General features: G+C 39.7%; 6 protein-coding genes, 1 non-coding gene and 2 pseudogenes across 10 annotated transcripts in view; 3 read left to right on the forward strand and 6 right to left on the reverse strand.

The window, feature by feature from the left end:
- The window catches only part of LOC149821618 (pentatricopeptide repeat-containing protein At1g08070, chloroplastic-like), a 2,367-nt gene extending 2,135 nt beyond the window's left edge, over positions 1–232 (forward strand). The window contains exon 1 of the mRNA XM_089980753.1: positions 1–232. This exon is cut by the window's left edge and continues 2,135 nt beyond it. Coding sequence (XP_089836879.1) covers positions 1–88 — 88 coding nt within the window. The 3' untranslated portion in view covers positions 89–232.
- A 16,092-nt stretch (positions 233–16,324) lies between these two features.
- Positions 16,325–20,316, reverse strand: LOC149821619 (FACT complex subunit SPT16-like). Of its 3 annotated transcripts, none has more exons than XM_089981072.1 (2): positions 20,027–20,316; positions 16,325–19,783 (listed from the first exon to the last, which is right to left on the reverse strand). In XM_089981072.1, the coding sequence occupies exons 1-2, from the start codon at positions 20,029–20,031 to the stop codon at positions 16,561–16,563; spliced, it is 3,228 nt and encodes a 1,075-aa protein (XP_089837198.1). In that variant the 5' UTR covers positions 20,032–20,316; the 3' UTR covers positions 16,325–16,560. The 3 variants fall into 3 exon arrangements, with proteins under 3 accessions (XP_089837198.1, XP_089837199.1, XP_089837200.1); XM_089981073.1 differs by having other exon boundaries at positions 20,144–20,310; XM_089981074.1 differs by having other exon boundaries at positions 20,095–20,120.
- A 5,534-nt stretch (positions 20,317–25,850) lies between these two features.
- Positions 25,851–29,198, reverse strand: LOC149821620 (glutamate receptor 2.3 pseudogene; annotated as a pseudogene).
- A 12,512-nt stretch (positions 29,199–41,710) lies between these two features.
- Positions 41,711–41,784, forward strand: TRNAN-GUU (transfer RNA asparagine (anticodon GUU)). The gene has a single exon. It is a non-coding gene; the product is annotated as a tRNA-Asn (tRNA).
- A 6,042-nt stretch (positions 41,785–47,826) lies between these two features.
- On the reverse strand, positions 47,827–48,398 carry LOC149821622 (oleosin L-like). The gene has a single exon (XM_089981075.1). It carries the CDS (start codon positions 48,291–48,293, stop codon positions 47,895–47,897), a length of 399 nt encoding a protein of 132 aa, XP_089837201.1. The 5' UTR covers positions 48,294–48,398; the 3' UTR covers positions 47,827–47,894.
- An 828-nt stretch (positions 48,399–49,226) lies between these two features.
- Positions 49,227–55,460, reverse strand: LOC149821623 (protein ROLLING AND ERECT LEAF 2-like). The gene is made up of 4 exons (XM_089981076.1): positions 54,374–55,460; positions 52,971–53,155; positions 51,379–51,602; positions 49,227–50,265 (listed from the first exon to the last, which is right to left on the reverse strand). Exons 1-4 carry the CDS (start codon positions 55,386–55,388, stop codon positions 49,449–49,451), a joined length of 2,241 nt encoding a protein of 746 aa, XP_089837202.1. The 5' UTR covers positions 55,389–55,460; the 3' UTR covers positions 49,227–49,448.
- A 10,240-nt stretch (positions 55,461–65,700) lies between these two features.
- Positions 65,701–95,843, reverse strand: LOC149821624 (leucine carboxyl methyltransferase 1 homolog; annotated as a pseudogene). Its single transcript, XR_016426147.1, has 7 exons — positions 95,816–95,843; positions 80,784–80,886; positions 79,033–79,153; positions 78,875–78,922; positions 66,511–66,758; positions 65,962–66,013; positions 65,701–65,766 (listed from the first exon to the last, which is right to left on the reverse strand). The product of XR_016426147.1 is annotated as a leucine carboxyl methyltransferase 1 homolog (transcript).
- An 11,998-nt stretch (positions 95,844–107,841) lies between these two features.
- On the reverse strand, positions 107,842–108,971 carry LOC149821625 (ethylene-responsive transcription factor 2-like). The gene has a single exon (XM_089981068.1). It carries the CDS (start codon positions 108,900–108,902, stop codon positions 108,078–108,080), a length of 825 nt encoding a protein of 274 aa, XP_089837194.1. The 5' UTR covers positions 108,903–108,971; the 3' UTR covers positions 107,842–108,077.
- Positions 108,972–141,048: 32,077 nt separating this feature from the next.
- Positions 141,049–142,480, forward strand: LOC149821626 (uncharacterized). Its single transcript, XM_089981648.1, has one exon. It carries the CDS (start codon positions 141,163–141,165, stop codon positions 142,264–142,266), a length of 1,104 nt encoding a protein of 367 aa, XP_089837774.1. The 5' UTR covers positions 141,049–141,162; the 3' UTR covers positions 142,267–142,480.
- Positions 142,481–144,179: the final 1,699 nt, after the last annotated feature.

Raw genomic sequence — 144,179 nt, forward strand, 5'->3', positions numbered from 1 at the left:
GATCTTCAATCGGGAGATCATTGCTAGAGATCGCAACCGGTTTCACCACTTCAAGGATGGTTCATGTTCATGCATGGATTATTGGTGAACTCAAGTTTGTGGAAGCGTATATTGTGTGATCAAGAGAGATGGAGTTTGTTGGTGATCGGTCGTACCGTCGCCATGATGCATTCGAAGATGGAGGGCGAAGGTTGAACTGTTGTGATGCACTAATAATACCATTTATTTGTCATGCTTTGATCTCCACCATCTATTCTTCAGCCAATAAAAAAATAAAAAAACTCTTCTTCTATGGACAATGAACATGCTGACGCAAATTTTCCGTCATGTTGCAATGAGAGGTGAATAAAGAAGGGCATTCTTTGGGTAACCTAACAAGATAATGTCCATCATTGAGTTCTTGCCTCCATTGAGTGCTGGGCCGCTGGCTTTTGAAGGGAGATGTAGGTACCTCATTTATAATATTACTTGAGAGAACCACAAGGGCTCGGCCCATCTTGTAGAGGTGACTCGTCAATGTCACCAAGCTGAAGGGACATCATACGTTTGAACGCCACGGGTGTACGTCCCTTGCTGTGTGGCCGAAGCTGGGTGTACTTGATGAGAATGCCGGACCTGGGGTTTTTACACCAATGAACCTGTGAGCGAGAGAAGTGGTTCTTCTCAGTTATCCCAAAAGCAAACCGGAAGAATTGCTTAATTACAATAATGCAGTTTAGGAGTCCAGGGGACGACACACACACACACACGGGGCAATACAGAGTTCATGCTTGCAAGTTCTCAAAGCATTTCTTCCTAGCATAGGCCAACATCGCCTTGTCTGCAATAGTGAAGTGTTCAGCACCAATCACTGCAAAAAAAAAAAAAGATTAAGAATGGCAGCACAGGACATACTAGAAACAAGAAAGGCCATCATAAGTTCACGTTACAAAAGTTGTGTTTGAGCTCATTTAGATAATGAAAGCCTGTGTTGTATGTTTGAGGTTGTATTTTGCACAAGGTAGTATTCTCACTGTAACCAACTGCAAATTCCTAAACAAAGAATAAAATATGCTAGGCAATTTGGTAACTTGTATTCAACATAATGGCAAGAGGCATGAGTTTCAAAGATTGGTATTAAAAGACATGCTCCATTTAGGCACAAGGTGTTGAATAAGGAAGCACAAGCCAAATGGCGCCTGTTCCTCTCTATTTCTTTGGCCAGAGGTCAAAGCAGGGGAGGAGCCATGTTATGGTCAGCTACCCCGATCGGAAAATTTCCTCAAAGGGGATATGGGGTCAGGGTGGGAACGTGCAGGGTGAACGGTGCAGGGTCCTGTGATACCAAATCTTCCTTGGGAAAATGGAGAGGAAGAGGTAAGAAAGTGATGGTGAACGGTGGAAATCCCAAACACTAGTGTGAAAGAGGAAGGACAGAGTAGGAAGGGTAGGAGACCCAAACACTACTAGAATCATTTCATTAAGCAATTGTTCAATGCATGATACAAATGACTGTGCATGATAAGCCTATTTATAGACTCTAAGGCTCTAGTACAATGCCCATTATACCCTTCACACATAGGATAGTGCTTTACATGTACATTTGACCCAATATCCCTTATAATTGTTTAGCATACTATCGATCCTTGAATTTTTAAAAGGCTTAAAAATATAAGTTTTTCATCAAAAAGATAATTTTTTTTTTAAATAGACCCTAAATGGATTAGAACTTTGAGAGTGTGGAGACCCTTCAAGATAAAGAGCTTTTCCTTCTCCGATGAGCAGGGATCAACCAAACCAGAAACTTTTGTCCTTCGTTTTTAGAGCGGCAATGTTGTGAAATCTTGTACCTCGTATGCAATCCTACAAAAAAGGTGAGTTCTGTGGTAGGAACCACAAAAACTCAAAAAATACATGAAACAAGTAATATATGAATGTAGGGCTATCAAAACTTAGAAAAAATACATCGAATAAACAAAAATATGAACAAAACAGAAAACCAAATCTCACCTTGGGCTTAGGTAGCCCATTCTATGTAGTTGACGAGCGCAGAGAGCATGAGCGACACTTCAGCTAGGCACGAGCTCCGAAAAAGAGTGAAATTGGGGATTTAGGTCATAGACTAGGCTAGTCGGTTAAGTCAATTGGACTATGTTAGTCGGTTAAGCTAGGTTGGGGTGTGTCAGGATTCTGGCAGAGTGACTGTAAAACCCGTGAAATTTATGGAATTATAAATGAATAAAACAAAAGCATTTATGTGAAATAGTAAGATTTTATGCTATGCAATACAATTTTGATGACTTTGGGGTTTCTAGAACGAAACCGGTAACAAACCCTTGAAAGAGGTATTTGGATCCGGATCTTAGAAAGATCCGATGATCTGACCCGACTCACGGGGCCCAATAGGAAACACGATAATCTCGGGATAATAGCGTGAGATCTGAAATACATTTAAGTTAGGAGAGTGCAAGTTAGAATAAATGGGAGAAAAATCCATGAGAAAACAGAAGAAATCCACAAAAAAAAATGTCCCAATATGATATAAAAAGAATTTTCTTGCAAAAGTAAACACCAAGTGATGGCGGGGTGTAGTAGTAGGACGCACGGTTGTGTGGAGCCACAACCCAAGTTCAAAACCCTGAGGCACCCACGTAGAAGTGAAAAACATTATATCTTTCATGAAATCCGGAACAAAATCGATAGGGTTAAATACAATTTCATCTACACACTTAGCAACGAAAAACAACATAGCACAAGTGGTGGGGTTCGTTGCCCCTTTGGTGGAAGTCCCTGGTTGGCTGGTTCAAAACCCCCTGTGTATGTTTTTTTCTTTTTGCACAAGAAAAGTGGGATTTTTACGTTGGTGGAAAAAAAATAAAGAAAGGAAAAATCGTGGGTGAGTTAAACCCCTACTTTCTAGACCCTCTCCCACAATAAACGTGTGGGAGTTGGCCTTTTTGCTTCCTATTTTCCAAGAAACATGGGAAATCCCCCCAAATGAGGTGGGGGTACCACTAAAAGAACCAATAAAGGTAGTTAGAGAAACTTTTGCTGAAGGTAAGGGGGGCAATTTAGAAAATGCTTACACCCACCAAAAAACGTGGGATGGGGGTTTGAGAGTTGAGAATTTTGAAACTCCCCTAAGAAGGGGGGGGGGGGGGGGAAATTAAATGAGAAAGTTATGATGGGGAGTCACACGAGACTACCCATCTCTCTCTCTCTCCATTTTCGTGAGTTTGGACCTCCATTGCTGGACGTGTAAACCTTCTATTGATGTAAAAGTGGACCTCCATTAGCGACGGGGTGCGCCGCTTCAACAAAGATAAGGAAGTGGGGTGGTTGCCATCGCGAGACTCCAAAGAGGTAAGGAGTGTTATCGTTTACATGAGGTGTCCAATGACCTGTAGCCAAATACACTGCAGTATCAATGATGTAAATCTGAAATGGATCCATCTACACCAATAGGTGTCGGTCCTATAGTATACTAAGGTCAGCTTGGAAACTTCGCTTCGTTCTGGACCACGACGAATGAAGGTTCAGCCACAACATCCATGTGAATCACACAAAGAGCGCATTTGCTGCATGCTATTGCGCATGCAAACTGATTGTAATATATATATATATATATATATATATATATATATATTTATGAACGAACCTGGATAAAAAAAATGGTTAGGCAATTACTTGTATAACAAATGTGTAGTTGAAATAATGGGCTGAAAGATCATGTTGGACATGCTATTATATTGTACATGTGAGTTTGTTTATATACATTTAGTTCATCAAATAAAATCGTGCGATGTAGATATGATTCTCTTGTCTTTGATGCATACTTTTGAAATGAATCTAAATATGTTTTTTTTCTCTACTGTACATACTAGTATGTTTAAACTTGTTATAACATGTAACTTGATCATATAGTTAAATTAAAGGTTGTACAGAAGGCATGCTAGTTATTCCATTTTTTTTTTGTTGCAAGAGATCTCATTTATTTCAGTATTTTATGTTTGAACTCTGATTAGTAGATTTACATTTCTGTTATGAGATGTAGTTAATGACATTAATGTTTTAATTAATGAATGATAAGCTTTTAGTACTTCTCTGTTTTACCCTGTAATGTGCCCAACTCTTGTTTTCACACTTTCGCTATTTCAAAAAAAAAAAATTACTATAAAAAATTTGGGTGTTACAATGACAATGCTAGGAGCGACAAAGATCATATCTTAAATAAGGAGAGGGAGCACTATAACGCCCCAAGATTTCCAACCCATTTATTTAAATGATTTTCTAACCCAAAAATTTTCAACCATTTTTTTTTTAAATAAGAGTATTAGGCAGCAAAAATCTTTCTTTTTATCACCTTTTAATTAGCTCGTTTAGGTCTTATTGATGAGAACTGTGCTAAGCCCAGACTCAAATATCATACCCTAGCATCGAAGGTTCTACGTATATTTCTATAACACTTAGCCAAATTTTCAATCGTCTATGAATTTAACTAAGTATGAAAATACACAATATTACTGATTTAACAATCTAAAACCATAGCCTCATTCGAACTTTATTATAAAGATTTGAATATGATAATAATATGATGGATTCAAATCAAATATTAAATTATATCCATTTTGTTTGTAGCCTTGGGTTGTTAGAGTAAACTCTAAGAGGGTTAAAGCAAGGAGCAAGGTTGGGTCTATGTGCCTGGGGCAGTTCTTTGAGTGATATATATTTACATTGTGTATAACAAATGGTTGGAGTGTTTGGCTTAGTAGTAGGGCTGTGAAGAGGTAGGGTTTTGTTTCGGAGTGTCAGGTGAAACTAGGCTTGGACCATATTTTCAGGTATGGTATCGGGTTTGGACCCAAGTCTAATCGGGTCTACTATAAAAGAATCATACTTGAATCCGTTAAAAACTACACAAACCAGACCCAGATCATACCCGATAAAATAATATTTTTTATCATTTTTACATTGAAAAATTGTGGTTCTTAATTAGAACTTAGGATGGTTCCGGGTCTGGTATAAAATTTCACAAACTATACCAGGGTCTATGTATTAATCAGACCTTCGGGTCTGGACATGGGGTCTTCTTATTTGTCACCATACCTGAAACCTATAGGGTTCGGGTCGGGTCTGGGTAAACCAGACCCGTTGATATCCGTACTTGCTAGTAAACTGGGCTTAAATTTCAAATCCGGTTGTTTCCAACTTTCAAACAATGTATTCTTTACCAAAAGGTCAGCTTGTACTCAGCATAATAGGTAAAAAAATTCAAACCCTATTCCTTAGTTCTAACTTTGAAACCAGCCTAGGCTCGGTTCCTTGACTTCATTTCCCACAAAAAACGAAATTCCAAAGGGTGGGAAAATCGGCGCCAAACATTGAACACGAAGGAAAGGATCAAAATGGAGCCGAGACGAAGAAGAAATCACAAGAAAACAGAAGCGAAGAAAGAAGAAGGCCCTTTCTCCACATGGGCAAAAGAGATGAGGGAGTTTCACAAGTCGGCGAGAGTGCCATCCTTGGAGATTTCCCGTGGGAATCCGAGGGACTTCCTTCCTCCACGCAATCCTCTTCGCTAGCCTTCTCCCTCACCGATCCCCTGGATTCCCAGGTCGGCGAATCTCTCTCTCTCTCTCCCGTGATTTCAGATCAAATTCTTATATTCCTATTTCCTTTGTTTGTTGGTTTTGAGTGCAGACATTGGGTTCTCAATCACTTTCATTGCCATCCGGTATGCTCCCACACACCCACTTGAACTCTTATCTTTCTAAGTCTCACTTCTGTTTATTGTTGGGAGGCATTCTCCTCATTATTCCCCTCTAACGTCCCTCCCCTCCTTTCTTTTTTTCTCTCTCTTTTTTTTTTGACAAGCAGAGCCTGATGGTATCAACAACTGGTTTTCCAGCGAGGACTGTGACGCTCACTTCAGAGACTCGATTTTGGAGGTGGATGTTCAAGAAGAAGAAGCGGATTGTCTGGGAAATCCTTCCAGAGACGTGAATGAGCAACAAAGAGAATGTGGGGAATTGAGCAGGAGGGATTCGAGGGATGAGATTGATGAATGCAAGAGGGTTTCAGAGTTTTCTGCTGCAGATGACGGCGATGATGACAATGGCGACGACAATGAATGCCTTAATGCCGATGAGGTATCTTCTCTCCTCTACATTCCTTTCTATCATTTCAAGATTTGCAATATGTGCATATGAAAGCTTAACAATAGTTGACACCATAGTTTAAGATGGCTGACTAGATTCGAGACTTGGCTGAGTCTCGATCACATTCCTAAATTAAGTGTTGAACTTGAACCACACATCCCTTTTAGTACAGTCAAAAGCATGGTTGAAGGAGGTAGGAAAAGAGAGTTGACAGTGAAAATTTGGAGGGAGGTAATGACTAGGAATATGAATGGCCGTGTGTTGAGAGTTTTTATCTTCTAGATAGAATTGAATTACAAGCAGGACTTATAATGACGATTCACCTACCATTTGGGTGTGATTATACAACTCAAGTCGATCAAGCACTGAGTCTAGCCCAATTTTGCTGACTTGGAATGAAACCAAAACGCTGGTAGCTTCATACTTGTTTAAAGACCTTGAATCTTTGGGTTTGTGACTTTGGTATGTAAGATCCTACCTAACATCTTATTCAATTGAACACCAATGTCTAGTTTTGGTTGATTGAGTGTTCTGCTAACTAAATCAAACGAGAATATAGAACCAAGTCAAATGGAGAGCTAGGATGTTTTGATATCACACCATGCTCTATGAGAGCTCGATGGAGTAACCTGTTGTAGTGAAAGAGTAAGGCACGTTCCTCTTTTCCTTTCCTGCTAGGCAAAGAGTGAGGTAAATTGCTGTATGGCCCATATAGAAAGTGACCATTGAGTTTACAACTCCTGTTTGCACAGGGCAGATGCATTATTATCAATTTTTGTTGCTTTTTCATTCTTGAATCGGGATTTTCTCCTGGAAATTGTAAAGGCATTCTAGTTTTACCTTCAAGGCATGATTCGTCTTTCTAACCCTTGTTCATTTCATCCATATCACAATTAAAAAGATAGGTCTTTCTGACCCTTGTTCATTACATCCATATCACAATTAAAAAGACAGATGGATCCACAGGTTATAGTTTTACATTCATCATGATTCAGACCTAGCAATGGGATGTGCTGACCTCTTTAAGAGCTATGTTGGTACAATGCAAGCTAACAGAGATCTTTTTCTGTACAATCATTTCTATCTGTTCCTGTTAGATTTAAAAAATAAATAAATATCTCAATGAATATGGCCCTATATGTGTTAGTTTCAAATAGAGTAGTGATACACCTACCAAAGCAAGCATGTAAAGGTCAATAGAGAACATTGTGGCTCAGCCGTCTTGGTCGGTTTGAAGCCCCTCGGTGCCTTCATTCACCACAAGTGCTAACTCCAAGGTTCAGTCTCTGCAGTCATGATGGTGTGGAACGATCAATGCATTTCCGTGCACATGACACCTCTGTCCTGCCTGTGTATGGTCATGGGGTAGTCCTGGAAAAAAGTTGGGTGATCTCTGAAAATGAATGCTACAGTTTTACAGGTCTCAATCAAAAACAGCATTGCTTTGTTAATTCGACTCTCTCAATCATTTCCATTTGATATCTTAGGATCTTCACTTGTACTTTTAACCATTGCTCTTTAGCAAGCCCAATACAAGGAAAAATCAGGGGCATATTCATTACCGTCCAATTCTTCCTTACAGTACAGGGAATATTTGGGCTGCAGGTTGGTTCTAGTTGAGTGAGCTAATGACACATCTAGTGGATAAGCTGCACCCGTATGCCTAAACTCTACTGCATTTTCAGTAAGTTATGGAGTTTATAACACAGCTTAGCCAGTCTTCTTAATCAGGCTTGTAATGCTTTCCATCAATGGCCACAAAGCAGAAAATTGAGAATCAAAAGCTGAATTGCACTATGCAATTGGAGCGGGCACTTTCAATTTCTGCTGAAAATTTCTAAATCCTTTTAAGATGCTTGTTTTAGAGTTGCAACTTTGCCATGATTGTTTAGTTGCCCATGAATGCAATATTGTCATATTGCAGGATACCCAACTTGAAGAAGTGACCAAAATGCCTTTCTCTCTTGAGAATGTGCTCTCTAGAGCCAAATGTGAAGAAGGCCAAAAGATGATGGATGAGTCTCCAAGAAGGGACTTTATATCTCCAAAAGTCTCAAGAAATCTTTCTTCAATAGAAAGAACTGAAAGGGTTGCTAAGGAGAACGAATTTACAGTTCCTACAAGAAATAACGAGAAACCAAGTGGTAACAAAGGCTACAATTCAAAAAGTGGACAAAAGGTTGATAGCACTCAAAGCAAAGAGCGTATGACTACCAATAGAAGGCCATTTTCAGAAATAAGCAACATTTCTCCATTGCAGAATTTAGAGAAAGCTGGAAAATGGCAGTGTCCTCAAAAGCACAAAAGTGATTACAGACCACCAATGAAACAGCTCCGCCTTGAACAATGGGTTCGTCGGATTTAAGCAAAACCAGTGGAGCATAAGCTTTGATGGCGATATTCTTCTTGTTCAATTGGTCATAACCAAGCTTGTTCCTGGCTGCTAATGTATCTTCTACTAATGTTCAATTAGATGATGATAAGATATTGCATGGGATCATAATTTTAGTTGTAATTTTGATCAGATCTTTAGTTTAAGGAAATAGTGGTAAATCATTCTGCTAACTAGCTTCCAAAATGCATTTTTTACAAGACATGAGTGGAATTCTACATGCCATTCACCATTGCTCTTTGGGTCCCCTTTCATCACCTTCTTCAGATATCCCTGGAATTGGCTGCCATCTACTTTTGGGATGGTGCTATTTCATGTCATACGCCAATGAGTTTTTGAAAGTTTTTGTGAATTTATCATGATAATACAGGGTTTTAAAGTTTCTTCTTATATTTTCGTATTTTTCTTTATATCTCTATACATTTTCGTTTTTAAATTTCAAAGTACTGAGTTTCTCAAGATATAGGGCATGTTTGGAAGCTTGAAAAATTCTCACAGGAAAAGAAAATTTTGCTTATGAGAAGTTTTGATATGATAACTTTTTTAAATGATTTTTTTTGCGTGTTTGTGTAGCATGAGAATAGCATAGTAAAAAATGTGAGAAAACTGAGAGAGAGAGAGAGAGAGAGAGAGAGACATGGAAATGGTGGTGGGTGGGAGGAAGATGAAGATGAAAGAAGTTATTGTGGCAGCCCATGAAATGAGGTGTAAGTGAATAGTTGCCTTAATGCAAAAAAGATTTTTTGATAGGAAAATTCATCTATTTTTTTTTAAATCATACTTTTTGTAATAGCTTTTCTTTCAATTTTTTTTATTTGGAATGGTTGGAAAAGTAGTCATTTTTTCTATCACGCTTTCAAATGTACCCTAAGGGCATGTTTGGAAGAGAGAAAAACTCTCATAGGAAAAGAAAGTTTTGCCTATGAGAATTTTTTATATGAGAAGTTTTTTAAAAGAATGTTTTTACCTTGTTTGTGTAACATGAGAAAAATAGAATAGGAAAATGTGAAAAAATGAAAGAGAGAAGGAAGGTGGTGGTGATGGTGAGATGGGTGGTGGGGAGTGTAAAAATAAATTTTCTCTTGGTAGGAAACATTACTCCACTACCCCCATGGTGAAATGTTTCTTATCAAAAAGTGTATTTTTTAGAAAAACTCTTTCAATGAAAAAGTCTCTCATTTGGAAGGGTCAGAAAATTTGTACGGATTTTTCATTTTGCATTACTTTTTTTACATCTTTTTTGCTTTGAAACGTGCCCTAAATATGCATTTGAAAGCAAGAAAAACTTTCATAGGATTTTTTTTTGCCTATGAGAAGTTTTGATATGATAATGTTTTTAAGTGAAAATTTCACTTGTTTGTGTAGCATGAGAAAAACAAAAGGAAAAATGAAGGAAAGAAGAAGAAGAAGAGGAATTGGTGGTTCTTCTTTGTCGTCTTCTCTCTTCTAAGCACATCAACTTCCTCTAAGAAACTAGCACGCAGAGGGGACTGATTTGCCAAGAAAATGAATGTGCCACAAGAGTACTTGATAGAGATGGGAGAGAGGGACAAAGCACCAACATGCTTCAATATGATGGGAATGGGCACAAACCCTTGCCTACAGGTTCGGCAAAGATTGGTGGCACACCAAAAGTGACCACCAAAAATGACCCTTGCCTACAAGATCGGCAAAGAGTGGTGGTGGGTAGTAGTGAGATGGATGGTGGTGGCGGCGGGGAGTGTAAATCTACATTTTCTTTTGGCCTATCAAAAAATATACTTTTTAGAATAACTTTTTAAAAGAAAAATTCTCTCTAGTTTGAAATAGTTGGAAAATTCATACTTTTTTTTTCTTACCTTCACTTTTCCTGCATCTTTCTCACTTTCAAGCTTACCATAAAAGCAAAATCTTTTATTCATCGTGCTAGCCTAGAAAATCTATTACTTTGACAACTGGCATTGGTGCTAATGCTAGGGGGGGGGGGGGGGTGCGTCATTTGTTAGATTTTGCAGGTGAGTTGCTATTTTGCATTTATTATGTTTTCTGATGTTGATGTTTGTAGGCCGGCATGTTTCATGAGAAACAATATGAAACAAACACTGCCTAAAATAAACCAAAATTGCACGCTCCAAGCAACAGAGAATGGCTACCATGCCCCCCTCGCTTATTAGAGATTATGCCCAGTTTCTGCCTTGTACCAAGAGACATGCTTTTAGGTTTCGAATTCCTGATGTCCATTCAACTCGATGACATTGTTGAGGTGCTCCCTTGCCGTGGAGCCTTGATGGGCTTCACTTGTTTTATTTTCATTAGGGGCTTCAAATGGATCCAGTACATTCTGATATCCAATTTGAATCTGACATATTATGTTTGATTTTCAAATCTTTTAAGTAAAATCTCTGCTTGTCTGGTAGGAGCAGCTAGTGCACGCCACCTTGTGTTGGGAAGTTGCAGGTTCAAAACCCAATGGTATAGTTGTATGACTGGTAGGAGTCTGCCTAACCCCAGCTCGCCTTTCAAAAAAAAGAAGTGCATTTCGATCAAATTCAGATATGCTCAATGGATTACAGTCAGATTCAAAAAAGTATTTTAAGTCAGATTATTAGTTGATTCGACTCAAAATTCAATCCCCTTGAATAATTTTTACATGTAAAAAAACATGTTTTTTCTTTCCATGAAGGACAGGAAACCACCTTTAGGATATAGACCTAATTGCATTGGTTATGCCTACCGTACTTACAGTTGCTCTCCCAAAGGTGCCCCAAAAGAGCCGCTAAGTTTCGCCTAAGCAAGGGCTTATCCCTTGTTCTCATTAATCCAAGGGTGCTGATGCTTATGGGAATGAAACCATGACCACCCATCAAATGGCCAAGGCGCCTCTACTGCACAAAACCCCTTGGGGCTATGTAAATAACTTTTTGTTTCATGTTTTTTATGATTTACTATGTAACATTTATTTTGGATTTGGATTGAACTCAAATCTACCCCTTGCAATTCGATTCAGATTTGGATCTGACAAGACCTGACCTGAATCCAAACTGTTTGCACACTTATTATCCTGTGAAATAAGGTGTTTTTTTATATCATTATTATTAGTGTATTAGTTAAGCTGGTGAATGTATTTGAACCTGAGGCTGAGTCCAATGCGAGCTATGTGTACAAAAGATTGGTTGATATTGTAATAAAATTCGATGATGAAACATTCACACTTTTACATCAAATCATTTTAGAAGAAAGCTTGTTGTTTCTTAGTAAATAAGTAATTTTTGGAGGGTCTTAAGAGTGAGCTAACAAAAAAGGGGTAGGATAATCCACGGGGTTGCGCACGCGTGCGTGTATATATATATATATATATATATATATATATATATATATATATATATATATATATATATATATATATATATATAGAGAGAGAGAGAGAGAGAGAGAGAGAGAGAGATGAAAACCTCCTCAATAGAAAACCCTCCCAAACCCCTCTAATGGACGTTTTATTGGATTTTTGATATTTTTTTCAAAATTTCTTCATTATAGATGTAATCTATATGTTTGTTTATATATGAATCAATTTTTGGAGATTTGATTTTGATGCATGGATAGGTTTTTATAAGTTTCAAAAATAAATGGCCTATGATTTTTATAAATTTTTGAGGCTCCAAATACCATTTTTTCTATCCAAAACTCATGATCCAAGTATTTATTTATAGTAATCATGTTGAACACATTTGTACGGTCAGAATTTAAAAAATAACACTAAATCTTTTTCATTGGAGAGGTTTTTGAGGGTTTTCATTCACACACACACACACACACACATATATATATATATATATATATATATATATATATATATATATATATATATATATATATATATATAGTCACTAGAATATGAGAACTTAAAATATGAGAACTAATGTGTGAACCACAATTTTCATGAATTTTCTATTATTTTCTCTTGAATCTAACTCTACCGATGTGATCTACATGTTTGGTTTTAAAAGAACTGCTCTTGAATGATCTGATTTTGATGCATAAATGAGATTTTTTTAAGGCTTTAAAATCAATAACTCATAATCTACATAAATATTCAAGCATTCAAAAAATGTATTTTTCATCAAAAATATAAGATCCAATGGTTGATTCCTAGCTAATTTACCATGTCAAGCACATCCACATTGGTTGATTTGCAAAAAGAGTGTTGGAAATGCCCATATTTCTAGTTCTGGTAACCGAGTTCTCATATTCTACTAACTCATATATATATATATATATATATATATATATATATATATATATATATATCACTTTTTTCTTCAAAATTTTTTATTTTTTTGTAGATCAAATGTTATGAATGTGATCTACATGATTTGTTTAGTAGTAAACTTGTTTGGAATTATGTGTTTATGATAAGTAATTAGGTTTTTAAAAATGCCAAAAAATAAACAGCTCACAATGTGCCAAAATTTCATAACTCAAAAGATCACTTTTTTACTTCAGAAAACCATGATAAAAGGCTTGATCCTTAGCAAACAAACTATGAGAATGCTTGAATATTTATGAAGATCAAGAGCCATTGATTTTAAAGCTTTAAAAAAATCTTATTTACGCATCAAAATTGGATGATTCAAGAGCGGGTTCTTATAAAACCAAGCATGTAGATCACATCTGTACGATTAGATTCAAGAAAAAACAATAAAAAATTCATGAAAATCATGGTTCACACATTAGTTCTCATATTTCCAGTTCTCATATTCTAGTGACTATATAAATATCAAACTGCTCTTAAGTTGACTTGTTTCATATTGCATAAGGCTCGTTCAAGCTTGTAAAGCAGGTTTTGCAAGGTGAGCCATTAGCATCGTCTTTAGCCCAATGAGCAAAAGTAAACAAATGATGCATCGACTTAGCTTGGTTGATGTGTGCACACACACAACCATATGGGAAAGTGTTGGGTACTCTCGTGGGTTCCAAACCCTCTAGTATCTGCAACTTTTTGTTCTCTTTTTACTTTCCTGCTATCTGACCCCCTCATATGTGATTTATATGTTTTGTTAATAGACTTGTTAACAAAGCAAAGTCTTAGCCAACCATAATTGACATCAATATGGTATTTCAAACCTAAATTACTCAAGTAGGTCTAAGTAGGTAATCAGATCAAACCCACAAGATCTGGTTAGCATCCGAAATATTTCATGTAAGTTGTTCAACACTTGATTTTGGCCCTTAGAATTTAGTATCATTGCTCAAATTTGACATTACGAGAGGTGTATACTCGAACTGTGACACCAATAGGGTGCACAGCCAACCCATGTCACATGGGCACCAGAAAAGGACACCGGACACGTTATTCCCATTCTTTTTCAATGGGAAGAGTATACAAGGAGGACACGGCACGAGTGTAATTTGAACTATCCCTGCAGTATAACATCCAACCCATTTGGAGCTTGAAAACATCAGGCAACCCAATAACTCTTTGGTCAAGTTTGGGTTTGGATCTTACCATGTAAGGTTCGAATGAGAATCAGAACCTAACTTGTAAAAGGCTGTGTTTGGGAGCCTTGAATCAGAATTGTCTCTGTTCTCAGGTTTACGGATTGAAGCAGTGGTGTTGCCAAAACACTGCATTGGAAATGGAGATGGCAGCCTCACAACCACATTCTAACACCGTTAACAGGAGGTTTTTGAAAACTCCATCCTCAACACCATGTATTGGAAAGTCATATTTTGGGAATACATGAAAATGGCGTTTCCATCTCAATGCAAGGCTCCCAAACAGAGCTTAACTTAACTAGGGGAGTCAACGGGTGGGAACTGGTTCAGGCCCAAGTGAGTCCGAACCTGGATCTGACTCTAAAGTATGGGTACCAGGTTCGGAAACAAATCCGGTCAGGTCAGACATTCGAAAGACCATACCCGGGTATTGCAATACATGAACCAAACCCCATCCATATCTGGAACTCGGTTTAGGCTCAGGTCTGGTTTGAGATTTCACAAACCATACTCAGCTAACCACACATTGCCCGGCCTCCAGTTGGTAAAACCCTTGAGGTTCCCCTTGCCCATGGGGAGTACACCCAGCTTCGACCTTGCAGCAAGAGACACCACCACCCATGGGTTTCGAACTTGTGAAGTCCCGTCAACTCGGTGACATTCACAAGTCCTGGGGGTGAGGGGTGCACCAACACCACCAGGTCAGCGACTGTAAATAAGGCAAGCATAACCAGTGCAACTAGATCACCGATCCGGATTGGTTTCTCAGTTCCACATGAAAGAAAACAAAAAAGTTTGATTCTTAATAAAACGAAGAATATTAAGCGCATCTATAAAGTCAAAATTTGATCAAATGAAGCTCATGCCTATGAATTTCTGTTAGAAAGCACACCAGAATGAAATATAGCAAATACTTTTGTATACGAGACAATATCAGATAAAGTATAGTTACCAGAGATGGGCACGAGTACCAGTAAAGGTACGGGTATGCAAGGCCCTCAAAAGTTTCAGGCAAGTTTTCATTGAAACATGTATCTAAATTTGGATACAAGTTTCTAATAGACATTGATAATAGTGCAAGCTTCTAATGAAATTGGTACAAGTTTCTGGAAATTAGATCTCATCATTTATGTTATAAGAATAATTACACCATATATGTTGTGATAAAAGAAATGCTAAGAAAAGCAAAAGCAGTAAGATTAAAATATCACATAATTTTACCATGTATAGCTATATGTAAAAGCAAAATGTTTTTTAAGACAATAACCAAATAAAGAAAAAAGATGGAACAATCTCCAGCTAATATGATCAAATGGCATGCTGAATCTTGCAAGAAATAGTGAAAAGTGTATGAAACTATGAGCATGATATCTTGAGTGATATCTCAAATCTCAACTATGAAATTGATATAAAAAAGTACAAAAATTAGGTTTAGATTGAAGAAAAAGATATATAACAGAAATGAGTTTCTTGGTGTTTTTGAAACGGGTTTTGAGTGCTTTAGAAACCAGTTTCATAACAGCAGTACCAAGAAATGGTATGCCTGAACCGGTATAAGGAGGGCTAATTAGAATTTCTAAGTAACTGTGCTAAAGCCCTAATATCCCTTCCCTACAGTACAAACCATCTGTTTTCCACGTTTTCATGTGAACGTGAGTCAACTACTTTTAGGCCTCATCTTTGTTAGATCCTGTTAGGTCCATTCAGAATATCATACAAGTATGTTCTGATCAATCTGAACCCCCAGGTGCATTTATCCTTTGCTTATTTACTAAAAAATTCTGTCAGATCGAATTGATTTAACAAAAAATTAAAAGTATATAAAGTTTCAATGCAACATGAGCTGTTGAATTTTATCTCTCTAAAACCACAGAGAGAACATGAAAACTACCTAATCTAATGCATGTTTGCCACTGAGTTAACTATGATAAACAAATCTCCAGGTCCAGAACACTTGCCAAGTAAAATAAATCTATTGCTCACATCTTAGCCTTCTTTAAAAAATATAAAATAACAAAATCAATCAACTGTTCAAGTCATTGAACACGTAAAATCCACAACATACATCAAATATCCGAGAACACTTGCTAAATAAAAGATATGAGACGAAAAAAAAAAACTATATGGGTGTTTAGCACTCTCAGGGGGTGAAAATGACCTTAAAAACCAGAGGTTTTGAAAACAATAAATAAACTGATAAAATAAAGTAAGAAACTAAGCATCATATGCCAAACAGAAAACAAAGCTACCGTGATGAACCCAGCAAATTAGCAAGAGTGCAGATCTAAAAAGGCATCAAACGAGTAACTGAACAAGCACATGAAAGGTTGAAAGGCATATTCAATAGATGCAATAGTCTTAGCAGATCTTAATTTACAAGAAAGAAACAGCAAACATCATAAACAAGAAAACTGCCGAGGCCACCACATTGCGTTCCACCCTCCACTGATTTACAAAAAAAAAGTGTATTCCGTCTTGGATAAAAGTTAACATGGAAATGATAAATCAAGATAATGAGAAACTCTAGAGAGGTAAAGCATGGTCTTCTTCTGCATTTTACCTCATTTTCTGCCTCTTGGCTGGCATTGAGCTTGAAGGTCTTCTATCTGGTGCACGTGCTTTACCGAAAGCCTTCATTTTACGCCGTATCCTTTCTTCTTCACTGTCTGATTCATCTCCTTTTTCCCGATCTGCATTCCTCGCCTCCCTCTCTAATTCATCCCAACTCTTCCCTTCCTCCTCCTCGGAGTCCTCCTCCTCCTCTTCATCATCATCAGACTCTACCAGTGACTCACTATCACTCTCTTCTTCCGAAGACTGGGACTCTGGTTCCACGTCAGAAGGCTCATACCCTTGATCGGACTCTTCTGTGTTATCAGAGTCAGAGTCTGTTGCCTCCATGTTGAGGAATTCCCAACCACCATCCTCGATGAACTTCTCGGGATCATCCATTATAGTTTTGAGAATGGGGCGCCAATTCAAGTTGAGCCGGCTCTCATAGTATTTTATGTCTGTTGTATCAAGCCATTCCTTGATGTTATCAAGGGATGCAGAAGGGATGGCATCAATACGAAGAATGTCACGCTTGAAATCCTTGAAGACTACAGCCATATCAAAGTTCTTCTGTCCTAGACCGACCCTCTCCAAATTAACAATCTCAATCTCACTCAAGGTGATCACCACAAATGGCGTTTCTGTCAGCTCAACCAAGCAGCTTGATGTCGGTACTATGAAAACTGAGGCCTTGTGAGGAACGCCATGGAAACCTAACTCCCTTAAGGGTTGATCGAACTCTAGCTCGAGCCCTCGGAGTTGAGTCTGTCCCCAGAGCTCATTTACCTTGTTAACAAACGCATGAAATTCTGAATTAATCCTGTTCTTCCTCTCCCTTTCGCGCTGCTCTTCCTCTATTTCATCTGGATCGTGCATCGAGCGCTTCCCCCCTCCTAGAGTCTGAACTACATCCATTACCTCAACAAAAAACTGGACATCTTTGGTTTTTTTATTCCCCACCATAATGTGGTTGTGGAGGTGAAAATGTAGCAACGTGATCATCTCTTTCTCTGCAGGCTGGAAAAATGCATGCTTGATGTTCCCATACAAGATATCTACCTTCTCATCTTGCCTAGTAGTCGAATACCGGAAACCATTAGGGTGGCTTTCCAATGTGCCAGTCAGCTTTTTCCCCCTGCTGCCAAAGGCGGGCCGGATCCACATGTCAGATAATCTGATCGGCTTAAACTTGCTGGAGAGCTGCAACTTCTCTTGCGTGACCAAAGTGGCTCTCTCGGCTCTCTCAGATTCCCTCGACGCAACCTGCCTCCTTAAAGACTTGATCAATTGCACCACTTCACTAATATGCCTCGGATCCTTGGACCTGAAAGAAACCTCCTTCAGATATATAGAACCCTGAAATTTGAGGGAGTTGGCATCATGGGGGGAGAAAGCCGTCCCTGGAACATTGAAGATTATTCGAATGTAGCAATTCCTATTGCTATCTTGTTGGCTGGAGACACTCTTAAGATTTGCAATATGGAAGGGCACCATCATCCCGTAAATCGGTAGCAGGACAGCTTCATTCTTCTGGTCCACGTGAATCATCAATTCCCTCGTTGATGGCACATCATTGACATTCTTATAGGCAATCAGATCAGTCGGAGCCTTAGCAGCATTGCGACCATCACCAGTGGAAGGGCCACCTCCTGCCAGCCTTCTAGCAGTCTCTTCATTCTTCTGGCGTGCAAGTTCAGCCTGGTGCTGTCTTCGTTGCTCCTCCTTGGTCAACTCCTGGTTGTCAGATCTCAATGTCGCTTTAGATGAGAAACCCTCAAAATTATTGACTTCAATCTTGGGCTTTGGGCGCTCCTGGGGATCTTCCTCGTTGAATGAGTATGCAACATCCTTAAACGCCTTTGAGCTACTAGCTGTCACAATTTCAGGCCCCTTCTCATTGATCACCACAGTGTCTGCGAGCAACAGAGCGAACTTCTCTGTTTTAGGATTATTGGTCGCTGCTTGTAGGTTCTGGAGCCCGAGAGACACATTGAACACCATACCGGGCTTAATCACACGGTCATTCTTAGCGTTCAAGCTCAGGCCCGATTCACGGAACTCGATCCCAACACCAGTCCCAGCAGACTTGGTCAAGTTGGGAGCAAATTCTGGTACTTCGCTCTGAACCACCTTCAATGATGCAGCATAAACATCACTGACCTTGTTCCCTGGCTTCAGTGCAGCAATCGCTGCCTCCTGAGCCTTGAGAAGAACCATGTACGCCTTACTCTGTGTGCTGTTTGCATCAATCAGATATGTCCTAGCAACATTAGAGCAATAGCTGTTGTAGAGAGCACCAACTGCACAGATGATCACACTCGTGGCATCGTAATACAAATTTTCATCATTGCTCGATGCACTAGGCCTGAGATCGAACTCCCCACCACTCTGAAAGATGGGGGGATAGCAGATATCCACGTTCTCGGCCTTGAGCTTTACCTTCGCCTTTGAGGGGTCAAGTATGGCCTTCTCTGTCTCATCCATGAGTGTCGAATGAGAGACCTTCTTCTCCTCGTCGATGATCACCTCGAGCTTGGGCACAACAAAATTCTTCAAGACCGACGAGCTCAAAAATGCAGCCTTCTTCACGTTCAGCAACTCCCCCTCATCCTTCACAGCAAACAGCTCCGAGAAGCCGTTTGTAATATCAACCAACTGGAATCCAGTGCCCTTGAGTCTCTCTGCCCACATCTCCAAAAGCTTTCCTTCAGGGGCTTCCTTCGCAATAAACCCAACAACAGGAGGTTCATCTCCAGCAGACGCTTGCGCCCTCACTGTCTGGAAAATTTCCTCCATCTGAACCCCACCATCTTCGTTCTTCGACTTGACGTGTATCACAACTTCGAGGCTGGCTGCCTCCTTGGCCGGAACCTTCAAGGTTTCCAAAAGGGAGGCCTTCTTCTGACTGCAGAGAAAGTGGATCTGCTTCTCCGTGAAGACAATGATGGTCTCCGGAAACTCGTACCCAAGCAGCCAAATGTTGAGGGCCGAGGATTTCAGGTACCGAAGATCATCGGAAGTAGGCGGGGTCGCTACTGCTACGGCATCAGAATTCGACCAGAAATCCACCTTGTGGGTCTTCCAACTCGAATAAAACAACTTCAATCTCTTCTTGAACACCTCCACGTTGATCGCGTAAGACCCTGCCCCCTTCGCCGCCTTGGAGCCATCAGACGACTTCGTGCTCCCGTGACGCTGATCCGCCATCGACCCAAAAACAGAAACCCTAGACCCCCAAAACAACCCCAAAAAACACAAGCAAAAGATTCAAATACCAAGCATCAACCAACAAGTACAAAATATGATTCACACTTTAAAAATAACTATCCACAGATTTACGAGCACAGATTCAAATACCCCATCACGCCATCACCATTCACCCAAAATCAGAACCCCCCAAAAATAAAAAAACCTATCTAGAACTAGGGTTCTTTTTTATTTTTGAAGCATATCAAAGGTTAAACAATACCCCATTTAGCTTCTGCACTAGATAACCATTAACCAAAAAACTCTCATAAAAAAGCCATTAAAATCAACCCTTATTGGCTTCTCCTCCTTTTCGGTCTTCGGCCAGAGAGAGAGGTACCTGCATGCACAGCCACCGTCGCCTCCACCGCCACCGTCGCCAGAGGGTCGATCTCTGTCGCCGGATCACCGCAGGTGAGCAGAGGTCAGGACAGATCGAGAGAGAGAGAGAGAGAGATGAATGGGAGGGGGAGTTAGGGTTCGAATATCAATCCCCTTCCCCTTTTCTCGATCTAAATTTTGTTTTAAGAAGCTGAAAATAGAGTGCAAACGGGTTGGATTCGATCCGGATCCTGTCAGATTTGAATCCAAATCTAAAATGCAAATAGTAATCTCGAATCCGAATTAGATCCGAAGAGTTTAGATTGAATCCAGATTCAAAATACATGTGGTAATATTGGATACAGAAAAAGAAAAAAGTAGAAGAACACCATCTATTTACATGTAAAAAATGCATTCACTCATATTTTTGATTCGAAGCAACTCAAGATATGACTTAAAATGCTGATCCGAATTAAAAAATGATCTGATTGAACAGATCTAAATCTGAATCCACATTCAGATTTTACTTAAAAAATCCATATCCTAAAAAGTATGTCGGACTCAGATCGGATATCTTACCGAATCCAATAGTTTGCAGCCGGAGAAGCACGCCACACGAAGAAATAAATCTGATCCAGTCATCAACATGTCAACAATGTGTCATAGTCGTAACTGCAGTGTAAATTTGAACCACAAAATAGATATCGTCTAATACATGTAAAAGAATGATTCAAAAGGGTAAGAAAAGGGAGCTGAAATTTATATAAAAAAAAAATAATTAGAAAAACATATTAACCATAGTTACCAAAAAAACAAAATAGATACCAGAATCGATGCATGAAGTGAAAGCGGAGAAGCTAATACTAAAAAGGTAGTACAAAGCATAAAGGATACAATAGTGATTATTGAAGCTCACAAAAAGTGGAGAAAACACATGAAATGCAGTGTGAAGTGTGGACCAAGATAAATAATTATTATTATGAAACTGACATATTGTAAAAAAAATGATATTTTTTAACCATATAAAACTGACATTTAAACTTGTTATAAAAAAATATTATTTTTAAATATAAAAACATAGAAAGTTAGGGGGAAACAAGTGAAGCCACAAGAAGCAAGAGGCAAACATTAAGGAAGCCAGAGAGATTCAATTTCAAAAATAAGAAAAAAACAAGTTTGTCATTAAAAGATCAAATTTCTCATATTTTGAAAGCAAGTTTTCCAAAACTTCTCATTTTTTCCAAAAAGTGAGGAGTTTCTCGCTTCCCTATGTAGCAAAAAGCTTGACAACTATGATATTGGTGTTGATAGTTTTAGGTTCTAGATAAAATTGAGCTAGAACCATAGAGGTGGTATCCCACGTGGTAAGCAGGGTCCTGTGTCAAGCTGAATGCCAAGGATCGAATCCCTTTGCCTCATGGGGAGGCTATTGTTCTAGTAGGTTCCGCCTAACCCCAGCTTGCATTTCAAACATTTAAAAAAAATTGAGCTACAAGCGAGACTTATAATGATGATTCGCCTACCATTTTAAATGGGTATGATTATATAATTGAAGTCGATCAATCACCGAGTCTAACCCAATTCTGACCGTCTTAGAATGAACCCAAATCAATGGTAGTTTCATGCATGTCTAGACTTTAGACCTTGGTATTAGATATTTTATGTGAGCCTACATATGTAATTAATCACTTATTATAAACTGCCTAAGGTGAAAGCCCATTTAAAGTGATGTTATACGGTTGAGCCATATGACATCTTATAAAGTGTGATTATAATAATGTGTAGATACCTTATGTACCTCATATGTTAATTTTTAATTTTATGATAGGCTAAATTGAAAATAAGACTATACGGTGATTACAATTAGGTTATGATCCCCAAAATCATATATAGTGGTTGTTCTCTTTTTTCTCCAAACCAAGAAAGAAAAATATTTTTCTTTTATTAGGTTTAGAGGAGAAGAAAATAACACTAATAGAGGTTTTGGAAGATCTAACTCCAACAAGATCTATCGGTGCAACGATGGATTTGGGTATGCTTTCACATTATATTTTATTTATTTTTGATTTTTTCAATAATTTAGCATGAACAAATTTAGGGATGAATAAAGATATTTTTTTTAAATCAATCCAACAATTGGTATCAAAGACTCTTGTTCTTGTTGAATCGTTGAAATGCTTGATTTTGCCATAATATATTTCTTTTGGGTCATCGAAATCTCATCAGATTCAATTTTTTCCCTTTGACCACCGGCATTAGAGGCTGCTCATAAAAAAAGATTTTTATTATCTTCCATCACAGTCAGCGGTGTTGTTTGGGGGTTGTTGGGACCGTCGACCAACCGTAGGGGGTGGCGCAGGCCACCGGACGCCGTCCGACTCTACACAGGCACCGTCATGTGCCTGCACAAAAAGAGATGAGACTGGGAGGACCAAATGGTCCTCTCCTATCTCTGAATTTGGTTTTGGGGCCAGATGGCCCCCTCCTCAATTCATCATCTGAGTGATGGCGAAGGAGGGCTGATCATCCCTCCCCTCATCGTACGACTGCGGCATGGAGGAGGAGGGTCATTCGAGACTCCCAACGTCATCAGGCGACATCCAAACAGAGGAGGGGTTGATCCGACTCTTTCCTTTAGATTTCGATGACTAGGAGGTGCTAGCTGGCCCTCACCTGGTCACCCTACATATTATATTCAAACTTTGGTATTTTTCTTTAGAATGAAAGTCTGATGTTCTAAAATGAGTTGATTGAAACAACATGTTCCCAAAGTAACCTCTCTTCTGAAAATTGACTTATTTGGAATATTAAGATGCTCGTATAATTTAGATTCATGCGTATAGTAATTGACCCAAACGAAGATTACTATTTGGCCGATCTTAAATATACTTTCAATAATAAATATGCGATGATTATCAAGTTTTCCATGTGAACAATGAGTCAGTTCATAGAAAGACTTGTTGTTTGACAAGATTAATTGTCCATGTTTGATTATTGTAATAAGAGAACCATTTATAAGTTGATATTTATATCCAAAGACTAAATGTCAATGTTGTGTTGGGTATCTTGTGATGGAGTTCACCATAGTTTAAATATGACAATTAATATTAATGCATATTAATATATATATATTAATTGTGAGCTTGTTGTGGTTTATTTTATTCTTGATTCAGGAATTTCTTTTACTTCTACAATATCTGTAAATATCAATTCAATCTTTGTTTTGAAGGACACAAACTTCAAAAACTGAAAAGAAAATATTATGATCATTCTTAGGTAAATGGGCACGTTTGGTGGCCCGTCCCCAGTGTGATTTAGAACAACGCAACCACAAATCAAGCGGGAGCCACCAAACATTGGTTGTGGCAGATGCGCAGAAGGCACGTTCACGTCATCTCTGGAACAATATTTTACTGTTTCACCCCCCTATACGCCGAGAACATGGATGGGGGAACATACTTAAAAAAAAAATCAAGCAGAGGGGTTCTCCCCAACTCTCTCTCTCTCTCTCCTCCTCCTCCCCCCTTTCTTCTTTCTTCCCCTTCTTCGTTCCTCTCTCTCTCCATCTCCTTCTTCCTCTTCTTTTTAGTTTTGTTTTCTTTGATATAAGGCTTTTATTTTTCTTTAATTTTTTCTTTGATTCTTCTTTGATTCTTCTTTGATTTTCTTTTATTAGAGATTTGATTTTTTCTTTGATTAGAGTTTTGATTTTTCTTAAATCTTCTTAGGGTTATTTTTAAATAATTAGTTTTTTTTTATTGTCATTGATTAGGGTTTTTTTCTTTGATTAGGGCTTTGATTTTTTCTTTGATCTTCTTAGTTTTGTTTTAATAATTAGGAGTTTTTCTTTGATTTTCATTGATTAGGTTTTTCTCTTTGATTTTTATTAATTAAGGGTTTTTTCTTTGATTGTCATTGATTATGGTTTTTTTCTTTGATTAGAGATTTTATTTTTTTCTCTTTTTTGTTTATTTGTGATTTATTTTCTTGCATTTTAGGGTTTTATGATTTATTTATAATTTTTGCATTTGTATATAAAAAATATGAATTCTTTTTTTCTCAAATTACCCAAAATCTAAACATTTTTTTTTGTACATGAATCCAGTTTGAGATCCATATTTGGGTTTAAAATCCATAACTTTTTGATAAACTTTTATAATTAGATCTAATATGACACCAATTACAACATTTACATATTAATAAAATATCTATTCTTATTTTTTCTCAAATTGCCCAAATTTTAGATATTTTTTAGTTTTTAGATCCAATTTGAGACCCATATCCGAAGTTAAAATTCATAATAAACATGTTGAAACACTTATATGGTTGGCCGGATTGAGCCGTACAATCCAAAACCAAGGTATTCGACTCATTATCATCAACCAGGAGTTTTACCTCACAGGAAGGCAGGTCTATTAAGTAACCCAGTTCTCGACAAGGGTTTTCTTTCATCATAAAAAAAAGAGTTATTTGAGGTCCCTCTTGTTTATTAGGTAGTACACCTAGCTTTGGCGTCGTGCCAAAGGACATACACTTATGAGTTTCGAATTCGTGACATCCTGGTGATATTCACAAGTCTCCTCTGTCAAAGCCACGCATCCCTCGTGATCAAAGCCAATAATAATGTTGCATAACCAAATAAAATATATATGGGACTTCAAATTCCCATGGAAGACCTTCGTCCATAGAAAACTATTATAGATGTGATTGCTGTCAAGATGGAGTAAGAGACACTGCAGAATTTACTAAGGTACAGAACTGTTATAGTCCTTGATTTAGACTTAGGACTTTGAGAATATTAGACGCTCTCAAGCTGGACTAAGACGCCTTTGGAAATTTAGACAAGAAGGCAAAGCTGGTCGGGTCCCATGTGGTCTAAGACGCCTTTGGAAATTTATCACAATCACCACACTTTCTCAAGGTTAGTGAAGCATGAGAAAAGTATAACTTGTGATTGTGATTGCCAGTTGTGATTATACTTACCTCTGGTCGCAAGACCACTGACCTTGTGACCAACAATGACAGCTTCTACTTTCTCAGCTTCATTCCCACCTGTGGCTAAAAAGCAAACATGCCCTAAATCTTTGGCTAAACTAGGTGTGGACCAGCTGGCTCGGGTTCGACTCAACCCCGCTCTGCCATCATTACCCTATCAAAGTCTCTATTAGGCACCAAAGCTCAGCCTCATGAAAAACCTAGTAGAAGCAGGATGGAAATTGGTATGTCATCCCATTTTCTGAAATAAGGCCCCTTCTTGAATTTATCATGTTTTAACCTAAAAAAATAATCTTTTAAAAAAATTTAAAGCCAAAGCAAAGGTTTCAATCATCAAACTAAATAAAAAAAAATTCAAAATGAAAGTATTTTGATATTAATTATTATTATATATTTCAAAAACTTCTATTTTCAAAACTTCTTTAATTTGCATCTGTTTTCTTTATTTTCATTCTTAACAAATCCCTAACGTGTTTTTTCACAGACAAGTTTTGTATAAAGTCAAAATTCTCAGTAGGGTACTCAGTATAACACTTAACAATACACTAATTAAATAGAGTGTAAGTACTCATACTTAAACACGTATCAAATCAAACTAAAACAAGAGAGAGCATGAAGAAGTTGAAGAAGATCGACACTTACCCCTAGAATAACTTGGTCGACGAGTTCGTCGTAGCTCCCTCTACTCTTTCCATGAGCATCAGCAAAAGGGACGAGCTCATAGGGCAAATTTAAGAATAAGGCAATACTTCTAGAGCTGCATTGAACACGTCTATGCAATACCCTTGCACCGTTGTCACATTGGTCGCAGGGTCAATGCGCACCTTCCCGAACTCACTGAACCCAGTCCTGACTGGGACACCGATCCTCAGTTTCTTTCCATTAGTTGGTATGACCCAACCCTTGGGCACCACACCTGGGTCACCTGGCCACACAACCGTTCTCAAGTTGGTATTCCCACCAAATTGCTTTTCAAGTGTTTGGGAAAGCCCAGTCCCCCGAATCCAAACTCCTACCTCGCTTTCTCCTTTCCCAATCACGTTCACTATCTGGAATTCGGAAGATTGTAACTCCCCGCTATCAACAACTCTGAACTCGCCACTCAAGCCCATGAAATCGGTTCTCAGCATTTCACTCAAGAGCTTCGGTCCTGTTTGGGAAACTCTCAGGCTTTCCAAGTCTGTGGAATTCCAACTCCCAAAGGCGGTGTTCGGAAGAAGGAACTTGGAATTCCCAGAATCGGATTTCTCCACCGCAGAAGCCAATGCCCGGACGGTATCATAAGCCCACAACCCGAACACAGCAAGCTCTGGCCGGGTTTCGACGTCAGGATTCTCTGACTGGAATCGCAGCTTCCATTTCACCATGAAGTCGACGAGTTCTCTCGATTGGGGCACATAAGTTTTCACTCCGAACATGCCTTGCATGGCAGCAATCACAGAGGGACTCAAAGAGCCCAAGAGATTCCCAACTCCATTTGTGACGATCCAAACATAGTCCTTGCTCATCATGCCCATCTCATGCACGCATAAAAAAAGCCGGGCGCCGAGAGGCGGCGACATGTGGACGACGAACACCCTCGTCTGCACGGTCATGAGTTTGTACAACTCTTTCTTCATGAAATCATTGGTGCAATGAGGTGCAAGAAGGGACCGGCTGGGCACCTTGACGTCGATAACTTGAAGGGCGTACGTTATGAATGGGATCATTCCCTTGCCGAAGTCGTCGTCTTCGTAGATGAGCACGGCCTCCCTCCATCCATAGGCCTTAACTATGGCCACTATCGGGTCTATAATTTGTAATGTATCACTCTGTGCAGTTCTCATGAAGTAGGGGTGTTTGGTTAGAGAGAGTGAGGGACTCGTTGCAGTAAAGGAAATGATAGGGACTTGAGTTTTCTGTCCCAAATTTGCCACGAATTCAGCTTCTCCTGATCTTAAATTCCCGAGAATCGCTTCCACCTCCACGTTCTTCCGAAGGTCGATAGCTGGAAGCAAGAAGGAGGCTGAGTTTAAGATACAGCTACATCAATAGATATGAAGATGGTGCTAAGCGTAGTCACAAGGATTTTTTTTGGGGGGCCAGTAAGGGCAGATTCATAAACTGTAACACCCCGATCTGGGACCTCAGGAGTCCGAGTTCGGTTGGTATTACTTCCCAGAGGGAAGAGTGCAAAGCTTACACAGTGAAAACGTGGCTAAAAAAAAAACTTTTCATTTTATTTCATAATAAAACTTTTTCTTACATTGATCATCATTTATAACAGAAGAAAAAGCAATTACAATTTATTCTCAATGACAAGGAAAGTAAAAATATATCACCGCTCTGCTGAAGACTGAAAAAGAACTGCTCTCAAGCGACTGATTTAATACCTGGCACCTACAATTGTAATTAAACGCAAATGAGGGTGAGTCTACAACCCAGTAAGAGATAATCATAAGTAAATAAACACAATTTACAACTGTAGTGGGCTCTAAGCCCCTAGTCTTATTTTAATTCTCGATACACCACACATGTTTGTATATTTTAATTTCCCCCATTATCATTCTCAAATACTCTCTTTCACACAACTATCACTAGGCTGGCTATACCGGTAATAGCCATCTATGGGCGTAGCAACCGTGTAGAACACCCCAATTCTACATGTTGGCCAGACAATGAACCATACACTCCCAGTGGTCCCCAGACCACCAGGCACTGCAGTAAACCACCACGGGGACCCCACCGGTAGCTAGCCGAGAGGTCAAGCTCTCAATCTCGGCATGGTTCATGCTACATCCTAACCATGATGGTTATTAACCATCCATGGTCCTCTAGAGTCTCAAACCAGTGTGAGTGAAATCCTAAGTCATAACCAAGTTCACACATTGAACAATATTCTCAAATTCAAAGTTCACTCGTTCCCTCACGAGTGGTGTCATGACTAATCACAACAATCTCATTCTCAATCCCATGATGACGTTAGGACTCACATCGCTCTCACTTAGCACGCAATGATGTAGTGTCTCTACATCATTAAATCACCGGCGGTCCACTCTCCATGGTGGCTGCACTCTGGTCGCGAACCAGGTAGCCCTTGCCACAGGTCGCCACTTTCGAGATTTAAGGGGTACTGCATGCTGAACTCTTAAATATCCATTCACACCACATGAATGAAAATAAGACTCTAATCTAACTCAATCTCATCACAATGCATAATATAAATGCTCAATTAACATGCAATCTTAAACACAATCTCTTTCTATCATGCATGACATATTAACACTAACATGAATCTCAAAATAAACATGTATTTAAAGTAACTCATAATCGTCAAGCATGGAATTTATGCATGTCATGGTCTAACTCAAAGCTATCATGCTAATCACATAACCTCTATAGCACTACGATAACAAGCAACGTGTAAAAGGTTTATTCACATCTAAAATTACTTATAACATCCCTTACCTTAAGTGCGAATATGTACTTTCACCAAGAGTGAGTCTCAAGATGCTCTAACAGTAGGATCTGGTAATTAAAGCAATATATTTGAATTAATCACAAAACCTCTTACTAAAATTACCAAAATACCCTTCTCGAATCTTATTAAAGAAACCACGGTTTCTGTATTACTATTTTGATTGAAGTTCATAGACCAATGGATTTCTCTCTTTAATATAAATCCAACGCACCAAACCTCGCTCGATTCCGAGTTCGGAGTGCGAAGATATGTCCATTTTACTGAAATGGATCTCACGGATCCAAATGGATCTCTTGGCACATTTCGGATTTCGGGCCACTTCGAAACTATTTTCAGATCCAATCCTGATCTGGATCCAAACCCTGTCTGTTTGGATTCAGATCCTTCTTATACTGGATCCAAAATTGCTGACTGGATCCAGAAAGTCTGATTGGATCCATATCTGCCTTAACTGGATCCAGACCTGTCTGACTGGGTCCAGATCCGAGACTGATCCAGTCAGATCTGGACCTGGTTAATCTGGATCTCATACAGGTCCAGATTGAACTGGATCTGAACTGAATACCTGGATCGAGACCCGAACCAGCATAACCAACTCAGTTGCCTTGAACTGGTTCATCCCGAACCGGTTCGGCTTGAACCGGTTCGACCTGAACCTGGTTCGGCTTGAACCGATTCGGCCTGAACCGATTTGGCTTGAACCGATTCAGCCTGAACCGGTTCAACATGAGTTGGTTCGTTCCAAATCGGTTTGGCTTGAACCGGTTTGATTCGAACCGGTTCACCCAATTCTCACGACCCGGTTCGGTTTGGGTCGCACCCAGGCCGAACCAGACTCTGTGTTTTTTTTTTTTGAACACTCGGTCTGGGTGCGACCCAGACCGGTGGGCTCGGTCTGGGTCGCACCCAGACCGACCCGGTCACCCGGACCGAACCGGTCCCTCGATAAAAAGAGGCGGAAGGGGTTGTGCCCCTTCCGATAACGGTTGCAGAGGGTCGGCCCCTGCCGACCCTCTCTCTGCATTCCCTGCCTGGGCCGGCCGACTGTGTCGGCCGGTCGCCGGGCCGGCCATCGGAGTCGGCCGCCACAGGGGCTGGCCGACCTCCCCCCCTTTCTCTCCATCTCTGTGACTTTTTTTTTTACTGTAACTCGCCGGCAGCCATGGCTGCCGACCCTCTGAGCTCTTAATAGGAAGAAAGGACGAAGAAGATGAAGGGCTTACCTTGCTGCTGTCGCCGCCGCCGCCGCCGTCAGGTAAGTCTTCCTCTCTCTCTCTCGCTCCCCCTTCACTCTCTGTCTCACTCCCTCTGCCGCTTGTTTGGTGCGGTGGAGGGAGGCTGCGTGAGGGTTTTTATAACCCTCACGCAGGGTGAGGATAACCCTCACCCCCGCGGATTTTGGGGGGTGAGGCTTATCCTCCCCCTCCCCTGTTACGCGGTTTCCCCTTTGGGGAAACCGCAGTTTCCAATTTTTTTTTTTTTTAAAAACTTTTAATGTTTATCCCCTCCGGTGACTCCGCCGGAGAGGGTTTTACAATTCTACCCCCCTTAAAAGAAGATTCGTCCCGAATCTTACCTGGAAGCAAATGTGGAAATTGCTCGCAGATATCAGATTCACGCTCCCACGTAGCCTCCTTATTGCTGTGATGGCTCCATCTAACCAATACGAGAGATAACTCCTTGTTCTTCAACTTTTGCACCTTCGAGTCCAAAATTTCGATGGGCTTTTCCCTCATACTCAAATCGTCTTGTAAATCTAATACAGTCTCGACTGTATCCAATATATGGAAGGGATCTGGTACGTACTTCCATAACATGGAAACATGGAATACGTTGTGAATTCGAGATAAAGAAGGTGGTAGAGCTAACCGGTATGCTGCCTGACCAACCCTCGCAAGTATCTCAAACGGTCCAATATATCTGGGGTTCAACTTTCCTCTTCGACCAAAACGCATTACTCCCTTAAACGGAGATATCCTTAAAAACACGTGATCACCTTGCTCAAATTCTAACTCACGACGTCTTTTATCCGCATAACTCTTCTGACGACTTTGTGCTGTGAGAAGACGCTCTCGAATGAATCTCACTTGATCTGCCATTCGTTGAACCATCTATAGTCCTAACAGCCTCCTTTCTCCGACTTCATCCCAACACGAAGGAGTTCGACATCGTCGACCATACAATGCCTCAAATGGAGCCATGCCTATACTTGCTTGAAAGCTGTTGTTGTCGGCAAACTCCATTAATGGCAAAATATCATTCCACGAGTCGCTATACTCCAAACTACATGCCATGAGCATGTCCTCGAGGGTCTGAATGGTTCGCTCTGACTGACCATCTGACTGAGGGTGAAAAGCTGTACTCATTTTCAGTTGTGTCCCCATAGCTTCTTGAAAACTTTGCCAAAATCGCGATGTGAACTTCGAGTCTCTATCTGAAATAATTGAATCTGGTACTCCATGAAGTCTCACAATCTCTCTAATAAACAATTGAGCCAGTTGATCACACGAGTGGGTTGTCTTATAAACTAAAAAGTGCGCTGACTTAGTTAGCTTGTCGACAATCACCCATACCGAATCCATCCCATTCTTCATCTTAGGAAGCCCCGAGACGAAGTCCATTGATATATCCGCCCACTTCCACTCGGGTATGGGGAGTGGTTGCAAAAGACCACCTGGTCTTTGGTGCTCAATCTTCACCTGCTGACATACTAAACATTTGCTAACAAACTCAGCAATGTCTCTCTTCATACCACTCCACCAAAACGTATCTTTCAGATCTCGATACATTTTAGTGCTACCAGGATGGATGGCATATCTAGAATGATGTGCCTCTTCCATCAACATATTTATAAGTTGATCATCCTTGGGAATGCACACTCTCTGACGAAATCTAATAAGTCCTTGATCATCAATTTTGAATTCTGACTCCTCACTTTCTGAAATCTTCTTTCTTACTTGCATTAATTCTGGGTCTAAGGGTTGTTTTTCCTTAATCTGATCCCACAATTCTGACTTCAATGTGGTTTACACGAATAATAATCGACCTGGTAAGCATTGAGCTTCTGCCTTCTGATGAGCCATCGAGGAAAATAACTCCCAATCTGCAAGTCTAGCTAAACCTCCTGCCTTTCTGCTAAGAGCATCAGCGACAACATTCGCCTTACCCGGATGATACTTTAACTCGAAATCATAGTCTTTCAGAAATTCCAACCATCTCCTTTGCCTCAAATTCAAATCTTTCTGAGAAAACAGATACTTAAGGCTTTGATGGTCGGTAAAGACCTCGAATTGCTCACCATAGAGATAGTGCCTCCATATCTTAAGGGCAAAAACCACCGCTGCTAACTCCAGATCATGCGTCGGATAGTTGACTTCATGAGTTTTGAGCTGACGAGATGCATAAGCTATCACCTTTTCGTGTTGCATCAGAACACAACCCAATCCTTTATGAGAGGCATCACTATAAATAGTGAAACCTCCAGATCCAGAAGGTAAGACCAACACTGGAGCAGTGGTCAAACGCTTCTTTATCTCCTGAAAACTTTGCTCGCATTTCTCATTCCACTCGAACTTTACATTTTTCTTTGTGAGTTTCGTCATAGGAGCCGTCAACAACGAAAATCCTTCAACGAATCTCCGATAGTACCCGGCTAATCCCAAAAAGCTGTGAATCTCAGTAGGATTCTTGGGTCTTGACCAATTGGTGACTGCTTCAATCTTTGCAGGGTCTACCATAATCCCATCTTTAGAAACAATGTGTCCAAGGAATGACACTTGTTCTAACCAAAAAGCACACTTAGAGAATTTGGCATAGAGCTTATGTTCTCTAAGTGTCTGCAAAACTATCCTCAGATGCTCTTCATGTTGCTCCTTCGAGGTAGAGTATATGAGGATGTCATCAACGAATACCACAACGAACTTGTCCAAATAGGGTCTGAAAACTCTATTCATCATGTCCATGAAGGCAGCTGGTGCATTAGTCAGACCAAAGGGCATGACCATTAATTCATAATGGCCATATCTTGATCTGAATGCTGTCTTGGCCATATCTTCCTTCTTAATTCTCAATTGATGATAACCTGATCTCAAATCCAACTTCGAGAAGCATGCCGCTCCTTGCAGTTGATCGAACAAATCATCGATTCTTGGCAAAGGGTATTTATTCTTTATGGTTACTGCATTCAATTGACGATAGTCTATACACATACGCAGTGATCCGTCCTTCTTCTTCACGAACAAAATTGGAGCACCCCAAGGAGATACTGAAGGTCGAATAAATCCTTTCTCCAATAACTCCTGTATTTGCTCCTTGAGTTCCTTGAGTTCCGCAGGGCCCATCCGATAGGGAGCCTTCGAAATGGGTGTTGTTCCCGGAACTAGATCGATTTGGAACTCAGTCTCCCGATCAGGAGGGAGACCTGGAAGATCTTCTGGAAAGACATCATCATATTCACAGACTATGTATACATCTGATATTGAGAGATCTTTTTTTTCTTCGGTTTTCATGTACGCCAGGAATCTCATGCATCCATTTTCAATATATATATTGGCCTTCAAACACGATATGACAGCTGGCTTATGTAACTTTCTAACACCCTGGTATGTGAAAGTTGGAGTATGGGGTATATGAAAGCTGACACACTTTCTTCTACAATCGATAGTGGCATGATGGTCCGACAACCAATCCATGTCTAGAACAACATCTAGATCCTTGAAGTCGAGTTGCAACAAATTCACAGGCAACGCTCGATCTTCAATTATCACAACGCAATTAGGATACACAGTATCCACAATAGTGGTTTCTCCTATAGGGGTCTTTATTAAGTAAGAAACACTCAATGGAGAAGGTGCCACTGGCAATCTTTTCCCAAAAGCTGAAGAAGAAAAACTATGTGTGGCTCCTGAGTCAAATAACACACGAGCAAGAACACCAGAAATAAGAAGTGTACCTTCAACCACATCAGGGTTGGCAAGAGCTTCTTGCAGAGCACTCGCATAGGCGCGACCTGGTACTGCTGGCTTCGGCTTTGGTGGAGCGTTGTTTCTTCGATCAGGCTGTGGGAAATCATTAGCATAATGCCCCATCTGCTGGCAGTTGAAGCATTTGACATTCCTCAATTCACATTTACCCTCGTGCCTCTGGAGACCACAAGTCTTACAAGCATTGTCCGACTGGACCGGCTTCTGAAACCTTTGCCGCTTGGCTTGCTGATTGCCAGCATTCTTGACTTGCTTACCCTGGTTCTGACCAAGGTTTTGTCCTCCGAAATGCCTCTTATTGTCGCGCTGGAATCTCTCCTTAGAATAAAACTTCCTTCGAGAAGATTCTGCCATATTGCCACCACTATGCTGAGTCTTTTCTTCCGTCTTGACTTTTTCCTTCGTTTGCGGTTTCTCAGCTGTTCGCATCTCCCAAAACTTGTACCTGGAGGCATAGTCCACCAGTCGGCTGTATTTCTTTATTTGTTGTGGCCCGACTAACCTCAAAATATCGGGCCTCAAACCCCTCTTGAACCTTCTGCATTTCTCTTTCTTGTTTGCCACCAATGACTTGGCAAAACGAGAGAGAGAGTTAAAACGTGCAGTATATTGGGCGACTGTCATGTCACCCTGCTTCAATTTTCTGAACTCTTCTTCTTTTTCCACCCGTTGACACTTTGGAAAGAACTGCCTGAAAAACCTCCTCACGAAAGTGGACCAAGGCAAGTAAGTGTCCGGTTCCAAGGTGTCCCTGATGGATCTCCACCAGTGTTCTGCATCGCTGGTCAGATTGGATACAGCTATCCAAACTCTCTGATCATCTGGACATTGGATGGCATCCAATGCCTTCTCAACTTGCATCAGCCAATTCTCTGCCACGACACCGTCAGGAGTGCCATCGAAGAACAGAGGCTGCATATTCTTGAACCTCTCTGCCTATGAGGTGATACCCGAAATCACCGTCTGTGGCTGACTTTATTGTGCCCGAGTCGTTTGCAACAGCTCGTACAATATGCAGTTTGTAGTATACTCAGGCGGTACTCTCGTACTCTGACTCATTGGGGATCCAGGTGGAATCTCCATACTTTCTTCTCTACCTTCATGATGAGTATATCTCTCCGGCGTGTGCGTTGCCGCGTGGCTCCCTTGAACTCGTGCCCCTTCCGTAGTAGGGGAAGAAGAGGGTGCCCTTCGCGACGGTCCACCAATGGTTTCCCTTTCCCGCCTAGCTGCTACCGTGTCCTTGGAAAGATACGAAGTTCCTCTGCGAGTAGCCATTTGTACTGCAGTCAAATTCTTACTTAACATCACGTGTTTTATTGGAATCTCACAAGATCACATCTCACGCAAAATAATTCACTTTATTGCATTAAAAAAAAAGTTCATACTTGAGAAACATTCTAATTAAGAAAAAAAACGAACAATGCAATTAAAATAATATTATTCTACTAAGCAAACTAACTAGTCCTAATCATTCTTCGATCCATCCGAAGCAGGGCCCGTTCCTTGTACTCCCTTGAGTCTGAGTCTCGAGAGGAGCATTCAAGTCGTACTGAGGCGTAGCAGGAGTGTATGATGGCGATGAAGATGCGTGGGTAGGTGTGGCAGGAGAGTAAGTAGGGGAGGCAGGATCATCACTCGGGTCTTCATCCTCTCCTCTCTCTTCTGAATTTTCTCTTTCCTGTCCAAACCCTGGGCCACCTTGGTTGGCTCCCGCTGCTTGCCGAGCTGCTTCGGCTGCCTGAAAAGCAGCTCTCCGAGCTTCTTCAGCCAGAAGCTCATTGAATGGAGGTGGAACCCTCTGGTTTCCCCCACTCATGGCCGCCATATAACTAGCTCGGGACATATGTCGTCCCCGTCCTCTTGCCATACGAAAGCCTCCCCGAGGCACAAAGTTGGTGCTCAGAGATGCTCTTCTCCTGATGCCTCCTCGTGCCGCCATCCGGTTTCCTCCCAAATGCCCACGTGCAACCCTCGTTCTCTGACAGTTGCATTGGCGATTCCTCCTTCCGTAGGGTGGAGGATGTGGCCCCTGGGTAGTGTAGGGGTAGCTCTGACGATAACCATCCCGGTCTCCGAGAATTATATAGATCGGAGGTGGCTGAGGCGTCAACTCTCTAACCACCTGAGTCATGCTTGTGATGACTCCCGTAACCATTGCCATTGCGGTAAAGAATTCATCTCTTCCCACAAAGGGAGGCTCAACTGGGTCTTGAGCCCGTGGGACTTCGTTGTTTCCTTGATTGTTAGCCATTCCTAAATATGCAATAATTTAATCACTAACATGTATTATTCAAGCAGAGTCTTACATCTTGTCATTGAGTCTTATTATGAATGATGAACAGTTTTTTTGTGTAAACCTGGCTCTGATACCACTTTGTAACACCCCGATCTGGGACCTCAGGAGTCCGAGTTCGGTTGGTATTACTTCCCAGAGGGAAGAGTGCAAAGCTTACACAGTGAAAACGTGGCTAAAAAAAAAATTTCATTTTATTTCATAATAAAACTTTTTCTTACATTGATCATCATTCATAACAGAAGAAAAAGTAATTACAATTTATTCTCAATGACAAGGAAAGTAAAAATATACCACCGCTCTGCTGAAGACTGAAAAAGAACTGCTCTCAAGCGACTGATTTAATACCTGACACCTACAGTTGTAATTAAACACAAATGGGGGTGAGTCTACAACCAGTAAGAGATAATCATAAGTAAATAAACACAATTTACAACTGTAGTGGGCTCTAAGCCCCTAGTCTTATTTTAATTCTCGATACACCACACATGTTTGTATATTTTAATTTCCCCCATTATCATTCTCAAATACTCTCTTTCACACAACTATCACTAGGCTGGCTATACCGGTAATAGCCATCTATGGGCGTAGCAACCCTGTAGAACACCCCAATTCTACATGTTGGCCAGACAATGAACCATACACTCCCAGTGGTCCCCAGACCACCAGGCACTGCAGTGAACCACCACGGGGACCCCACCGGTAGCTAGCCGGGAGGTCAAGCTCTCAATCTCGGCATGGTTCATGCTACATCCTAACCATGATGGTTATTAACCATCCATGGTCCTCTAGAGTCTCAAACCAGTGTGAGTGAAATCCTAAGTCATAACCAAGTTCACACATTGAACAATATTCTCAAATTCAAAGTTCACTCGTTCCCTCACGAGTGGTGTCATGACTAATCACAACAATCTCATTCTCAATCCCATGATGACGTTAGGACTCACACCGCTCTCACTTAGCACGCAATGATGTAGTGTCTCTACATCATTAAATCACCGGCGGCCCACTCTCCATGGTGGCTGCACTCTGGCCGCGAACCAGGTAGCCCTTGCCACAGGTCGCTACTTTCGAGATTTAAGGGGTACTGCATGCTGAACTCTTAAATATCTATTCACACCACATGAATGAAAATGAGACTCAAATCTAACTCAATCTCATCACAATGCATAATATAAATGCTCAATTAACATGCAATCTTAAACACAATTTCTTTCTATCATGCATGACATATTAACACTAACATGCATCTCAAAATAAACATGTATTTAAAGTAACTCATAATCGTCAAGCATGGAATTTATGCATGTCATGGTCTAACTCAAAGCTATCATGCTAATCACATAACCTCTATAGCACTACGATAACAAGCAACGTGTAAAAGGTTTATTCACATCTAAAATTACTTATAACATCCCTTACCTCAAGTGCGAATCTGTACTTTCACCAAGAGTGAGTCTCAAGATGCTCTAACAGTAGGATCTGGTAATTAAAGCAATATATTTGAATTAATCACAAAACCTCTTACTAAAATTACCAAAATACCCTTCCCGAATCTTATTAAAGAAACCACGGTTTCTGTATTACTATTTTGATTGAAGTTCATAGATCAATGGATTCCTCTCTTTAATACGAATCCAACGCACCAAACCTCGCTCGATTCCGAGTTTGCAGTGCGAAGATATGTCCATTTTAATGAAATGGATCTCACGGATCCAAATGGATCTCTTGGCACATTTCGGATTTCGGGCCACTTCGAAACTATTTTCAGATCCAATCCTGATCTGGATCCAAACCCTGTCTGTTTGGATTTAGATCCTTCTCATACTGGATCCAAAATTGCTGACTGGATCCAGAAAGTCTGATTAGATCCATATCTGCCTTAACTGGATCCAAACCTGTCTGACTGGGTCCATATCTGAGACTGATCCAGTCAGATCTGGACCTGGTTAATCTGGATCTGATACAGGTCCAGATTGAACTGGATCTGAACTGAATACCTGGATCCAGACCCGAACCAGCATAACCAACTCAGTTGCCTTGAACTGGTTCATCCCGAACCGGTTCGGCTTGAACCGGTTCGACCTGAACCTGGTTCGGCTTGAACCGATTCGGCCTGAACCGATTTGGCTTGAACCGATTCAGCCTGAACCGGTTCAACATGAGTTGGTTCGTTCCGAATCGGTTTGGCTTGAACCGGTTTGATTCGAACCGGTTCACCCAATTCTCACGACCCGGTTCGGTCTGGGTGCGACCCGGACCGACCCGGTTTGGTCTGGGTTGCACCCAGGCCGAACCAGACTCTGTGTTTTTTTTTTTTTTGGAACACTCGGTCTGGGTGCGACCCAGACCGGTGGGCTCGGTCTGGGTCGCACCCAGACCGACCCGGTCCCTCGATAAAAAGAGGCCGAAGGGGCTGTGCCCCTTCCGATAACGGTTGCAGAGGGTCGGCCCCTGCCGACCCTCTCTCTGCATTCCCTGCCTGGGCCGGCCTCTGGGGCCGGCCGCGGTCGCCGGGCCGGCCGTCGGAGTCGGCCGCCACAGGGGCCGGCCGACCTCCCCCCCTTTCTCTCCATCTCTGTGACTTTTTTTTTTTACTGTAACTCGCCGGCAGCCATGGCTGCCGGCCCTCTGAGCTCTTAATAGGAAGAAAGGACGAAGAAGATGAAGGGCTTACCTTGCTGCTGTCTCCGCCGCCGTCAGGTAAGTCTTCCTCTCTCTCTCTCGCTCCCCCTTCACTCTCTTTCTCACTCCCTCTGCCGCTCGTTTGGTGCGGTGGAGGGAGGCTGCGTGAGGGTTTTTATAACCCTCACGCAGGGTGAGGATAACCCTCACCCCCGCGGATTTTGGGGGGTGAGGCTTATCCTCCCCCTCCCCTGTTACGCGGTTTCCCCTTTCCCTTTTGGGGAAACCGCAGTTTCCAATTTTTTTTAAAAAACTTTTAATGTTTATCCCCTCCGGCGACTCCGCCGGAGGGGGGTTTTACATAAACATCACCAAGCTGAAGAGACGTCACGTTTGAAACCCACAGGTGCATATTCCTTGCCGTGAGGCCAAAGGGTGTACTCCCTAGTGGGCAAGGGGAACTGAGGTGTGGTTAGGTGAATGGGTTGGGTACTTTGTAAAGTAGTCGGGCCATACAAAACATAGAAAATCACAGCGATTTTCTGTGTAAAACGCACACGGAAAATCGATACCCGTGTAGTGATTTTCTGTGTAAAAATCCATACACTCACAGCAATTTTCTGTGGCCTGAGTACTTTCAAAGTACTCACGCCCCACCACTGGATCTGCTCCTAAGGGCACCTGGGGTTTTTATACCAATGAGCTTGCATGGTTTCCCCGGTTATTAAAAAAATGCTTTTTTTTTTTGTTTCAAGTGCAATTGAACAGCTACCACAGAATTCTAATAAATCCGTAACAACTTAATCTATCTTATGGCATTATTGTTGTAAAATACAATAGTTTAAAAAAATGCTATCTTTGTGTCATGCTTTTAGGTTTTTTGCCACTATGGTGAAAACTGAATTCATGAGTACTCTCTCTCTCTCTCTCTCATACAAGAAGAAGAAGAAGAAGAAGAAGATGTGCAGATATATCTCATACAACAAGAAGAAGAAGATGTGCAGATATATGTACCTGCGGATGTAGCATCAACAACGCCATATGGGTAGTGGCGCGAGTGAATGAGGAGACGTTTGGTGTGGTTGGTGGTGGAGTAGAAGTCCTCCAAAGCCATCGAGATGCACGAGTTGCTGATCCTTCCTACCGTCGTGCTAAAATCAAGTATCAATCCCACGTTTACTGGTACTGCGGACTTGTTCATGACAGCATCTGAGGTAATTGGCAGCGAACAGAAGAATATCAAGAAGAAGAAGAGGAGGACGGGGTGGAAAGCGGTGGTTCGCATCCTTGGCATTCTCTGATACGAGCAGAGCAACGCCAAAGCTATTCTCCCAAGCCAATATATTGCCGTTTTGTAGTTACACGGCAGACTTGTTCGAAAATTCGTATCGCCTGTCTCTTTGCTTGCTTGATTGCGTCACTTGCGTAGAGGGGCCATTGTTTTATGTGGTCATTTATTTTTTGAGGAAAGTTTTTCTATGGTTTTTAGGCAACCGCGTTGGCCGTAATCTGCAGTCTACACTTGAAGGTCAAGATTCATTTTCAAACTCGCACCCGACTTTTCACTAACTACAAAAAGCCCACTCATGTATCAGACGAATTTTCAAAACATGCTTTGCTTGATCTTTGATACAGTTCAAAAAAGAAAACTTACAGGTGGATATACTTGGCTTTAAAATCTACAGCAAAATCTCCAATATGCCTTCTGAAAACTTTTTTTTTAATCATCCAATAAGAAAACGACCCTCCATCATTGACCGCACATTGACTGACCTCAGGTTGGTAAAACCCTTGTGGTCCGGTCCCCCTTCCCACCAGAGAGTAGACCTAGCTTTGACCTTGCGGCATGGATGCCACCTGTGGGTTTCGAACTTGTAATATCATGTTGACTTGGTGATATCCAAGTCGCTCCTACCAAATTAACAGAGCTATGGCTGGACTTTTGAAACTTTATTAATCACTTTTTCTTAGTTTTCTCTTCTAAAGTCAACCTCCCTTCTTCAAAAACTTAACCAATTTGTTGTTGGTCTCCTCATTGTGTTGTGTCGTGTCACTGTGACATAGCATGGAGATATAACAATCTAGAGCTCCACTGCAACAAAAACTCTTATTGGTGATCGATGGCTATTGACCGTCGCTAGAAGATCTAATGGTACGTAGTCGCTAGCTAGTTGCACTAATAATGATGAGCTCGCAAAAACTGGCATCACTAGACACATTGGTGATCATGGCTTAAGCCATCACGATAGTTAGCCTAGATGCAATAGATCCTCTTGTTCACTTGATATCATTTGATTGATTCTTGTTTTTGTAGATGTAGTAGATGATTAGAGTTTTTGCTAGGGTATCGATTTTGCAGGGTTAATAAGCGACTCCTGTCCATTGCATCAAATTGTTATTAGAGATTTGATTCTTTTTTATCTTTGCATTATATATTGAGTGAATACATGTTAAACCTAATTTTCTTATGCTTAAAATATAAATTTCTTTTTACTTAAACATTTGTGTCCATGTTTGTCCTCGATAATGAATCAAATGCTGGACACATGGACAGTATCGTTTTAATTAGTGCGATCACTGCAAATGCTGGACAAGGATGCTTTGTAATGTCCGGACTCTACCTGTTTTCGAGCCCCAACTTAGCTTAGACAAAACAGCAAGCGGGCTCTACCTGTTTTCGAGCCCCAACTTAGCTTAGACAAAACAGCAAGCGGGCTCTACCTGTTTGGGCAGGGTCTAGGCCAAGTTTTCGTGCCTGGGCTTGACCTATCCAAATGGTCAAGCCGGTTTGACCAGCCACAGCCAGTTTTACCCATCCCTATTCCCAGACGAAGTTAACAAGTGATTGTTGGCATCTATTAACCAAAGTCCACTAGAAAATGGATCGTCCTTAGGGTCGGGTCACACACACACATACCATTCTTTAACTTGAAATTTCTCTATAATTTTTAGTAATTAATATATTCTCACATTGAAAAGAGAGTCTCTCTAACATCTACATGCAGGTCTCTCTCTACAAGATTTTCATGTAAATAACTTTCCTGTTCAGATTTCATATATATTTGCCTATATGAACCGTACAGTTAAAATATATAGAATTCTAGCGTTCGTGTTAACTGGATATACGGAATTGGCGTTTCAGTGTATTTTAAAAGTTGTCTGGTTGGCACGAAAAACGTGAATTTAGATTATGATATAAATTTTAAAATGTGGTTTTATGATCATCAAGCTGGAATAGCTCAGTTGGTTAGAGCGTGTGGCTGTTAACCACAAGGTCGGAGGTTCAAGCCCTCCTTCTAGCGCACTTTTTTTTAAATATAATTCTTTTTCGGTTCCTCCTAGCGCACTTTTTAAATATAATTCTTTTTCGGTTCCTCCTAGCGCACTTTTTAAATATAATTCTTTTTCGGTTCCTCCTTAGCGCACTTTTTAAATATAATTCTTTTTCCGTTCCTTCACATTTTATTCTTTTGTTCTCACCGGCTGTTTTGCCTTGTTTTGTGGACGCAGTGTTGTAAGGGTTTGGTGGGGCTTCAGGAAACGGATATGAGACATCTGATCGACCCAGGCCCGTAACGGTTTCATATTATCGGTTTCGTCTCAATCGAAAACTATCTCAAAGGGACACGCCCTTTTGGATCCAGGTTTAAGTGGAGATGGCACGTGGACACGCTACCTGACACGTACGGTTATTAGTTTACAACTTTAACAGTTTTCATTATATTTTCAATATAAGTATTTACATATATATAAATGTAGAAAATATCTTTAATCAATAAAAAAAATAAAGGATCTAAGCATTCCCGTGTCCTCTTTTTTGAAAAATTGTGAATTCATATATTTTGCTCGAATTAAGTCCCGGTTCGTGTCCGTGTCTTTGTGACATAGATTGAAAATGTGTTAGGTCACACTCGTAAAAATGAAGAAAATGGGCAAGATTTAGAACTCGCTGATCTGGCTACATGTGTACCAGTATAGATACCTTAGTTTGGGATGCTACCATTCTTATATACGGCTGCTAAGCAGGTCGGACATAACTAGAGGTGTCAATGGGTTGGGTTTACCCAGACCCGCCGAACCAAACCCTATAGGGTCTGGGTATGGTGATAAATAAGAAGACCTGATTAAGATCCTGGTCCAGACCCGAAGGTCCCATTAATACATGGACTCGGGTATAGTTTTTGAAATTTTATACCAGACCTGGGCCCGAGTTTCAATTAAGACATGCAATTTTTCAATGTAAAAATGATAAAAAAATATTGTTTTACTGGGTATGATTTGGGTCTGGTTCATGTAGTTCTTATCGGTTCAGGTATGGTTTCTCTTATAATGGGTCCGATTAGACTTGAGTCCGGACCTAATACCATATATACCCAAAAATTGGGGTCAGGACTGGTTTCACCTGGGTCCGAATCAAACCCGACCCTATGACAACCCTAGATATAACCAGATACCTCCCTGGTTCAGATCCCATGGTACATTAATCAATCGAATAACCAAGATTCAATTAGTAGATTATGGACCAGATCTGATTTGAAAGTTTATAGATCAGGCTTAAGGTCTGAGCCAAGACCGCCGGAGGGCAATGGGCAAGCCCACAGAGTTTTATGCTGTTTAGACAGCGACCATAAGTACAGTAGGCAAAGCCAGCGCGGCTAGGTCTCTGATCCTGTTGGTGGTTTCTCAGTCTAAATATCAAAAAAAGGTCTGAGCCAAGATCCTATATTAGGATCCCCTAAGTTTTGTGCATAGAGCATTTTGAAAGTGAAGATTTTACCTGGTTTGCTTCTTGCTATTTATAACCAAAACAGGGTCTGATCTGGCATAAGCCAGGTTCAATTGGTCTAGACCTGGAATGCATCTTAGGGTCCGATAGACCCACTCAGGATCCATCTCAGGCTGACCAATTGACAAATCTGTTTTCTGCTCCTACTATTAAATGACAAATGACACCAACATCGACCTAAAGCAAACACCAATACACGCAGAAGTCATGCCTAAGAGAATAAACTCAACTCTGAGTCACTTAATTAAGGCATTCTGTGTTGTATTTTTTTTTGGAGCGGGTCTAACCAGATGTGACCAGCTTGAATGTAAAAGGTTCACATGCATGAATGCTATGTCTCGTACTATTATATAAGGAGATCCATGGTACCTTGATGGGATTACCAAGGTGATCTCTCTTTGGGTTCAAGAGTCCTGCTCACCTTTTGACCTGACTGCCTCGGTTCATCGAGGGCGTCGATAGGTTGATGAGAACGCTGACCACCCACATCTATGCAAGCTTCAACAGGATCGACATTTAGGTAAGTTGGGTTCCAAAATTCTTTCCATGCATAATTAGTCAGGAATCCAAACCAGAAAAACTGCATGAGGATCTATCGGCTCGTTAAGAAGATGAATGCAGAGATTAGAAAGGATAACAAAATTATCACGTAAAATGTCTCTGCTATACTTGCCAAAAAAATAATAAGGAAACGAAAGATTTATACCAAAATTACATCCCCTGCTTTGCACTGTTATATACGGTGATAATGTCATTAGCCCTTAAACTGAACTAAAAAAAAAGATAAGAGAATTACTTATTTTAACTTTGCCAACAACAACCAACTCTCTCTCCCAAGAAGAAACTAAATTTTTGTTGGAAAATTCCGTTTAGAATCCAAGCTTTTGCCTGATATTTTAGGAAAAGTCCTATGTTTTCAATTCCCATCTTTTGACTCAAATTGTCAAGCAGAGATTTCAAAGTTAAATTCATGGTTAAGATCCATATAAGATACCATTTTTTAACATTTGATCTAAAAAGAGATGGATTTCTATTATACACGTCTCACAACTCACAACCGACTTATGTGTCATATTCAGGAAAAGTAAAAGGTTGGGTTCTGAGATGCCCTTTCAGAAAACATGCCATCCTTAGGTAAGCTCAGGCAAAAGGTGAGGTCTTCGTACTCTCTACCAACTCCAATAGTCATCTTTTATCAAAGGTTCAGAATTTTACAATATTTGAGAAAGAAAACAATATTACAATCCAAAGATTTGGTAAGTTTATTAGTTGATATCAAATTGTTTAACACCTCAATAATTTTAACCCAAAAAACTTGAGATTTGTTTTTCATTAGCAAAAACATTTTTCTAACTTTTTGGATTAAAAAAAAAAACCTTGGGAGAGTTACGGATCCATCAGTATTGTTAAACAGGCAAATAAACAATACTAAGGTTCATAAAAATAAAATGACATGAGTTCCAAAAATCCAATCTTGAGAAAAAGAAAGTGATTGGCTTTTTGAATCCGCCTCGGCTCCTCGTCATCTTTTCGGTAGATCATTCAGTGCCTGTAATTGTGTAGGGGGTTAATAACCACACTCCCGTAAGAATACAATAACAAAGTACATGTGTATAGAAGCATTCATGTATGAAACATCATTTTTGCATTGATAAATCGTAAAACTACCAAAAAACTAAATTCAACACTCATGCATGATCATGTATAATATGCATGACTTACCAATGCAGCAGATCGTCCATCTAACACTTATGCATGATCATGTATAATATGCATGACTTACCAATGTAGTAGATCGTCCATCTATGACATGAGTGATTTAAAATTCTTTCATTCATGTGGTATTTCTTAAATGATGCATGATATGCTTCACTAAATGCACAATACACTTTTGTTCCTCTTGTTAACACTTTTTGTGTGTACGATATAAACAATATTTGAATAACAAATACGATCAAGAGGTACATTGAAACAAATTGTGTCTTATTACTTTGTCCTTCCACTTACTTTCCGACCCTAAATGAGGGACAAAACTTATCAAGAAAGTAATCTTAATACCCTCAACCTGATATATTAGATAAGCAACTTTTTATGCTTTACAATACCCCATGAAGCCAATCGAACCAAATTACTCTATTATTGTAATCAACATAAGAATTAACTAATTAAGAACACACAGGGACACCGCCTCTAGGATCAGAGACCTGTTACTGTCTTGGCAACACTTTTCATTAAGTAAACCTCATTTCTACTCTCTTAGCCTTTTATCCTCGTCTCTTTTTGGACGTCTTCTTTCTATCGTTCTTGTGTTCCCTGTGTTTCTTTGTCCCGTCTCCTTTTTATCTATCTTTACATTTTCACTCTTTCCTCTTCTCCCTGTGACGGAATGGATTCCTCTGCCGCAGAATCCGAATCGGACACCTCACGGGAACTGTTTTCACGGAAAAGGGATCCAGCGTGTAGAATGACACACCCATCGAGGCATTTCCAGGATGCGATGTTTGTTTTGACATTGTCTGCTCCGTAGCAGTTGATGCGTTTCTGTGGAAAAACCCAGATTTTCCGTGACACGCAAACGCACCCTAAATGGTTTTGTTCATGTTGGAAACCTAATCCGACCTGAACCCAAAAATCTGAGAATAAAAAAGCCAAAAAGTGATCGGTACTATCTTCAAAATTTGGTGCATCGTCCCAAAAACCTAATAATTTGAGAGAATCCGCTGTGCAATTTCATGTCTATGGTCGGGGGTCTGCATGAAACACACATGTAAAGGATAAAAATGATCCAAAAAAGTCCAAAACCAGCGTTTTTGGATAGGTGGGAAATTAATAGGCATTTGCTAGAACGGGTCAAATTTAGAGAATAATACGGTCATTTTCTGAAAAAATGCCGACCTAAACCCAAATATTCTTCAAGCTGACCCGAATCCAACCCGAGAAACATGTGGTCGGATTTGAGATACTATTTTTTTTTACCGTATATCTGAGAGAAGGAATCGATCGGTTCCACTCATCCCCCATCTTCATTTGGCTCTTATATCTTGGAGTTGTTTTCATCAAATCTGACCCTATAACGATTTCAGCATGCTCGAGTCGAGACCTTGGATCATATTTTTTAATATATATGCATATAATGAATTTTTAAATCACAAAATTTTGTATCTTTGTCAACCGTTTAATTAGTTTTGAATTTGCCAAAATATCCTAACCAGTTGGATTTCAGAGGTCAGATCAGGTGATATGTCAAAACACAAGATTTATGTGCTTTGGAATCACTGCCGTCGGTGCCATCCGATCGTACAAACAGTGGGGCCCACCAAAAAGTGCTGATGCCGCAATTACACAAAGGTCATGACTGACGACGGTGGTGATTTCAAAACACAACAATTGTAGGATTTGATACATCGCTTGATCTGACTTACGGATTTGGGCGATATTTCAAATATGGATCTTCAGCCAATCACATGACAGCATTTCAGGGGCCCCATAGCAACAGGCGAATGCATGCCCCACCCAAAAATGCTGTCAGGTGATTGGCTGGAGCACATAAAGGATGAGTTAATGGATCCCCAAGATGGATCAGCCCTGGGTGTTTTCTTTTCTGTATTTTTATTTTAAAAATATCCCTTCAAATTATATGGGTCGGTCTTGGAAGTTGGAACTTAACATGAATCCTATCGCTTGACGGCCTCTTCAAAACTCATAGTTTTAAAACTCAAACTCATAGTCATAGTTGTAAGTATTTTTTTTCTCAAATCTAAAAGCGTAGATGTGATCTCGCTGTAAAGGTGATCTCGTAGATGTGATATATAAGTTGTGTTTAGTGCAGTGAAAACCGATTTTTGAATAGCACCTGTATACACGTTTTTTTCGATGATCCAAAATCAATGGCTATAAAAATACCAGTTTTTCCCGGCTCACAAAAATATCTCTTTTAATAAAAAAAACATGATTCAAGAATGATTTCAACTAAATCGAGTATGATAAGCATGAGGCCTAATTATGTTCAGTTCTCTCTCTCTCTCTATCTATATATATATATATATATATATATATATATATAGAGAGAGAGAGAGAGAGAGAGAGCTTGGAATTAAGTTGGAACTTAACATGAATCCAATCGCTTCCTTATGCATGCAACAGACGTCTACACGCAGAGAGAGATATTCAACATTACGACTCATGAAGATCAACAAAATGTTGAACCCATGAACTGAACAAGAGCAAAGTCAAAACAAATAAAGAAAGCAGAAGAGAAAAATAATAAAAACGGGCTCACCCCGGAGCCGCTTGCCCAGATTGCGGCAAAAGAGAGGTAGCGTCAGCAGGAGGGAGTATATGCAAGATCGTATGCACCAGACGAAAATGAGCATCGCATATATATATATATATATATATATATATATATATATATATATATATATATATATATATATATATATATATATATATATATATATATATATATATAGAGAGAGAGAGAGAGAGAGAGAGAGAGAGAGAAAAGCAGCAAATGCGAGGCACTTAACAAACAATAAAAAAAGGAAAAAACAACAAGGACGCTCAAGGAAAGCAGATCAAAGAGAGAGAAGCAATGACTACGGCAGGGCACCGGGTGAGGTGGGTCTACTGGGAGGCAGCCTCCTGCGCCCTGGCGTGGACGCGGTGGGCGAACTGCTCGGCCTTCTCCTTCGCCTGCCGAGCCGTGCAGCCAAACCGGCTACGCACCGCCTCTATCTCCTCCATCCCCGGCGGCCTCTTCCCCGTCGCGTACCTGTACGCCCACGCCAGCACCGACACCGAGGCCGCTGCGAATCCGCCGAACGAGAAGAATCCGATGGCCACGAGGAAGACGGCGATCGCCGCCGGCACCAGCACGGGGCTGAAGAGCACCAGCAGCGGCGTCGCCACCGTGAGTGCCACGACCGTCCCGGCAAGCGTCAGTCCCGAGAGGACCACGAGGCTGCCCCCGATCGTCAACGCCGTCACCACCTTCACCGCCTGGTAGCTCCGTTGCTCAGCCATCTCGACGACGATCGACAGAGGGTGACCGGCAACGCCGTTTGATGAGGGGTGGGGAGGGGACCGTGGGAGAATGATTCAATGATCGTTCGGATCTTGACGGCGAGATGACGGAGAAATAGACGCTGTTATGCGGGGTTGGGCCGGTGAGCGTCCGAGAGGGTACGGGGCTTCACATAAATAGCTGGAGGGAACAACGTCGAGTATACGGACAAATCGTGGCACGTGTCGGTTCGACGTCATGCAAAGAAGACTCGTGGATGCCACTACATGGGTTTACAGGCGCATGTGGCAGTATGCTTGTGAACGGATCAGGTTGGATATGGATTCTGAAAATATGATCTCAATTTGCATTTGAGTCGGATTCATGTTTGCTGGATCTGATTTTTTTTTCTATTTTACTGACTCGTTTCAATATTTTAGTAATTGCATCAAGTTTATGGTTAGGTTCGGACCAAACCCCACCATTTGTTTCCGGTGTTCTGACCCAATGTTGCGTATTACATGTAGGGGTGTCAATGGGTCGGGTTTAATTCGGACCCAGGTGAAACCTGACTTAGCCTTAATTTTTGGGTATGGTATCACGTCCGTACCTGTGTTTAATAGAACCCACTGTAAGAAAAATCATACCCAAACCTGATAAGAACTACATGAACCAAACCCAGGCCATACCCGATAAAATACTATTTTTTTTATTATTTTAGTATAAAATTTTACAAATTATACCCGAATCTATGTATTAATCAGACCTTCATATCCAGACCCGAGTCTTAATCCGGTTTTCTTATTTATACCCGGGCCGGGTCCGCCCGACCCGTTGACACCCCTACATCTACTCCCAGGTGGGTAGGGGAACACCTAATAATACACAACTGAAACGATCCCCCCACATATGATAAACTATATAGGTTGAAGGAACAAGACAGTCTAATACAATTTATTCTCAAGACACCCAATATTATTACTCCATACAACAACAATCATCCAATCCCTGTACAATTTCACATCAATAATAATAATAATAATTAATAATAGTATTCTCATTAGAAAATTGGAAAAAAAACGAAGCTTCTAATTCTTCTCCCAACTCCCAAGCCACCAAGACAGTGGAGGTTTAACCTGAAGCACACTAATAGTATGATTGGCGCACAAATTTGCCTAAAACAGAATTCTAGCATGGCTGTACACTGCTTCAAACGCCTCAGAGCAAACACCAGAAAATGCTGTCATTGCCTGGAAGACGCCAGGCAACCCCGTTTGGATGTTGTTAAGAGTCATTGCCCGCGTTACCTGCACCACCTTCACATGCTTCAAAAGCTCCTCCTCTGCCCGTCTCCGGCATGATTGCACCACCAACCTCTTCTCTGCTAGGGGGTCCCTTGCATCAATGGTTGAGGGATCTGACCCGCTGCCTGGAATATTAATGCCTGCCATTGAGTATGAGCTCATTGAGCCATAGAACTTCTTCTCAAGGGCTCTCAGTGCAGCTGTCTTCTTCTCAAGCTCTCTTGCTGATGCTTCAGACCGTTTTCGGCACCTGAGCTCCTCTGACTGCTGCAGTGCGATGGCTTGAACAATGGTGATGAAGCCCTTGATAGCCTCGGAGGCAACAGTGTCCGGGAGACGGTCCACAGCATGTCTCCACTCATCACAGAGGGAGTAGATATGGGAGGCAGATTCAGAGGCTGCAGGCACTGTGGTGGCAGGGACATTCTCCGGCAAGTCATCAACGCGCTGAAGGGTGAGTCTGAGCCAAGAATGCAATGAGTGAATGTAGTCACGGTGGTGCTTTGTTAGCCGTGAGAAGGAAGAGTGCCAGCCAGAGACAGCAAGTTGGAGGTGGTGGGTCGACTGCCGATGAAGATCAGAAATTGATTGTCCAGCAGTAGAATGGTTTATTAGACCACGAACCTGCTGCACGACATCATTTTGGATGTCATGGAAATGATTCATGGATTTCCACATTTTCATCAACCTGTATGAAGCAACAGATGAAATATTTTAACGCATATTCTTTTCTTGTTATCCAGCAATAGATATTTTTGAAATAAGAGACAAGAATGTGTAGTTCTTGGCCCCAGCAAACAAAAGCACTTCTCTCTGTGTGTGTGTGTGTGTGTGTGTGTGTGTGTGCAACCGCATGCATATGCACTCACACAGAAAATGGCATAATTTCTGTGGTCCTGTTATAAGATTAATTTTTTTGCAAGATGATGCTAAAACTCATTATCTGAAAAGGAAAAGGAACTGGTGCCTCATTTCTGCTGAGAGCATGATAATGCTACATCATTAGTGCTTCAAGATAAAAGCAACAATAAAAATGATTCTAGGCTATATACAAACAGAACATATAAGGCTGTCACATTATAAGGCGTCAAAACAGAAGGAATATTATGCTTAGGCACTGTGTAGCCAAATACAAAAGATGGACTTGTACAATGATAAAAGTTAGCAATGTCAAATCTGATAGAAACTATCACCCAGCTGAGAATTGTGTGGAAATGATAGGATTTGTTGTGCCTAGCCAAAGACAGTATGAAAAAAGGACAATTAACATCCACGCTTATGTAGTATGCTGACATTTTGTCATCCGTCAAGATAATGGAAGTGCCACCAGATGGTTGAGCGTATTATGTATATGGGATTGACTGAGCATGCAGAGGACCGTGTTTGAAAAGCCAGGCCACGAAACTCCCCATTGTTTGGAAACAAACGCTGCAGTTTGCACAAAAAACATGTGCTCCATCGCTTCCAATAGTGCTAACATAAAGGCCTGGTTATGTCCTTGTTGGCCTCAAGTATAGGCCCTCAGTCCAAACACAGTTAAAAATGAAAATGACCACAAGCATGTTTATTGTAAGAGAATAAAACGGCTCTCTGGCTCTCCATTGCAGTAAGCCACGCATATCCAATTTTAGTATTCTAAATCAGAAAATATAGACATGGTTAAGAAGAATCACTAATCCTGAATGGAGTCGATGTGCTAACATTCTTTCAATTGCAGGAAAAGAAAAAGAAAAAGAATTCATATCCATTGAAGTGAAATAGCAAGGGAGAGAGGCAAAAAAGGTAACGAGATTGTTGGTACCCATGACAAAGCTCAAGCAGTTGAGGACCAAGTTCACTATCTCTGACCGTCGTAATTACAGAGGATGTGGTATTCACAGCCTGGGAAGTCACCATTATCAGAGACTGCAACTTCTTTATAGATGCTTTGGTCTTGTCCAGCTTGACATCCTTTTCTCCTCTGTACTCTTGGCTCTGCAATAAATTCAGCTTCTTCTCATGTTCTATTTTTGCTGCCTCCCGTGCCTGCATTCACACATCAGAATGTGAACATCCCTTCCAAAGAATATACATGTATTCGTATGGGCACATGACTATCATCTTGCAAGCATTCTCAGACGAGATGATTCAAATAGGCCCTTTTCAGTCTTACTAAATGAACTCAACAAATAGTTTGATGCATAACACTTTCATGAAGAATAAAGGAAACCAAGCAAAAGTACATAAAATATCAATTATAAAAAAAAAAAATCATTAGGGCAAAATGGCTCTAGATACAAAAATAGGACATAGTATGAGGAATTCTCTAAAATATGTTGATGTGTATTTTGTCCTGGATCATAAATGATGGGATAAGGGAAGCATTAGGTTTGCTTGCCAGAAAATATGGCAATAATACTTGTCATTTTTTCCTGCACGGTTTTGTCCCCCACTTCTCATAGCAAAGGACTAGCAAGTTCAATGCATCCAACCACTAATGAAGTATTTTGAGGAACTTCTGCATTGTGAATGAAACCAATCATCATGACAAATAGGCAATTTACAGTAAAACAATCCCTGGACGCTCTTTAAGAAGAAAAAGAATAGTAGTAGTAGTAGCAGTAATAACAATAATAATAATAATTATTATTATTTTTGTTGCTGTTGTTGTTATAATACCTGAAAGAAGAATCCATGGAAGACCTGAATGGCATTAAAAGCAATCAAGCATTACACACAATAGAGTTCAGAATTTTCATGATAATAAGTGACTGAAAGACACAGAAGATCAGACTAACCAAGGCCATGTCTCAACTAAAAAGCTACGAGCAAAATGCTCCTTAATCACCATGTTAAATCTCCAAATGGGCCACATCCCGTGATAGTTCAAAAATGTCATGAACTGAAATTGGGTACTCCCTTATTCGTAGCACAATAAAATGATGTGCCAGAGAGCTTTTCTTCACTAAACAGGAAATATAGAAAACAATGTCATATAGTTCCAAGTTGCAATACAAAAAGCAGCAGCAGCAGCGGAAGCATTGTCCGTCGCATTGTTGCACCTAATATTGATTCAAGCAAGAGTGCAGAATCGGGATGGATTCTGGCATAGAATCCAATGCAGAATTTGGATCCACATGACATTGCTGCTATTGCGTAATTCAAAACACGGATTAACAAATGCAGGGCCTGCCCCAGGTTGCCTAAGTAGTTAGGTTGGTTCTTGGGAAGATGGTGGAACACCATCATGCCCCGGATCGATTAGTTACCCCTGAGATCAATACCACCCAAGGTTTATTATCTGAGACGAGGGCCAAGGGCTCCAGTGACCCCTGTTCCTAGGCAGGTCCCTTGTCATTAAATAAATAAATAAGGAAATTCCGATCAACTTCTAAACAATCGATAGATGCTTACCTTGACTTCTTCATAGAGCTTTTTCTCCCATGCAAGAAGTTGCTCCAACGTAGAGCAATGGCTTTTCCGGCCACCTGATTGTACGAGTGCACCTGTCTTCATGCTGTACTTGATTGCCAGCGGCGGCTTTGACGACCAACTAGATGAAAGATTGGTGAAGACATTGTTTGAATGGTAAATCGTCTCTGCGAGAAAACAGAGCAAATCCAATAGAAGGATGGATGAATAATTGAACTCTCACTGACCAACTTAAACCTGGTAAGCAACCACAATCCTGACGAGCATCCTGACCTTCAAGGGCACTTTCAAATTTTCAACACTAAGGAAAAAGCAAAGCACAAGTTGTCTTTATCGCACACACATTTTGTTCTGTGACTAAAACCATAGCGAAGGAGGCCTGAAGGGAGACATTGAAGAAAAAGACATTGACACATTTCCGAATTTACGTGTTAAGTGTGTTCTAGTTTTACCGGCTGACAGAACCGGAAAAAATATTTACCTTCGTCACTCTTTTTAACTGTTAAAAGAACCCGCAAGCGCGAAGTCTGCGATGATTTAGCACTCCATCAACCAAATATGAGTTGGATGCCGGAATCCGGGGAATTTACAGCCGGAAAGAGCACAGATCCGGCAAAGCCTGCGGCAGGAAAAGGAATGGCTGTGCTCCTGTGGATTCCGCAAATCAAACTGAAGCCAAGGTTCAATGGCTGTGAGGCCAGAATACGGCAAAAGGGAAGCCGGAAAATTCCATATTGAAAAAATGGAAAAAGGTGTACGAAAATTCCCCCCCCAAAAAACGCGTGGCAAAACTAGAAAAGGCAACCGCCACATGAATTATCTCAGAGATCTGGCGAAATGACACCGGAAATAAAAAAAGTTATCATTCTAACAGACCAGAAGCAGTTCAATTCTCGCCAGAATCATTTCGGAGAAAGAAAACGGATGGAAAACATGAAATGTGCAAGATGTAAAAGAAAGAAATACAAAAGAATCTGAAATTTTATCACACTGGAGACCACAAGACACGAGAGATTTTTTTGGATAAACTACATCGAGAGTTGAAGCATGGAAATCAATAAGTTTTGGAAAAAGAGTCGGATTTTTTTATCTCCGAAACTTAAACCGAGACCAGGAATTCAGGAAGAATAACCAAAACCCACAAATCAACCAATTTTGAAATGAAAGAAGGATTCTTGTGACGGAAATTTAAAATGGGATCGCGAATTCCGGAAGAACAACTAAAAACCACAAATTCTATATCTAGTTTTCGCTGGAGTCTAGCAAATTGAAGCTGGAGAACAAAGAAGAGAAAGGACGGAAAGAGAAAAATACGATATTTTCTTCGGAATTCAATACATGATCAGAAATTGAGGAAGAACAATGAAAGCCCACAAAATCCTTACTCGTCAATTGCCGGAAACTCCGATCGAACTGCTCCCTGTCCGTCTCGAGGAGCTCCGCCACCTCCTTGCCGGACTCAGCCGCCTTCAAGAAGCACTCTTCGAGCGCTGCGGAGATCTCCGCCAGATCCTTGTGCCTCCTCACCATCTTCAATTCTCCCACACCCTCGTTCCAATTCGCCGAGGAGCCAACCACCTCCTCATTGTCCGATCTCCGGCTGAACTGGTCGGCGGACTCCGCCGGAACCCAACTTTCAGAACGAGACTCCGGGTTCTCTGGCTCTCCGCCGCTCCCGCCATCGTCTTCAGAACTGCTTTCGCTGTTGGTGCAGCAGTACCCCTCTCCCCAATCGCTGCATTGCACCTCCTCCCGCTCCCGCTCGCCGGCAGCATTCTGGTCGCGCCCGCTGGATTTGGCCTTTTCGCGTTGCCGATACAAGTCCGATCCAGGCGGCGATGGCGGGTAGAAGTTCTCCCAATTCCACATCGAAGACGAAGATTGTGAAGGGGACATGTTTGAGTAGAAGGAATTCGTCTTCCCGGAGACTTGGGGTTTTCCGGCGGCCGTGAAATTGGAGGAATGGGATGAGCCGGAAATGGAGTGGGTAGGCGATGGGGTGGAGGTCTCCGGGTCCGGTCTTCCGGCGAACATTCCGGCCGGCATGGTTTTGGCGGGAAGATGGGGAATGGCGGGGGTGGAGTCGGTGGTGGTGTGGTGGAAGGAGTGGGATTTCGCGGAAAGGTGGATGGCCGGAGGAGGAGGAGCGGGAGGACGAGCTGCAGAGGAAGAGAGGGAGCGGCTGAGGAAGATTGGAGGGGTCCCGTCGGCGACGGCAAGGGACTCGCCGGCGGAGAAGTGGGAGAGAGCCGAGCCGGTGAGGCGGAGGTGATGGAGGTAATCGGAATGTGCGGCTGCGAATTGGTGGCGGGACTTAACCGCCTGCTTCATGAGGCGGCGGCGCTCCCTGCAGCGGCTGACGGTGTCCTCGCTCTCTAGCTTGGAGGTGGCGCAACCCATGTGCGCAGAGAGAGAAAAATAAATGCTCTTTGGGTATTAGTGTATCACCTCTCTCTCTCTCTCTCTCTCTATATATATATATATATATATATATATATACGTTAGAACCTGTAGTGTATAGAAAGAGAGAATGTGGGTGTGTGCTGCTTGTTATTGTTACTGTCTAGAGAGAAAATTCTTAACCATCCACAGATATAGAGAGAGAACGCGTGTGCTGCTGTTTAGAGAGAGAAAATTCTTCACCATCTATATAGAGAGAGACGCATAGTTTGCAGTTTCTACCATCTAGAGACAGGAGACGAGGGAGAGTGCTTTGCTCCCATCATCCACTCCTTTTGTGTGATGAGTTGCTGCGTTTGCACTGTCCCATCCATCCATCCATCTACTGGTCTCCCCTATTGCTCTTTTTGAAAACTTTGTCCAAGACCTTCAACATATTAATTTTCTGTTATAGCTCACTGTTTGAGTGGCCTCTCTTTTTCATCTTCATACTTTTAGAAAAAGTTGCTCAATGTCTTCACGAGGGAAAAATGCTGCCTTCAATTTGTTCTTTTTCTCATGGTAACTTATTAATTTGTTCTTTTTCACTTGGCAAAGTTTTTCTTGAAAGGCAAGCTGGGGTTAGGCGGACCCCCTATCAGTACAACAGCCGCCCCATGTGGCAGAGGGATTCGATCCTGTGCCTTCAGCTTGACACAGGACCCCGCTTACCACATGGGATACCACCTCGGTGGTTCACTTGGCAAAGTTAAAGCATAGCGACTAGCTACCAACGTTCAGACGCAAGGTCATACGCCCAACTAACCTTCAATGGGTCACTTGGCCCATCAGTTGGATCGGCTGCACAACAATTCGAGGTGGGTTGGTTCTCTTTGCAACTCAGCTGTTGTTTTGTGGACCTTCAATTGGTCCACTCGAACCAACTTGGTTCAGGCAGTGCCTAGCTAAGAGCAAAGTTGTTGGGGTCATATGCAAATGGTCGAATTAAATTTCATATTGGCACTTGAGTTTGGTATTTATAGTATCCTAGTTCAAGCCATTTTTGCCGTTTTAAAATGTTATCACTGTATGGCTCTGATGCGACAGGCCAAGGAACCGGCCAGTTGGTCCACTGAACCACTAAGTTCAGCTACTTTAATTTCCTGTACAAAGAAGAAGCAAAAATCACATTGATGGGTGGACTACTTTCAAGCAGACTATTCAATACTGACCCAAGCTGACAGGCTTGACTGTTAAGGCACCGCCCTCTCCCGTTCAAGTTTTGCCGGCTAACTACCTCAACTCGCCTCTAAGTTTTACGCTGCCGACGGTATGACAGGCTGAGCCAGTGCCACTAGTTTTTCATGCCAGCTGCGGTTTCTTCAATCTAAAATAAAAAGAAGACTACCTCAACTCAGTTTCTAACCAATTCTTTCTACACAGAATAATCAATTCATGTTCTCTTACCCAATGTTGTCAGTATTGGCCAATATGTATCTTATGGGCAGAAAATAGATCCACTTCATTCTTGAATTGGCTATTTTCTTGATAAATATATAAAAAAAAAAAATACTTAATTTATTAATAACTTTAACACGTTTCATGTTCTGACTGACACATAAAATTTTTAATTATTTTTTGTATTGGCCAATTCACCTGATTCTCGGTATCAATAATTACAACATTACTCTTACCGTGTCAGAGATGATAGGAGGAGCAAGTCACGAAAGTCACCAAGTTTACAGGAAGTTACAAGTTCAAAAGCCAACCTCACATATTCTCATCTTTTAAGTAGGGATGGCAGTGGACCGGGGGCAAACGGGCCCCGCCCCGTCTTGCCCCATTTGCACCGGGGATGGAGGACATGAGACGAGAATGGAGGTGGGGATGAAGGTTAAAATCAAAACCTGTGCGGAATCAAGACAGTGTGGGGATGAAGGTTCAGATTTTGAGACAAAGCGAGGGTAGAGACCTTGTCCCCCACTCCCGCCCTGTCCATTGCCATCCCTACTTTGCGGGGATGGACTTACGCTTTCCCCACCTGATCCCTGCCTTGCCCCGTCTCTAATCTTTCTAAGGATGACAATGGATCGAGGGAAAACAGGGTCCTGCCCCACCTTGCCTCGTTTGGACCAGAGACGGAGTACATGAAACGGGGATGGAGGTTAAAATCCAAACCTGTGAGGAGATGGAGGCAGGGATGAAGGTCCGGATTTTGAGACAGGAAGGGGGTGGAGACCTTGTCCCCCGCCATCCCTACTTTGATGGGGGAGCTAGGTGAACTCCCTCCTTACGGGCAAGACCAACATAGGGTAATCAACTTGGTCAGTGAGATGGCTTTTCTTGAAGTAATAACATGAAAAACATATATTGAAATTATATATATATATATATATATATAAGGCAGCAACTCTTGCAAGATATTTTGGAAAATACCAGAAAGATATCAGTGAAGGTAAAATTAAAATTGAAAAAGGATATTTAAAAAAATAAAAATAAAAATAAAAATAAAAAATACACTAAGATCATGAATCCATGGTATATTGAAAAAGACACTGAATTAAAATTATAACAATAAGACCATCATCATGACTGGATGAGCACCCAAAGTGGATCACCAGATGAAATCTAGTTCTCGAGATTTTCTTGGTGAAGAAAATTTTCAGCATGTATTAAAACTTTTTAGTTGAAAAAAACCTGGAATTTATACTTATAATGCAAAAAATATAAAAAAAATGTAGAAAATAAAAATGGCAATAAATCGTAATACATTCAAAATATGTGATATTTTTAAGTTTTTTGAGAATTTTTTTACCTCATGTTCAAAAGTGCTATGGATGAAACTGAACCAACAAAGCAACCAAGTCCTTGAGGGGTTGTTTGATGGCTTGTCCAAGATCGGACGAAATGAACAAACAGAACAGAACACAATATTGGTTCTGTTTGTTCCGTTTTTTGTGTTCCAAGTCCAACAAATGTTGGTTGTTTGATGGAGGAAGAATGAAGAATAAAAAGAAAAAACCCTAATCAATGAAAAAAAAAACCTAATCAAGAAGAAGAAACCCTAATCAACAAGTTATTGATTCAGTTTGACTTCCCAAACGGGAACAAGGACTTTTTTGTATTTGTAGTTTTCCATTGAATAATTAGAAGAAGAAAAAAAAAGATGAAACCAAAAACTGAAAATTCTCCCTGTGTGAAACCCACGTGTGCCTTCTCCGTCTGACGGCATCAAATCTCCGTCTTGAACTTGACGGCAAACTGCCTTTCCTGCGCGCGGAATATTTTCCGTCGTTACCATCAACGTCATGCACCGTTGGATCCGGTTTTGAACCGGAGTGCGCACTAAAGGCCCATCACCACAATTACGGATTTGACCCCTCACATTCCAGGAGTACCGAACCTCTCTTAGGGCTACGGCTTAGGGGTAGCAAAACCTGACACGACCCGCCAACCCGCCTCTTAGGCGGGTTCGGGTTGGGCTTAAGCCAACCCGTTTAATAAACGGGTCGACCCGTCTAACCCGTTTATTAAACGGGTCGAGTTCGGGTTGGGGGTATGCCAACCCGGCTGACCCGTTTAATAAACGGGTTAGTCGGGCGGGTCAACCCGCCAACCCGACCTGTCAACCCGACCCGTCAACCCGACCCGACAACCTGACCCACCAACCTGACCCGCGAACCTGAGAACCCGTTTACCCAACCCAACCCATTTATTAAATGGGTTGGCGGGTCGTGTCGGGTTACCTGTTTATTAAACGGGCCAGGTTCGTGTTTGCCACAGCCGACCCGTTTAATAAACGGGTCAGGTTCGGGTTGAGGTATGCTGACACGCCAACCTGCCAACCCGACACGATTGCCACCCCTACTACGGCTAGGAAACAAACTGAGCCGTTCGTGGCTTGGCTTATATTGAGCTTGTTTAAACTTATAAAATAGACTCGGCAGGTATGGCTAATATGTACTCAGTTAGGCTGGACTTGTATAAGCATGTTAAGTAGTAAAAATATATTTTAAAAGTATACGTAGAATATAGGATTGAACTGTTTGGTTTGCCAAAAAATAGGTTTAGTGGTAAAGTCATATTATTTTAGCTTTGGAACAATGCATTTTTATAATCTTATTTCTTTCAACAGGTAATACATTCTTGCTAAATATGTTACAGTGCTAAATGAATAATTTTATTGGATTTTTGATCTTTTTTCAAAATTTTGATCATACATATGTATTCAGCATGATTGATTTACTAGAAAACTGACAATTGGCCATGCATATTTTATGAAAAAAATGATATTTATTGCTTCAAAATTTTATAAAAATTATAGCCCATTAATTTTTGAAACTTTATAAAAAACTATCCATGAATAAGAATAAAATGCTCCGAATTTTTGAAAAAACCTAAAAAAACTAATAGCATGTTTCATGTAGCATCATGCCATATTTAGTATGAATGTATTACCTTATATATATATATATATATATATATATATATATATATATATATATATATATATATATATACAAAACTAATTGTATTGTCCTTATAAAATGAAACATTCTTCAAAATGTCTCGTGATGCCAAAATCCTTTCCATATCAAAAAACTTTGATTCTTGGTTTTTTTATTACATTTTTGCTCTTCCACAAATATGATACGATCATCACAAATAATTTTTGTGAATGTAATAAAATATGTGTAAACCTCCTTTAACTAAATATTTTTGATGTACATCCACAAATATGGTATAAAACTTCACAAATTATTTTTGCGAATGTCACCCAAAATGTGTTAACCTCTTTTAACTAAATATTCTTAACGTATGTCTACAAATACAATACAACCTTCACAAATCGTTTTTGCAAATACCCCCAAAATGTGTTAATCTGCTTTAACTAAATACTCTCGACGTACGTTCACCATAATTTTATGTGAACATAGTTCTCAAATGCGAAACAAAGCTTTAATACATATGAATTATTGCATTTAATGTGCATACAGATGTGACATTCAATATTGAAGGATGTAAGTAGTTCAAAATTTTTGGAGATATTCACACAAATTATTTGTGAAGTCATAGAATATTTGTAGAAATACGTATTTAGTTAAATGAGGTTTGTACATTTTGAAGACATTTACAAAAAATATTTGTAAAGATCATATTATATTCATGAATATAAATATTTAATTAAAAAAGGTTCACACATTTTGAGGACATTCACACAAATTATTTGCGAAGGTGAAGGTCATACTATATTTATGAACGTACATCAGAAAATATAGTTAAAAGAGGTTTACATATTTTGAGGACAATGGCAAAAATAATTTAAAAATATCTTACTTTATTTGCGAACATATGTGGAAAGTATTTAGTCAAAGGAGGCTTGCACATTTTATAGACATTCGTACAAATAATTTATGATTATCATACTATATTTGAGGGTGTACGTTTAGTTAAGGGATGTTTACACATTTTGGGTGACATTTTTTTTGAAGGCCCAATTTGAGTGATATTAGTAAAAATAATTTGGAAAGGTCATACCATATTAGTTAAAAGATGTTCACACATTTTGGATAACATTTACACAAATGATTTGCCAATTAAATTCCAAGAACAAAATTTCCTGGTTGCCAGTCCCGGACCTGTAGAAAAGCAAATGGGTCAGATTCGGGCTTCTGTCAAGCAAATTTGTTCTTATATATTTGAATTCGAATCTAGCCTCGGGTTAGAAGGCATGCCAAATCCAACTTTGAGCCCATATTTCATTGTGATCATCCATTCGGATTCGCTACCAAATTTAGATATTGTATGTAAGGGTGGGCATCGGGCTAGCCCAGCCCGACCCGCTAATGGACCGGGCCGTTAATCATGCCGGGCCGGCCAATGGCCCGACTCGTTTACTAACTAGCTGGGTTTTGGCCTGGTTCTTAGCGCACTCAGGTTTGAAGAGAAGCTCGTGGCCCGACCCATTAGCCCAATGGGCCAATATGAGGCGGGTCAAGTCTGGCTCGGTCCAAACCCATTTGTAGGTTTTTTTTTTAATAAAATTAATACAATAATTCTTAGAATACAAAAAAAATGAATTAAATAAAAAAAACATAAAATTAATGGATAGGCATGAATTTTTTTTTCCCAATATGAGGAGTGGTTTCCTCATATGTTGAGCGCCTACGTATGTAGGGAGGAACTCCTGATCATTGAGAGAGAAGGGGGAGGGGGTTTCTGTACTTGAGAGAAACTCTCTCTTTCTCTCAACCAGCGTTCATAAAGAAACAGAGAGAGAAGAAGGCAAGTTTGAGATAACGAGAGAAAGAGGAGGAGCGCCCCCGATTAGAAGGGCCACCGCCGCCAGCTAACAACCTCCTCCCCCATACCCTGTGTTCTTTTTTCTCCAGCATTGAGAGAGTGGTTGCCGGGATAACAAAAGAGAGAAAGACGCCTTTATCTCCACTACCGACAACTAGGGGGTTGCCGGTCCTCAGAGGTGCACATCTGTCTCAACCTTCAGCAATCACCGGTTGCCGGGAAAAGCAGGACAGGGAAGAGGGCACCCCTGTCTCAACCGTCGGCAACCAAGTGGTTGCTCAACTAAGGGGGAGAGAAGGGTGACCCATCTCAGCCATGGTGGGTCGACACCGAAGCAAAGAAGAAAAGAAAAACAGAGAGAACGGACTATTTCGATCGTTCCCTGTTGCAGGCCCAATTGTCTCGGTTTGGGTTGAAGCAGACCGAGTCGGCCCGGCCTGAACTAGGCTGGGGTGGGAACCCAGACTGAGGATCGACTCAGTCCAAGTTCAGCCCAGACCGAGCCTGGTCAGGGAGTAAAAAAAACGAGACAAGGACCAAGCCATGTCTCAGTTTTAAGCGCTGAACTGGACCCAAACCAAACTGGGTCTAGGTTCAGTTTTTATGGATTATGTGAGACAAAATCTGGACCCTCTGTCTTAGGTCCAGACCGAACTAGACTAGGTCTGGTCCAGTTTGTGCAAACCGATATTGGATTTCTGTTTAGATCCAATTGATCCAAACCTAAGTTAAACTAGGTTTGGATCTATTTAAGCCTAACTGGATCTGAATTCAGTTGGACCAAAACTAAACTATGACTGGATCTGGTCCAGTTTGCACCAACTAGGTTTAGTCCAGTTGTACCAAGCTAGATCCAGATCCAATCTGTTCACTTGAGAGTGAGACAAGGACTCAGGTCCAGTTTGAATCTAAAATGGACCAAACTGAATTTGATTCAATTTGTACCAAATTGGATCTAAATCCAGTTCACTTAACTAAAGAGAGAAAGATTGAGACTAAGACTCAGACCAGGCTCAGTCCAAATCCAAACTGAGTCAGGTTAGACCTGCAAGACAATAAAAAGACTAAAATACTCTTATGATATGAGACAAGTAAAAGGGTCGTAACTTCTTATCTCAAACTCACAATCGAGTGAGATTTGATTTGTTAAAATTGGAACACAAAGAGAAATATGTTCATCTTGATCTCATAACCAAACATGCAGCATACAAATCGAGGCTCGACAGACCACCTTCAAAAGGGATAGTTTGGTATTTTTTTATAAAATACAAAAAAATTGATTTAGTAATTAAATAAGTCCTTGTGTTATGTACAAACTCCACTACTATAGTGAGAGACTCGATCAAAGGTTAGAGTTCAATGCTTGTGTTTGAGGTAAAAGAAATTATAAGCATTTTTAGTTAATAATACAGTGTGTGCTAAAGTATTCCGTGAATTAAACTACATAAAATCATGTTTACTTAAAATCACATGTATTTTAGTGAGTTTGCAATTACATATTAGGAATGCAACTTCTTCTGATTATGAAAAATAAAATAATTTCATGTATTTATGAATTTTCAGCATGAACGGCATGTAGTGAATTATTGTATTTTAAATAAAATACATACTTAAGATTGTTAAGGATTTAAAAGTACATGTATGAGAATAGAGTCTTTGAGATAAGATTTTGAGTCTCATACTAATTACAGTTGTATTACTGTGATTTTGAAATACCTTAACATGCTAAACTTAACCCTATAAATTGCCAAGAGGTGACAGGTAAAAATAACTATATGAAGCGTGAGAGTCATCATTGTCGGAGCCCTCAAGATTTATTGACGTAGAGACACTAGATCTCTGTATGCTTAAAAAATTGGTGAATATCAGAACCTTAAGATTGTTCTTTGATAATGTTCCTTGAGAATACTTATCGAGATAATGTGAATATAAACTCAATAAAAAGTTCATGTGAGAACGCATATGATATTAATATTATATATGTCCTAAAGAATTATATTTTTACCTAGAGATTTAGGACTCTAGAATAAGATTATGATGTAGCATGAGCCACAAACTTTATAACAAGTATAACTCTAATTACTGACTTACCGGTTCGTTATCATGGGTTCGATAATGCAGTGGACAAAGCTAGTGTAGTTTATAGTCTAACCAATAATGTAAAATTAAGATATTCTACATGGGTTGATATGACCATAAGAAGCTATTATCGATATAACCAAAATAGATAGTGGTTAGAATTGAAAAAATACTAACTTATAAAAAATAAGTTAAAAATTTAGATATTTAAAAGACACAAACATGTATCTATTGCATGATGAAAAACTAAAATAAGAATAAGAGCTTAAAGCCCTCTATAGTTGTAAATATGAGTTTAATTTACTTGTAATTTATTTCTTATTGAGTTTTAGACTATAATTGTAGGTTCCAAGTGTCTCCGTGAGACAAAATTTAGAGATAAGACATTACTAACCTTTTCAGGACGTAAGTGCCTTCATCTTTCGACAAAATAATTATCTTATTTTTTTTTATTGAACTTGAGAAGTAATGCCTCATCTTGAATGTACTTTAGTGGCTTGATTTGATTATATGAGATTTGTTTTATTGACATTAATTGATTATTTAAAAAAAAATTATGCTATATTTCCTAACGCTACTTTGGTATTTTCCTCTGAAAAGTATTACCTCCAAACCCGAATTTCAGATGCCCCTAATCAAAGTATCACACAAAAAAAATCTCTTTCAACAGAAATTTTCACCCTGCAAGATTTATGAAAATTATAAATTGACTGCCGAGATTTTGCCATTTTTTAACTTTTGTCACTATGTCATACACCACAATGGTACAACCACATCTTCCCTACATCCTTTAGTCCATACACCAGGAGATATAACTAGATTAAACACACGATGGCAGGTGTATATGGTTTCACTACAATAAAAAAAACGGAGAGAGAGAAAAAGCGAGCCATTATCCAATAACCTGGAAGGCTATTTTCAACCTTATTCGTCAATCAAAGGGCATTTTAGTAATTTCCACACCGATACCACCCATCAGACGTGTTGAATTTAGGGATGCTGATCGCCTGTGAAGCTGAACCCCTCAAACACGCCCTGTGAGAAGGGAGAAAAAAGGAAAAAAAAAACACCGATAATGTCGAGGCATGGTTAGGTGATCGGCCCGAGCAAGTAATCGAACCGCGATGTAGCGGTTTACTGTGTAAATCACAAACAGAAAATTGCAAAGTATAGAACGATTTTCTGTGTATAACACAAAACACGGGAAAGCAGCGATTCTTTGTGTTTAGTGTGGTCCAGAGCACTTTGTAAAGCACTCGGGCCCGATCACTGGATCTACTCCAGATGATGTCAGAACTGGTTTCAAAGTCAAAGTTACGGAACCGAAAAGAGCCAAAAAGATAATAATAATAATAATAATAAAGAAAGAAAGTATTGGAGATTTATTGACCTTGGGATCGTTGATCGCATAAGCCACGCAATAGTGTTCCTGAAAAGAAGAACAAATCTCTAGTACAAAAACATGTACAATTGCACCACAGGCATTATTCGCTGGCCGAAATCGCTAGAAACTTTCTCGAGGATATTATTTGGGTGAGGATTAGGTCGACACAATAATGGTGGCTCAGTATTTTTAATGCCCATATATAGAAATTTATTGGTTGGGTTGAATACCTGACACAGATCCAACCCATTAACAGCATAGAAAACACAAGACCCTGGCTCATTTCATGACCCTACAATCAATTAACTTAGCCTCAATCACACTAAGGAAAAGGTCACAAAGAATGAGTTAAAAGAGGAGCCGGCAATGGTCCACCTGAATTTCCCTATTTTCAGTTCTACACAGGAGGCAATTGATAGTTCCACTCTGAATTCCTGTTTTGAGGTCCCCTACTCGACGCAAACCTCAGAGAACCTCAATTACATAGACAATTCTCAAACGGCGATTGGAAAACTTCCCACCTGACAATTTCTCCCTTCCCTCCAATACACTGAATCCAAACACAACTTACAACAATGCACCTAAAGGGAACTCTGCACCTATAGGAGAGCCTCTGGTAAACACTGGGATCCCCTGGGACAAAAATACCTCAATTAAAAGAAGAGGAAGAACTTGGGGCCAATCCACAACAAAACAATCGAATCCCCTCCAAACTCAAGTGAATCATTGGGCTCGCCTCTCTATATTCAGGAGACTGGTTCGACCCACTCAGACCCCACACACCATGTCACCTTCACAAACATATATTTCCACTTTAATATAACAAACCTGCATCATATGCCATTCTTCAAATTCATCAAATATCTCCAACCGCTCAATCCTGATCCAATAAAGCCAAAAGTAAATACTCAATATCAGTTGCGGGTTTAAGAGTACACTTCCAAATATAACAAATCAGTTGCAGGAGGTGTAAGGAAAGAGTGATAAATCTGTTTAATAAATTGCAAGCAATGATGCTTTCCAGGAATAATGCAACCATTTCAGACATTAATGAAAAACAAAAAAGTTCATTTAAAATAATGCTGCTTTCTTTATCAGCAAAGAACCAACTACCTCCGCCTCTCTTGAGCAGAGCCGTACCTGTGTTTCATGGGGCCTGAGGCGGAGGGAAAAAATGGGCCCCCTATTAATAGTGAGTTCTGGGGCAGTGCCTCCGAATCAAAATAACAATAAAATTTGCATTCACGTTAAACAAATATAATATTTCAAATATTTATATTATATTAAATAAAAATATATAAAATATTTATATAAACTACATAGACAATACTCATTCGTCTTAAAAATGGGCCCCTAAAATTTTTTTTGGCCAGGGGCCCTGAGGCCCAAGCCTCATTGGCCTCTTTACAGGTCCGGCTCTGCTCTTGAGCATCAATAAAGTTAGTGTAAACCTTCTGCATATCCCAGGCAACAGCACCCACATAAATGGAGAACACAAAAAAGGAAACCAATAAATAAGGCACAAATTAAACAGCACGCACCTGCCAGTCTTGATCAGTAAAAAGTTTTTCTTTTGCTTCAGGAGTTGGTGTTGCATATATACTTAAAAGAGGACATCCCCGACTCTGTAAAACAAAAGAATCATGACAAAACAAACATGGAATATCTCATATAAAAGCCGTTAATTAAATGTTTCAGTCTGCAATAGATATATAAATAAACAAAACAAGTAACAAGCCCCCTTACAGACACAAATATGATATAATAGTCTTGTTGTAAGTAGTTTCTAATTGTATAAATTGTAGAGGTGAGTGATCTTAATGTATTAACTAATATTGCTATTTTTTTTCTGAGTACAATTTTCACAGCCTTGGAAGCCCTTTGTGGAAAAGAATGTCAATGAAAACGACCATTCGTGGTGTCTATTGCACCATATGATGATCAGCAACATGCATAATAGCATGATTCAAAAGTTAGCATTTGCATATATGATTCAATTTCATTGAGTGTTGCCATTAGCTAGCATAATGGACGAAACGGCATTTGGGCAGAAGTACCAAAGAAGACATGCATTGATGCCTTTGATTCCATTATTGATGGTCAAAGAATAATCTACAAAAGCATCAAAATGTTTTAAGTGATCAACATCCACAGTATCATGTGACATAGATCAGGCAGGTCAGCACATGCAGAATCCAAGGGCCAACATATGAAAGCAGTTAGAAAATGCTACAATAGCTGAAGACACATCATCTGGTGGACTTCAGTACTTCGAAATAGCCCATCTCTAGTGCAGATGGACTAGGGATCTGACTAAAGAGCACAGGACAGCATGATCATCCTGCCAATGTGCATCATGGTCTCTTTCCCTATATACTTTCTAAGCACTCCCTACATAAAATTGCTTTGTGCTGCTCCCAGATGTTCAATGGAAAGAACAATTTCATGTGTTTAAGAGCAACGCTTTTTGTTTCAAGAGTGTAAAAAGAAAATTAACATTAGAGGAAATACTGATGCATGGTATCAGGAAAGCTACAGTAAGGCTAGATGCTTGAGTTTAGGAAGCATTAACTATTATTTAGATAACAATCACTTTGGCAATATAAAAGATTTAACCCTCACACAGTGGCCACAAGTTAAAAAATAGAGTTGAGGTTGAAAAATTAGCCAACTATGTCACATAGATACAGATACAGAAACGGGATATGGCACGGGTGCGATGTTAAAATGTACATATATGAATATATTATATATATAATTATTTTTCCTTTTCTTTATTTTTTATTTTTATCTAGTTCAAAATGAACTAGAGCTCTAACTAGTCAACAACTAAGATCCCCCCACCTCTTTGGAATGCTTCTTGCATTTCATGATGAATAAAATATCATTTACTTTTTAGTCTTATGAATACCCCTTGTGTGGGTTTTGGTAGTGTGCGCTTTGTAGACACTTGTGCCTCTTCACTTGAATCTTTGGTGGACATATTGCGTGAGATTAAAAAACTCTTGTTTCTTTACATGGTATCAGAGCAAGGTTGCTCTTGAATCTTGAGGATTGATTGCTGCCTCATTTTTCGTGCTCATGGAAGAAAGAAAGAATTCTTTAGTGATTCGTTCATGGTAGTGTGTTGGTACTATTCCTCTCGCTTTTCTCATCTACTCTCTTCTCTCATCTCTCTTCTCATCTATTTCTCTCTTATTTGTAAGAATGGATGACAATGAGAAGGTTGTTAAGAAACGACTTTGAATACATTAGGTTCAATAATGAACCAATACACATGCACATGAAGTGCGGATATACCCACTAAAGGGGAAAACACAAGCGCATAATGTGCTAACATATAAACCCACGAAAGGGGCAAAAAATGCCTATAAGGCATAAGTTAATATTATTGAAGAGAAGAAGGGTGTAACACCCATTACAATGGAGAAAAAGCTCCTTCAAGACAATTAAAAATACAAGGGGGAAAGCCCTTATTTATAAGCCTTTGAGGAGCCACATAGGGGGCTCCCAAAGGAGTCGTTGGAATCCCCCAACGGTCACATTTGTGACCGTTGGGGGCTCCCCAACGACTCTTTGGGGAGTCCTCCAATGTGGCGCAAACCACAAAAAATAAATTTAGAAAAAAATAAAAATAAAAAATAAAAGAGAAAATACAATCATATTCCAAAATGGAATATGCGTAAAAATAGGTAAAATGACCAAACTACCCCTATGGCTAATATAAAAAAATATATATTATTATATATATATATATATAATTAGAAAGATACATATACTTATATACCATATATGTATATGTATCATCTTTTATATATATAAAATATATCTAATTACAATAATTGATGAGTACATTTTAACACCCCCCCCTCAAACTTTGCGTAGGAAAACGAAAAGATTGAAATCAAAATATGAATGAAATTTCACAAATTTCAACAATAGTTCATTTACTATAAGCAATTACCTCATTAGTCCTCCAAAACCCACAAATCAAGTGTATAAGCTACTAGAACAAGAACATAACCATAATGTCATTAAAGGCCAAAAGACACACACAAAGGTGTGTAAAAATACCTCTTGTCTACATGTAATAATACTTGAAATGAGTGTATTAACGACAAGAACAAGAGAATACACGCCAACATAGACCAAAAGCATCTCTTGTCTACGTAAAAATACACTTAAGATCAAGTATGTTCAGCTACTAGAACAAGAGTATCAAGTCAACCATGGGCTAAAACCAATGTTTTAAAACCCAGTGACTCGGGACTCGACTCGTTCTTTATTGACTCGTGACTCGGCAGGTCAACTCGATGACTCGGACCGGGTTTTGTTAACTTTTGATTTAAAAAAAAAACAATATATAATTTGTCTCAAACCATATTTTTCAGTAAACAAGAGATGTTTTTTGGCTCCATGCAGAATCTTGGGTTGAACTGAAATAAGGAAATCATAGCATGTGGATAAATTGTTCATTAATGAGCAATAAGTTGGAAATGTGGAATGAAAGAGCACAATTTATTCCAGTTACATAGATGCCTTTATGCATTAAAAATGCACATGCCTATAAAGAAAAGAGAAATTTTTGTTGGATGTGATAAGTCAAGGTGAGGACAATTGGTTCTGATTAAAGGGGTATAGCCTATATGAGATACAAAGAAAATATGAAGTCTTAAAGGACAAGAAAGAAGCACCAAGTAGATGTTGGAACTCTATGGATGTTAAGGCCAAAGTTATGTATGACTTTGTTCCAGTTTCTTGTCTATTATGCCTTCATAAAGATGGGGCAAAGAGGAAAGGTGTGAGGAGAAAACCAAATTCTTCCTTGTTATATAGTCATGTTAGTAAAGTTTAAAGCAAAATATTAAATGCATTTATGCAAAGAAACTGCAAAAAATATAATTGTGTAGAACATAATAAAAGCAGCAATCTACTTGATCATAAAATATTAATTAGCTGTTGTTGAATATGAAGATTGTCCTGCCTGATGCTTCTAGAAATAGATTCATATCCAATAACATTTACCTTAGATCATAGTCACATATTGTCTTCTTTACATATTGAAGACATTAAGAAAGTAACAACAATATCTCAATAATATTACAATTTTTTTTTATTCTGAAATACTCAAAAAATCAAATTTTAAACATTCCAGAACCCGCCCGAGTCAGGCCGAGTCACAGCCGAGTCTTCCCAGACCGAGTTTAGCTTGCCGGGTTGACTCGCTGGAGGGCCGAGCCGAGTCACCGAGTTGACTCAGCGAGTTTTAAAACCTTGGCTAAAACACAATACATCTCTTGTCTACATAAAATGACACTTGAAATGAGTGAAAGAAGCCAACCATGGGCATACATCTCAGCGACTAGAACAAGGATACAAATGCCAACATGGACTAAAATCACACACCATGGTGTGAATCAACGTGCCTTGTCTACATATAATAACACTCAAGACAAGTGTGTTCAGCTACTAGACCAAGAGAACAAAGTCACCATAGGGCTACCAACATACAAAGATGTAATCAAAGAGTTCTTGTCCATATATGATGACACTTAGATAAGAGTTATAAAAGGAAAAGACTTTAGAGGCAATAAAACTTGTAATGACAAACATATAAATAAAACCTTGAATAAAACCAATAGAACAATATTTTTTGAAAATAAATACATGCACATACGCACAACAAGAACACTTGTGCACAAAAAACACAAAACACGAACTCACAAATGTGCAAATGCACTCATAAGATTCATAAACAATAAAAGGCTGGGCAAAAGTCCCATAATCCTTGATTTTAATATACCTTAAAATATTTAAGATTTCAAACACCATATATCCATCACATTTATATATAAATAAGAGCATCCATAAGATCAATGGCCAAAAAGGAGAAAACGAGTGACACACTCATAATTAGAGATCATATAACAAATCATTTTAGAGTCCCAAGGTGCCCATAACTCACCTCAACAACCATCTTTAATATGATAAGTGGACAATCTAAAATGACATAACACAAGGTGCCCATAACTCACCTCAACAATCATCTCTAATATAACAATACCAAGGCCAAAAAGGATTGATGCATCATATAAAAAAGAAATGCCATAAAAAGGCAAAGAACACATAAGAAAATCATTTTCCAAATACGTGATTTTACAGAGCGGGCCGATTTGAAAAAATCAAATCAAATGTCCAATATAATCAATCACAACATGAATTATGCTTAATCATGATCAAATCTTTAAAAAAAAGTCATTTATATCAAAAGGCTTATTTATGCCACAAACACAACATAGAATATTAAGCAACGTCATGTGCAAGAACCGATTTAGAATAATCCAAGAATCAAATCAAGCCTTTAACTATGATAGATATAAAGTGCAATTATATGACATCAAATGATAATAGATGTATTTTTTACGCAATACAAGATGTCGAATGACAATAATCTTAAAATGAGCAAATAACAAATTTAGGACAACATATAACAAGATATTGCGGAAGCACTTACAACGATAAAAGAAACAATCTTACAAGTCCACCAAGGGACAAAACAAACACAAGCCCTAAAGAAGACAATATAAACATTTCTTATTGAAAAAAGAGAGAGAGCTCCCAAGCATTCATGAATATGGTAATATTTAAAAAATCTCATAAAAACCAATATTGTCATTTAAAAAGAAGCTTATCATGAAATCTTCTCAAAGAGTATATACTCATAAGAAGATTCACAAGGATCAAAAGGCCTCTCAACGAGAGATCCAACACAAAAACAAATCCCCAAAAGAGGGTACATACGAAAGGAAGAGGGAAAACTTTGTTAAAGTGGAGAAAATCCCAACAAAAAAGAACAATAGGATTGCGTTATGGCATAAATCTATAAACAAAAATTCGTAATATTATTAAAATATATATGACTTAATAGATTATAACCAACTCCTAATGTAATAAGTATGCAACAAACATTAATAAAGACCATAAGTTTTATAATAAAACACATGCTTGAAATTGAATTGAAGAATGTAAAGAAAATAACCATATTTCATGAGATCATTTTTAAAACTTAATTCAACCGGTATTATAAAATGCCTTCTTAATCAAATATTGCTCATATGAAAAGAACTCATTAGGTAGGAAAATAAAAAATTAATAAAGAATTTTTCATAGTTAATATATGTCAATCACACGATGTTATGAAAAGCCTCATATAAGACATTTTAGTGGATAAACACATACCTTTAATATGAACCAACAATTATGATGAGAGTATGTGAGCAATGCTACATATCTCACAAACATTTTTTTTCTTAAAAGACTTATTTTTCATATAAACGGTGTTCTTACAACCAAAATTAGGTATAAATTCAAAAATTCCAATGGTCATAATTTTTTTTATCGACCCATTAGACCATGTTTTGAGCAATCACATATTTAATTATTCGAAAAACAAGTTCACCGGTTTTAGAATTTACCAATAAAAAAACTTTTAAGAAAAGACGTATGAAAAAGAATAATATACGAAAAAAAGTTCAATGAAATGTTAAGAACCCAAACTCATAATGACAAAGAGAACACATATGCAAAACATATCTAATTCTTCATAATGCACAATACTTAAAGAAATATAATACATACCAAATAATTTTAAGAAACAAAAGAGAGAAATGAGGACTTCAACATTTTTCTTTAAAATTTCTTGAATAGCACGCTTCCCGATGTAACAAAGAGCAACTCGATCCCAACCTTGCTCTGATATCATGTTAAGAAACGACTTTGAATACATTAGGTTCAATAATAAACCAATACACATGCACATGAAGTGCGGATATACCCACTAAAGAGGATTGGGGGCTCCTCAACGACTCTTTGGGGAGTCCTCCAATGTGGCGCAAACCACAAAAAATAAATTTAGAAAAAAATAAAAATAAAAAATAAAAAAGAAAACACAATCATATTCCAAAATGGAATATGCGTAAAAATAGGTAAAATGACCAAACTACCCCTACGACTAATATAGAAAAATATATATTATATATAATTAGGAAGATACATATACATATATACCATATATGTATATGTATCATCTTATATATATATATATATATAAAATATATCTAATTACAATAATTGATGAGTACATTTTAACAAAGGTCACCATCGTACCTATGAAACTTAATGATACTAATTTTGTAATGTGGTCTTCAATAATAAAGCACCACATATGGGAAAAGGGATTGTGAGGATTAATTGATAGTTCCGATCCGGAGACTAAACTAGCCCTCACAAAGGTAGATAACGAAAAAAAAGTCTCTCTTACGGATGGAGAGAAGGCTAAGGCACTAGCTGATTATGAGAAAAAGTGAAAAGAGTGGAGAATGGGGCACACAAAGATTATGTCTTGGTTAATCAATAGTGTGAATATTAAAAAGTGCTCTAGTTTCGCAAAGTTTGAGCATGCCAACAAAGCTTGAGAATACCTTAAGAATATGTATTCCCTTAAGGATATTTCACATGTGTGCAATTTACAAAACATAGTTCGGATAATGACTCAAAAAAACAAAAGTATTAGAAAATACTACAATGAATTGTCCAAACTTTAAGAAGAATTATCTATTCTTGAGCCTAAGTGGCATTACCTGGAATAGAATTCCGATAAAAAAAACTTGATGGAGAGCATTTCTATCAATTTATAAATTGTTTGAGATCGAAGTTTGAGAGTACCAAATCGGCTCTTCTCCATAGAGGAAAAATTCTCTTTATTGTTGATACTAATGAAGAGTTGAGTATGGAAGAAAATAGGCTAAGAGGGCACTCTTTGAAAAACGAGGAAGACTCCGTTCTAGTCGTCTCTAGACTAGAAAACTACATGCGTCCTTCCAAGCCACCTCATTGGAAACAAGAAAATGAGTAATGATAACAAGCCTTAGTGGAAACAAGGCAATGAATATGACAAAAAAATTTATTTGTTATAATTGTTATGAGTTGAGACACCCTAAACCTCAATGCCCTAGATTTAGAAAGAGGGAATAAAATAAGGTGGCTTCGCTTGGTTCATCTCAAGAACCAAGTGAAACTCATAATGCACTTGTATCTATGTCACAACTTATGAGGATTCTCCAACCTCTGTTTAAAAGAGTATTTTCTTCAAATGGAGCATCAACTGGAGCTGTGGTTTCTTCTTTTCTTGAACCCGGTAAAACTCCTTGGCTTCTTGACTCTAGTGCTTCTTTTCATATGACCCCCAATCACAATATTTTATTTGAATGTCATATCAACTCAAGCGTATCAAATATTTTTATGGTCGATGGTACATATCTTGAAATAAAAGAAATTGAAAATTTCGAAAATACTTTGCAAAATTCTAAAAGGTTTATTATTCCAAAAGTAAGATATATTCCTAAATTAAACTTAAATCTTCTATCAGTTTCTCAAATATCTGACCATGAATGTAATGTTTTTTTCTCTTCTTATGGTTGTTGGGTGAAGGTCAGGGAAGCTGATTGGAGGAGGCCATAGAGAAGGAGGGCTTATACTACATGGATTTTTTTGAAATGACTAAAGATACATTTTGTTGTAATGTTCAGAAAATTGATTTGGATTTATGACACAAATGACTTGGTCATCATAATGTATCCAAAATTCAATATTTTTCAAATCTGAAAAAAAAATTGTAACTCTGAAAATTTTAAATGTAAATACCGTATCCTTAGTAAAATGAAGAGATTACCATTTCATGAAAGAACTTTTATTTCCTCTATACCACTTAAGTTAATACATTCGGATGTCTTGGGGCCGATACCAATTATATCAAAGGGTGGATATGCATACTATGTGATTTTTGTTGATGATTTCTCTAGGCATACTTAATCTACTTCCTTTAAGCATAAGTCTAAAGTCTTTTTACATTTTCAAATATTCTACAATTTAGTCAAAAATAAGTTTAAAAATAACATTTCTATTTTTTGCACTGATTAAGGAGGGGAATTCTTATCAAAAGAATTTAAAAATTATTTAAATTCGCATGGCGTCACACATCAAAAATCTCATCCTCACACACCAAAACAAAATAGTTTGTCCGAACAAAAACACAAACATATTATAGAAACAACTAAAACTTTACTAATAGCAAACCAAGTACCAAAGGATTTTTGGTCTGAAGCAGCCCTAAGTGCCACATATCTTATTAATAGGTTGCCATCCTCTTATCCGAAAAATATAACACCAGTTGAAAAACTTTTTAAATTAGCTCATGATTACTCTAGAGTGAGAGTTTTTTATGCAAATGTTTTGTTTTCACTAACAGAAATGATGAACACTCCCCTCAAACTATTCTTGTGTATTTTTAGTCAGATAACCAAAAAGGCTATCGGTGCTTTGATCCAAAAAGTAAAAAATTGTTTGTTTCACGAAATGTGTCCTTAGAAAAGAAAAGTTTTTTTGACTTTGAAAAAGTTGAGGAGGTAGTTGAGTATTCATTTTTATTTGATTCGATTCCGAATTAAGAAAAACATGATTATGAATGTGATCTTGATGATGATATTGATATAATGGATGAGTGTAATCTTGATAATGTTCATATAATTAACGAAGAGCATTCTCATAGAAACCAAAACTATTTGCAGTATTCTAGGCATAAGGATTTCAATCACACGTGTTTACTAGAAAAATATGCTAAACAAACTGAAGTTCAAGAAGGTTATCTAGGATCTCTAAACCACCTGGGAAGTTCGTATCTTATGATTCCTTTTCTCCAAAATACAAAGCATTCATTGCATTAATTCACTCATATGTAGAACCATCAACCTATGCTCAAAATAAAGATCAATCTAATTGGGAAGAAGCCATGAGGATAGAATTAGAAGCATTAGAAAGAGCTAATACTTGGATCATTCAAGATGTCCCACAAGGCAAAAAACCTATAGGTTGTGTAGGTGGGTATATAAGATCAAAACCAAGAGTGATGAAACTCTTGAAAGATATAAAGCCAAATTAGTTTCCGCAAGCTATTCCCAGGAGTATGACATAGATTACAAAGAAACTTTTGCAATAGTTGCCAGAATGACCACTGTTAGGACTCTAGTAGCCTTAGCTTCAGTTAAAAAATGACTTATATTTCAAATGGATGTCAAAATTGCGTTTCTTAAAAAAAACTTAGTTGAAGAAGTCTATATGGAGGTACCTCCTGGTATAAATGTTCCTAAGAGTAAAGCTCTTCGTATGAAAAAGGCTCTTTATAGTCTTAGGCAAGCACCAAAGGCTTGGTATGACATGTTTAGTCGTGTTATGATTGATATTGGATTCAATTCTTGTTTGATTGACACTGACTTGTTTGTTAAGATTTCTGATGCAGGTATTATTATCCAACTGCTATATGTGGACGACATAATCATCGCTGGAGGAGACAAACAATGAGTTGAAAATATTTAAAAACTTCTCAAAAAATATTTTGAAACGACTGATTTAGGTTTTCTCAAGTATTTCTTAAGAATTGAAGTTGCTTACTCTTCTAGAGGGTATTTATTATCTTTGTCTAAATTTGCTTTTGATATTGTTTCCAGGCCTAGAATCACGAATGATAAGAAAGTTGATACTCCTGAGATTGCCAACACAAAAATGTGAATTGATGATGGAGAACCTCTTTAAGATCCTACTTCTTACTCACAACTCATTGGAGTACTTTCTTACCTTTCAATTACTAAGCATGATATAACACACGCTTTACACACAACCAGTCAATTTCATCACGCTCTCACTTATGTTCACATGGGAGTTGTTTTGCGTATTATTAGATATATTAAAAATTCAATTTCTCGAGGACTTTTTCCGTCTACTTCATCTTCATTAGATTTAATTGCTTGCATTGATGCTGACTGGAAAGGTGATCCTAACAACAGGCACTCAATCACGGGTTTTTGTGTAGTTTTAGGTGAATATCTTATTTTGTGACAATGCAAGAAGTAGCAGAAGCTTTTGCTTTCATAACTGAAGCCGAATATCGGTTCATAGCAACTAGAACGATGGTGGTGGTCAAGCTTAGAAAATTGTTAGCCGATATGAGAGTTCAAGTAAATGGCATCTCACGCATATGCTGTGACAACAAGAGTGTGATCTATATTGTCAATAATCATATTTTTTCATGAACGAACTAAATATATTGAAATAGATTGCCACTATGTTCGAGAGGAGTATCTTCATGGGACTATAGATCTGCCTTATGTAACATCAGAATATTAATTAGCAGATTTCTTCACCAAACCTCTCATTGCTCCCAGATATCACTTTATTTTAGACAAACTTTTGGTTATTATACAGTAAGTTTGAGGGAGAGTGTTAAAATGTACATATATGAATATATTATATATATGAAATATATATATATATATATATATAGATTTTTTATTTTCTTTATTTTCTATTTTTTATTTTTGTATTTTTATTTAGTTCAAAATGAACTAGAGTTCTAACTAGTTAACAACTAAGTTGGCTAGTCATAGAGCCATTGGAACTAGTCCAACGACTACAAATAGAGCCATTGAACTAGCTCTAACGACTCTATTGAGTCTCTCTCCCTCACTCTTCTCTCATGTATATAAATAGGGGTTATCCCCCCTCCTTTTTGTAATGCTTCTTGCATTTGGTAATGAATAAAATATTATTTATTTTTTATTCTTGTGAATACCCCTTGTGTGGGTTTCGGTAGTGTGCCCTTTGTGGACACTTGTTGTGCTTGTTCTCTTGAATCTTTAGTGGACATATTGCATGATATTAGAAGACTCTTATTTCTTTACATACGAACGACAATTTTCAAAAAATAGGATTAGAGGATACAAGTATATATATATATATATTATTTGTAATTTATTTAAGCATTCTAATGCATGTAATGATATAAACAACAAGATTGGTCTCTAATTTGAAAGAAATATCACAGTCCCCAAGAACAATACATAAATGCATTTTTACAAGCAATTCAACAAGCACAATATTGTCAATTTCTAATTTTTGCGATCACATTTAAGGACAAAAAGGAGCATTTATGGTGGGTGTGAATTTCAATTTTTTTTAAATGGCATTTAGCCACGCATTTGGCTTAAAAGGTCAAAATAGTCCTCAACTACATAAGTTTAGGACACCATTTCTTTGGTCTGCAGTGGTGGGATATGGTCGGGGTAGGCCTAGGAAGACATGGATGGAGATGATAGGAAAGGATATGAATGCTTTGAACCTCACCGAGGACATGGCATTGGATAGAAATGATTGAAGGAGAAGGATTCATGTGGAAGACCCAGAATGATTTTCTTTTTTGATTCATATCGCCGACCTCAATTGTTTTGGGATGAAGGCGTAGTTGTTGTTGTTGTAGTGGTGGGATATGGTCAACCGTACCCGGAGGCGTATCTGTTCGGTATGGGTTCTTCAGCAAAAATGATGTTTCCTTGTGACTTAGTTAGCCAAAGAGGGAGAGGGGCAGAATAGCAAAAGGTCCTAGTCAATAGAGGCACAACTCAGTAGCAAGCACTAAAGATAGGAGTAAGTCGAATTACAATGCAAGTCAATCATCACTCCCTTACACAGGAAGAGTTGGCATATAAGGACTAATAATGTTTATTTCAGCAAACATTTGCATGTCAGATAGCACCACCCACGACAAAGACTTCAGAATTAATTAATATGGTCTCGGTCCCATAGAACAATTTCATAATCACACTAAAACATTAATGTTTATGTATGCCTATACCTCAAGGTTTGTGATCATTTGGTGTCCAAAAGCATCATCTGGATGAATCTGCCCACAATAATGATAAAAAAGAATTGAGAGTGAATATAAATTGTAACAGCATTGGAGACTTAAAAAGGAAAACTAAAGTTAAAACTTCTTCAGATAGACAGAGAAACCTGTTCGTATAAGAAAAATATAGAAGTTGAGAACGTTTTTGAAGCCCAACCAACTACAGCACGTGTTGCATCTGGATCCAAGTATATTAGAACGCATTCTGCAATCATGAAGGTTGGCAAGCTGCTGACAATACAGACAAGTAAATAAAACACAAAACATACCAAGATGTAAAACAAAGATTCAATAAAACATCCTTAACCCAACACCCCTGCTTAACTTAATAGCCCAAAAAGGTACACACTTTTTAACAGTGAAAGAGTCTTCAAAAACATTTAAAAAAACAATGAGCAGATATTTATTTGCTTCAGGTAAAGCATCCCCCACATCAAATTCTAGCAAATATCTACTTGTGGATCCCAATTTCTCTTGAGGTATCCCCACAACACATTTTAGAGTAAACATCTCTTTCTTACATCTAATAACCTGTATCATGTTTCTTTGGTCCATTTTTTGCTAAAATGTGTACTTCATTCTACTTACTGCATCCAAATCTTTACTCTCATTTTTTCTTTTTGTTTAAAAACAAACCTTTCCTCTCTTCTCAAAGACACCATCGTTGAGCATGAATGAGTCTCTCCTTCCACAAAAGACACATCCACCATCTTTCATCATAACAACCTCTAACCTTAACGATTTCTTTCACCATCCATTTCCTCTAACTACCTTAGTGACCAACCAATGCCAAAAGTATTGGCCTTGCCCAAAAACTGACAAACAGAATACCTTAATAGACAATCCAAAGAAATGTGCATTGCATATAGAAAAATACTGATCTGTTCCTCGTTTTTTTATTTTTTGTGTATTTGTTTCAAACTTCATTTTCTATGTTTATAGCACGAAAAGCAAAATTCAGGTTATTTTGTTATCCCAGATCTTTTATCACATTTTTATAAAATTCATGTCATGGAATTTGGCCATAGATACAACATCTGCCAAGTTCCCTCATCTAATCAGCTAAAATTCCATTCAGTGCTGTTCTTTGCTCATCATGTCCTACTACCATCGTTTCTTCCCCACTTCTAAGGAAATATATAAAGCTGTTTGCTATTTGGTTTCCAGCCCTCTTTGAACTTTTGAAGAGAGAAATGACTTCTGTGAGAAAATCTGGTCCAACTGGCATTCCCAACCTAATACTATGATAGCTGATAAGCATTCATGGTCCAGATCCCTGTTTTCCTATTCTGCGCCCCATTTGACTTCCGCCTCCAGGTCCTCCACCTAATGTACCAAGGACACTTTCACATTTGTAATGCAATCCCATGACAAGTCACTTCAGTGGTATCTTTCCAGCTTTCAAGTATGTTCAATATATGCAGAAAACCATATGCAACCCAAAAATGTGCCATTAGTTATCTTAGAATGAAGCAGGTCTACATTAAACATTACTAAAAACTTTATAGTACTGATGCAATATCTTTGAATAAATTGAAAAAAAATAAGCCACTTGCTCTTGCTTGAAACCTAATTCAGATGATGTTGATACACAAGTAGTGATTGAAGCAATCATAATAAATAACAACAATATTTGTAGTGATCAAGACAACGATGTTGGTGGTGACTCTGATGATCATGATGCATATCCAACAAGGACATGATACCATACGTAAAAAAATGAGAAATTAAAGCAGATGATGTCACTCCAGCAGTATATACCTAATTTCTTTTTTGCCAATTAGATAACCACCCAAACTATAAAGTGCATTGGCAGAAATAACCTCAAAAAAAAAGTAAAGTGAAAAAAACAGCATACCTCCGATCCAGTTGTGCCATCTCCAGGACAGAATCTAATTGCTTAAGATCTCGGAGATCGGCAGGAAGAAGTTTGTACTGATCACTTAACACTTCTCCTTTCTCTACAATCAATTCCCCAGCTTAGTTGGCAAGAATAGAAAAAGGTCAAATTTCACTTAAATGCATTCTTCAGCTGTTAGCAAACTGAACTGACCATCATAACCCATAAGGGAGTTGCATCAAATACACAGACTACGAGATACCAAAAGATCCTCAACAGATGCAGCATACAAAATCACTATGGATTATAACTTACATAAAGCAGACGCCAACATTTTTTAAAATTTATAAACCTTAGGGCTTTTCCACACAAAACCAATATACAAGAAACACAGTCAGTCAACAAAGTGAAAATACTAAAGTCACATTTTTAATTTAAAACGTTCCTAATTATGACAGTTCTTTCCATTTTGCATCACTACGAAAAGGACTTTCATTTATTCCTCCAGAAGGAAATTATTCTAGCCCATTGAAGTTATGGTAAACAATTAACATGTGCATCACACATATATGGGAACACACAGACATACAGGTGCCAGAACATGCATTAGTAAAAAATGAGGACCACACTGGTGCGGTCCTATACTCTGGGGTGCTGGAGAGGGGCATACTGAGTTTGGCCTAACCTTTTGCTTTTCTGCAAAAAGTGGCTACCCTCAGAAGTCAAACCCGTATCTCCACATTGAGAGCCCCTGCACTTACCATTAGAGCAAGCAATTTCCCTCAAATATATCTAAATGCACGCCACAGCATTAGTCACAGGGAATTGTCCCATCTCAAGCACATATGACTATATGTTTGACAAACACATAATTTTCAGTAGGTTCTAATGCAACTAGCAATTGCAAGATTTGACACTAGTACATGTGAAACAAAGAGAGAGAGACTACCCCTATGTCACATGGCTAGGCTAAGGGAAAATCATCTCCCCCTCCCCCCCCCCCAACCCCTATGTCACATGGGTGCGGGTGCGGGGATGCGGCAAAAAAGTAATATATATAATAATTTTTAAGTTTTATCAGTTATCAGTTAAAAAAATATGTTTTAATAAGCCATTCACAGTTTCACGGTCTCGATCTTGGTTCGACAGTTTTTCTCTTGAAATACAAAAATATGGTTTTAAGAAATCTCTTCTTGACCACTCCTTATTTATATTTAAGAACCAAGACACAATTACTCTGTTGTTGATATATGTAGATGATATCATCATCACTGGTAATTCCAATGAGCACATTGAAGAAGTCAAACATTTCTTGAATCAGAGGTTCAAAATGAAGGACCTTGGCAAACTACGATACTTTCTTGGAGTTGAAGTCAACAGTACTTCTGAAGAGATGACTCTCACTCAACATAAGTATACCATTGATGTTCTCAATAAAGCGAGTATGAAAGACTGCAAGCCCTTGGGCACTCCTAGCGTTCTTCATCAAAAGCTTAGCTCTCAAGATGGGGATCCATTTGATAATCCCACACAGTACCGTAGCATAGTGGGTATGTTACAATACCTCACTTTTACTCACCCTGATATAGTCTACTCGGTGAATCAAGTTTCTCAGTTTATGCATGCATCATGTGAAGGGCATATGGAAGCAGTTAAACGGATACTTCGATACCTGAAGGAAACGGTTGGGGATTGCCTCATATATAAGAGAAAGACAAATGGGCAAAATGCACATGAGATCATTGTTTATTCTGATGCGGACTGGGCAGGAGACCCAGATGAACGCAGATCAGTATCCGGCTATTGTGTGTTTGTTGGGATGAATTTGGTTTCTTGGAGTAGTAAGAAATAAAAGGTTGTTGCCAGATCCAGTACAGAGGCTGAATACAGGTCAATGGCAGCCGCCACTGCTGAAGCTACTTGGATTAGACACTTACTGACAGAAGTAGGAGAATCGATCTCTCGATCACTTCTTTTATGTGACAACCAGAGTGCCATTAGTATGTCCTTTAATCCAATCCATCACAGTCGTGCCAAACACATTGAAATAGATCAGCATTTTGTGAGACAAAAGGTAGAAGAGAAAGAGATTGAGCCTGAATTTGTACGAACTACAGATCAAGTGGCGGATATATTTACAAAAGGATTGACAAAAAAAAGATTTTGGATGTTAAAAGGCAAGTTGTTCATGGTTCAAGATCATGCACAACTTGAGGGAGGGTGAAAATAAGTGTATTCCCCTTGTTACGGGTCACGGGTCTAGAGATCCAGACCCGTGATCATTAACTTCTCATTAATGGCACTGTGTAATTTACTTTATTGTAATGAGGGTACTTTAGTACCCCAATCTTTGTAATAGTATGTTAATATAAATGAGTTTATACAACAGCCGACCCTAAGATTTGAGGGTATCGGTTTTTCTCTGCAGCTTCTCTCTCCCTTTCTCTCTCTCTCTCTCTGTTTCTCAGCTCTCACGCGAGGAAGGACTTGAATATTGAAAATCGAATACATACTTTCGTTGAGACAAAACCACACCTTCACGGCTCGTGGCAACTTCTATACCCAGAAAATATCTAAGTGAACCAAGGTCTTTTGTAACAAAATGGTTTTGAAGATGAGCCTTTGTAGCTGCAATATCTTTTATATCATCTCCTGTAAGGATGATGTCGTCCACATATACCACCATAACAACTAGACCTGAGTTAGTTTTCTTAATAAATAATGTGTGGTCTGCCGCCGACCTATTAAAGTCAAACTTTGACATCACTTCAAACAACTTTTGAAACCATGCACGAGGACTTTGTTTCAGACCATATATCACCTTTCTTAATCTGCACACCTTCTGACACTCCCCCTCAACCTCGAACCCAGAAGGTTGTTGCATGTATACTATCTCAAACAAATCCCCATATAGAAATGCATTTTTCACATCTAGTTGGCACAAACTCCATCCATGGTGAACAACTACGGAGAGAACAAGACGAATGATACCCATCCGTGCGACAGGAGAAAAGGTTTCAAAGAAATCAACACCATATGTCTGAGTATACCCTTTTGCTGCTAATCTAGCCTTGTATCTTTCAATTGAACCATCTGATTTGTACTTTATGGTATATACCCATTTGCATCCAACAATGTCAGCATCCAATGGGAGATCAACTAGGTCCCATGTATGTTGAGACAATAAGGCATCCATTTCGTCTTGCATTGCCTGCTTTCACCTGCGATCGAGCTCTGCCTGTTGATAGCTCAGAGGAATAGTTTCAGCAGATAAGGCTGAAATAAATGCTTTCATCTGACTTCCAATTCTGGCATCAGACACAAAATGAGATATAGGATATATAGTACATTGTTGTGTCCCCTTCCGTAGAGCGATTGGCCTATTATCATCAACATGAAGGTCACTGTTGTCAGTAGCACTTACCTCAGGAGAAGAAAAAGATGAAGGCAAGGGAGGAGGTGGAGCTCTACGCACATATACCAACGGAGGATTATAAAACCACGAGGAAGGTAGAGTTTGATTTGGTAATTGGGGCACAGATTCCAAGGGAAAAAGAGGTACAAGAAGGAGAAAAGAATTATCTGAATCAACTTGCATCTGAGCACCAGTACTAGAATAATATGGAATGGACTCCAAGAAAGATACATCCACACTGACATGCTCTCGCCGAGAAATCGAATCATAACATTGATACCCCTTTTGATTTTTTGGATAACCTATAAACATACATTTAGTTGCTTGAGCAGCTAATTTATCACTGTCAGGTCCAAGTTTGTGCACAAAGCAAACACACCCAAATACTTTGGGTGAGAAATAGAAAAGTGGAGTATTAGGATTTAGGATATGCAGCGGAATTTGATCTCCCACGGATAATGAAGGCATGCGGTTGACCAGATAACAAGCAGTGATAACCGCATCACCCCAATATAAAGCAGGAACATTGGATTGAATCATAAGGGTACATGCTACATCAAGGAGGTGCCTGTGTTTTCGCTCAGCCACCCCATTTTGCTGAGAAGAATAGGCACAAGTGGTTTGAGGTTGAATGCCATGGTCTTGATAAAATTACAACAAGGCTTTGGTTTTAAACTCAAGAGCATTATCAGTGCAAACAATCTTGACAACAGATTCAAACTGAGTTTTTATTTCAAGAATCAATGATTTGATAATACTGGGAACTTCAGATCTTTCTTTTATTAAGAACACCCAAGACAACTTAGAAAAATCATTAACAATAACAAGATAATATCGACACTGAGTCCTGGTAGGAATCTTATTAGGACCCCATACATCTGCATAAAGAAGTTCAAAGACCTTATGACTGGACTGACTCTGACTAGAAGGGAACGAACTCCGATGATGCTTGCCCAGCTGACATGCTTCACACTGAAATGACGTAGTAGACGAAATTTGAGGAAAGACAGCAAAGCTTTGACAATGAAGGATGACCAAGACGACGATGCCAATGAACAAGACTGGAGGAGTGATCTACTGCAGCATAAACGTTTTCCACTGGATGATGTAGGTAGTAGACTCTATTTTCCTCATAGCCTCCACCAATCTTCTTTCCCGTTAACAAATCCCGAAAATGACAACCCACCGGGTCAAATATCACTCTACAGTTTAGCTCTTTTGTAAGACAACTCACTGAGAGTAAACTTTGAGGAAATGAGGGAGCATGAAGAACATTTTTCAACTACAAGGAAGAATATATAGAAATATTTCCCTGACCAACAACTGAAGAGGAACTCCCATATGCTAATGAGACTCCTCGATGAGCAGTAATATCCTTTAGATCTGAAAAAAAATGAAAATTTCCACACAGATGTCTGGATGCACCAGAGTCAATAATCCACTTACTATCATTTAGATGAAGATGATTCCCTGTTGAGTAGGCCACACCAGCTACAGGAGAAGAGGAGCTTGAAGGACGACGAGCTATCAGCTCGACTAAGAGTGATACAGTCACTCGCAGAAGAAGTTTCATTTGCATTTGCTACCTCTAGTGTTGTAACATTAGCTTTTGGAACATTAAGCTTTGATGCAGAAGAGGTTGGCCGTCCATGCTTATCCCAACAAGGATCTTCTAAATGTCCTAATTTTCCACAGAAAGTACATTGAAGTTTACCTCTACCTCCCACACCTCTTACATGACCTCGTCCTCTAATATTCTAAGTATTTCCACGTCCATAACCAGATGGGATAGCTAGAGCAGATGACTGGGACATAGGATGAGATTGTGGGAGAGAAATCACAAGTCTACTCAAGCGATTGTATGCATCAACAAGAGTAGGTACATCGAATTCGGTCAACATTTGGACTTTTGCAACAGAGAATTTTGAAGATAAGCCTGTGAGAAACCGGGCAACCATAGTCTGTTCTTGATGATCCTTTTGCTTCGAACAACAAAGAGGCCTATGAGCATTGAGTCTTTCAAATGCTGCTTTGACGGAGGCATAGTACTGGGCCAAGGTCTGATCTCCCCGCTGCAAATTATATATCTCTTGTTCGACTTGCATGATACGACTCACATTAGTCTCTTGAGAGTACGTATCTTGAAGATTGTCCCACATCTGTTTGGCTGTATTATAGTAAATTAGACCATCTACAATATGAGGTTCAACACTATTCATGATCCATGACATAACAATGTCATTATCTTCATCCCAAGTAATATATCTTTCCACTTTATCATTCGGATCAATTTCCAACAAAATATGTTTTCTACGATGTCCAGATACCGACATCATAAAAGTTCTGGACCACCTGGCATAATTTGTTTCATTCAATTTCACAGAAGAACCATACAAGAAGGGATTTGCAAATGCCTTATATTCCCCAATAGTCTCATTTTTGGAATCGAATTTCGGAGCTTCACCCATAATGAATAATACTAACTCAGGAGATATTTGCCGATAATACTACTGCAATAAACCAGTTAAAAAAAATCAGATTCACTCTCTAAACCACTTAGAGTTAGAATCTGGGATGTTCAACGACCACACACCAACTGAAATAGGAGCAGCGTATTTCACGATCACATGACAGCCTATTTCACGACCACACGAGGTTGTTCAACCCACATCAAAAACAGAATCACGCCAGTAGAAATAGAAGCAGCGTATTTCACGATCACACTAGGTTGTTCAACCCACATCAGAAACAGTGATAAATCAGATCAGAAAACAGATCTGAGATAACCAGAACCACGTCAAACACGACATCCAAGTTCACGACCAAAGAAAAGGATCATTTTATCTATGATCTGTTATGAGTACAACCAAAAAAAATATTCCCCATGAAACAGAAACCACGACAACCTCAGATAAGAAAAAAAACTGCTCCCCACGACACAGGATTTACGACAACTCCAAACTTTTCGACATCCAGATCCTTGAATATCCAGATCCAGATCTACGACTGAGCAATATAGGTTTTCTTCACTCCACTAAAAAAAAAATTAGCTTTTGCACATCACCCATAACTGTCGCAACTCGATCCTGTTGACAAGCGATCATCGTGACCTTTAGATCTGATTACAGACATCAGATCTATGCAACTCGTAAAGGGACAAAATACGCACACCCTTTTCCTTTTTTTTTCTTTTTTTTTTTCTCGAGCTTTGGTGCAGATCGAACACGTGCTCACGCTCCCAAGACCTACTGCTCTAATACCATGTGAGAACTTCAATGGGGTGCACAGGAACCGAGAGAGAGAGAGAGAGAGAGAGAGAGAGAGAGAGAAGTCGGCAAAGAAGAAAAACTTGTATCTTATTAGGGCTAATCTCCTCTAGTTTAAATAGAGGAAAGCCTAAAAGAAAAATTACATACAAGTCCCTCATTATATATAAAATATCAAAGAACCTACTTTAAGAAAAATAAAGCTTGAAACTTCTAAAGGTCAACTAATCTTAACAAGAACAAGTTTAGGTTCTGAATCGGAACCATCTACTATGCCCCACAATCTTTTTCCCCATATGTGGTGCTTCATTATTGAAGCCCACATTACATAATTTGTGTCATTTAGCTTCATGGGTATGATGGTAATTTTATCTTGATCATCCATCTTTTACAAAGGTGATAAAACAAGGAGAAAAAAGAAATAAAGAAAGAGAAAGAGAGAGTAAGAAAAAGCAAACACGATATTTTGATGCAACGAGCCTTTCTTTTCTCTCCTTCCTTTAAAAGAGGCTTTAAAAAACCCAACCAAGGTGATAAAACACCTTTGCAAGCTTGGCACGGAAAACGAGGCAAGAAATCTTCACGATGTAGGATGAACCTTGCTCAGATACCATGAAATGAGGATCTTCCAAACACGAACTTAGATCTGCACGAGAAGGTGTCTAAAAAGACACTAAAGCATAACCCTTAAAAAGGGTATAATGGGAAACAAAAGAAGAAATAAAATATTCTTTATTGATATGAAAACACCACCGAGGACATGGCATTGGATAGAAATGATTGGAGGAGAAGGATTCATGTGGAAGACCCAGAATGATTTTCTTTTTTGGTTCATATCGCCGACCCCAATTGTTTTGGGATGAAGGCGTAGTTGTTGTTGTTGTTGTGATATGAAAACACCAAATGCTTAAGAAGCATTGGAATTTAAAATACAAGAGGGGATGCACCCCTTTATATACAAGTGGGAGAGGAGAGCTCTTAAGGAGCTCTCCTTTGTAGCCATTGGACTAGTCCAACGGTTATAAATGTAACCGTTGGACTAGTCCAACAGTTACACTATTAGTTAAGTTCCAAGTGGAACTTAACTAATAATGTAAGTCTAGTTCTATTAGAACTAGACTTTCAAAAATTAAAAAGAAAATAGCAAAAAATACAGAAAAATAAAATTAAAAATAAAATTACATTAATATATATATAATAATAATAATAATATGAATATTATTATTATATATATATATATTTTACATTTTAACAGTCTCCAGATATTGTAATGCTAGCATGCATAGCATTAGATTCAGAATTCATCGCTTCATATATGACTTGCCTCCTTTCAGGCAGTTTAAAACTGTAATTGCACTACACCCAAAACTCCCTCGACCTATTCCATTTTAAATATGTTATTCTAACATTACACATATTTTATAAGGAAAAAGAAGGTGAGATATATAAGTCAAATTGTTTTCTCTTTCTTACCCGGTTAACATGGCTTCACAATGGCCTCAAATATTATGGGCAGATGAACTTGTAATGAAATATGCGGAAAAGAAATATATGTCCTACAATGGACATTCACACATAGAAATCAAAGAACAAGTCCAAAAGAGGACATACACAAAAGCCAATAATGGCTAGAAAGCATAAAATCTTATAAATGCACTAAAGGGCTTGAAGAAGCCACACCTTACAAAGGGGGAGACCCCACTTATTTATAGGCAAGAGAGGAGTGAGAGAGGGTTTAGAGAAGAGAGAGGGAAAGGCACCATTGGGAGACCCAACAAGGTGTCGTTGGGCTCCCAACGGTCACAATTGTGACCGTTGGGGGCCCAACGACTCTTTGTTGGGGCCCCCAATGAAAGTGCATTTAATGCACAAAAAAAGAAAAAGAAAAAATAAGAAAAAGAGAAAAAGGAAAAAGAAAAGAAAAAGTAAAAAATAAAAGAAAAAGACTATACTGCCCCTATTGGGCGATTTTACAGAAATACCCCTTATCGGGTATGGGTGAATATACTTATATATATATATATATATATTTATATATATATATATAAATATATCGATTACATGTGTATTTTAACACCCCCCCTCAAGCTTTACGGGGATACAACTGAAAGCTTGTTGAGAAGAAACATAAAACGAGGAGCAGCAAGAGCTTTAGTGAAGAAATCCGTCAACTGGTACTCGGATGTGACGTAGGGCAGTGCTATGGTTCCTTTTAAGTATTCATCTCGAACATAGTGGCAGTCCATCTCTATGTGTTTAGTTCGCTCATGGAAGGTGTGATTGCTTGCAATGTAAATGGCGCTTTTGTTATCACAACACATCTTCGAAGGATTAGAGATGATGACGCCCATATCCTTGAGGAGACTCCTAAGCCATACAAGCTCCATGGTTATAGTGGCCATTGCACGATATTCCGCTTCATTTGAGGATAATGACACCTTTTGCTGCTTCTTGCATCTCCAAGAGATCATAGAGTCACCTAAGAAAACACAAAAACCTGTAGTTGAGACTCTATCATTAGGATTTCCTCCCCAATCAGCATCAGTATAAGCAATTAAATCAAGAGATGATGAAAAGGAAAGAAAAACCCCCTTAGTTATGGTGTTTTTAATGTATCTGACTATTCTTAAGACTGCACTCATGTGCACAGATGTAGGTGCATGTTGAAACTGACTGACTGAGTGAACTGCATGAGCTATGTCTGGCCGAGTGATGGATAAGTATGTCAGAGCCCCAACAAGTTGACGGTAGGGAGTAGGATTCTCGAGAAGTGTTCCATCTTCCAACCTTAACTTTGCATTGATGACCTCAGGGGTGTTTGCCTTCTTATCATCGGAAATTCCAGATTTGGAACAAATGTCAGCAGCAAGTTTCATCTGAGAGAGAATATACCCTCGGGGAGAGTAGGCTACTTCAATACCTAAAAAATATCTTAAGAAACCAAGGTCAGACATATCAAAATTTTCTTTTAAAACTTTCTTAATATCATGGATTCCTTGTTCATCACTTCCAGTGATGATCATATCATCAACATATAGTAGTAAAATCACTATTGAAGATCCTGCACTTTTCACAAACAACGCAGTGTCAGTATAACATGAACGAAAATTCAAACTAGTCATTACACTGCTAAATCTGTCATGCCAAGCTTTCGGAGCTTGTTTAAACCCATATAGTGCCTTGTTTAGTTTAAGAATTTTGTTTTCACCAATAGATACTCCTGGTGGAGGATCCATATAGACCTCTTCACTTAATTCGCCATTAAGAAATGCATTCTTAACATCCAATTGATAGATAGGCCATTTTTTAACGGATGCAACCGCAATAAGAGTCCTAACACTAGTCATTCTAGCTACGGGAGCGAAGGTTTCTTCATAGTCTATTCCGTACTCTTGAGCATACCCTTTGGCTACCAACCTAGCTTTATAACGTTCTAATGACCCATCACTTTTAGTTTTAATTTTGAAGACCCATCTACATCCAATAGACTTCTTTCCAGTGGGTAATGAAGTTATTTCCCAAGTTTTAGCCTTTTCAAAGGCACTAAGTTCTAGTTTCATGGCTTCAACCCATTGAGGAATGTTTTTGACTTCATTATAGTGTGATGGTTCATGATAAGAGTGTAATGCAATTAGGCATGCCATATATTTAGGTGTTAGGGACTCATAGGAAACAAACCTATTTGGTAGATTGGAGATCCGGCTAGATCTCCTTAAAGAGGTTTCCTCTATGTTGGAACTTTAAGAATATTTTTCTAACGCACTAATGGGAGTTTCTTGACCTCGCCTAGCATAGGTTTGAATTGACCTATTTTCAACATCATTACTTCTATTTTCAACATCATTACTAAGAGGAATATCCTCTAAATCAATAGAAACCTCCTCTACGTGGGGAGTCACATCTTCTTGAGAGAGAAGATCATATAAGAAAGCATATTCGTTTTCATCAATGTCTTTATTTTTTTTAAAACCGTTCTCATTTTCTAAAAAGGTAACATCTTTGGATACATATAGTTTGTTGCTTTTGGGATCGAAGCACCTAAAACCCTTTTGATTTTCTCCGTATCCTAAGAACACACATTCGATAGCTTTGGGGGATAACTTATCTCTTTTATGTGTAAGGACAAAACACTTACACCCAAAAATTCTTAATCTATTAAAATCGGGTGTTCTTTCAAAAAGTTTTTCATATGGAGATATATTTTGTAGAGATGAGGATATCATTCTATTTATCAAATAAGTGGAGGTTAAGGCGGCTTCGGCGCAATAGTTTTTTGGAAATGAGAAGAGTCCTAGTGGTTTCCAAGATGTGTCTATGCTTTCTTTCAGCTAGATCGTTTTATTGGGGAGTCCTAGGACATGACCTTTGATGACAAATTCCATTGATTTCCAAATATTCTTGAAATTCATTTGATAGATATTCTCCACCGGAATCGGATCGAAGAATGGAGATATTAGTTGAAAATTGATTTTTAACAATCATATGAAATTTTTTAAAGAAGTTAAAAACTTCGGATTTTAGATTAAGAAAATAGATCCACACATATCGAGTGAAATCATCAATGAAAGTAACATAATATGAGTATCCTCATTTTGATATGACCGAAGAAGGACCCCAAACATCCGAATGAACTAGTTAAAAAGGTCTTTTTGACACAAATGTTCTCTTTGGAAAGGGGGTGGATTTCATTTTTCCAAAAATACAACTCTTACAAACAAAATGTTTCTCATTACAAAATTTATTTCTAAAAGGAAAGGAGTACATTTTTGAGAAGCTTGGGTGTCCAAGTCTTTGATGCCAAGTTTCTATATTTTTATCTTGGACATGATTACAAAATGAGTTAGTAGGAAGTTTCAAATTGGTCATGTAGTAGAGATCTCCCCTCCTATGGCCTTGCCCAATCCGCTTCCCGGACTGGAGATCCTGTATAGAGCAATCTTTGGTTGAGAAGGAGATTTCACATCCATAATCACATATTTGAGAGACAGATAAAAGATTTAAATTAAGTTGAGGTACTACTCTTACATTTGGCACAAAAACATCTTTTGAAAAATCTAAGGTTCCAAAAGTTTTAACTTGTAAAGAGGTACCATCGGCGGTGGAAACAAAAGAATTTTTGGAGTTACTACATACATTGGATAGTCCATTTTCATTTGGGGTCATATGAAAAGATGCTCCAGAGTCAAGAATCCAAGAAGGCGTACCTGGAGGAGAAGAAGAGGCAATGGCGGCTCCCGAAGTTGATGGTGACTTGAGTAGAATTTGAAGTGCTTCGGATAGTTGAGCAAGGGAGAAGGATTCTTTCCCTTTCATTGGCTCCTCCTTCTTTTGCGGGATTTCTTCAATAATAGGAACTTTACCTTTTGGAGGTTCATTTATCTTTGGACAATTAGGTCTTATATGACCCGGTTCTTGACAATGATGGCAAATGGCTTTCCTATAATTGCCATTATAGTTATTTTGCCTCCCAAAGTGTGGAGGCTTGTAGGCTTTCATATGATTGCCGGGTTTAGATATGGCAAGAACTTCATCTCCTCCTTTAATCATGCCAAGACGTGTTTCTTCTTGGCATATTTCGGCTATGGCATCTTCCAAAGGAAGTGGTTTGGATCTATGAAGGAGGGAGGACCTCACTTGTTCATATTCGGGCCTAAGCCCATGTAAAAATTGGAAAAAGTGTTCTTTCTCCATTTGTTCTCTTCGCATTTCCACATCTTCACTTGATACCCATTTGGGTTCAAGAAGGGATAGCTCATCCCACAAAGGGCCAAGAGTGCTATAGTAATCTCTTACACTCATTTCACCTTGCTTAATGGTACGGATTTTCTCTTGGATAAAGAATTGACGAGCAATGTCTTTTTGGGTATACATACCTTTCATAAAGAACCATGCTTCATTTGCTAGGCGGAATTTAGCAATGTTGGCGCAAATCTTTAGCTCCACGTTGTTCATGAACCATGCAAGAATTTTTGCATGCTTACTTTCCCAATCTTCTACCTTGGATTGGTGATCTTCAATAGCCTTCATGCGAGCATTTCCTTCTAGAGCTTTTTCTTGATCACCATCTATTTTTGTAAGTTGAAGTTGAGGTTCCCTAATGGTGCCCATAACGTATCCCCAAAGCTTTTTACCTTTGAGGTTGTTCTCCATGGCGGCGGCCCACATCATGTAGTTAGTACCATTGAGCTTGAAGGAGAGATCAATCTTTTGTTCTCCTTCCATTATATAATCAACAATGGAGGACAAGCAAAGAGAGATAGAACAAGACAACTAGCAATATGAATCAAGAGCACAACCAAGGCTCTGATACCATGTAATGAAATATGCGGAAAAGAAATATATGTCCTACAATGGACATTCACACATAGAAATCAAAGAACAAGTCCAAAAGAGGACATACACAAAAGCCAATAATGGCTAGAAAGCATAAAATCTTATAAATGCACTAAAGGGCTTGAAGAAGCCACACCTTACAAAGGGGGAGACCCCACTTATTTATAGGCAAGAGAGGAGTGAGAGAGGGTTTAGAGAAGAGAGAGGGAAAGGCACCATTGGGAGACCCAACAAGGTGTCGTTGGGCTCCCAACGGTCACAATTGTGACCGTTGGGGGCCCAACGACTCTTTGTTGGGGCCCCCAATGAAAGTGCATTTAATGCACAAAAAAAGAAAAAGAAAAAATAAGAAAAAGAGAAAAAGGAAAAAGAAAAGAAAAAGTAAAAAATAAAGGAAAAAGACTATACTGCCCCTATTGGGCGATTTTACAGAAATACCCCTTATCGGGTATGGGTGAATATACTTTTATATATATATATATATATATATATATATATATATATATATATCGATTACATGTGTATTTTAACAGAACTAACCCCTTAGGTATAATATATCCGAATATAATGTTAAACTCTCATGAAACAATATTCGACCCACAACTTTTCTAAAGTTAGCACTTCAAAATTCAAATACTTAGTTCTTGGTAACCACATAGTTGCAATAACGCTTACCACTTCATGCCTGATAATAACTGAAACCTCAAAGCTTGCTTATGTATTTATTGGTAATTTATAGAACTATAGTATACAATAACATATACAAACAACTTTTCTCAAAAATAAAAACTGAAATCAAATGTCAAAGAGCTGAAGAGTGTGCATGTGTGTAGATTATAGACACAGACATTGTCAAACTGCAACCTTCTATTTTGGACTTTGTGTACTTGCTTTACCTCTTTCTAAGTCATGATTGGTGATGTCCAGACGGCATATACTTGACTGAGACATCTGATAGCCTTCAAAGCTCTTCTAACAATGATAATCCACATTCGTGCATCAACATGTGTAAGGGTGTTTAAATGTATGCACCTTCAGAGGTGTATCTCCTACCCTTGATTTTATTTTCTTCTTAAATAACACACTTAGAGGCTTTTCTAGAGAAACAGCAGAACAGCATATAGGACTTAACATGTTGGAAAACATTTTTGGCCCATCATCCATGATAACAAACCTACGCATGACATAAGAGTTTATTCTATTCAGGGAGCCAAAAAATTATTACATGGAATCTCGATACCTTGTAGTGTCACATAGCATCCACATCCCACGATAAATGAGGAAACCATTCTCAACTCATACCTAGATGCCCTTTCCTCTTTTCCTGTCTCTGCTAAACACAGATTTTGTATACAAACGGTCATACATGCAGGGACATGCACGTAGCACACACACACACACACACACAGTAAATATCAAATTCTTGAATATATGCCTGATAATTTTTCAGATTAGAAAAGCAATTAGATGGGTAAGAACCTATTTATCTAAAAGGTCGTCTAATTAAGCTTCTTTTCGAGATCCACATGGGAACTGATGAACTTGCGTACTGTTTAGTCCACAAGTACCTTAACAGATCATGACAAATATAGCAAAATATTTGCCTTTTCTGTCATCTGATAAACACCAAGATCCTTCCTTTCCTTAAGACTTGTCATCCTTCAGGATAAGTCAGTATGTTGCACACTCAAGTCTATGTCAACAATGTACTCTATTTTTTCTCCCAAGATTATGTCCTTGTTATGCTCTTTTTTAAAGAATCACCACAATAAATCGGCTGTCCAAATCCCAGTGACAGCTCCAGATACAGATAAATATCTAATATATACCGAACATAAATAGACTGTGCAACATTCTCTATGCAATCGTTTTCACTAGATACATAGATAAATATCTAATATATACTGAACATAAATAGAATGTGAAACATTCTCTATGCAATCGTTTTCACTAGGAAGGTTGGTACCTTATGAGATAAATTGCCAAATAGCAATCATAAACACAAAGCTTACATATGTATGAACTGAGCAGCATACCTCCATAAAATCCAACTCCACATACAAGTCAGGTGCATTCCCCTCTTCCTACAAAAGAAACAACAGTATGTTACTAGTGCTGCATATAAATTCTTGCATAACCTCCAAAATTACACTGGGCAACTGCATCTGTATTCACTATTTGAATCTGTGTATTTCAGAGAGAGGAGAATACGTGTGCATTGATCTATTAGTTGAAATGTGAACCAATAACAATTCATATTTGCAAAAGCATGGATTAGTTTTATAAACCTGCTTCTAGTGAGAAGTATGCACCCAGCCAAAAGTGTCAATTTAATTCTTCTCCACATCCAAATGAACACATAGATGCAGAATTATATACCCGAAGCTGGAAAAAGGTGGTATCAAAGCCTGCTCCAAGAGAAACAATCTGTTTCTTGATATGATTTTCAGCATCTTTGCCATGTCCAGACTTCAAGAACTGAAACATAAGCTTTCGCAGAGAAGCCCAGCATGCCTAATAACCTTCACAACACCAATTTGCATGCTTACCCACAAAAAAGTTTAGTCAAGAGTCAACATATAAAATAATATCCAACTTCAAATTAAGCAGCAATCTATCCCTACTACGATTGATTATAGGGGATCTCCGGATAGGTCTTCGAACAAAGAACTGGATGTAATTATCTTTCATGTATCCCTTCTTAACACAAGATCTAGGCAACCAATTAAAAATCGTATCAATTTTAACCACAACAATAATTTTATCAAAGAAAGGTTACAATCGTATTAGGCCTACCCATTTTAACCAAAATGAATTATCACAGAAGGGAACACAATTTTCTTCAGTAAAGAAAAATGAATGCATCTAATGAGTAGTCCTAGAGAATAAGAGAAGGCAATATACAAATCCCAAATGTACAAAATAGTTCTTACAATTACACGGACAACTTACAAGTAATGAATACAAACAGACAACAGGATTGAATTTCTGAAAATCACTAGTTCAACTATACTGTTGAGAGATCCTACTAACCTCATCCAGCCAATACTTCAATCTTCAACAAAGAATGCTATATCTAACCCATGAGAAGAAAAGACATCATTGATCATCCTAATTGCAACCGCCTATTTGGGTATGCTTGATAAGGTAGAAGTCGAACTACAGGTTGGCCTGATAACTGATAAGTCTAACAAAAAACTACCTAGCTGGACCCAGTAACTTGAACTTTGGTTGCTAGAGCAACAACCCAATTGTAATCCCAAAAAAACATGTTCTTTTTATCTAGTCCACAGACAATTTAAATATAATGCCAACATATAGTAATGAGCTGTGCAACTTCATAACTACATGTTATGTTACCTGGACACTCCAAAAGGTCCAACGTGAATGTCAGCAGGAAAAAACCAAATTTGATTTCTTAGAGAGTTTTTTTCTTGGAGAGATTTTCAACAAGTGGTTTTTCTTGGAAAAATCTCAGGAGTTTTAAAATTTTAAAAAATATAAAAAATAATAAGCATAAGAAAATAATAGGTTTTGTATCATTTTTCTTGAAAAAATATAAGAAAATAAATGTAAACATTTTTTTAAATATGAAAAGAAACAAAAATACAAAGATTGAGCTTAAAATACATAAAAATGAGATTTTTTTTTCAAAAATATTGTGATAATACTGCACTATTATCCGTGGTATTTTATTTCTGGTGATATTTTGAAAATATCATGATATTTTGCCAATATTATCAGTTGAGCTGAAATTATTGATAATATCCCACTTATGAGGTCAAATAAATCCGTTCTAAGATGAAAGATTTTAATATCAATCTCATCCATATCATTTATCTCATAAGTATCATACCAAATCCCATCCATAGAGTTATACATTTGTGTATCGATAAGACTGTTTACTATTTCTTGCAGCTTGATCTCTCCTCCTGATGAACCATATACCCAGGAGAACCCATAAACCAGATACATGAGTAACCGAACATGCCAGTTTGTTGCATCCCATTTGATATCTTCGGATCAGAGAATCAATACATTTGACTCCGCATTGTTAGCACTTGGCACTGCAGCTTCGCTTCTTTAAATTATATCAACTCAACACTTCACTCCTAAAATCACTTCTTCCTTGATCCAATACTTCAGGAAAGTACTAAATTGAGGAATTAGTGGATCGGCTTCTGCTCACTTTCTTCTTTCCCGCCCTTATGGGAGAGGGGTTTATGAGTGTCTCCATGGGAGTTTCTATTGCATTGTAGATTCTTATCCAAGACTTGTATTATTTGATGATGATGATGATATGTGAATAGCCAGAAACATGTGAAGTATATTGCTAACCTTATAATGAAAGCTTTGGATATCGTTGCCAAGGAGAAGATGGAGGTTCGAATCCCCTCATCCATCCATGGTGGAGTTATGTAATGTGATAAATGATCAGGTATAGTTGATAATACCTACTATAGTGCGTGGTCGTATTTTCCTTCTTTTACTAGGACTCCCAGAAATCCAATAAGTTCATTAATTATGAGGTGAAAGAACTGAGATATTTTCAAAATATCGGCAATATGGATGACATTGATTTTGCATCATGTTCAAAATCGTACTTAACAAAGCCACATCTACGTTTTTTCCATTAAGAGAGGTCGCGAGGCAGGTTTCATTACGAAGATGAACGAACAGTTTTGCTGCGTCGGCGTATTTACAAGCAAGCCATGTCCATTACTGCCGTCCAAAAACCCTAGAAATCAAAGCATCACTCCATTAGAAATACTGAACAACAGCGGGATCAAATCGATGCCCGATGATTTTTGATATCTCGATCTGAATCGTTGATCGATCTAATCGGTCCATGTTTTCCCATTCAATCCGAGACTGATTTCCCCGAACTTTGAAGAGGATCATCGGGCGATGGGAGGATCGAAAGAAGCCGATACTTGGCTTGAGAAAAGTGAGCCCTAGAAAACGAACGCTAGCGATTTCACTCCGCAGAATCGCGCTGATTCAACGATGAGATTCATAGGTAGAAGAGCACTGGCGATAAAAAAAAAGAAGAAGCTGAAAACGAGAATTCTGAAAACAAACAATGAATGAAAGAGAGGGATGGTACAATTTGCTGGCGGAGGCATCGCCGTTGGTGGCATGAACGGCCGCCCTGTTGCTCCCAACACCCGCGCATGCTTTGGTTTTTTCATCTAAAGGTCACGGTATCAAATCTGCTGCCAAACTTTTTACGGCTTACGTGTTTTTAAAATATGTATTATTTTTTTTTGTTGTAACAGTAAAAAGTACTGGGTCTTCCACATGAATCATTATCCTCCAATCATTTATCCTTTCCTATCATTTTCATCCAGTCTTTTTAGGCCGCACCTCTTTTAACTAATATATTTTTTCATTTCTTCATCCTTCTAACTAAAGCATCATTAGGCCTTTGCCGAATATGTTCAAACCATCGTAAACGATTCTCTCTTATCTTATTTTCAATGAGTGCAATGCCTATCTTCTTACGTATCTCCTCGTTCCGAATCTTATCTTTTATTGTATTTTCACACCTTTTATTGTGATAATAATAAAAAATAGCCAGAGGCATTTGTACACATTTTTAAGAGGTTGGGGGTTTGAATCTCACCTCTTTAAAAGTGAAAGATACTTTTTTTTTTAACTCCTAGGCTCGAGCTCAGAATCAAGCCAAGTTTGAACACATGCATTTTTGAAACAAACCAGTTCAAACAGCCCAAGTTCGACTGGTGTGCATGCCTAACCACAACTAATATACGACTTGTGCACGCAGGCATAGAAGACAATAAGTTAAGAACTTGGATTCGGGTTAGATCAACAAGTTATTGGACCATGAATGCCTCAATGCAAGATAAGATTTAGCTACGTTCTGTTCCAGACCCTGTTTTTTTTTTCTTTGACCGAAAAAGTATGAACTTGCAGGTGTAATGTAAGCTACATGTTTGGTTTAGTAGAAACTGGCCAACTGGCCCTTGGATTATGTTTAGTGTCATGTAAAACAGATTTTTTTGAGAACTTGAAAATTCAACAACTTACAATATGTCGACTTTTCACCTTTTTAAGCTCAAACAAAGTGTGGTTTCCCCATCCTTGATGAAAAAATAAAGATGAGCTCAAACTGCCTTAGCCTAGACTTCTCATCCTGGTTCAAACTGGGCCTAAGCCCAGTCTGTTTATTGACAGGCCCAGCTTAAAATAACACACACACATATGGATATAGTGTTTCCCTAGTTAGTAATCCACTATACATGTGATTGCTTTTCTTAGCACTTTCCTGTGTTCGTTTGGCTTTTGTATATATCTTGTTATATCCTACCATTATTTCCCTTATCCTGTTAACAAGCATGAAATTTTGAGTTTAAGCTCTCGACTTTCCCTTGCCCTTACTAAACTGTAGGCTTTTAAATTGTACCATTATGTTTAGTCAGCAATTTACTAGCTCAATTGTAAGGCTACAAAGTCTTTTTTTTGGTAAGGCTACAAAGTTTGTTTGAAGCTTGTCTTTTGTATACTGACCATCTTCACCATATAGTCACAAATCTCATTCTCAATATTTTGATAAAACAAGCTTTTATTCGAAAAAATATCGGTATATATATAACATAAATAAAACATATGAATAATATAAAACTTTGCACAAAATATTTTTTTAGCACATTAATACCATGAAAAATGAATAATTTGTAAAATACGTGATATTTGGGGAATTATTGCATTTTCATATAGTTTCAGTCCAGAGAAAAGGTATGAACCCATTTTGACAGGAGAACTGTTTTTTTTTTTTATTGTGGCATTTATTACGTGGCTCTCATCTTATAGTTCTCATAAACATGTTTGTTTCACATCTTCATAAGAAACACGCCCTATTTCCTATGAAAGAGAACTTCTTTCATCGGAAAGAGCACGAAACAATGCCTATTCGTGTAATTTTGTTAATCTCGTCGCTGGAGAGGTGATGATTCTGCGAGCAGATCGAGGGTTTTTCTTGGGCATTAGGTCGCGAAGCAGGCTCATAGCCTCACGGCCGATCGTTGGTGAGAGCCTTCTCGTTGAAGCATCCTCTCACCCTTCCCTCTTCGCCCTCCCCAACATCGTAGAGGTACGTACTCTTTTACCTTATCTTTGCTGCCTTCTCGTTTATGGATTACTCCCATTCTATTCTCTATATTGGTATGTTGGTACTCAAGAAAAAGAAATCCGTTTGCGTGTATCTACATTTGATGTGGGGTTTATGTTTTCTTTTTTGTTGTTTGATGGGTTGGAATGGTTGGGCAGTTGTTTGTGAGTTATCTATTCACCAAATTCTTTTTATCACCTATGTGCATTCTTATTGATTAGAAAAGAAGAGGCTGATAGGCGTCACACCTCAGGATTGCATCGATCCATATGCTTTTAGGTTTGTTTGTCACCATTGTGCATCATTATTTATTGGATGACAGAGGTGACTAAAAGTTAATTGGGGATTAGGGAGAGAAACATGTAAGGCCAGTTCATATATTGCTGTTTTAGTGCTAAGCTGTGGATTGCTTCATCTCACAATCATCATCATCATCATCAGGACTTATCTCAACTACATGAGGTCAGCTTTACGAGTCTCGTTTAACAAGTCTTTCCAGTCCATAGCTGCAACCTGAATTGCCCTTAAAATCTTTTGTGTCGCTTGCTGAAGTCTTTCATTCAGATTTTGGGTGATCCTGCTCTCTTTTCTGATATCTCTTCAACTTTTCTCGTCACTATATGTTGGTGGAGTTTCTTTTCATTTTAAAAAAATATATTATTATTATTATTATTATTATTATTATTATTTTTACTAACGCCAATCCTGATCTAATAAAAGGGGAGGCTTACTGAAATGGCAACCAGCTGCAAAAACCTTTACTGAATCCTAATGGACAATGTTGTAAAAAGCATATTGGAAGGGTTTAAGATGCGAGTGTATCATACTCTATTTTATCGTGTTGCAAGATACACCACCAACAGAATATTACAAATTAAAAGATAGTTTGAAAAATCATAAAATCCAAAAGGCACAATTATAAATGATTATCACAAAAATGCTAAACATGCATAAGGCATCATAGTTCATGATTACATAAAACAATAAAAGTTTTTATCACAAAGCAAAGAGTTACAAAAAACATTAGGCCCAAAATTGTTAGGCTAGAAGCTTATATATATCTTCATCTCTAGGATTTTCTCCCATCTCTGCGGCCTGCAGTTGTCTACAACTGTAGTGAGTCATCTTCATCATCGAATGTTTCATCTTCTGAATCAGGGTTGACCTTTGACAATGTTTATCCAATGAATGCCACCGTGTTCATGCCTTTCTTCTATCTTTTTATACTAGACTAGCAAGGAACTGAACACGTACGTTGGATAGATTATGCAGAGAGGTAAATAGTCATATAAAGAAGCTGCCGTGGCTTACAACATGACCTATAAATATTCATATAATCCACCATGAATTGTACGTTCAGAAAAACAACATTTCACTAATCCTGTCGGACCCTTCTCTTGTAGTATTGCCGTGCAAGGGCCCTTCCTCTCACCATTGATAAATCAAGGTGGAAGAAGAAAAAGAAGGTAAATAAGAAAAATTCGAAAACCCTTTGAAATTGTGTAGATCAAAACTTTGCACTTCGTGGTCACATCCGTTAGGAACTTAGGACCATCTTTACCTTAAAAAATGAAAATCCTTTTACAAAACACTTGATGCTTCTAGGGCTTGATTTTTAAGTATACTTGCACAAAGAAGAGTGCTTAGGGCCAGACGAGGGTAGATCTACTAAAAAGACATCCCTTAGGGCTTGGTTTTTGACAAATCTCCAGTTTTTTAGGGTTATTTGAATCAAATATGTAAGAGACAAGGGGCATGTCAAAAATAGCATATTTTGTCCCAAAACTCACTTCCTAAAGTGGTTGGAAACCACTTTTTTGACTGTTGTAACTTTAAGCTGCCAGCAACCATCAACTTGTACAATACAGGTTGTATCATGATGTAACACCATGCAACCAATATCCTGCCATACAGGTTGATGCGACCCAATAACCCTTTGTTTATGATTTTTTATCTTAAACTGTATTGGCTATGAACCGATATGCCAATAATCTATGTCGTTTCATATGATATGACATTGACAAGATTGTTTGCTGGAATTAAATAAATAAATTAACAGATAAATAATTGTATATCTAGAAATATTTATTTATTGATATAGACAATATGTACTATCTAGTAAGTTCTACAAAATGTTATCAATCTAATGACTATCTTATTGGTCAGACTTGATGAATCAGATCACAGTAGTCCATTTAGTAATTACATTCTTTAAGTTAGCCAAAAATTTCCATGTCAAAAATCAGTAGCCTATATCCTGTTGACTGCATGATGGGAAATTAAGTCTATTGTAGAAATACTTAAGTGTACTAAATGACAATGACAAAATTTCTTTGAGGCCCCCTTTGCTTGATGACATATTTATCTGTAATGAAATAAAGTGTGCACAAACACAATGCCACTAAAGGGCTACAAAAGTGCTAAAACACAAAAGCCACTAATGGGCTAAATACAATAAGCCACAAAGGGCTAAGCAAACAAACTCACAAAGAGCAAGAACACACACATAAAAAATATGATTCTTTTATAAAATGATTAAGGAAAGCATAGGGAATAATAGAGACAAGAAGTCCATATTTATACACATGAAGAGGCCAAAGGGAGCTCTCAATAGAGTCGTTGGAAACTCTCAACTTGTGACCGTTGGGAGCTCCAAACGACTCTATGGTCAAAAGACCATAGAGCCCCTAGCTAAGACAAAAAAGGCAAAATAAAAATAAAAAAGAAAATACAAAAATCTCCCTAAGGGATAGCACCTAATACAAAAAGGAAAAGACCAAAACACCCGTAGAGGGCATTACCTACTACAATGTAAAAAGTGTAGTATATCTACATAGAAATGTATATATACTATATTACATACATAAGTACACACACACCTATGTCACATGGGTGGGGGTGCGGGTGCGGTACTTTAAAAAAACTTGGGTGCGGGGGTGCGGCAAAAAAAAAAAAAATATATATATATATATATATATATATATATATATATATATATATATATATATATATATATATAAAGTCCAAAAGTTGGACATAAATGACCCTGGATGCGGTCAACGCACCCAGGGTCAGGTTGACCGCACTGGGTGCCGCACCTGCACGCGCACCCGCGTCGTGTCACGTCGACGTGGGTGCGGCACCCACTTTGCCGAGTCCCTGTGACACACACACACACACATATATATATGTATATATATATATATGTATATATATATATATATATATATTATCTACAGCTTCAGCTTTGTACTATATAATAAGGTACTGTCCATACTAGGGATACATCCAAAGAGCACAGTGGTAGCAAATTTGCCTCCCTGCTTTCTGAAACTCTCATTTAGTAGGGACAGATCCAAGGTGGAAAGCAGGGGCAGTTGCCCTCCCTACTTGCTGAAGCCTTGATTTAGGAGGCTTTAGTATGTTAAACACTAAAACTAATCCTCATTCCGAACACAGATATAAGAGACCGAGAGTAATTTTGGTTTGCTGGGCCACATGTGACTCCAAATGAAATTTGATTTGAAGTCATATGAATCATAACCCCATAAGGCTCGTCCTGATTCTGATTCTCATGTAAATGAGAAAGCAATGTATCTCACCACTCATTTTCTGATGTTTAGCCAATGCCAATAAATTCATTCTCTCATTTGCAGGAGAGTCCAAATCTCACGAGACTCAACCAAACATTGCCCATAGTTTAAAAACTTTGTTTATCTCACATGATCTTTCCCCTAAGTATGGGAAGAGGAAAATGGGGCATATCTAGTATTGTTGTCACAATTTCATTCCCTACCTATTGCCCTGCAACTTTGTCATTAAAAACTAGCACACTATCTCTGACAATTGAAAGAAATAAAGAAAAAATTGATTAATGCTTATGGTCACCCTGTTCATGCAATCACATGAAAAGAAAGTATGAGGATTCTTCTTACTGTTTTGCCTCTTTAATATCATTTGTAAAAGCAAGGCAGTTTTATCACTAATGCCTTATTCATGTTGTTATTTAGAATGTATTCCACTGTTTGACTATGTTTTTATTTTATTTTATCGTTGACAAACAACAATCTCAACCAAGCAAAATGAATTAACTACAACTGACATGATGTTTGTCTATTTTGATGTGATTGTTCAATGATTATATTTTTTATCTCTGAGATAAATGTTTGTGAATATTAAATTTCCCAAATAATTTTTAGCGCTTAGTGAATTTTTTGCTGGACATGGGATTAGACTCTGTCCAAGCATGCTGGATTGAATCTGCAAGTTTTATCCGACAAAGCTGGGATTTTAAAGCCATAGGTTTGATGATCACTACATGTGTGTGTGTGCTCACATGCATGTGTATATAAACATGCATGTGTGCCTAAGAACACCATTTCGGGTCCAATTACTAACTCTCATTCTCATTCATTCTATATTTGTAATGCTAGGGTCTCAGTAGTTTTACATGGAGATAATAACATTTTTGTCCTTCCATCCTATTTTTGAGGCTACAAAGAACCTCTTTAGGAAACCCAATCAGATTGGAGAGACAAAAAGTTTTTCCCTTTCCGCTCAATTATAATACTCGTTTTGAGAATTTCTGGTTGGGGGATAAAAATGACTTATTTTAGGTAACAAACCTACTGAAAAGAAAAGTTGTGAGAAAGATGAACTTCTCTACCTAAACCCTCTATTATTTTCTGGAGAAGAAAGTTTGTTTGTTTTTTAATGCTGTTTTGCAACAAAAATTTTAACGAGAGAGAGAGAGAGAGAGAGAGAGAGAGAGAGAGAGAGAGAGAGAGAGAGAGAGAGAGAGAGAGTTTACAAGAACATAATTGACTGGCAGTTTTGAGAGAGAGAGAGAGAGAGAGAGAGAGAGTTTACAAGAACATAATTGACTGGCAGTTTTGGTATCTAGCCTGAAAGGTCTTGAAAAGAAGGATAAACCTTTTTCTCTTGGATGATGTGGAAACCTTCGTAGGGACACAAGTCACTTAATAAGCCTGGCCCCATTGCCCCCCCCCCCCCCCCCCCCCTATGAAGTAAACCCCGGTGAGTCATCCGGCACTCCAGCCTTATGGGGACCAACCATGATAAAGCATTGGGGTACTTTTCCTGCCAACAGAGGGACTTGATCCCAGTTCCTTTTTCCTGGCCGCCTTTCACAAGGACTTGCTGGTCAGGCGTTCTCAATCCATGGGGGCAAAAAGAAGGATAAACCTATTATAATGAGGTTGTTATTGGTCTCTTGTTTTCATATGCATTTATAACAATATTAATTGCCATTGGTACTAATCAGGCCTTAGTGTCTAAGAGCTCGTCTCGAGGATTAAGTCCATCTGAATACGTGCATGCATGCAGAAAGACAGATACACATATTCTTCCATAATATATATATGTGTACTATATGCACAGGTATGTGCATATAGGCAAGCATGTGTATCTGTGTTATGTGTGCATGCATATATGGATGTATATTTGGCCAAGTGTATGGGAAAGTTTAGGTCAAACATGGCTAGCCTAACTTGAACTTTGAAGATGAAGGCCAGGATATCTGTCTATAATTGCTGCTGCTCCTCTGGCACCCCTTTATGATGCCAACAATCCTGCACCCCCAACTGACCACACACATACATACACACAATGCACACGGAAACCTGCTACCATTGATTCGATTACTGATTTCACAAATAAACTCTTGTTCTGTTCTCAGTTGATGAAGTTTCTAATATCATGTTTTTTTTGGGGGGGTTAGCTGCACCAGATGATCTGCACTATCAATTCAGGACAAATCAGATGGGCTAATGCCATGGATGAGCTGGAAAGAAATCACCAAAAGGAGTTGAGGATAGGGTTGATGAAGTAACAAAAACCTCAAGTTCAGTAATGCTCGTCTGCCATCATAAAAAAAAATGCTGTACTTGCGGAATGTAGGGTACATTGGTTGATGCATCTATGGCAGAAGTTGCAAACTATAAGCAGGGTGACATGAACTTGCACGGCCATGAGTAGTGGATTATGAAGAAGACAGAAGCCAGTGCCAGAGGTAACTTCATTTTGATTTGCTGAATGATGAAAACACTTTAGTGTTACTGACCTTGATGCACCTATATAAGCATTGTACAAACCTAAATTTTGTGTACATGTAAACAAGTACGTTTCCTATGTAAGTAGTCGGTAGCTGTTAGCCTGTTACTTGGGCTGGCTGCAAACTGTTTCCGCCTGGCTTGTATCTATGGAACCATGAATATGGTTGTGTTTGAATTTGATGGCATCCTGATGCGTCACATAAAACACTTGGTCTCGATGCATTCTAACCTGATCAGACGACATAAATCAGCTACTGTTTGCGACTTCATTATTGGTTGGTAAATCCTTGTGTGCTCCTATAGTCATGTATGCACACAAAATCCATGGTTACTGATTTTGCGAAATTGTGGAAACTTTGCAGGAGGTGGCAACCATTGTCATGGAATGCTGGGTGTGGATGGGCTCTGTGTGGGCGAATTACCCGATTGCTCGGATTTCGTTCTTGTCGATGGTGTTCCGATGATGGTTTGATGCCTGCCATCTTTTTTTTTTTCCCGGCTTTGATAGTAATCTGGCATTAATTGTCCATATGCTCTGAAAACTTTGTTGTTAACGATATATTCAATGCTTTAAAGCATATTTTTACGTTATTTAAGTTGTAATTTGGAGATTTTTTCTTTTCATAACAAAAGGAAAAAATCTGTCTAAGCCGGATCGATCAATTGCGATCTTGGGATGGATTAGTTGAGTCTTTGACATCAATGAATGGATGTTGGAGTCTGCTTGGTTTTCAAGTCTTCAAGAATGAATCTGAATTTTGTTGATTGATCCTGAAGTGGGCTCAACCCACTTGGTTCTCCGAGTTGCGTTCTTTAGATAATTTTAAGGGTCACTCTTAACGTCCTTCAAGTTTACTTTGGTCGAAATAAAATTTAATTTAAATAAAAAATTTTATATCAAAAAACCCAAAAGCCACTCTCTTTTTACAAACAGACCCCCGAGCCCCTCTCTATTTAGTATTTACTGTACACAAGGGGGTTGTAAGCCACGTAGGAGAGAATGGTCCACACACTTGACGTCGTCGACCGATAGCAGGAAAGAGAAGATTGTCCCTCTTTGATGACGTGGAGGCATAGAGTGCTTAGGATATTTTAGTTGACCAATAGCTGTTCTACACATAGGAAAGAGGGGGTCCCACTGGGGATGGCCGCGAACGTTTCCTGCCTACCGGCGATGCCCAATCCGGTCTGTGCCGGAACCTTGCTGGACACAGACGAAGCCTGGTCTTGCTTCCGGCGCCGCTTCGGCGAAGATAAAGACGATGATGAGGATGTCGGCGATGAAGAAGCCGACCTCTTTGCCGGAGAAACCGGCTCCGGCTCCACCGCCAGCGACCCAACCTCCAGCGGGAAATTCAGCAGCGCGCGGCTTCCGCGCATCCGGAAGGCTGCCCGGTCGTAGGCAAGCGCGGCCGCCTCCGCCGTGTTGTAGGTGCCGAGCCAGACGCGGGCGCCGTTCTTCGCTGGGTCACGAATCTCAGCTGCGAATTTCCCCCACGGCCGCTGCCGGACTCCCCTGTAGTGCTTCCTCTTCTCGGCGGCCGTAGGTGGTGGAGACGGCGATTTCTCAGCGGGGTTTATCGGGGAGGGGAATTCGTCCACCGGTTCTGGTTTGACGGCCGTGACGGTCATGGCGGTGCTGTCCGTCGTCGGCTGGAAGGGGGCCCAGCCGGCGCTGAGGGCGTCGCGGAGGACGTCGAAGAGCACCATGTCTTCGGAGTCGTTCTCCTTGAGGGGGAGCTCGCCCCAGCCCTCCGTCAGGCAGGGGTAGAGGGAGGAGGAGCCGAAGCTCGGGCACCGGAGGAAGGTCGGCGCTGCCACCATCGGCGGCGGCGGTGGGAGGTCGGGCTCGTCGAAGAGGTGCCGCCGGATGGAGTCGAGTACCGCCTGGTCTCCGCTGTCGCACCCGTACATCATTCCTGTTGAGTGTAGTGGTGGGTGGTGTTCGTCCGTACGTGTTCAGAGGGCTGGAAGAAGAAGAAGAGTTGGAGAGAGGGAGGTGGGTGGAGGAGGGGCTTTATAGAGAGAGGGAGAAGGGCAGAGGGTTAGAAAGGAAGATGGGGACTTCCTCGAAGCTTGGCTCGTGCGCAAGTGGGACGTGTCGCTCCCCCCACGTGCGCCAATACCCCAAAAAAAACGTCATTCTTTTCCCATCTCTCTCCTCTCTTGCCCGTGAAGGGAAGGTCGTCAATTTGCTTACGCAACAGGGTCTGACGTCATCGGGATGGAGGAGGATGCTTCTCCGAAGGATGGGTGTCTGTTGCTTTTTGGGCCCCACCGGTGTTGCTTTATTGCCCTGGCCCTAGGGGGTGGGGATCGGACCAACGTGTCGTTTTGTCCTTCGGGATTTAGCTTCACAAAAGTTACGCCCTTGTGAATTTCGAAATGACGCTTGTGTCCTTGGATCTCGTTTGTTCGTAGTAACAGTTCGGGTTGATGAGATAATGTGTCGTTAATAATCGCCAGACTGTACCGAGTTAAAATAAAAATATGTAAGGTTTACACTGTATGGCATAGAGCTGTCAACCTGTTGGGTTTGTATTGGCTACCCGACCGGATCCGAACCCGAATTCATGGGTATAGGCATGAAAAATGCTGAGCGGAACCCAGTCCCCGAGCAATATGAAGGCTGGGTTTGGGTTATGATTTTCGTTGGGGCATTTTTCCCGGTACACGATTCAACTCGAGTAATTTTGGAAGTAAATTTTTGAAATTATGCAAGTCCGGGCCTGGGATTCCATTTTTGTGACTGGCAAAACCCGGAAATTTGTTATATGTGCAGGTTTCGGTATATGGTGACGGGTCGGGTACCTGACCCGTAGACGGCCCTAGACTACTGTGGCCTTCCTAACCCACAATGCCACCAAACACACCCATAGACTAGGGAAAGAAAGATTGAAAGAGCTCCGGTGGTCCCTATCTACGCCCAATAAGTCAATCAGGCTAAGGCCGACATTGCGTTTGCGTAATGGATATGGAACGTAACAGACCACAATCAAGCCTTGTGGAGGGCCCCCCCTCAACAACAAGTTGAGAAAAGGCAGGGCAACAGGGCCCAAAGGGTGGGATCCATAGGCCTGATTTCGAGAGCGAAAGCATGACCAAGTTCATGAACTTGAAACGTTTCAATCAGCCTACGTCTTAGTTTGGCGTTAAAATACAAAAGCGTTATCACTGTTGATGATGTCTTTTCTATTCTTGTGTTCATCAAGCCTGGTTGGTTCAGTAGCCTAACTTATGTGCTACTGAGCTTCTCTTACAATGTGAGGCTTCCTTGGTGCGTCTAACTAAGTTCTTGACCAGCCAAACTCTCCCCTCGGCTGTTTTATAAAACAGATAAGTTCATGCCTACAAGGACCCAGCCTACTCTTAGGCATATTGTAGCGAGGGGTGCAAACAGACCGGATCTAGTATGGGCATTTCGTGATTTTTTTGTGGTTTGAGCCCGATCCAGCCTTATTTTTTATGTGGATCCAGTATGGGAATTTTGAAATATGGAGCATAATACAATATCCCAACTTGGTTTTTGGATAAGTGGCTACATCCAACAACTTTATAATAAACCTACCTGAGTTCGAGCCCACCACGAACCCACCCTAAACCAAGGTCACTATTGCATGGGCCTAGTAGGGAGCATCTTGTGATATCTTTGGATGACGTTGGGGTGGTATTACGTTGGATGATGACGCTAGCTGGAATGGAGGCGAACTGTAAGAAGAGCAAAGTTCAAAGTTGTGGATCCAATAATAATTGTAACATGGAACAGTGAACGGTGGGGGTGTTTCTCATAATAAAAAAATATCTCTTTGAAAGTCCTCACCAAGAAAATTAATTCGATGATGGTCAAATCTGGAAATTGACCCGATTTTCTAAGTTTGACCAGAGAAAATTTATGGGTACCGCCGCCACTCGGAGGAGGGAATGACAGAGAGGTTAACAGCAATATCTTGAAAAATAATCCAAGGTGTCGTATTCGAAATTGAGATGTTTGGATTTTATGCGCGTTTGGAGGAATGGGAAAGCTTTTCCCATTCCACCCAATTATTCATGATTGTTGGGACAGTGAAAATTTACAAGTTCCGCAGCATTTGTGACATGCGTGACGGAATGGCAGAAAGAACAACAGGAAAATGAATTGGGGGGTATCCTATGGAAAATGCAATGTTTGGAGGAATAGGAAAGCTTTTCCAATCCCACTCTTAGGACGTCCCAAAAGACTCAATGCCATCACTGACCCCTTAGGTTTGGGTTTGGCTGGGCCTTATCCGCTCAAGATCAGTTGGGGTTGGATTAGGTGTGCTTTAAACCTGATTTTATCGGGTTGGGCGCATCCGGCTTCATCGACATACTCCACTCCTACTAGAACCCACCCGTTTACTACTCATCTGTACCCGGCCTGACGTCCATCCCTACTTATGACTCATGATGCTAAATTCATAGGAAAGTTATTTTCTTACGTTTGGGAAAAACAAGCGATAGCTAGGTATGGACAAACAACCCGATTTTAATACGTGGCTGAGACATAGCTAAGCAAACCTTAGATTTGGATCTGTTCAATCGAATTACTTTTGGGTTCCAGTTGTATTTGAGTCGGATTCGGCACTTGGAGTTAATCCGAAATCAAAATCCAGCTGAATTGCATTTTTTACAAGTAAATATCTTGTTTTTGTTTTATTTAATTTTTCTGGATCCAGTATTACCATATATAATTCTGATTCGGATTCAACCTTTCCTCCTTGGATTCTGATTCAGATTTGGATCTAGATTTAAATCTACTGTTTATATTTTGGATTTGGATCCTGTGATATCCTGCCCGATTCCAACCTGTTTGCACCCCCTAGTTCAGGCTGGTCTTTGTCACTGGACCTAAAAGATCACACAGACTACCTTGCAAGATAGTCCAAATAGATGCACACATCCCCAATGTGAACAGGTTGAGACGCATGGCATCCCAACATTCACCACCGCGGGGGTCATCGACATGGCCAAACGGGGTGGTTGTGAAGGTGTTGAGTTGAAGACCCTACATCAAACTCTGCTGGCACATGGGTGTCTCCGTAGCTTTCAGAGGTGGGCCACTTAAGGCAGGGTAGTCATGGGGCCCCACCTGGGGTTTTCCCTTGCTTCGGCAAGGTTCCTCATCATAAAAAAAAAAGGCATCCAAACATTCATGACTGAGTACCTTTGCAACATACAAGTTCTTATTGGTGTCTAAAATGCTTCGAATATTTCTACTTTTTTATGCATTACTACGTTTTCATTTGAATTTTCATGCAATTCCTGACCACAACAATTACCTAGCTTGTAGATTGGAATAGAACATGATTTAGCAACTCCAAACCATCATATATACCTAAAAGCTTGGACTCGTGGTTGCGCAAATTATAGATGTTGTTTATTGTAAAGTGGATTAAATATTGTTAAAAGAGTTATTTGATGAAAAAGAAAACAATTAAAGTTAACTTTGAAATAAGTGCAAAGGATAAATTAACAATATATATATATATATATATATATATATATATATATATATATATATATATATATATATATATATATATATATATATATGAGAAGCTCCTAATCGCTTTTAAAAAACATAGTTGCACATGTTATTTGCTTAATACTAACATGTAGATGTGTTCATCATTGTTCATTTACTAAAATGTGCTTTGGATCAAATTGATTTGATGAAAAACCTTGATTTCTATTTCACCAAGTGTTGGTGCAATGAGCTTTCAAATTTTGATCTTTCTAAAAGTGCATATTATAAACATGAAAATGCCTCGACTAATTAATATTTTTTACTAAGCTATAGAGAATGCATGTATGAGTTTCAGATCAAACAAAAGTTGGTAGTGCTTAACTAGTTAAGTTATTTGATTGAAATGACCAAATCACTCTTAAAAGCAATGACATTTTTACAAATATAAGTTACATTTTCGAAGTGAAAAAGTTTATTTTGCGTTTAAAATTCAAATGATTAAAATGCCTTTTGGTATTTTTAAAAAAATGTGTTTAGCTCTTGTTTCTTTCCAAAACAAAGGCCTCATTCTACTCCAAAGGGCCCATTTGTGTTTCAACCATCGAGAAGAAAAACACGTGCATGAAAGGGACACCCTTTAAAAAGAGGAGGCCTTAAGGGGAAAATGCTTCCTTAGAAGACACATGATCAGAATTTTACATGAAATGTTTTCTTATGAAAACATGGCCCAGTGGAGAGTTGTTTGTCCCACGGAAAAATGGCGCATTATCATATTAGGGATGGCAGTGGACCGAGGAAAAATGGAACCCTGCCTCGCCCCGTTTGGATTGAGGATGGAGGACATGAGGCGGGGATGGAGGTTAAAATCAAAACTCGTGCCGGGATGGACTTAAGCTTTACCCCACCGCCCGTCCCCAATCCTTCTTTAGGGATGACAATGGACCCATGGGAAATGGGGCTCTGCCCTGCTTCACCCCGTTTAGACCGGGGGAGGAGGACATGAGGCGGGGATGGAGGTTAAAATCAAAACCCTGGAGGCGGGGAGGATTTTGAGAAGGTCCACTGCCAGCCCTATGTCATATGAAAATAAGTAATTTTTTTCTGTACGACCTAGTAAAACAAATGAATTACAAAAAGTAACTGTATATTTTCACTCGCATCGATGCCTCCAATTGCACTTGAAAGGTACAACTCATCCTGAAATCGATTTGCACTCGAAGTTCATGAAACATTTGGAATATGGTACTGATACGTTTACAATATCACGTGAATCATAACTTATTTCATGAACTCCTGGTCCCATCTTATGGATCATCATAGATTGGGCTCCTCATGAATCACATCTTGTCGGTGCGTTTGGCATCAATCCAAAAGCATGACAGAAGTCACGGTATTGTTCTACATAACCAATTATTCGGTTCTATTCAATTCCCACCCACATCTCACTAACAGTGATCCTATCCTCTCACATATGCATGATGTCAGAGGATTTCCGTTCATCTAGCCGTCCAACTGATGCATATGGACGGCTAAGATTAGTGAGAATGCTGACTAATCCTAGCCGCTCTGGATGAAAGGTCAGCATTGAATGTAACACGAATCCAATCATATGTCAGATGATGGGATCCGCTCGCACATGTATCACTTGAGAACCGTGAGATATGTGAGAGTGGGGCCCATGCACATCTCTGTATCAAGTCAGCTGTGAGTAGGGATGGCAGTGGACCGGGGGAAAGCGGGCCCCGCCCCGCCTCGCCCCGTTTGGACCGGGGATGAAGGGTATGAAAGGGGGATGGAGGCGGGGGTGGAGGATAAAATCCATCCCCGCCGCGGAGGCGGGGCGGGGGTGGACGTGCACTTTTCCCCGCCCCGCCACGATCCCCGCCCCGACCACTTTTCCCCGCAATATCCCCGCCCCGCCCCACCTCATCCCCGTTTGGACCGGGGATGAAGGGTATGAAACGGGGATGGAGGCGGGGGTGGAGGATAAAATCCATCCCCGCCGCGGAGGCGGGGCGGGGGTGGAGGATAAAATTTTGAGGCGGGGCTGGGGTGGAAACCTTGTCCCCCGCCCCGCCCCACTGCCATCCCTAGCTGTGAGGGTGGAGGTGGAATATGGCGTCAAAAATGTTCCGGGTTGTGGGTTTTGCTTTTTCTTTCTGATCATGTGAGTATGAACTAGATCCGATTTGAATGTTGTCGATATCAGTGCATATCGGTTAATTATCGCCATACTGACCTGTATCGGCCAATAATGGACTAATTAGGATCCAACCACTTGTGTGTCCAAATCTTGCCAACAAAAGGTTGAGATACTAAGGAAAGCGAGCTCAAAAACCAAACCACATTCCCAAATAGTGATTTTCCAAGGTGATGCACACTCGATCCCGAGAATGCAGAAAAAACTACACTATTCTACTCCTATGTACGGAAATTAAAGCAAGCAAGAAAATAATGAAAATATGAAATAAATTAATGCAAGAAATTCAGAAAAATAACAAGGTTTCATCCATCACTATTTCATAAAAAATTGTATAGAGAGTATTTATAGGGTAAAAGAAAAACACTCGATCCCGTGTCCTCGTAATTCTCATTTGGGTTCAGGATCTTGCTCACCATCAACTTGAAGGCCTGAGTTCATCGTGGTCGTTGATAGACAGAGGAGAATGCCGATCACCCGCACTTCGCATCGGCCATGGCATCTACCTGTATATGTTGAATTAGCATTCCGATTATGTTTTAAAGCATACGCCAACCCTTTGTGTATAATGTAGAAGGTGATGATGCAGAATCACTCTTGAGATCACCTATGTGTACTCCCTGATGAGCAAGGGGAGTTGGGCATTTTACACCAATGAACTCACAAGTGAGTGAGGTCGTTTTTTTCAGAATTATCTAAAATACACGTAATTTTAGCAAATAAAAAAGTATGTTTCTAACGTCTAAGATATTATAATAGGGCAATTTCCTATACAGACTCACTTTTTGAATGAAATTACCATATTTTTCTGACATTCCTGATATAGTTCCAACTTTTGCAAATAAGGACCTTGAGTTAATCTCCATCATCCACAACTCGTAGTGAATGTTTTAAAATTCCTATTTTACTCAAATTCACTAAAAATACAGAATAACCTTCTTACATGTTGACCTTTAGATGTGACCATCTTTTTTTAAAGGCAAGCTGGGGTTAGGGCAGATCCCTACCAGTTATACAACTATACCATTGGGTTTTGAACGTGCCACGTCCCAACACAAGGTGACGTACACTAGCTGCTTCCACCAGAGAAGCAGTCCCCGTTGGTTTAAATGTTACCCTCTTACTAATAAACAAAAGGGTAGAAGTTCTGACCTAGGTCCAAAATAGATCTTACTCACATTATCAATTTTGGATATCATATATTCTTATTTGTGGTCAAGCCTAAGATAAATATATTTTAAATAAAGTATTTAAAAATATTTAACTCAAGTTAAATACTTGATAATAAAATATAAAGGTATTTTTGACATTGTAAAAAATTTAACTCAGGTTAGTTAGCTGAGCTTAGAGGTAGGTTAAAACCTATGCCACAATGACAGGTAAAAGGACACACGAGACATGCCAACACTAAGGCAAGCTTAGGGATGGCAGTGGACCTGGACGGGGGTGGGGTTCAAGGTCTCCACCCCTGCCCCGTATAAAAATCCTGCCCTCCATCCTCGCACAGGTTTTGATTTTAACCTTCATCCCTACCTCTATCCCCATTTTATGTCTTCTATCTCCGACCCAAACGGGGCGAAGCAAGGCTGAGCCCCATTTTTTCTCAGTCCATTGACATCCTTAAAGAAGGATTGGGAATGGGGCGGGCCAGGGTAAAGCGGGGATTGGGATGGGGATGGAGCGGGATAGGAGAAAGCATAAGTTCATCCCCACCTCCATCTAGGGGTGGCAAAACCTGACACGACCTGCCAACCCGACCCGCCAACCCGCCTCTTAGGCGGGTTCGGGTTTGGAAAAAACGAACCCGTTTAATAAACTGGTCGACCTGCCTAACCCGTTTATTAAACGGGTCGGGTTCGTGTTAGGGGTATGCCAACCCGCCAACCCGACTGACCCATTTAATAAACGAGTTAGGCGGGTGGGTCAACCCGCCAACCTGACCCGAGAACCCGTTTACCCGACCCAACCCATTTATTAAATGGGTTGGCGGGTCGTGTCGGGTTACCCGTTTATTAAACGGGCCGGGTTAGTGTTTGCCACAGCCGACCCATTTAATAAACGGGTCAGGTTCGGGTTGAGGTATGCTGACCCGCCAACCCGTCGGATCGACCCGCCAACACGACACGATTGCCATCCCTACTCCATCCTTGCACGGGTTTTGATTTTAACCTCCATTCCTTCTTCTATCCCCGTTTCATGTCCTCCATCCCCGATCCAAACGGGCGAGGCCCCGTTAACCCCCGGACCACTGCCATCCCTAGACAAGCTGGAGAATCCCTGTGAGCCTGTGACAGGTTAAAATAGGTCGTTACAAAACGTAAGACTGTATCTGAAATTTCAGAAAAAATAGTGCTGGCATAGAATTTTAGGTAAAAAATAGGACTGCATCAGGAAATAACTTTCCTTGGGATCACTACCGCAAGGGAACACGTGACGGGGACTGCAGTTGGAAAGGTAGACGACAAAAGATGACGTGGGCTTATCATATGCTGACATGGCATCTGACGAAACACAAACGATGAACGTCTTTATCCATTGCCAAATGCCAAGTGGTCATAAATGGGTCGGGCTTGTAACGGACCCAGTGCGTCCGGACCCAGGTCCGACTATCACGGGATTTTTAAGGGTCCTTAAATCTGGCTGTGACGATGCTTTTTAGATACTTGATTTTATCAGAATTGACACTTAGGTCATCCGATATGCATGTATGTTTTTATAAGGTTTGAAAAATCGATGGTATAATTTTTTTTTAAAATATTCAAGGTTTAAAAAATCAAGATTTTATCTAAAAAATATGATTCAAGGGTTGTTTCTTAGTAAATTGACCATGCGGAATACATCTGAATGTGCATACTTAAGTAAAATATGAGAAAACCTTTCAAAAACCCCATTAGCTAGCTAGAAAATTGGTTAGCAGCTACCGCTCTCTGTCTCTCAGCCATTGATTTTCATGTTTCAAAAATAAGATCTTATAATATATTAAACATGGTAAAATCTCCTAACATAGTAAAAGCATCTATATGGTTGGATCCATACAAACAAGAGTGTGTACCACAGGAAGGTATCACGGTACAAAACCACCTTATATAACCCCCCACCATATATATATATATATAGAGAGAGAGAGAGAACGACAAAGAGGTGGCAGTTGCTAACTACTTTTCTAGCTAACTGGCGTGCTAATCGAGTTTTCAAAGGGGTTTTTTCATGTTTTTCTTAAATCTGATTATACAAATGTTTTCTACATGCTTGATTTTATAGGAATCAACTATTTGATCATCATACCTACATAGTTTTTTTTAAGGTTTAAAAAAACTGCGGTCTAAGATTTTTTTAAATATTCAAGTCTTAAAAATATATGTTTTTCATCAAAAAAAAAAACCGATACAAGTATCGTTTCCTAATAAATCAACTATGCCAAACACATCTGTATGGTTAGATTTAAGTAATACATGGAAAAGGGCGTTTTGAACCACTTTTCTGGCTAAATGCCATGCTAATTAGGCTTTCAAAGAGTTTTTCTTCATGTATTACTTAAATCTGACCATAAAAATTTTTTCACGATCAATTTACTAGGAAACGATACTTGAATAGTGTTTTTTGATGAAAATCATAATTTTTTAAGCCTTTACTATTTAAAAAAAAAATCTTAAACCGATCAAACAAAACCCGGTTACCACGACGATTAGCTAGAAAAGTGATTAGCAACTATCACCTTCAGGTGTGTGTATATATATATATATATATATATATACATGAGATAAGTATCTCATATTTTTTGGCATATAATATGTGCGAGCATGAGAGCCTCTATTAAAATAAATTATCAAGATTAATTTAAGTGATTCGTTCCATCCTCAATGGAGTGCACATGCTAAAAAAACCAAGAGGATAAGTCATCGAAAGGTGATAAGATGACAACGGATTCACGTTTCGATAATATATAAGTAGTTTGCAGACTCGCATCATTAATTGGGATAACTCATTGATGCTACCAATTGCTTGCTTATATATTCTTATGTTGAATGAAACATCCTCTCTCCTTCGTTTCCCATATTTTATTCTCCATTTATTGCCTTGCTTTTTAATATGAAGCCACCTACCACATTCCTTTTATATCACTTTATTGAATTATTGCATGGTTGATATTGATGCACAACATTGATAGAGAGAGAGGTAGAGAGACCAAACAGTGAAATGTTAAAAAGCATGGTTCTATTTCCAAAGTTTGAAGAATTTATGTGGACTCTAAAATTATCAAACTTGACTTGGACCAATGTGGCAAAGTTGAATTGCAAGTCAACTTCCAAAATCTCTCACATTCCTCCCTATGCCTCACTTCTTTTCTTCAGGTTTGTACTTAAAAAAGGCTGGAGGGGAGATGAGGTTATATATGTGGTTATTAAGTGAGATATATGGTGGAGATCGAAGATATTGCCTTATATTCCACATATCATGGACTTGATGTGCTCTCTTGAGGGTAGGCATGGGCGGTATTTCAAGGATATGAATGGTCAGTCCATGTCCTGGCCCGACTAGGTTATAATCGGGCTCGGGGTGAACTCAGGCTGAACCCTTTAATACTGACCTAGTTAACATGTCGAGCCTGTCGAATCTTGTGCATTTTGCACATGGGTCCGGCCAAAGGCCCACGTCGGCAAATCATTGGACCTTTTTAAACAGTTAGTATCTTTCACAGAGACTGGTTTCCATGGAATTTTTCTAAGGACGGCAACTTCACACTCTCTACCTGCTATAAAGCCTAACTGGAGGACGAAGCAAACCGGTTCCCTAAGAACACCTTATGGTTTCGGGGTCCCTCACCCAGATCTCAATTTTTTTTTTCTGACAAAGAAAGCTGGGGTTAGGCAGACCCCAAACAGTTATACAACTATACCATAGGGATTCGAACTTGCAACGTCCCAAGTCATGGTGACGTGCACTAACTGCTCCTGCCACACAAGTGGAGCCCCCGTTGGTTGATAGAAGATGGTTGTTGTTGGGGAGGACTCGGCATGGTGGATAGTCTAGAAGGAAGGCAACAAAACGTCTCTCTTAAAGGAGAAAACGGATCCAGATCCCATTCAGCGGTGCACCAAATGGATGATGATCCAGATAATGATCCAAACCAACAAAATGATCCAGATAGGCAAGACCTTTATTTGGGGAATTACTCCTACTGTAAATAGGACAACTGCAAGGTTGAGTTAGGATAAGACTAATGTAAAGAAATTCTTAGAAGGAAAAGACGTTACTTGGGGTAGGAGTCCTAATGCTAATGAGTTTCACTCAAAGCTGGATTGTGATGGGAAGTTGAAACCTTTAAAGAACGGGACCAATATATCCCAAAAATATGTAATTCATTATATGTATTTATAAGGGAACCTCTCATTTCTGAAAACAATGTTGAGAGAGATAGAGAATGAAAATTTGTTCATGCAGTGGACAAAGACCTATCATGTCAAACCACGTTAAGCCGAGTCTCTTGTGTGTGTGTGCTCTCACATTAACTTTATTATAGTATCAAAGCTCCCTTGAGCCCACGATATGCTTGACTGCAGTTTTTTTGCTTACTCACAAACCACATCAGGATCTTCATGCTTCCTCTAAAAATCAGCATCCATGGTTGTATAAAACAATAGTATCACAACAGGCTCCATGCTTCTACAAGTTTGCAACATTTTTTTTTTCATGAAACTGTCTATGAAAAACTTTTTCTTGCGGAAATCACAATTTATTTCACCACTAAAAAGTTACAACCTCATGAGCTTTTGTAGACGGCACAAAACCCTGTCCAAATTAATATCTCAACGAACCTGAAAAAGAGGCCAAGAAAAACCCGAAATACGTTAAGTGGAAACGTATGAATCGAACTACTACCAATTTAGATTCTGTCTTCATTATCTAGCACTATACACTATCAAGTTGTCCGTTTAAACACCTCATACAATGTGTGAAACACGTTGAGGAAACATGCTCTTCACTACAGCGCTATAGTGCTGCAACTTAAGTCTCAGTTGCAAAAATCTGAAAAAATGGATCAAATAATTGTTAGGAAAGTTTTAAATTATTAATGGTTACTATCAAAAGTGTTTTGAAAAGTTTAGTCCCATATCTAAGAGAGAAAAGCTTTTCAAGAGGTTTAAATAGAGAGTTTGTAATCTATTCTTTACTTTGGTAAGCCTTGAGTATTTAGGTGGATTGCGGACGTTGTTGCGCATCGTGCAGCAACGGACGCGCCGTTCGCGCACACGCGCGCGTGCGTTTTGATGGCGCTTGAGGCGCAATGTGGCGTTTTGATGGCGCACTTTGCACTTAGCGGTGCGAGGCGCAAATATCCATTTTGATTTTTCGGTTTTGAGACATCTGACCGTTTGGAAGGTTTTAATAGCATTTATATTGAGTTTAAGGCGCTTTGTGACTGTTGGACGGTTTTGGAGGCCTTTGATTGACAGTCAAAGGTGGGTGACCGTTCAGGTACCTTTCATCCTATTTTCAAACTGTCAGATTTATGGCCTTTAATCTCATTTATCGCAAAACGTTTTGGCCTCTCTAAAAGGTTATAAATACCTTCTATCTTCGTCTTTTGGAGATCAGAATTTCTGACTCTCCAGTTTTCACCTTTCTTTCTTCTCGGTTTGGCTTGCAGAGTTCATGTGTGGGAGAGGTCATCTGTTCTTGCGAAGCAGTGACTCTCTTGAGGTTCAAGCCTAGTTGTATCCTGGGAACTCAGTCGTAACAAAACCCTTTTTCGCATCTTCGGAATTTCCGGAGTGGGGCGATTGAAGTTCTAAAGATAGCGATCTTAAGAACGTGCCTCTAGGCTTGAATTCTCTTTTCTGAAATCCTGTTTTCACTAGGTTGGTATAACAATTTTAGAACTTCAATCATGGCCTCTGGTTCGACATCCAACTCCATCAATCTGCTTAGCCGTGACCTTGAAAAACTTGATCGATTTGATGGGTCAAACTTCAAGCGGTGGCAATCAAAGGTATCTTTCTTGCTGTCCGAACTGCATATCGACTATGTCCTCAAAAAGTCTTGTCCCACTGTCGTTGCTGGAGAAGTTGAGACAGAAGAACAGAAGAAAGAGCGAGAGAAGTGGCATACTGACAACTACAGATGCAAAGGGCATATCCTGAACACTTTAGCCGATTCACTCTTTGACCTGTATTCACCATTGGAGTCGGCTGGAGAGTTGTGGAATGCTCTCGAGATCAAGTACAATGCAGAAGATGCTGGTAACAAAAGGTTTATAGTAGATCAGTATGTTAATTTTTCTATTGTTGATGATAAGCCTATACTTGCTCAAATTTATGAGATGCAAATACTGGTCTATAAGATCAAAGGAGAAGGTATGTATCTTGATGATGACTTTCAAGTTGCTGTCATCATTGGGAAGCTGCCGGATTCCTGGAAAGAATATAGGAATCACCTAAAACATAAAAATGAGAAAATCACTTTAGATGGCCTTCTTAAGGACATCAGAATTGAGGAAGAGACTCGTCTTCGTGACAAAAAGAATTCGAGTCCTAAAGAACGTTATCCTAAAGTGAATTTTGTTAGTAACAAGGGTGGCAAAATCATGAAAACCCAGAAAATCAAAAAGAATTTTGTGAAAGGGAAAAAGCCAACTGATAAAAAGAAAATTAGTTGCTATGTTTGTGGCAAGTTTGGCCATTTTGCTAGAGAATGCAGAGAACGGAAGAGGACTGGTCCTAAGCCAAATGAGTCAGAGGAGAGGCTTGTTGCTGTAATCTCTGAAACCTTTATGGTGGCTGCAAATAAGGACTGGTACCTGGATACTGGAAGCACTGTTCATGTGGCAAACGACAGGAACTTGTTCAAGTCGTATGAAGTAGTGGGGGAGGGATGCAATCTCTTTATGGGAAACTCTTCCTCAACTAAAGTGCTGGGAAAAGGGAGTGTGGAAATTAAGTTCACCTCCGGGAAAGTCCTAACACTTGAGAATGTCCACTATGCTCCAGAAGTTCGGAAAAATTTAATCTCTGCAGATCTCCTGTCATGAAATGGTTTTAAGATTGTTATTGAGTCTGAGATTGTAACTGTGACCAAAGGGAAAATCTTTGTAGGAAAAGGGTTTGCCACTGGTGGTATGTTCAAGATGAGCATAAATGAAGCTACTACTTCTGTTTATATGGTTGACTCTTATTTTCTTTGGCATTCAAGATTAGGACATATAAATTCTCGTTGCATTCATAATATGAATAACTTTGGTCTTCTTCCGTGTCATGTGAAAATAGAACATAAACATAAGTGTGAGACATGCATTCAAACTAAGCTAACTAGACTCCCGTTTCCTAGTGTAGAAAAGAATTATAAATTGCTTGAATTAGTGCATTCTGATGTGTGTACGATGGATAATGTTTTGAGTCGTGGTGGCAATAGGTACTTTATTACCTTTATAGATGATTACTCAAAATTTTGTTATGTTTATTTGTTGAAACATAAATCTGAAGCATTTTCCAAATTTCTTCTTTATCTAGCTGAAGTACAAAATAGGTTTAAAACAAAGATTGTACATTTAAGAACAGATAGAGGAGGTGAATACTTAGGTGGAGAATTTGATAAATTCTGTGAAGATAATGGTATTATCCATCAAACGTCAGCTCCTAGAACTCCTGAACAGAATGGAGTAGCAGAAAGGAAAAACAGAACACTTGTAGAAATGATGAATGCTATGCTTCTTAATACGGGTTTGCATTCCAACTTATGGGGAGAAGCTATACTTTCTGCCTGTTATATTCTTAATCGAGTTCCTTATTCCAAATCTGATAAATCACCTTATGAATTGTGTTTTGGCAAGAAACCTAATCTTAGTTATTTTCGTGTTTGGGGTTGTTTAGCATATGTTAAAATTCCAGAAAATAAAAGGAAGAAGGTTGGACCTAAAGCATTTAAATGTGCATTTGTTGGGTATGCTGAATATAGTAAAGCATATAGATTTTTGGACATTGTTAATGATGTTATTGTAGAATCTAGAGATGCTTCTTTCATAGAACATAAAAATGCATTTGATTCTCTTCTTGATGGCAGCCGGATTATAGTAGATGAACTTCCTGTAAATGACATGATTGAATATTCTAATGAATGTGTTGATGAACCAGAAACTGAAGTTAGACTCAGTAAACGTATTAGAAAACCAACTAATTTTGGTTCTGACTTTTATACATTTCTAATTGAGAATGATCCTGTGTCTTTTCAAGAGGCTATGTCTTCTCAAGATGCTGCCTTTTGGAGAGAAGCTATTAATGATGAAATAGAATCAATTATGTCTAATAATGTTTGGAAATTAGTGGATTTACCTGTTGGTTGCAAAACTATTGGCTGCAAATGGATTTTCAAAAAGAAATTAAAAGCTGATGGTACAATCGATAAATTTAAAGCACGTTTGGTTGCAAAAGGCTTTAAACAAAAAGAAGGTATTGATTATTTTGATACTTTTGCTCCTGTAACCAGAATATCTACTATTAGAATTCTGATTGCCATGGCTGCCATATATAAGCTTCAAATCCATCAAATGGACGTGAAAACGGCCTTTTTGAATGGAGAATTAGATGAAGAGATATATATGGAGCAACCTGAAGGTTTTGTAGTGCTAGGGCAAGAGCGCAAAGTTTGCAAACTTGAGAAATCCTTATATGGATTAAAGCAAGCCCCTAAGCAATGGCATGAAAAATTTGATAGTTCTCTGGTGCATAATGGTTTTAAAATTCATGATGCGGACAAATGTGTCTACAGTAAAGTAGATAGTGGCTCAATTATTATTATTTGTTTATATGTTGATGATATGCTTATTTTGGGTAACAATAGTGAATGCATAAATCAAACAAAAAGATCTTTATCTTCCTTGTTTTGTATGAAAGACTTGGGTGTTGCAGATGTTATTTTAGGAATCAAAATAATAAGAAATAAAAATGGCATCATATTATGTCAATCACACTATATTGAGAAAATTCTTACAAAGTATGGATATCTTAATAGTTCACCAGCATGCACCCCATATGATCCAAATATGAAATTGACTCCTAATGATGGTGCTAGTGTTCAACAATTAAAATATGCCAGTGTTGTAGGTAGCCTTATGTATGCAATGAACTGCACAAGGCCTGACATTGCCTATGCAATGAGTAAAGTATGTAGATACACTAATAATCCTGGTCATCAACACTGGAATGCAGTGAACAGGATTCTTAGATATCTAAAGCATACTTTAGACTATGGAATTCACTATACCGAGTTTCCTGCTGTTATTGAAGGGTATAGTGATGCAAGTTGGAATACTGACTTTGAAGATTCCAAGTCTACGAGTGGTTGGGTTTTTACCCTTGGAGGAGGAGCAGTTGCATGGGGGTCTAAGAAACAGACCTGTATAACTCATTCTACAATGGAATCTGAGTTTATTGCTTTGGCATCTGCTTGTAGAGAAGCTGAATGGCTTAAGAATATGCTAGTGGATATTCCACTAGGTGAGAAGCCTATACCTGCTATTTCAATGTTTTGTGATAGCCAATCAGCTATATGTAAAGCAGGTAATATGAAATACAATGGGAAGTCTAGACATATTAGTCTAAGACACAGTTTTATAAGACAAATGATTGATGACAATATTATTTCATTGAAATATGTGAAGTCATGTCAAAATTTGGCAGACCCATTTACGAAAGGCCTTTCGAGAGATGTCATCAATAAAACATCGAGGGGAATGGGAATTAAGCCAATTAAGTCATCACCTAAGGATACCCAACCTAGAGCGTTGGAGATCCCACATGCATAGGTTCAATGGGAAACGAATTGGTGAATGACAGATATTGAGCATATTTATGTAAGCCCATTACTGATGTGTGCTCATGAGCTGTAACTAATATGAGGGTTGAGCTAATAGCTCTTAATGAGTTTGTAGGCCTTAAGGCTAAGGTGTGTGTTACAGTACACCTAGACAAACTCACCTATATGAGTGTTGAAATGTGAGCCGTTTCTTATGAGAATTGGCAATTCTCTAGAGCACTCATGAATCCAGGAAAGCACAAGGCTCTAAATGTGCCAACATGAAATCCACACAATCGAACTTTTGGAAACCGATGTATGATTGAAAACTCCGTTAACAATATAAGGAGCTAAGTTCAAGGTAAGTCCACTTAGCACCTTGGTTAATTTAGGTTTTCTTTCAAATAGTGGGGGTTCAAGTCATGCAGACACTCTCACTAATGCATAGGTTTCTATGCAAGCCAAATATATTTTAAAACTAGTGGGGGATTGTTAGGAAAGTTTTAAATTATTAATGGTTACTATCAAAAGTGTTTTGAAAAGTTTAGTCCCATATCTAAGAGAGAAAAGTTTTCAAGAGGTTTAAATAGAGAGTTTGTAATCTATTCTTTACTTTGGTAAGCCTTGAGTATTTAGGTGGATTGCGGACGTTGCTGCGCATCGTGCAACAACGGACGCGCCGTTCGCGCACACGCACGCGCGCACGCGTGCGTGCGCAAGGGCGCTTGAGGCGCAATGTGGCGTTTTGATGGCGCACTTTGCACTTCGCACGCTCGCAGCGGTGCGAGGTGCATATGAGGCGCAAATATCCATTTTGATTTTTCGGTTTTGAGACATCTGGCCGTTTGAAAGGTTTTAATAGCATTTATATTGAGTTTAAGGCGCTTTGTGACTGTTGGACGGTTTTGGAGGCCTTTGATTGACAGTCAAAGGTGGGTGACCGTTCAGGTACCTTTCATCCTATTTTCAAACTGTCAGATTTATGGCCTTTAATCTCATTTATCGCAAAACGTTTTGGCCTCTCTAAAAGGTTATAAATACCTTCTATCTTCGTCTTTTGGAGATCAGAATTTCTGACTCTCCAGTTTTCACCTTTCTTTCTTCTCGGTTTGGCTTGCAGAGTTCATGTGTGGGAGAGGTCATCTGTTCTTGCGAAGCAGTGACTCTCTTGAGGTTCAAGCCTAGTTGTATCCTGGGAACTCAGTCGTAACAAAACCCTTTTTCGCATCTTCGGAATTTCCGGAGTGGGGCGATTGAAGTTCTAAAGATAGCGATCTTAAGAACGTGCCTCTAGGCTTGAATTCTCTTTTCTGAAATCCTGTTTTCACTAGGTTGGTATAACAATAATATCTTAATTTATTTTCATAAAACCAAAAGCATAGCCCATCAACTTGTAATGGCGGAAAAAACAGTTTTCAATACGGATCTTAAAAGTTCAATTGCATAAACTAAAAGAAACAGAACCACCAGTAGCCAACCTGACCAATAAATCATCCAACCAAGAACAACCTCAGGTAAGTCGTGACACTCAAAATCGATTCAACCCATCACAAGCCAAAGGTGGGGGTGGTAACCTAATAGGTCTTGTAGAAATCGTGGAAACAATTCAACAACTCCTAATGGTCTACCGAATCCTATAATTTGTCATGCATGTGGCAACCAAGGTTATACTGCCGCTCAATGTCAGACCATATGGCAAGCATGTAGAAAACAAGGTCATGGTGCTCTCCAATAAAAAGTCTTCAAGTTTCAGAAAAATCCTATTAACTCAGAAGCATATAATGCAACTATGATGAATCATGTTGAAGATGGTACATGGTTTCTTGACTTTGGTAAGACTCACCATGTCACTTGAACAACTTGTCACTTCAATCATAATATTAGGGCAACAAGCACGTTAAAATCCATAATGGCTCTAACTAGAAAATTAAGAATATTGATAATTCAGTTTTTGGCACCTCAAATTCTAAGTTTGTTTTGAATGATATACTTCATATTCTTGCTATACTCATAATCTGTTATCCGTTCAAAAATTTACTAAAGACAATGATATATTTTTTGAATTTCATCATGATCGATGATATGTTAAGGATCACAAAACGAGAAAAGCAGTATTGCAGGGTACAAGTGATCAAGGTTTATATAGACTGGATGTTCCTAAGGAGAGCGAAAAATTGTGTGGAGTGTCAACTTACATCGAAAAACAAGCAACCATTGAGCAGTGGCACAGACAGAAGGGACATCCTTCATTTCACAAAGTTCAACAAATTTTAAATAAAAATAACCTTTATTTTTTGCATAATAAGATTAGTTCTCTGTGTGAAACATGTCAAATGGGTAAAAGTCATACCTTACCCTTTGAATCTTCTACACATCAAGTTGATGGATTGTTCGATTTACTTTATTCTAATGTTTGGGGTCAAGCATATGTCTCTAGCACTAAAGGACATTTATATTATGTTAATTTCATGGATGTCTTCTCCTTATTCACATGGATATTTTTTATTGAGAAAAAATACTCATGTTTTTTCAATTTTTTAAAGTTTTAAAAAACAAGTGAAAAGCAAATTTGGGAGATGAATAAAAGCCCTTCAGACTGATTGGAGAAGAGAAGATACGCCAATCTCTATGTATTTAAAATCATGTGGTATTGAATATCGTATCACTTGTCCCCACACCCATGAAAAAAATAGATGTGTTAAATGCAAGAATCAACACATCATTGAGACTAAGCTTACTCTTTTGGCTCAAGTCAGGCCACCTCAAATTTTTTGAGACGGAGGTTGATGATGGCTAAAGATGAACGATGACGGTGGTGGCCGCAAATGGCTGCCGCTGGGGGCCGACGGAGGTCAATGAGGCTAGAGATGGACGCTGACGGCGGTGGCCGCCGATGACTGTCTGATGGCCGACAATGGAGATAGGGGTTTGGGAGTGTTGAGAGAAAAGGAGAAACAGCCGGTGGGGATGTGGGTTTGGGGTTTGGGATTGTTGACAGAAGAGCAAGCGCCGCAGATGGCTGCCGCTGGGGGCCGACGACGGTCAAAAGAGGCTAGAGATGGACGCTGACGATGGTGGGCGCAGATGGCTGCCTGATGGCCGACGATGGAAATAGGGGTTTGGGATGGAATGCTGAGAGAAGCCAAGAAACCTGAGATGGCCGATGATGGAGTGTTGAGAGAAGCCAAGAAACCTGAGATGGCCGACGATGGAGTGTTGAGAGAAGCCAAGAAACCTGAGATGGCCGACGATGGAGATATGGGTGTTGAGAGAAAAGGAGAAACAACCCGAGAGAGAGAGAGAGAGACCTTTGGCAAGTATCTCATAAATTATCATTATTAATAATAATTTAATTCCAATGATATTTTACGTCGTAATAAAAACATCTATTGCCAACGGTATTTTATCTTTGCTCTTATCCTATCGGTAATATGAATAGAAAAACGCGAAAGATGATCAGGAAGAGATACTACCAACGATATTATCGAGTTTAAATTACAATGATAATTAATCATCATCAAATATTATTTACAATTACAATGATAATTGATCGTCGTCAATGATCACATGATGATAATTATCGTCCATTTTAATCAATAGCCAACAATAATTATCGTCAACTTAAAATCATATAACCAATGGTCTTTATCATCGGTTTTAAACCAACATAACCGGTATAAGGTATATAGCCGATGATTATGTCCATTTTTTTTTATTTTGAAACTCACATAGCCGACGATGATTTATCATCGGTTGATGAGATCCGTTCGAGATTTACTTTATTTATCTGATGAAATCATTAGGTTTATGGTTAAGGTTTCCTGATTCTCTGTTTTGTTGTTTTTCTTCTGTCTTTTATTTGGTGGATGAGATTAGATGGAGATTAACACTGAAATGATTGTGGCCTTCGATTTTGGGTTTTCTATGTGTGTTTTGATCATTGTGGTTAGGATTCTGTGGTTCTCTTTTTCGCACTTTTTTCTCATATTTATGTTTTCAATGTTTTTTCACACTTTTTTAATTTCTTCTGTGCCAATTGAGAGCATTGTAGCTGCAGCATCCTTAGAAGCATTGTTTACATGACTGGCCCTGTCCTTTGTGGGGCGATGTAGCTCTACTATCACAGAATGTCTGTTCGTAAGTTGTTTGAATATCAGTGAAATGTTGAATGTCAATTTCTATTCAAGTTGCACCCATCATGTCTGTCTTGGTTTGTGGTGGACGAAAACACAGTTAATCTTGGGTTGTGGGATACAACAGGTTAAACTAAAACACCTTTCTTCTTCTTATTCTTTTTTGGGGGTCAGTTTTCCGACACTCCAACTCAAAATTTTCAAAAAATTAACTTGTGATGGTTCAGAGATTACGACTTTTCCTATTCAGGGGCTATTGCCAAAGTGTCGTCTGATGGTTGAAATTTTAATATTTTTCCCTTTTCAAAATTGAAGCTCCTATGATTTTCCCAGTCTCGCCTGTATGTGGAAACTGGTTCTTTCTCTCATTTTCCTTTGTCCAACTTGAGGCTTGGTCTTGGGCACTATATGCAGTCTATATTTGTTGTTTCAGAATTTCGGACTGATGTTTGATATATGTATTTTTTGCCTTAACCGATCTTAGACTTAGTTTTCAGAATTGTCCCATCCCAAGAAAATGTGATCTTTTTTTTTTTATAATTGTTATAAAATTGAGACTTTAATCTGAACAGAGCAGGAGGACTACAATCGATTAAGACCTTTGAGTTATCGAGGGTCAGATGTTTTTTCTTTTGGCATTTTCTCTCATTAGCAAAGCAAGCTATGAAAATGTTGCCAAGAAAGTGCATATTGTAGTTTGGTTTCATGTGTGTGTGTGTGTGTGAGCGTGCGCATGCGCATGTGTGTGTGTGTTTTCTTTAGTAAGCTGCAGTTTTTATTATTTTTGAGACTAGTGGGAGGGATTTCCTGCGAAATCTTAAAACAGTCATGCCTCTCTTATGCAGTGGATACCTGAACTGAGGCATTATGCTCTTGGAGTTCCAATTATCCTTGTCAGGACCAAGCTTGGTAAGTGTTAGAGACAAGATTCTGGAAGGAGGATCAACCACTAAATCTCCTTCCCAAATGGACTCTCAAGATAGTGTCCGTATGAAAGGAAAGTCGATAATGATAAGAGACTTCAAACCATGTCACCTGCTAAAGATCAGCCATGCTTACTTAATTTTGAAGATCATGATAGAACGTAAAGATCTCCAGCCAAAATTTATATTCCTAATTCTAAGACTATTCCGGATTATTCCAAATGTATTAAACAACTGGACTATCATTGTTCCCTTGCGACTTACAGTGTACAGTTGCGCTAGAGTCTGTTTTGCTTTTGTTGAGTCTGATGTAAGCTGCCCGGTTCAGGTGAATCAATACCCCGAAGGGGCAGCCTGTATACTTGAACTGTAATAGCCTGCGGGCAAAATTGTGAATGAATTAAATGCGTTGAGCTTTCTTTTGTTCACCCTCGTTGTGATTGCTTCTTGTGATTGCAATTTCTCTCCCTCTATTCTCTCTTGCTCTCTTGCACTCTGATTACAAGCTTCCGCGACCGGCAAGCGAGCTGACGAGTAGGCTTGCGGCGGTAAGGAAGGACCGTCGCACCGCGCTGGCCCATTGAAGGAAATAGGCCCGTGACAAGTGGTACCAGAGCCCGTTCTCGTGCTGGGGAAGGGACTCCGGAGTCGGTGTCGACAGACACGCCGACAGGCTGCGATTTGTGAGCAAGACATCGTGGCGCCTTATCAACACTTGCGCAACACCAGAGACAAAGCAGTTGCCGAAGCTGAGGAGAGGGGTTCACCTCGAGGCCAAGAAGAGTTGGCTGCAACTGTTAACAAGTTGGTGGAAGATGTGACTTCGCATGATGAAGCGATTTCACGCGCATGTGAATCATTCAATGGATTGAATGATGTGATGGCGATCCTGCAAGAGCAGGTGAACTTACTAATGGGGCAGGTCACTTCGTTGACGACTACAGTGACCGATCTTGAGTTGAGGAACCATACGTTGCAGCGGACGGTGACCCTGAATGGCAGAAATTGTGAGAGACCATCAAGGATTGATGTACCTAGACCCGCAAAATTCAATGGTTCTCGCGACAGCAAGGCCATTGAGAACTTCTTGTTCCAAGTAGAAGACTACTTGGATATCCAAAATGTGACCCTCGAAGATCTGAGGATCAAGGCTGCAGCGGCCTTACTTGATGGTGATGCTATCGCTTGGTGGAGGCGGAAGCGCAATGACATGGAGAGGGGTCAATGTGTGATAGACACCTTTGACGACTTCAAAGTAGAGTTGCGCAATTACTTCATGCCAAGAAATGCGCAGAGACAGGCTTACCGGATGGTTCGTGAACTCAAACATACTGGTTCGTTGCAAGACTATGTCAGAACGTTTCAGAAGCTTATGCTGGAGATACCTAACATGCCAAAAGACGACATGCTCAACTGGTTCATTGTAGGACTTCAACCATGGGCACAGTCTGAAGTGGAAAGGAGCAACCCCCGTATTTTGGAAGATGCATATGTGGCAGCTGAGCGCTTAGTTGATACTCAGCGCAAACCTTTCACCCTATCAACCAAAGTTGGGAGGAAGCCTGACCACGGAGGCAAGAAGGATGAGCAGCGCAACGATAAAGGTGAGGCGTCGACACGCCATCAATCCGAAAAGAAACAGAACTACACAAAGCATAACAACAGCAACAAGGGTGCAATTGTGACATGTTGGTTCTGTGGTGATAGACATATCGCCCGACAATGCCCAAAGCGCCTTGTAAAGGACGACGGGCAAGCCAATGCTGCACAGGAAGAATGCAGCGATACTGAATGCAGCGACACTGAGACCATGCAACCGAGGATGGGCGCCATGTGATCGATTAATGCAGCTAGAAGTTGTGCAACTAAAAACATGCAGGTCAGTAAGGAATTCATGTACGCTGAAGTTATTATGAATGGAAAGTCTACTTCAGCAATGATAGACTCCGGGGCCACACACAACTTTGTCTCGCGGGAAGAGGCAGAGCGGTTGGGCTTGAAGCATGGGCCAAAGCAAAGGACCATTAAAACAGTAAACTCTGAGGCTAAGCCCATCCTTGGTGAAGCAAGGGATGTGGCTATTCAAGTGGGAAGTTGGGTCGGTAAAGCCAACTTCTCTGTGGTGCCCCTGGACGATTTCAAGATGATTTTGGGTATGGAGTTTCTGCGAAGCCAGAATGTCATGATGTTGCCAAAATTCAACACGCTAACGATCATGGAGTCAGACCTGTCCCACACAGTGCAGTGCCTTACGCAGAAAGGCAAGTCTTCAGTGTTGTCGGCAATGCAACTAAAGAAGGGTGTCAAGCATGGGGAGCAGACATTCTTAGTGGCAGTGCGCGCAGAGGAAGGGAAGGTCGAAGCAACAGTGCCACCGACCCTAGCCCCACTGTTGGAGGAGTTTCGGGGGGTGATGCCCTCGGAATTGCCAAAGCGTCTTCCGCCAAGACGCGAGGTCGACCACAAGATTGAGTTGACCCTGGGAGCGAAGCCTCCTGCTATGGTTCCATACCGTATGGGGCCAGCTGAGCTGAAGGAACTGCGCAGGCAGTTAGATGAGATGTTGGACGCAGGCATTGTTCATCCATCAAAAGCCCCATTTGGTGCCCCGGTCCTTTTTCAGATGAAACATAATGGCTCTAAACGGTTATGTGTGGATTACCGGGCTTTGAACAAGGTCACGATGAAGAACAAGTACCCATTGCCATTGATAGCAGACTTGTTCGATCAGCTAGGCAGTGCCCGTATCTTTTCCAAGCTAGATCTGCGATCGGGTTACTGGCAGGTGAGGATTGCTGAAGGGGATGAGCCGAAAACAACTTGCGTCACTCGCTATGGTGCTTACGAATTTTTAGTAATGCCATTCGGGTTGACAAATGCTCCAGCCACTTTCACGACTTTAATGAACCAGATCTTCTACCCTTACTTAGACAAGTTTGTGGTAGTCTACCTGGATGATATCGTGATCTACAGCAGCAACATGGAGAAACATGCCGGGCACTTGCGAACAGTGTTTCAGGTGCTGAAGGATAATGACCTCTGTGTCAAATGAGAGAAGTGTCTCTTCGGGCAGGAAGAGATCAACTTCCTTGGCCACGTTGTGGGGCGTGGTGTGCTGCGTATGGATGGGCAGAAGATAAGGGCCATCCAGGAATGGGTTCCGCCAAGCAAAGTGCCAGAATTGCGGTCATTTCTTGGTTTGGCAAACTATTATCGGCATTTCATCGAAGGTTATTCCCTCATTGTTGCGCCCCTCACGAATTTGTTAAAGAAGAATCAGGTATGGCTTTGGACAGGAGCGTGCCAAGATGCCTTCGACGGCTTGAAGAAAGCCTTAGTGAGGGAGCCAGTGCTGCGACTGCCTGATCATTCGAGACCCTTCGAAGTCCACACTGATGCTTCAGACTTTGCCATTGGCGGAGTTATTATGCAAGACGGTCATCCGATCGCATATGAGAGTCGTAAGCTGAAGGATGCAGAGAGGCGGTACACAGTGCACGAACGTGAGATGACCGCCATTGTGTATTGCCTCAGGACCTGGCGGCACTACCTTTTGGGTGCCGAGTTCGTCGTCAAGACGGACAATGTGGCCACGAGCTATTTTCAGACACAAAAGAAGTTGACGCCCAAGCAAGCTCGATGGCAGATGTTTTTGGCTGAGTTCGACTTTGCCTTAGAGTACAAGGTTGGAAAAACCAATGTTGTGGCGGATGCCCTGAGCCGTAAGGCTGAATTAGCTGCTGCACGCGCAGAGCCTTCTGAAGTGCATTTGGAGGGTGCATTGCTGAGCCGCATCCGCGAGGGTACGCAGTAGGATCCGACCGCACAACACCTTGTTTCTCTGGCGCAGGCAGGGAAGACTTGGCGATTTTGGCTACAGGACGGCCTCCTCGTAACAAAAGGGGGACGCATCTTTGTACCATGGTGGGGAAGCCTTCGCCGAGAGCTACTCAAGGAGTGCCATGATACACTATGGGCCGGCCATCCTGGCCAAGAGCGGACCTTAGCACTCCTTGAGCGCGGCTACTATTGGTCGGAGATGAGAGATGATGTTGAGGGGTATGTGCGGACATGCCTCATCTGCCAGCAAGATAAGGGGACAAACCAGAAGGCTGCCGGTCTCCTTGAGCCTCTACCAATTCCAGAACGTCCTTGGAAAAACATCTCTATGGACTTTATTGTTAGTCTGTCAAAGGTAGAGGGCCTCAGTTCTATTTTGGTCGTGGTGGATCGTTTCTCAAAGTATGCCACCTTCATCTCAGCTTCCAAGGAGTGCCCTGCAGAGAAGACTGCAGAGTTGTTCGTAAAGCATGTGGTGAAGCACTGGGGCATACCAAAGAGCATTGTGAGCGATCGCGATGCTCGCTTCACGGGCAAGTTCTGGCGTGAAGTATTTCGGCTACTTGGCTCTGATTTGCTGTTTTCAACAAGCTTCTATCCGCAGACAGATGGGCAGACAGAGCGCATCAACGGGATACTGGAGCAGTACCTAAGGCACTTTGTTAGTGCCAATCAGAAAAATTGGGTGAAGCTCCTTGATGTGGCACAGTTTTGTTATAATCTGCAGAAGAGCGAATCTTCAAGCCACAGCCCGTTTGAGATAGCCACGGGGCAGCAGCCACTGACCCCGCACACTCTTGGCGCACAAGAAAAGGGAAGGCCATCCTTCGCCTATCAGTTTGTTCGCGACTGGCACGAGCAGAATGAGTTGGCGAAGGCATTCTTACACAAAGCGGCTAAGAGAATGAAGAAGTGGGCGGACAAACACCGTCGGCCCGCAGGATTCCAGGTTGGGGACCAAGTGTTGGTGAAGTTATATCCTGGTCGCACAGGCATCTTCCGCGGGCGGCACCGCGGACTACTCAGAAAGTATGAGGGACCCTTCACCATCACAAATAAGGTGGGCAAGCTGGCATATAAGCTGGAGTTGCCCCCAGACTTCAAGGTGCACCCGGTGTTCCATGTGTGCAACCTCAAGCAGTTCCATCCAGATGATGGAGACCCGGAACGCAATGTGCCACAACGCGCTCCCATCATGCAGAGGGCCCCGGCAGCACAACGGGCCGAGAAGCACCTCAGTCAGATCCTTCGCCACAAGGTCAACTACTTGGGGCAAGCGAAGAAATACTTGGTGCAGTGGGAGGAAACAGCGGAACCAACGTGGGAGCCTGCATTTCGAATGAACAGCCGCTACCCGGTTGAAGTCAGGGCTTACCACGAAACAGATGGCGCCGAGGACGGCGCATGATTTGAAGGGGGGAGCATGTTCCCTTGCGACTTACAGTGTACAGTTGCGCTAGAGTCTGTTTTTCTTTTGTTGAGTCTGATGTAAGCTGCCCGGTTCAGGTGAATCAATACCCCGAAGGGGCAGCCCGTATACTTGAACTGTAATAGCCTGTGGGCAAAATTGTGAATGAATTAAATGCGTTGAGCTTTTTTTTGTTCACCCTCGTTGTGATTGCTTCTTGTGATTGCAATTTCTCTCCCTCTATTCTCTCTTGCTCTCTTGCACTCTGATTACAAGCTTCCGCGACCGGCAAGCGAGCTGCCGAGTAGGCTTGCGGCGGTAAGGAAGGACCGTCGCGCCGCGCTGGCCCATTGAAGGAAATAGGCCCGTGACAATCATTGTAATCTATATAAAGATAAGAAGAGAAGAGTTCCTATTCAACATTGAATAGAGAGACTATCGGGGATGTAGGTGTTTACCGAACCACGTTATATGTGTGTGTGAGTGTATTCGGTGTATTATTAGTAAGCATCTTTTTTTACCTTCCTGTCGTGTATTATTGGATCATGTAATGTTTTGGTGGTACATTACTATGAACTTGTGTTTATTGTTTCCCATGAGTAAAGGAATTCCTTGAACTAAATTATGACATGTTTTTATAATGCTGGCTATTATTAGTTGGATCCCCATTTTATTCTTGATGTGAACACTTTTTTTGTTCCACATAATTTAAAAGATAATTTGGGGGAAAGATTGTTCAAGGGCCACATGCATTGTTTGGGAAAGATAATTTGGGTTAGGATGTCTCAGCTTTTCTGGTTGTATTGTTATTTTGTGCTTGGTTTTCAAAAAGGAATTTGACTTCAGTTTCTTGGGAAGTGGTTAGGTGTTTCATCCCCAGCCAATGCTGAATGAACAAAAACTAGTCGTGTTCAAGCATCATGTGTCACATGTTCGGGTTCTGTTGTTCTCTATGTTACATATCAGAGGACTTATTTTTGAAGAAAAAAGCATCATTGGAGAGCACACTATTCAAGTTTACTTACTAAGAAGTGTCTTTCCACGTTATTTTTGTGTTCTGAGGCCTTCTTATTGTGCCTTTGTATGCAAAACTGAAGAGTTGGATATTTTCTAGAAGGAAACTTTCCTTGTATATCATTTTAGATCATAGTCATCAATATTGACACCATGTTTTAAATATAGGTCTTTCTTTGAAAAGCCCTTTGCCATGCTTGTTTATTATTTAATTTTCTGTTTTTTTTTTTATTTTCTATTTATGTAATAGGTAGTGCCCCTTAGGGGCACTTTAGTATTTGTGTTCTAGCCGATGGAGCTAGCTCCAACTAGCCCCAACAGAAAATTTCCAGTGATAGCACCACCCTTAGCGGTCTCAACTTGCTCAGCTGTTTTCACCGTGACTCGGCCCTACCGGGTGCCGCCCTCGTTGGTTTGCTTTTACAAAATTTATTTAGTAAATTGTTTAATTTTTTTTTATATTTTGAAACTTATATAGCTGATGATTTTTATCATTAGGTATACCTTTTTTTATTATTTTGAAACTAGCATAGCTGACGATAATTTATCGTCAGCTATCTTCATTTTTTTTTTTTGAAACTAACATAGCCGACGATTTTTATCGTTGGCTATATTCTTATGCCGACAATAATTTATCATCAGTTTTAAGAACATAGCCGACAATACTTATCGTCCGCTATGTCAACATAAATGTTTTTTCAAAATAAATACGATGCTAATTATCGTCATTTTTAATCTATCACCGACAATATTTATCATCAATTTTAGTTAATATTGCCGAGGATATTTATCGTTGTATTTAATTAATACTGCCAATGATATTTATTATTACTTTAAGGATGATATTACCAATGTTCTCCTAGAGCCGATCCTTTTATACGATGATAATTATCATAGAGATTAAAGATGACGATATATAATTGTCATCGAAAATAAAAATATAAACGTCCTTAAAAAGCCGATGCCTGGTGCAACGGTATTTATCGTCGTTGATAGTATTGTCGACTAAAAATTAGCTATTGCTGACGATAATTATTGGTGGAAATGACCTGTTTTCTTGTATGGCCACCCTCGTGGGTAAACAACCCTGTAGTGAAAAAATGCAACATTTTTATTTTTTTTTATTTTTTTTCACATGTAACCTTCAAGATGTGATCTATATATCAGGTTGGATCATGTTTTTCTGATGTATATATCAGATTTTACATGGGTTGAAAAATCAACGGCTTACAATATACCAAATTTTCAAACCTCAAAAAAATATAACTTTATGTCCAAAACTATAATCCAAGAGTTGATTTCTCCTATTTTCACTATGCTGAACACATCCATGAGGTCAGATTTGATAAAAACAACCTTTCCTTATGAGTTTCAACTAAGGGGTTTCTTAACCATGAGGGTAGCAAATACTCTCTCTCTCTCTCTCTCTCTCTCTCTCTCTCTCTCTCTCTCTCTCTATATATATATATATATATATATATATATATATATATATATATATATATATATATATATAAGGACATATTTGGTAATCACCCCATTACGTACAAATAGCTGTAGATTCATGGCTAACTAGTGTTGTTTTGATCCAATCTGAGCTCATGGATGAATTCAGCATGTCTAAAATAGTGGGAGCCTGCTTTTAGAACATGTTTTTCTAATAAAAAGACATGATTTTTATGACTCAAGAAATATCAGATATTGTAGGCAATTGATTTTTGAAGCCCTAAAAGCCTACCTACCTGTTGTAATTGGATGATTTAAAAGTCGATTCCCAAAACATGAAGATCACATATGTATGGTTAGTTTCATGAAAAACAACCTACAAAATGAAAACAATAAAAAAAAAGGATGTTTGTACCTCATGTGGCCATCACCAAATATTATCCCTCACATATATATGTAATTAAATTGTTGATTAAAATAAAAGGCTCCTTGTGAATGGCAAGAATAGGACTTATATAGTCCCGAGATAATTGGATTAAGATCATGCCAACCACCTTATTTTAATTGAGTGGTTAGCATTACGAAGTCCAACTTTATAGATGAGTTGAATATAATAATACTAATTTTAGATAATAAAATAAACAATAAAAAAAACATAGGGGCATCTTCATATTTTCTTTTATTTTTCAAAGTATGGACGGTTGAAATACACGATACTAGAACTTGAATCGGTAATTTTAAATTGAGAGGAATCGGGTACGTGAGTTGGCTAACCTTTTTTAACGGGAAATGGTGATGAATGAATGGAAAGCATGTGGTCGAATTCAAGGTTTAGTCAACCACTTAATCAACTCACGTAACCCAGTCTACTAATTCAAAGCTGAGCACCACCATTTCAACATCTATATTTTTTAATTTTTTCTTGCTTTATGACATATTCTTGGCGTTATAAAGAATGGACTCGGACCGGATCATGGATCACGTCAATTGAGCTCAGATACCCACTGACCAAGTACATACGTAACCTGGCTCTAGTTCAACGTTAAGCCAATAGACAATAATGAGAAACAACATCTGATTATAGTAATCTTTGAAGACATCATCAAATATTGAATGACTTCCAATGCATGGAGGCCCGGGGGCAGGGATCCTAGCCTTGGAGTTTTACGTTTGATCGTAAGTATGGCAGGCTCAGCCAGCACGACCAGATCTTTGTGCCAGGTGCACTTTCTTCGAAATATATATTCAAAAAAAAAAATTTTTTGTTAAATGCATTTGGTACAGTTGGTTCTTGACATAATCGCAAGATATCGCCCAGATTTTAAAAATCTCACAATATTTTTCATATTTTAAAGGCTTTCAAATTTAAGCTCAAGAATGAGTTTGTGGTATATATGGTTCATGACTCCATCATTGCCATTATTTTTGTTGTTGGTGCTCTTGAGATTGTTAAGAGTTTTGTAATAAAAAAAAATGTGGTTGGTAGGAGCTATCCCTTGTGGTGGGACGTCGCAGGTTCAAACCCCAGTGGTACATTAAATAACTGGTGGGGTTGGTTCTGCCTAACCCCAGCTTGCATTTCAAAAAGAAAAAAGGACTTGGTATTAGGGGTAGTCATATTGGCTGACCCGGCCTGTCTCAGCCCGTTTTTTAATGGTTTGAACGGTCCATCAATGATCAGCAGGCTGCGTCAAAGCCTGACCTGCAGGCCCAACCCGAGCAGGGGTGTAATGAGCCAAGCCCGAATAGGCCAAGCTGGGCTCGTTTACTAGCCCAAAGTAGTAGTAAAAGTTCCGAGGATATACCATTTGAAAGCATGCTGATTTATATGCTTATCTATGATTAAAAACTTGCCTAAAAAAAAGCGACTGTAGCTCAAGTAGGCACAAAGGCTACTTGAGTGAAAGGAGCGTACTCCAACTTGGCTCGATTCTGGAGTTGAGCTCGCTTCACTTTCTCTTTTCTGCTCGTTTTTTTAGAACATAGGTCTGTCGTTGAAATATAGGGTGAAATATGGGCCTTTGTCTTTGGATATTGTTTATCGATCGTTGGTACTCGATTGAGGGTTGGTTAGGACTTATGATGGAAGGATAAGTATTTTGGTAAAGAGAAATGCAGATCAATCCCAACACCGATGGACCCAATCCGCGCAAAGACAGCAGGGAATGCGTGTCTATATGTTAAATGGACAACGGGCTCGGATCCGCTTTTTGGGTTCACTGGCATTGTCTCCTACGTACCCGTGTTCAGACATGTCTGGGTCCACTTTGGTTGCATTTCACACATTACATGCAGTCACGGTTGTTATTGGTTGCCGACTGCAACGTCGGTACCCAATTGATTGGACCTACATGATCCATCAATGGATGCCCTTCCTATCAAAGATGAACGCAGCAGGGCAGAGAAACGTGGCTCAGCTGCTGAAGAGCTCGTTCAAACTTGTGAAATAGGCTCGTCAAATGCAATTAAACAGGGTAGAATTTGGTCGAATATGGGATAAGATCCGATCCATTAACATTCCTACTTGGGTGTGTGACCACTGGTCGTGTCCAGTCTAAACGGATCCAAGACGATCCGATCAATGGGCAGCCATTCAGATCTCAATTATTGGCGCTCTGTACTTTTAATTAGGATAAAAGTTAAGGTGGCGTTCGTCGAAAGGGGAAGACATTTGTCCTTTTGCTATCTACGAACGAACGAACGAACGAACTCAACCAAGGAAGCTTCTCGCTTCCTCCCACGCACGAATGCCTCCTTCAACGTTCTCTTTCTCTCTCCCCTTCCTCTCCTATTTATTATGCTCATCATCCTTCTCTCTTCTCTCATCTTCCTCGTTATCGTTCTTTCTTCTCTCCTCTTCTCTTTTTTCGGATTCTCAGATCGAAAACCGGTGTCCCCCTTTTCACTTTCTCTCTGCGAGCGGGACGTCACATTTCTACGATGGAAGCTTTGGACTCCGATCGTATCGTTCTCGAGAAGATTAGGAGGCACCTTCTCGGTGATTCCTCGCCTTGCGTTTCCTTTCTCCCCGAAGACCTCTTAGCTCACGGTGGTTCCGATCAGAAGCAGAGCCAGAGCGTAGAAGTCGGAGATCTGTGCGGTTTCCGGGGATTCGAGTCGGTTAGTGATAAGAGAGTTGGGGTACCGAACGATTCTGGCTTTGATCTAGACGATCTTTTGGAAGAATACTGTGGTTCCGAGGGCTCGAGCTCGGAGTCGCAAGTTACCGACGCTAAAATGGAGAAATCGAGAGATTTCTCCCCGGAATCTTGCGGATTCCAGGGTTTGAGCTCGGCATCGGAAATCCTCCAGCCTAAAGCCGAGTTCTTGGACGTTTCGTTCGAAATCGATAGGTTCCTCGCGTGTTCTGGCTTCGATTCTCCGATCAGCGATCAAAAGATCGTCCTCTCGAGCTCATTTGTCAGTGAGGCTCCTCCATCGCTCAGCGAGAACACCGGCAGCGCTCCTCCTCCTCCCGGCGGTGGGGCCAAGCGCCGCCGACCACTGCCTCTGAGCTTACCGCCGGCCCGCCCGGCGCCCGAGGTCGCCGGAAAACGTGTGGACGTCGTAGAGGAGGAGTCGATGAGGCGTTACCGGGGCGTGAGGCGCCGGCCGTGGGGGAAGTTCGCGGCGGAGATCCGGGACCCGGCGAGGCAGGGCGCGAGGGTTTGGCTGGGGACGTTCGACACCGCGATCGAAGCGGCGCGGGCGTACGACCGAGCGGCCTTCGAAATGAGAGGGAGCAAGGCCGTCCTCAACTTCCCGCTCGAGGCCGGCCGCGGTCCGGCTTTGAGCGAGGACGGGGCAGGCCGGAAGAGGAAGAAGGACGGCAGCGACAGAATAGAGGCCGAGCCCGTAGCGATGAAGAAGAAGAGGAACGAGCCTGAAAGCAACGACTCAAAAACTGCCGTCCAGGACGCCGTTCCACTCACGCCGTCCATCTGGTCGAGCGTGATGGATCTGACGGGTGCCTTCTCCGTCCCTCCCTTGTCTCCGTTGTCGCCACACCCGTTCTTCGGATACCCGCAGCTTCTGGTGAACTAGGGCTTCGCGATTCTTCCGGCCGGAAGGTTTATCCCGGCGATAGAATATCCGCGAAGTTGAAAATGAGCAAACCAACCTGGTCGCTTACACTGAGATGAAAATGCACATATAACAATTCTTTAGTTTAATTAATTTGTTTTCCCTTGAAGGATTTTTGTTTCCTGCATTTCAGTTGTGTGAATATATGAATATGAAAAATATTTGACGCACGGTCCATAGAGGATGTGAAAAGGATATGGAATTGAAAGCACATAGATGGAACGTGGTTCAACTTGCACGACGATGAAGATAGGGCAGCTCCAATTTGTGCACTATCTGATTCTGATAACGTTTCGTATCATGATTGACGACAGATTGCAGTAAATGATTTTCAAGTCTGCTTCTTTAAAGGGTCGTCTGTTTCACCCAATTTACCCATGAAAATGAGAGTTTATATATGAAAATTTCTATTTTCCTATGCTAAAACAAACGTGCCAACTCTATTTTTCTGTAAGGCCAACAATCATCCTGAGTTTCTTTCCACATTGACCGTGTATTTATTTTTTATATTTAAACCCAGAAACCAGACTCTAGGATCAAAGACCTACCCGCGCTCTTTGCCTGTTGTACTTATGGTCCCTCTGTCCTAACAGTGTAAAACTCTATGAGCTTGCCCTTTGCCCCCAAAGGAGTCGCCACTCCTGGGCTCAAGGAAGGGTGATACCCATGGGAGTTGAACCTATACCACCTGCCTAACAGCCTAGGTCTCATCCCATTACGCTAAACCCTTTTGGGTCACATTGACTATCCATTTACCACGTAAATCCATACACACTACCCCCCCTTCTCAATGTATTTACATATTCATTTTTTTCAAACATGGAACAACCTTTCCCCCATTATGATATGCCTTTTCCAGTCTTTTTTTTAAGAATAAAGCTGATACAACTCATACCCTTGGGTTTTGAACTTGCAACGTCCAACACAAGGTGACATGCACTAACTGCTCCTACCAAACAAGTGGAGCTGGAGCCCCCATTGAATCGATGAAACTACTTGTTGAAACTTCAGAATTCACGTACCTCCCTTAACATGGAACCTAACAAGCCTAAAACTCGTTTCATGTTGATCAACATTGATTTTATCATCAAACGTATACAATGCAATGCTTTTATGCTGAAATATTCTATTTTCTTAATATTTACACGGAGAAATCTCTCCAAAGACCTAGTCACGTTGGCTCTTTGAGTCGCACATAAGATCACTATCTTGGCAGCGTAAAACTACATGGCTTACTTTTTACCCCCGGGGAATCGCCATACTCCGGCTTGCACAAGGGGTGACACCCATGTGATTTGATCCTAAACTGCGGGCTTAGCAGCCTAGGCCCCATCCCACTAGGCAAAGCTCCTTTGGGGCTATGACAAAGAAAAAAGATCACACGCCTACTTTTATACATTTCATTTCAGTTTTAAAGCTTTTTAGAAAGAAAAAAAAGGTTTAACTGAACACCCTTGTGAGAAATACGCAGTTAGGTCCACATAATAAATGCATAGAGATCACACCTCTCTCATTCTCATGGGAAGTCACTTCCCACACGGCACTTCCTTTCAAGGAAAGTGACTTATCATCAAAGCAGGTTATATGTTCCCCCCCCGAACAGGGCAGTTAGCTACATCTCATGATCGGGGGTCCCAAAGAGCACCACGTATGTAAGCATGTGCGTCTCGTATCCCCATGTTTGTCAGCATTAATTAGCGTTGGAGTTTGATAAGATTGCAAAGACTTAAGTACCCTCTCCTCCATTGGTGCAAAAAAAAATGACGGTTCTTGAAAAGGAGTGGTTGTAAAGACTTAAGTGCCCCGAAGATGATTATTTAAGACTCAGTCTCTGCACTGCAGGATTATCCGAGAAAGAAATCTCCCCTGGAGGA

This window comes from Nuphar pumila, chromosome 11, assembly GCF_984573655.1.
Source record: "Nuphar pumila chromosome 11, dmNupPumi1.hap1.1, whole genome shotgun sequence".
Taxonomy (NCBI): domain Eukaryota; kingdom Viridiplantae; phylum Streptophyta; class Magnoliopsida; order Nymphaeales; family Nymphaeaceae; genus Nuphar; species Nuphar pumila.

Bases quoted from the DNA above. Each gene is read 5' to 3' on its own strand.
- LOC149821625 (XM_089981068.1), bottom strand. From the start codon at position 108,902: ATGATGTACGGGTGCGACAGCGGAGACCAGGCGGTACTCGACTCCATC.
- LOC149821626 (XM_089981648.1), top strand. From the start codon at position 141,163: ATGGAAGCTTTGGACTCCGATCGTATCGTTCTCGAGAAGATTAGGAGG.
- LOC149821622 (XM_089981075.1), bottom strand. From the start codon at position 48,293: ATGGCTGAGCAACGGAGCTACCAGGCGGTGAAGGTGGTGACGGCGTTG.
- LOC149821623 (XM_089981076.1), bottom strand. From the start codon at position 55,388: ATGGGTTGCGCCACCTCCAAGCTAGAGAGCGAGGACACCGTCAGCCGC. The intron at 53,156-54,373 runs GTAAGGATTTTG...GTTTTCTCGCAG, and splicing joins GAGTTTCCGGCAATTGACGA to AGACGATTTACCATTCAAAC. The intron at 51,603-52,970 runs GTAAGCATCTAT...GTGTGAATGCAG, and splicing joins AGCTCTATGAAGAAGTCAAG to GCACGGGAGGCAGCAAAAAT.